This window comes from Taudactylus pleione, unplaced genomic scaffold (assembly GCF_031769625.1).
Source record: "Taudactylus pleione unplaced genomic scaffold, aTauple2 ptg000039l, whole genome shotgun sequence".
In the NCBI taxonomy this organism is placed as follows: Eukaryota; Metazoa; Chordata; class Amphibia; order Anura; family Myobatrachidae; genus Taudactylus; species Taudactylus pleione.
Genome location: NW_028284441.1, coordinates 480,494 through 624,672, shown reverse-complemented (window position 1 = coordinate 624,672; position 144,179 = coordinate 480,494). Strand labels below are relative to the sequence as shown.

The following is a 144,179-nucleotide window of genomic DNA, read 5'->3' as shown; positions in this document are numbered from 1 at the left end:
ATGGCATTAGTTAAGGGAGACAAGCACCAAATAACTAATCTTTTTGCTTGTTAAATAGCCCCTATAACTTCCTAGACATTATGGGCTCCATTTATTAGCATTATTTTGACTATAATAAAGTGAAAAGGAGTGTTTTCACACCCTTTTCACATTATTTTAGTATCACCTATAGTTATTACAGGGCAATTGGAGTACAATTCGTCAAATTTGACTCCAACCCCTAAGTATCACTTATTTTTAGTAAAGCAGATCGCATTTCCCATAATTGTAATTGGAAATGTGATCCGACCAGAGTTACTAAAAATAAAATGTGAAAAAATATCGGGGAAAGCCCTCTGATAATAACGCCACCTGGAGGTGGCGTTATCCAGGGTCTCCCCCGGTTACCGGCCTTCTGCCCTGCTCTAACGGGGAGAGCAGAACCGGGAGTCGGTCACAGTAATCAGCTGTGTGGTCTAAACAGACCACAAGCTGATTACTGTAAAAAATAAGAAAAAAAATTAGTAAAAAAAAAAAATTACTTACCTGACTCCAGGGACCGGTGATCGGGCCTCCGGTGATGACTCCCCTCCGGTCAGCTGGTCTCCCATAGTGCACTGCTGCCCGGTCATCAGGTGATCGGGCCCCAGTGCAGTATGGGAGATCACCTGACCGGAGGAATGGAGAACATCACCGGAGGCCCGGAGTAATTAAGTAAGTGTAATTAAGGGAGAGGGGGGTCATGGGAGGGGGGTCGCGGGGGGTCCATGATCGCGGGGGCGGGGCTTAGTGCCGGGGGTGTAGCAGCGGCGACCGGTCGGCGCATGCGCGGGCACTTAATCACGGTATTTTTTGCGAAAATACCGTGATAAGGCACCGAAGGGGATTTGCAGGGACAGAGCTTTATCGCAAGCTTTGTCCCTGTAAGGGATTTGTAGTAAATCCCTGTGATATTGCCTGAATTCGCAATGCGAATTCACTCGGTAATATCACACTACAATCTGCATTCAATATACGGATTGTAGTAAATAGAGCCCAAAGAGAACTATGGGGATAGCAAAACTTAATAAAAACTTTTTTGAATACCGGATATATCTGTATATTTCCTCTGTTGAAGTTGGATTTTATTCATTTATCTTGGTCTTGATCTGTGTTTATTTTACTTACTTTTATCTTTATCTATAATACGCATTTAGTAAGTACTTACTGAACTATAAGACCCTTCGGATAAGATTCTTTACTTTGCTACATATTACAAAATATGTTTATTATTGCACTTTCTTTTGGGTTTCACAGCACCTCCCTGGTGTTATCTTATTTATTGCTCTCTGTCTCTGTAGCCTGCAGAGATGAGTCATTATGTCACATTTCTTATGTACTGTGTAACCTGGCAATGTTCTCACTGCCTCAGGACACTTCTGTGATGACATAAAGCAGAAGACATATAGCTTCACAGAGGGTTGTTTATTGTGTGGGTTGTGTTCAATACACTACTTTTTGTGTTACTATTCTGTTATCTTGTCTGTATTTCTATTGCTGGATTTCTGTTATGTCCACCCCTGAACACTCTCCTTTGTCCTTGAATCATAACTTTCTTTTTACTTCTGAATTGCAAACGCAGACTTTTTAGGTTATGTTTTTTGATATTAAGAGATCTATTTATTATGATACTAAAAATGTCATTAAATTGCAGGGGCGTAACAAGAACTTTGTGGGCCCCATAGCAAAAATTTTAAGGGCCCCCCAACTCAGGTCTCAGCCAGAGTGTATACATACTGTATATATATACAGTGTATGTATGTATATATATATATATATATATATGTGTGTATATTCACACACACACACACACATATATATATATGTGTGTGTGTGTGTATATATATATATATATATATATATATATTAGGGGTGAGCGGGTTCGGATTTCTGAAATCCGAACCCCCCCGAGCCCCCCCGATCCGAGGCAGATCCGAGTCAGGCTCGACTTTTCCCGCCTGACTCGGATCTGAAATCGAGGCAAAACGTCATCATCCCGCCTTCCGAGTCTCGCGGGTTTTGGAACCAATATAAGGTACCCACGTCGGCGCCATTTTCTCACTCGGCTGTGGACAGTGAAGAGGGAGGGTGGGAGTTAGGGCTGGCTGGGCTGTGTAGTGTAGTGCAGTGTAGTGCAGAGTAGTGTTGTGCTGTGCTGTGCTGCGCTGTGCTGCTGTTGTCCACTACTTCAAAGTCCATAGGGGCTGGCTGTGTTGTGCTGTGCTGCTGTTGTTAATAGGGGCTGTGTCCACTACTTCAAAGTCCATAGGGGCTGGCTGGACTGTGTTGTGCAGTCAGTTCTCCATAGGGGCTGTGTCCACTCCAAAGTCCTGTGCAGTGTCCCAGTCCTAAAGGGGTGCTGTAGTGTTGTCCAGGGGGTGCTCTGTCCATCAGGGGTGCTCCCCCCAACTGCTAAAAAAATAATATTTTTTGTGTGTTTGTGAATTGTGTGCGCAGTAGTCGCACGTGCATCAACAAAGTAGTGGCAAGCGTGCGCCTGTGTCATAAGTAAAGGGCCGGCTGGCTTGACCGTTAAAGGGTGCTGTAACCCCCAAAGTACACTCCAGTTCAAACCAAAAAAATAATATTTTTTGTGTGTTTGTGAATTGTGTGCGCAGTAGCCGCATGTGCATCAACAAAGTAGTGCCAAGCGTGCGCCTGTGTCATAAGTAAAGGGCCGGCTGGCTTGACCGTTAAAGGGTGCTGTAACCCCCAAATTACACTCCAGTTCAAACCAAAAAAAATTATATTTTTTGTGTGTTTGTGAATTGTGTGCGCAGTAGCCGCACGTGCATCAACAAAGTAGTGCCAAGCGTGCGCCTGTGTCATAAGTAAAGGGCCGGCTGGCTTGACCGTTAAAGGGTGCTGTAACCCCCAAAGTACACTCCAGTCCAAACCAAAAAAATATATATTTTCTGTGTTTGTGAATTGTGTGCGCAGTAGCCGCACGTGCATCAACAAAGTAGTGCCAAGCGTGCGCCTGTGTAATAAGTAAAGGGCCAGCTGGCTTGACCATTAAAGGGTGCTGTAACCCCCAAAGTACACTACAGTTCAAAACAAAAAAATAATATTTTTTGTGTGTTTGTGAATTGTGTGCGCAGTAGCCGCACGTGCATCAACAAAGTAGTGCCAAGCGTGCGCCTGTGTCATAAGTAAAGGGCCGGCTGGCTTGACCGTTAAAGGGTGCTGTAACCCCCAAAGTACACTCCAGTCCAAACCAAAAAAAAAATGATTTTCTGTGTTTGTGAATTGTGTGCGCAGTAGCCGCACGTGCATCAACAAAGGAGCAGCGCCTATAAGTAAAGAGCCGGCTGGCTCATTTCTTAAAGGCTGGTGTAACCCACAAAGTGCACTACTCTCCAGCAAAAATAAAGAAATATTTTCTGTGTTTAGCCGCACTTATATATCAAATCGATATAACATAAATGGAGGACCAAACTTTCTCCGATAAAAATAAAATAGAGAAAGATCAAGAACCACTTCCTCCTAGTGCTGCTGCCACTAGTCATGACATAGACTATAACATGCCATCAACGTCGTCTGCCAAGGCCGATGCCCAATGTCATAATAGAGGGCACATACAATCCCAAATGACAAAGTTCAGGAAAATTACCTTGAAAAAAACATTTAAATCAGCTGAAGAGAAACGTAAACTCGCCAATATGCCATTTACGACACGGAGTGGAAAGGAACGGCTAAGGTCGATCCCTAGTATGTTCATGACTAGTGGTTCAGCTTCACATGACGATGGAAGCCCTCCTCCCACTAAAAAAATCAAAAGAGTTAAGCTGGCAAAAGCACAGCGAAGAACTCTGCTTTCTAAGAAGATATCACAAATCCCCAAGGAGAGTCCAAGTGTGGTGGTGGTTGCGATGCCTGACCTTTCCAGCACTGGACGGGAAGAGGTGGCTCTTTCCACCATTTGCACGCCCCCTGCAAGTGCTGAAAGGAGCACCCACAGTCCACTTGCTGATATGCAAATTGAAGATGTCACTGTTGAAGTACAACAGGATGAGGATACTGGTGTAGCTGGCGCTGAGGAGGAAGTTGGCGAGGAGGATTCTGATGGTGATGTGGTTTGTTTAAATCAGGCTCCGGGGGAGACAGTTGTCCGTGGGATGAAAAAGCCCATCACGGTCATGCCTGGGCAGAAGACCAAACATTCCACCTCTTTGGTCTGGCAATATTTCTATCCAAATCCGGACAACTGTCTTGCCATATGTACCTTATGTAAAGGTGGAATAAGTAGGGGTAGGGACATTAACCACCTAGGAACATCCTCGCTTATACGGCACCTGCAGCGCGTTCATAATAAGTTACTGTCAAGTTCAGAAACTTTGGCTAAGACCGTAAGCAGTCCAGGGACACCTAAATCCCGTTGTCCTGTTGTATCCAAGCACCTGCAAACCACACCGTCAACTCCCTCCTCGTCAATTTCCTCCTTAGTCAGGATCGGAAGTAGTCCTGCAGGCCATGTCACTGGCATGACTGACTCTCCTATCCCGGATTCCTCCGGAGGATCCTGCATTGCTACGCCTCCTGCTGCCGCTGCTGCTGTTGCTGCTGCTGGGAGTCGTTCATCATCCCAGAGAGGAAGTAGGAACACCACTACTTTTACTAAACAATTGACCCTCCAACAGTCCTTAGCGAGGAGGATGAAGTACGACAGCAGTCATCCTGAAGCAAAACGTATAACTGAGGCCTTGACTGCTATGTTGGTGTTAGACGTGCGTCCGGTATCCGCCATTAGTGCAGTGGGATTTAGACAATTGCTGGAGGTATTGTGTCCCCGGTTTCAAATCCCGTCTAGATTCCACTTCACTAGGCAGGCGATACCGAGACTGTACAGAAACTTCAGAAAAAGTGTCCTCAGTGTCCTGAAAAATGCCGTTGTACCCAATGTCCACTTAACCACGGACATGTGGACAAGTGGAACAGGGCAGACTAAGGACTATATGACTGTGACAGCCCACTGGGTAGATGTATCACCTTACGCAGCAACAGCAGCAGCGTCACCAGTCGCAGCATCTCAGAAACGCCAGCTTGTTCCAAGGCAGGCTACGCTGTGTATCACCAGTTTCAGTAAGAGGCACACCGCCGACAACCTCTTAGAGAAACTGAGGGAAATCATCGCCCAATGGCTTACCCCACTTAGACTCTCCTGGGGATTTGTGATATCTGACAACGCCACCAATATTGTGCGGGCATAACATCTGGGCAAATTCCAGCACGTCCCATGTTTTGCTCACACAATAAACTTGGGGGTGCAGAATTTTCTGAAAAGCGACAGGGGCGTGCAGGAGATGCTTTGGGTGGCCCGAAAAATTTCAGGCCACTTTCGCCATTCAGCGACTGCGTGCCGAAGACTGGAGCGCCAGCAAACACTCTTGAACCTGCCCTGCCATCACCTGAAGCAAGAGGTTGTGACGCAGTGGAACTCAACCCTCTATATATGCTTCAGAGGATGGAGGAGCAGCAAAAGGCCATTCAAGCCTATACATCCACCTATGACATAGGCAAAGGAGGGGGTATGCACCTGACTCAAGCGCAGTGGAGAATGATTTCCGTGTTGTGCAAGGTTCTCCAGCCCTTCGAACTTGCCACACGTGAAGTCAGTTCAGACACTGCCAGCTTGAGTCAGGTCATTCCCCTCATCAGGCTTTTGCAGAAGCAGCTGGAGAAAGTGAAGGAGGAGCTAAGATGGAGCGATTCTGCTTGGCATGTGGGACTTGTGGATGAAGCCCTTCATTCGCTTTGCCAGGATTCCAGGGTGGTCAATCTGTTGAAATCAGACCACTACATTTTGGCCACCGTGCTCGATCCTAGGTTTAAAGCCTATGTGGTGTGTCTCTTTCCGGCCGACACAAGCCTGCAGAGGTGCAAAGACCTGCTGGTGAACACACTGTCAGCTGAAGCGGAACGTGACACGTCAACAGCTCCTTCTTCATTTTCTCCCGCAACTGGGGCTGCGAGGAAAAAACTTAGGTGTCACAAGCGTGGAATTTAGGAGCTGTGTTCCCGGACTGGGCCTTGGATCTGTATTACTTGGCGCAGACGCTCGCTGGAGGAGACTTGGCTTAATGAAGTTTCTCCGCATGAGAGGGTGCAGCGAACTGACAGGAGTTTGAGGAATGCGGCAGTAACGAGGTAGCTAGGATGCTACGTGGAGCGGCTGGATAGCCGAGGGTAGACGTTAGTAGCTGAGTGGCTACGTGGAGCAGCTGGATAGCCGTGGGTAGACGTTGGTAGCTGAGTGGCTACATGGAGCGGCTGGATAGCCGTGGGTAGATGTTGGTAGCTGAGCGGCTACATGGAGCGGCTGGATAGCCGTGGGTAGACGTTGGTAGCTGAGTGGCTACATGGAGCGGCTGGTTAGCCGTGGGTAGACGTTGGTAGCTGAGCGGCTACGTGGAGCAGCTGGTTAGCCGTGGGTAGACGTTGGTAGCTGAGTGGCTACGTGGAGCAGCTGGTTAGCCGTCGGTAGATGTTGGTAGCTGAGTGGCTACATGGAGTGGCTGGTTAGCCGTTGGTAGACGTTGGTAGCTGAGCGGCTACGTGGAGCGGCTGGTTAGCCGTGGGTAGACGTTGGTAGCTGAGTGGCTACGTGGAGCGGCTGGTTAGCCATGGGTAGACGTTGGTAGCTGAGTGGCTACGTGGAGTGGCTGGATAGCCATGGGTAGACGTTGGTAGCTGAGTGGCTACGTGGAGCGGCTGGTTAGCCGTGGGTAGACGTTGGTAGCTGAGTGGCTACATGGAGCGGCTGGTTAGCCGTGGGTAGACGTTGGTAGCTGAGTGGCTACGTGGAGCGGCTGGATAGCCGTGGGTAGACGTTGGTAGCTGAGCGGCTACGTGGAGCGGCTGGATAGCTGTGGGTAGACGGTGGTAGCTGAGCGGCTACGTGGAGCGGCTGGTTAGCCGTGGGTAGACGTTGGTAGCTGAGCGGCTACGTGGAGCGGCTGGTTAGCCGTGGGTAGACGTTGGTAGCTGAGTGGCTACGTGGAGCAGCTGGTTAGCCATGGGTAGACGTTGGTAGCTGAGTGGCTACGTGGATCGGCTGGATAGCCGTGGGTAGACGTTGGTAGCTGAGTGGCTACGTGGAGCGGCTGGTTAGCCATGGGTAGACATTGGTAGCTGGGTGGCTACGTGGAGCGGCTGGTTAGCCATGGGTAGACGTTGGTAGCTGAGTGGCTACGTGGAGCGGCTGGAGCGCAGTGGGAAGGCTTGCTTAGCTAAACTAAGAAACTAGTTGCACTGGCAACTTGTGTGAGCATTGGGGATCCTTTTATAGTGGACACTGGGAGCTGACAGGCTAAGAGAGAAGGAGAAGGCTCCTCATTGGTGGTAGTGGGGTGACATGGGCAATCCAAGATGGCCGTGCCCATGGACCGGAGGACAGCACTTCCTGGAGGTAGTCAGCGGGGACCAGCAGTCAGCAGGAGCCGGCGTGGGAGCAGCACAGCAGCGGGACCCTCGAGAGGACAACAGCGGAGACTGCCTTGGGAGAAGAGGAAGGAGCGTACAGCGCGGGAGCCGGAAGACAGCACGGGTCAGCGCCCGCACAGGTAAGTGACGGGTTCTGATTCTGGGGTCTCCAGGCCGGCGTGTGACAGTACCCCCTTCTTCAAGAGTGGCCACCGGACACTTCCTTGGTTTATGAGGAAATTTCACATGGAACGCTTTGACCAGACGGGGTGCATGGACATCGGAGGCATTTATCCAGATTCGTTCCTCCGGACCATAATTCTTCCAGTCGATGAGGTATTGAAGACGGTTGTATCGACAACGGGAATCTAAGATTCTGTCAACTTCATACTCCTCTCCCTGCTGTGTTTGAACACTAGAAGCTTTAGGCAGGACCTTCTGAAATCGGTTTAAGACTAGTGGTTTTAAAAGAGAAATATGGAAAGAACTTGGAATGCGAAGAAATGGAGGAAGCTTTAACTTGTAAGCCACAGGATTCAAGACTTTGATGATTGGGAATGGACCAATGAATCGCGGAGCAAATTTCATCGAGGGTACTCGGAGTCTTAGGTTTCGGGTAGAGAGCCAGACCATATCCCCAGGTCGGAAATTTGGAACCGCTCGTCTTTGGCGGTCAGCAAATCTCTTGTACCGGGCTGACGTTTTAGTCAGAAAGGAACGAACCTTTTCCCAGATGTTGGAGAACCGTTGAAGGGACATTTTGGCCGCAGGCACATCTAATGTGGGAAGAAGAGGGAACTCTGGCACTCGAGGATGTTGACCAAAAACTGTAAAAAAAGGAGTTGAGCTGGTGGACGTGTGATAATGATTATTGTGGGCAAATTCGGCCCAAGGAAGAAGTTCAATCCAGTCATCTTGGGAGGAGGAGACAAAAGTGCGCAGGAACTGTTCCAGGTCTTGATTGACCCTTTCAGTCTGACCGTTGGTCTGGGGATGATAAGCGGTAGAAAATTTGAGTTTTACCTGAAGGGCTGAGCAGAGTGACCTCCAGAACTTCGCTACGAACTGTACTCCCCTGTCGGAGATGATCTCTTGAGGAAGGCCGTGGAGCTTGAAGATCTCTTTTATAAAGCTCTGGGCGAGTAGAGGTGCAGATGGAAGCCCAGTAAGTGGTACGAAATTAGCCATTTTAGAAAAACGAACCACGATAACCCAAATTGTGTTGTGGCCCCGAGATGGAGGAAGATCAGAGATGAAATCCATAGATAGGTGAGTCCATGGCTTAGATGGAATTGCAAGAGGTTGGAGTTGACCGTGTGGAACCCGCCGAGGTATCTTGTGTTGGGCACATTTGATGCATGAAGACACATAAGACCTGACGTCCTTTTTCATCGAAGACCACCAATAGGTCCGCTGGATAAATTCTAGGGTTTTATCCATACCCAGGTGACCAGAGAACCGGAAAGCATGAGCCCAATGCAGTAACCTCTTGCGGAGTTCCGGAGCGACGAAAGTCTTCCCAACCGGGGGTATAGAAGATAATTGGGTAGAGGCGAAGAAAGCTGAATTCAAGATTGGTTGGGGCTGTTCCATGGGTAGATCAGGGTTGCTCGTCATGGAACGGGAGAGTGCGTCGGCTTTGAGGTTTTGTGATCCGGGGCGATAGGAGACTTTGAAGTTAAATCTGGAGAAAAACATTGCCCACCGGGCTTGACGAGGGTTCAAGCAATTTGCAGATTTAAGATAAAGGAGGTTCTTATGGTCAGTAAAAATGGTAATGGGGTAATGAGCTCCTTCTAGAAGATATCGCCATTCTTCGAGGGCTAGTTTCATGGCGAGTAACTCTTGATCTCCAATGGTGTAGTTCTCTGCAGGCAAAAACTTCCGGGAAAAGAAACCACAGGGATGAAGTTTTTCATCTTTAAATCGCTGGGAGAGCACTGCACCGACACCTTCAGAGGATGCGTCCACCTCCAGGATAAAGGGCCGGGTGGAGTCTGGTTGCTTTAAGATGGGAGCAGAGATGAAGGCTTGCTTAAGAAGTTGAAATGCAGAGGTAGCTTCGACGGGCCATATAGTTGGATCTGCTCCTTTGCGGGTGAGGGCTGTAATCGGAGCTACCAGAGTCGAGAAACCTTTTACAAACTTGCGATAGTAGTTGGCAAATCCTAGGAATCTTTGTATGGATTTTAAGGAAGAAGGAAGAGAATAATCAAGAATGGCTTGTAGTTTTGACGAATCCATTTGAAGGCCTGTTCCGGAGATAATGTATCCCAGGAATGGTACACTTGAGACCTCAAACAGACACTTCTCTAATTTGCAAAACAGTTGATTGGACTGCAACCTCAGAAGGACTTGTTTGACCTGATGAGTTTGGAGGTCTTGAGAAAAAATCAAAATGTCGTCTTAGTAAACGACCACACACTTGTACAAGAGGTCCCGGAAGATTTCATTGATGAAAAACTGGAAGACGGCCGGAGCATTACAGAGGCCGAAGGGCATAACGAGATACTCGTAGTGCCCAACCCTGGTGTTGAAGGCCGTTTTCCATTCATCACCTGGACGGATACGAATTAAATTATAGGCTCCTCTTAGGTCGAGTTTGGAAAAAACTGTGGCTCCCTTGACTCTATCAAATAACTCTGTAATGAGAGGAAGAGGGTAGCGATTCTTAATAGTTATTTCATTAAGACCCCGGTAGTCAATACACGGGCGCAAGCCACCATCTTTCTTTTTTACGAAGAAAAATCCAGCCCCTGCTGGAGACGTGGAAGGTCGAATGAAGCCTTTATTTAAGTTTTCCGTAATGTACTCCGACATGGCCTGAGTCTCAGGGAGAGATAGAGGGTAGGTTCGGCCTCTAGGAGGATTCTTCCCGGGAATCAGATCTATGGGACAGTCCCAATCACGATGGGGAGGTAACAGGTCTGCGCTCTGTTTGCTAAAGACGTCCTGAAACCCATCGTAGGCTTTGGGCAGGTCTGATAGGTATTACCCGCTGAAGGCAGCCTTTGAAGCAATTGGAACCCCAGGAAATTATTTGCATGGTGGTCCAATCGATTTGAGGTGAATGTCTCTGTAGCCAGGGTAATCCGAGGACTAAAGAATGAGAGGCTTTGGGAATCATTAGGAAGGATAGTTGTTCGGAATGGAGCACCCCAATGGTAAGTTTAAGTGGTGTTGTACGATGGGTGATGGTTCCACTAGAAATGCGACTACCATCGATGGCAGTTAAAGTGATGACTTGAGGCAACGCTTCCATGGGGATTTGATGCTTCTGGACAAATTCAGTAGTGACAAAGTTCTCTGCCGCTCCGGAATCCAGGAGAGCTAATACAGCTTTGGAACCTTGAGGACACTTTAAATGAGCCTGGATGGTGGAATCAGACTTCCTTTGTGATTCAATGGCAACTCCTAACTTAACCTCTCTTTCATAAGTTAGGAGGAGGCGTTTCCCGGACGAATGGGACAAGTTTTAACTAAATGTTGAGGAGATCCGCAGTACATACAGAGGTTCTGCCTCTGCCTTTTCTGCCGCTCCTCAGCCGATAAATGAGAGCTGTTGACCTGCATGGGTTCTTCGCCCAGAGGAGGAGAGGGTAAGCGGGAAACTGGACGTGGCCTTCCACGATCAAATCTGCCTCTTTCCAAGGCACGCTCCCTGTGATGGAGATCCACCTTGTTGCAGAGAGAGATTAACCCATCCAAACTGGTTGGAAGATCACGGGAAGCTAGGTCGTCTTTGAGCCTTTCAGAAAGGCCACTCCAGAAGGCAGCGATGAGGGCATCCTCGTTCCAATTGAGTTCTGAAGCCAGAATCTGGAACTGGACTACGTATTGGCCGACGGTCCTGCTGCCCTGACGGAGGCGTAGAATATCAGCTGATGCGGAAGTGGTTCTTCCGGGTTCATCAAAGATTTTGCGAAATGTAGCAACAAATTCGGGGTAGTTGGAGAGCAGGGGATCCGACTTCTCCCAAAGGGGCGAGACCCAATCGAGTGCTTGGCCAGAGAGTAGGGAGATGATATATGCCACCCTGGTTCTGGCCGTCGGAAAGTTGGCGGATTGTAGCTCGAATTGGATTTCGCATTGGTTTAAAAAACCCCTGCATAATTTGGGGTTGCCATCGAACTTGCTCGGAGGGGAGAGCTGAAGACGAGCAGGAGGTAGAACCGGAGGAGCAGGTGACACCACAGGAGGAGAGGCGGCTTGGGAGCCAGCGGGAGCAGGATGAGCCAGTAAGGACTGAATGTTGTCCAGGCGTGACGACATATCTTGGATAAATTGGATCAGCTGAGCCTGAGAGGTCTCCTGTCTTTCCAGACGGAATAGTACATCCTGCGAGGCTTCTATCCCAGATCCTTGACCACTTGCCAAGTCCATCTGGCCAGTGCAAACTGTCACAAGCGTGGAATTTAGGAGCTGTGTTCCCGGACTGGGCCTTGGATCTGTATTACTTGGCGCAGACGCTCGCTGGAGGAGACTTGGCTTAATGAAGTTTCTCCGCATGAGAGGGTGCAGCGAACTGACAGGAGTTTGAGGAATGCGGCAGTAACGAGGTAGCTAGGAAGCTACGTGGAGCGGCTGGATAGCCATGGGTAGACGTTGGTAGCTGAGTGGCTACGTGGAGCGGCTGGATAGCCGTGGGTAGACGTTGGTAGCTGAGTGGCTACGTGGAGTGGCTGGATAGCCGCGGGTAGACGTTGGTAGCTGAGCGGCTACGTGGAGCGGCTGGATAGCCGTGGGTAGATGTTGGTAGCTGAGTGGCTACGTGGAGAGGCTGGTTAGCCGTGGGTAGACATTGGTAGCTGAGCGGCTACGTGGAGCGGCTGGTTAGCCGTGGGTAGACGTTGGTAGCTGAGTGGCTACGTGGAGCGGCTGGTTAGCCGTGGGTAGACGTTGTTAGCTGAGTGGCTACGTGGAGCGGCTGGATAGCTGTGGGTAGACGTTGGTAGCTGAGTGGCTACGTGGAGCGGTTGGTTAGCCATGGGTAGACGTTGGTAGCTGAGTGGCTACGTGGAGCGGCTGGTTAGCCGTGGGTAGACATTGGTAGCTGAGTGGCTACGTGGAGCGGCTGGATAGCCGTGGGTAGACGTTGGTAGCTGAGCGGCTACATGGAGCGGCTGGATAGCCGTGGGTAGACGTTGGTAGCTGAGCGGCTACGTGGAGCGGCTGGTTAGCCGTGGGTAGACGTTGGTAGCTGAGCGGCTACGTGGAGCGGCTGGTTAGCCGTGGGTAGACGTTGGTAGCTGATTGGCTATGTGGAGCGGCTGGTTAGCTGTGGGTAGACGTTGGTAGCTGAGTGGCTACGTGGAGCGGCTGGATAGCCGTGGGTAGACGTTGGTAGCTGAGTGGCTACGTGGAGCGGCTGGTTAGCCATGGGTAGATGTTGGTAGCTGAGTGGCTACGTGGAGCGGCTGGTTAGCCGTGGGTAGACATTGGTAGCTGAGTGGCTACGTGGAGCGGCTGGAGCGCAGTGGGAAGGCTTGCTTAGCTAAACTAAGAAACTAGTTGCACTGGCAACTTGTGTGAGCATTGGGGATCCTTTTATAGTGGACACTGGGAGCTGACAGGCTGAGAGAGAAGGAGAAGGCTCCTCATTGGTGGTAGTGGGGTCACATGGGCAATCCAAGATGGCCGCGCCCATGGACCGGAGGACAGCGCTTCCTGGAGGTAGTCAGCGGGGACCAGCGGTCAGCAGGAGCCGGCGTGGGAGCAGCACAGCAGCGGGACCCTCCAGAGGACAACAGCGGAGACTGCCTTGGGAGAAGAGGAAGGAGCGTACAGCGCGGGAGCCGGAAGACAGCGCGGGTCAGCGCCCGCACAGGTAAGCGACGGGGTCTGATTCTGGGGTCTCCAGGCCGGCGTGTGACTTTAGGTATCCTAAGCAACCCGCTGGCAGTGATGCAGGGCAGGCAGGACCAAGTTTGGACATCTGGTCCGGACTGAAGGACCTGGCAACAATTTCTGACATGTCTACTGTCACTGCATATGATACTGTCACCATTGACAGAATGGTGGAGGATTACATCGGTGACAGCATCCAAGTAGGCATGTCAGACAGTCCATACCTGTACTGGCAGGCAAAAGAGGCAATTTGGAGGCCCCTGTACAAACTGGCTCTATTTTACCTGAGTTGCCCCCCCTCCAGTGTGTACTCCGAAAGAGTGTTTAGTGCAGCCGGGAACCTTGTCAGCGAAAGGCGTAGGAGGTTGCTTCCACAGAATGTGGAGAAGATGATGTTCATCAAAATGAATTATCAGCTCTTCCAGGGAGACCAACCTCCAGAACGTACAGAGGGAACTGTGGTGGTGGATTCAAGTGGGGACGAGTTAATACTTTGTGAGGATGAGGATGTACACACTGAAGAGGGTGAGGATTCGGTGGATGAGGAGGATGAGGATGACATCTTGCCTCCGTAGAGCCAGTTTGTGCAGGGACACATTGATTGCCAGCTTGTTTTGTGGGGGCCCAAACGAACCAATCATTTCAGCCACAGTTGTGTGGCAGACCCTGGCGCTGAAATGATTGGTTTGTTAAAGTGTGGATGTCCTGTTTATACAACATAAGGGTGGGTGGGAGGGCCCAAGGACAATTCCATCTTGCACCTCTTTTTTTTCTTTGCATTATGTACAGTTTGGGGCCTAGTTTTTCAAACTGCCATCCTGTCTGCCACTGCAGTATCACGCCTAGATGGGTCACGTGTTTGTGCCGCCCACTCGTGTCGCTTAGCATAGTCATCCAGCTACCTCGGTGCAATCTTTTCTCCATAAAAACAATATTGTGAGGTGTGAGGTGTTCAGAATAGACTGGAAATGAGTGGAAATTAAGGTTATTGAGGTTAATAATAGCATAGGAGCAGAAAAACCTACAAATTCTGTGATTTTAGCTGTTTTTATGCTTTTTTTCAAAAAAATACAGATCCAAAACACAAAACCCAGAACCCAAAACACGGAAGGGTGGTTTTGGCAAAACCAATCCAGATCCAAAACACGAAGAAAGATCCAGATCCAAAAGCAAAACACAAAACACGAAAAGTGGCCGGTGCACACCCCTAATATATATACAGACTTACATACACTAATCTTTTGCATACCTTTCTCAAACGCACAGTCTTTGGCTCAGGCAGAAGGAGGCGACACTGCGGACAGCAGCCATCCATCACTGCAGGACTTCCAACTGACACCCCAGGATCAGTCACCCAGCCCAGCAGTCTTCAGAGCTGAACCCGTCCTCCTCGGCTGCTTTTGGGCGCAGTGGTGAGGCTGCGGGCGGCACATGTGTGACATCACATGCTGTTATGTCCAGAGCCGTAACTAGACTTTTTGGTGTCCTGTGCCAGAAAGAGCATTGGCGCCCCCTCATTTTTCAAAGGGACATAATGCACCCAAAAAAGGGCCATGGCTTCATGGGGAAGGGCCAGGGAAGAGATAGGAGATGCCAGGAGATGCTGGGGATGAAATAAGAGGAAGCTACAAGCAAGAATGATAATAAACAGAAAATTGACAGGCCCAAACAGCGCCCCCTGCCCTGCGGTGCCCTGTGCGATGGCACCGGCTGCACTACCCTAGCTACGGCCCTGGTTATGTCACATGGCTGCCATTTCTAGTGTTTTAACTGGTGGTGGCCTGGGGAGGGGGAGGGGGGGTGTCAGCCCACCGGGGTTTCAAGGAGGCAGTGGACAGCCACAGCACAGGCAGGCAGCACTGCAGCAGGGACCAGCAGGCTGTCCACCCGCCTCATTGTTAATCCGGCCCTGGATGCAGGCAGAGATGTAGCGTGGAGACGCAGTGCCCGGAGAAAGCACATGCTATGGTGCCCCCCACTACAGTATTACAGTGTCTAGGGAGAGTGCGTGTTCAAACAAGTGAGACGTTACTCTGCATGTGCTATGCGTGTAGTCTGAGGCCCTGATTCAGAGGTAGACACTGTTGCATCTGCTTTTGTGTCTGTTGCCGAACTCGCAGTAGCCTGCGTCTGAGTGTGCATGGACTGCTATGCCCACTTTCTGCGTCTCTGCATGCTGTAACACCACTGGTGATTCTTTACACGCCACCATCGGCACACCATTGCATATTGCACCAGCACTATGGCAGGAGCAGTTCCTCTGTCTGTCTATGGCCTCTGTGGCTGCAGCTGTGTGTTCGGGAATGCCACCAGTTTCACTGACACAGCCGTGACACTCCCATGACACATTCACTTCTAGCCACCTCCCAGTCACCACCCAGGGACCCCCATCACTGAGCCCCCCATTTCTGATACTGTCTCTCCCAATTATAACAGCATCTATGTGCGCACCCTCTGTGTAACGCATGCTCTGTAGGGGTTATCAGAACTTTTGCTCATGCGCAGTTGCAAATAATTGCTCAGCTTCGTAAACGTCGGCATTGCATGCGAATTGTGTGCATTTGTGAATCTGGCCCCGAGGGTGCAATACTGGGGCAGTACTTAGACATGAGGGAGATGTGGGGCTGTGTTTGGACTGAAGAGTGAAATGGGGCAGTATTTGGAGGAGGGTGCAATGTTGGGGCAGTATTTGGAAGGGGCTGCAGTATTTGGATGGGGCACAGTGTTGTGAGATCAGTGTTGAGGCATTGTGTGGAGTTGGGGTAGTGTTGGAACAGTATGAGGAGGAAGAGGAGCAGTGTTGGGGTAGTATTTATATAGGGATAGTACAGTAAGTGAAGGGGGAAGTACTGGTTGCACTAATATAATACAATATAACAGAACACAGGGAAATAATACTCAGAGGAGAATAACAGGGCAATAACATTAAGAGGAGAATAACAGGGCAGGAAACAGTCAGGGTTGTCTCAACAGCAGTGTGGGCCCTGGGCAAAGCAATGCACTGGGGCCCCTACCCACCCATTCACAGAAAAAATGGTAAATGGTCAATAAAATAAACCCTCCTGCATTCCCAACAGACCTCCCACACATGCAGAGAGACTCTGACTGGTCTGTAGCCGGCGGATGAAGTTAAACTGGGACTGAGGTGAGTACTCACCACGGGGGGGGGGGGTGATGGGGTGGAGGACATTAGATCGGAACACAGTGCACTGGCGGCTGTCTTATAAAAATATTACAAATTTACCAAGTGGCCGCGGCTGCAGGGGGGCGTGTTGGTGGGCCCATACAAGCTTCGGGCCCTTGGGCAACTGCCCAACAAGTCCAGTGGAAGAGATGGCCCTGGAAACAGTGTCATTACACCGAGGATACTGCAGACAGTGGGTCAACAGGGGTGGAGAGCTGCACTGTTTACTACTCACAGCGCTTCTAGTTCCAGTGCAGGAGGAGCAGAAGTCAGGAGTATACAGGAGGAGCTGCCCCCTATGGTAAGAAAGTGTGGCCAGATTATCACAGTACTGGAGACGCACCGACAGTGTCTCCATCATTACTGTGCCGTACCGCCAGTTAATGATCTCGGTGGTCCATTCAATCTAGGAAAGATTATTGACATCAGCCAATCAACCGAGGGTGGTGCCCCCCCCCTCCCCCCTCGGAGCTGGCGCCTGAAGGTATAAGCTTCAATTTCTTCGTCCTTGCTATGGTTGGCCGGTGGGCCCCCTAAACCGCTGGGCCCAAAACAAGCGCACCCCTTGCACCCTCTATTGTTACGCCACTGTTAAAATGTACTACAGGTTGAGTCTCTCATATCCAAAATGCTTGGGACGAGGAGTATTTTGTATATTGGATTTTTCTATATTTTGGAATATTTGCATACCATAATGAGATATCTTGGGAATGGGACCCAAATCTAAACACAGAATGCATTTATGTTTCACATACACCTTATACACACAGCCTGCAGGTAATTTTATATAATATTTTTAATAATTTTGTGAATCAAACAAAGTTTTGTGTACATTGAACCATCAGAAAGCAAAGGTTTCACTATCTCAGTCATGCTAAAAAATTCTGTATTTCGGAATATTCTGTATTTTGGAATATTTGGATATAGGAGACTCAACCTGTATTTCTTATTGCTGGCCTTTACAGTGATAAGCAATTATGTATCAGTGCTACAGTATATAGATAGGACAGTGGTAGCGCCACCAACAACTGGCTGTCCCAGAGATGACTTGCTTGCTTCCTGTCTGGTCTGGCCTCGTCCACTAATGTGCACATGCACAGCTCAAGTTGCCTATTAAGCAAGCTTTTCAATGCTTGTTAAATGGACACATTGCACTGTCCCCACAGAGCTCTATAGGGACACTGATAATTAATGAAAATTATGTTAAGGTTGTAGAAATCAGAGTTTACACTTTGATAAATAGCGCGATGTCTTAACTGAGCTTTTCTCCAGTGCAAACAGACAGGATTTACAGTTTATACTGTTTAATAAATAGATCCCTAAATCATCTTACAATATAGGGGACACCAAATAGTTATATAAATATTAGTAAACTACTCATCATTGAATGGATGGTTCCTTTTACATTTGTGCAAAGTTTGACATACTGTGGGGTCTATGTACTAACTAAGCCTTAGAGAGTGATAAAGTGGATGGAGATAAAGCACCAACCAATCAGCTCCTAAATGTCATTTTTCAGACACAGCCTGTAAAGTGACAGTTAGGAGCATAATTACTAGTGTAGCAGGTGTAGCACCTCTTAAGGGACTCTAGAGTCTATTTACTAAGCAGTGTTAGGATACAGAGTTGAAAGTGATAAGGTACCAGCCAATTAGCTCCCAACTGTCATTTTTCAAACACAGCCTGTGAGATTGCATTTAGGAGCTGATTGGCTGGCACCTTATCACTTTTCACTCTGTCTCCTAACACTGTTTAGTAAATAGACCCCTCTTAAAGGCATAAGGGGGCCTGTGTTGCTCTGGAACCTGATACTCTCTACCAAATAGCACAGTGGGCCTGATCCAGAGCCGCTCGCTCTGAATCAGGGCGTGTTTTTTGTTTTTTTCTCCAGCTGGCTCGCAAAGCTGTGGGTGATCACCCACAGCTTGTGCGAGCGGCTTGGAGTCTGTTGCGATTATCGCGACCATTGGGCTTGCGACGAGACCCTGTGGTAGGGTCTCGGCTCCAGCAAGCCCGAGTGGACTTCCTGCTCTAATAGAGCAGGAAGTCCACTACTGACATCACTAGTGATGTCAGTAGGGCAGCCCACAAATGCCAGGCGCTCCTAAGGGAGCGCCTGCAAATGTGCAGCCACCCAGATTTTGGCAAGTGCTCCAGAGAGATAAGCCCTTCCCATCACCATCTTGCTATATTTTTGTACTGTAAATTGTTTTGTTTTTTTCCAATCTATTCTTACTATGACTCTCTGCTTTTTTAATGTTAAGTTTTAGAATATTTAATGCACATATAAGGCATACTTGCCGACTATCTGGCTGCTAATTCTGAAAGGAAGCAGCCAGATTGGCAGAACAGGGGGCGTGGCCGGACGGGCTGAGGTCATTTTGCGGGTGTGACAGGGTGCGGGGCGACACGATCGCGCCATTTTGGCCCTGCCCCCGCTACACAATGCAGAAAAAACAGGCATTGTGAAGCAGGGTGCGGGTCAAAATTACGAGATTCAGCGATTCAGCTGCGGGGGTTTAACAGGTATTTGCGGGAGGATGGGGGATCGGCGGCAGGCGGGAGGGGTGGGAGCTGCACCCGTTTATTGGGAGGCTCCTGCCCGAATCGGGAGGGTAGGCAACCCCTGATATAAGGGGCTTATATTCCCCACATTGCCTGTCTACCAATTGCTGAGCACTAGGGCACCCACAGTGTACACCATTGTCCATGGCTGTGGGCTCCAGTAAACATTTTGTTGAAGCCTAGAGAATAGAGAAGGAGCTATCTAGAAGGACTTGACGGGATGCAAGAAGTATAGGAATAACATGTAACCCTTGGGCAAGTTGTACCCAGGGGTGTACAGTAACATGGAGAATAAAGAGTAAATAACTTTACTCATGAAGTCATGTAATAAACTGTGGGCCTGATTCAGAGCCGCTCGTAAGCGGCCGCTCGTTCGCTCCGAGCGATGTTCGCACATCTGCGCATGCGTATGGGTCGTAATGCGCATGCGCCAACCAGTCATTGCGGTCGGAAATCGAGCGCTCGCAAAATAGCGAGTGCCTGTTAATTTGAGTGACAGGATGAGGCGTTTGTGGGTGGTAACAGGGGAAGGTGCTTGAAAACGGGGAGTGGTGATCCGAACGCAGGCGTGCCAAAAGGTCAAAACGGGCATTTTAAGGGTGTGCATAATTAACAAAGCAGCGTCATCGACCACGTCACTTGGTTGTTTCTTAGCCTGAACTGTTCGCATGATTGCGGTAGGAAAATCCTACCACAAGCACTGCGAGCAGATCAGATGCCTTTTGATGTACTCGATTAATCAAATAAATAGCGGAGATGACGTAGGATGCGAGCAGCCCGGGGGCGTCTTTACAAAATAGCGAGTGCATGTTTCGTTCGCTCGCTTAGACATAGAGGCGTCAACAGACCGCAAAGAGCGAGCGCTCAATTTAAATAGCCGGCCCCTTTTTCTGAACGAGCGAGCGCAAATAGCATCCGGCTCTGAATCAGGCCCTGTGTTCCGTGTCAGTGCTACCTCAACGCAAATTAGATAGCAGTCTGCACCACCAAAGTATCAGGGGGCAGTCATTTAGAGTTTGTACTTCAACCTTGGTACCCTACATACTGATTCAGCAAGGATTGCAGTTGCTAATACGCACGCAATCGGCCGACTGCGATTGCAGCAGCTAAGCAGACTCATCTCAGAGCAATTGACAGGAAGTGGCATTTGTGGGTGGCGACGGGAGGGTGGTCGGGCGAACTCAGGCATGCCAGTGCATTTCAATGCCGTTGCATGGGTGTGCATATATTATCCACTGTGATACCATACACAGGCTGAGGCCTCATAGCGTGCGCTGAAGTTAGCAATTCCTGAGTGAGGTCTGACCTGCCTTAACTGTGCATATGGGTCCAATGTTACTCGATGTTACCGAATATTTCACTATGTTTCTAAAGTATACTGAGGTAAGCAAAGGTAAGTGGGCGTCCTAATGTTAGGCTGTGATCGCAATGTGAATGTAATCATTTACATATCACCGCTGATATTAGCAACTGCGTTGCATTCGTATTAGCAGAATAGTGATCCTTGCTGCTTCATGCCCTGAGTACCAGCCACCCCAGGGATTTAAATGAAACACTACTTGTTTGCAGACACATGGGAATAAAGGAGGGGATTTAATTACACAAATATTTTCTGTCCTGCACTCATCTCTATTACTGCTTCTTTCCTTAGTACCTTAAACAGCAATGAAATGTACATATTTAAATGGTCCAAAAGACAAGAAACCAGCAAACTACCAAAATTGTATTTAAAAATCAGTAAAAGACCATTCTGCAGGACATAGGCCCTCATTCAGAGCCGCACGTTAACAACAGTACGCTCGTTGCGTTCCGATGTTGACTAACCGCGCATGCGTCGGTGTTACACTGCGCATGTGCGTACGGCAGATTGCGAGTTTTTTTTCTCTCATTCCTAAAATAGCGTACAGGAAGTGACATGTCAAATGTGATTGACAGAACAGGGCGTTTTTGGGTGTTGACGGGGGTGGAGATGAAAAAACGCAGGCGTGGCGAGGCGTTTTTGGGGCGTACATACATTAGCAGATGCGAACGTCAAATGTGTTCGGACCGTCTCATACGTCACTGGAACATCCGCTTTCCCTTCAAAATGCTCGCACAGCTTAGGGTCAGGATTACTCGACCACATTGGCGATGGCCTTCTCCTCCGTCCCGGGACTCAACGATGGTGCTGCGATTAATCGTGGCTGGTCAGTAAAGTAATTAGTGTTGGATTGAAAACCGGCTTGGTATGTGTTTGGAAAGCAGTTTATTGGGATAGCACAAAAGCGTACGCAGGTGGAAATCAGAGCTGCTAATGTCATGATTACACAATCAATTAGCGTACATTTTTGGGGTTTTATTTTGGCCACAATTTGTTGGTTATGGCCTATTGTAACAATAATGTCATCATGTTTTAATTAGCTCCCCTTTTTTTTGGTTTACTGTGGAATTTGCATCGCTATGTGATTTTTTAAACGTTCCTTAAAGAGGCCTTTTTTTTTTTTTAAGAGGGTCAGTTTTTGCCTTTAGGGCCAGGATTAAATGTAACCCATTTGTACAATAATGTCACAATACAATCTCATTTTTTTGTTTTAAATTTATTGTTTAAACACAAACAAATTGGCCTAATATTTTGTTGCCTTTTTTTGTGGCAAAGATATTTGTAAAAAAAAAAAAAAAAACCATAACTGCTAACATAAGCGTAAATACAAAATTTAAAAACATTTCACAAGAAAGGAGAGGGAAGTTTTGACCAGAAAGGAATATGAGCCAAGCACAGAAGGAGTGTGGGAAAAGTCGCCATTGCTGTCACCGTTTTCTCGCTTTGGCTGGGTGAGGGTGGGCGCCAGACCGGGTCCGGGATGCCATCGGGCTGGCCTGTCCAGAGGCAGATGTTGTGGCCTCTGGACTAGGCACAGGGCTAGGCACATTTGGAGGATTGGCTGATGTTGTGCCAGAGGTGTAGGATCCGGATGTTCCGGCAGGAAGGGAGGTCGGCTCCACCATGTGCTGGCGAACGAGCTGCTCCAGGGCATCGGCGATGCGGATGTTGGCCCTGGTATTTTCCGCCAGGGCCTGACCAATGGTCACGTTGGCCGCAGCATTTTGCTCCAGGGCCTCAGCCACCCGTATCAGACTGGCGTCCATCCTCTGCAGAATCTCCGTATGGCAATCCGATTTAAAATTGAGTTCTGTGAGGAGGCCCACTGCCTGCGAGGGGGCACGCCCTGGACTGGCTTCTGCAGGGTCCTCAGCCGGATTTACTGGTTCCTCCCCTGCAGAGCCAGCAGAAATTCTGCGGCCAAGGCTCCCCTCTGGAGCAGACTCATCCGCCTCTGTCTCTGTTAGGAAAATTGCGAAAAGACTCACATTAGAATCTACATATTGGCACAATAGCATTTCAGAGTTGGTGACATCACAAGACTTACCTTGGCCAACATGAGGAGCCGCAAAGTCTGGCATGTCCGTATCCATGTTGGACACGCCAAACACCTCCACAGCCTGCACACACCCCTGTGCCAGCTCTTCTAAGTCTGTCAACTCCAATGACACAGGGGTGGGACCCCCACCTGTCCCCCTTGCATGCCTAGCCCTGTCGGCAAGTTTTTGCTTGAGACGATATTTGAAGTCTGCCCATCTGTAGAATGAAATTGGACCCATTATCCTTTTTTTTACAATGGGGTTTGTTTATAGGATGGGAAAGTGTTTACTTACCGCCGTTTGACATCCCGGGCTAGACGGACATAATCACCCACCCTATTGACAGCAACGGCGACCTCCTCCCACATTCTCCACTTCTGGCTTTGGCTCATATTCCTGGCTGCCTGGGGCAGGATGTCAACGCAATTCTGGATCAAAACCTCCATCTCCTTGCTTGTGAAATGTGGCTGCCTTTTTTTTTTGGCAGTTTTGGCGGGTTGACTGGGGCCAGCAGTCTCTTCCATGTCATCCTCCTCACCTATTTGGGTAAATATGCAGATTTAGCCACTTCACAACTTGACCAATATATTTGTTTTAAAATAATCATTGAGACAAAATGCATGAAGGCCTTACCGCCGGATTTTTGGCCATTGTTTCCCTGGTCTGAAGCCATGTCTCTGCTTCCAGAATGAAATCAACCAGAAATTCAATGTGATTTCGTGACGTATTTATACATGCGTCCTTTGTTTGCGGCCGCATCATTGATTGTGCGTCCCTATGATTCATCCTTAATTTGTGCGGGAAAATAAACACTATTTATGGCTTGGTGTGTGTGGAGTCGAGGTTGGGTTGTTGGATTGTTGGCGGTTAAGTTGTTTGGATTTGGTTGTTTGCGGTTGGAGGATTTGGCAGAGTTGGTTTTTTGTTTGGTTTTGCTACAGTTGTTTTGGTTTTCCGTTCGCATTTTTTTGCTTTTTTCCACATCCTTTCCTGATTTGGTAAGTTTTGTGCAGTCTAATTTGTGGCCAATTGGTGTCTACTTCTGTTTTTTGGTTAGCTAATTTTTTTTAACACTAATTTCATCTTTTTTAGTTTGTTTTGGCTTTCGGGCCCAAAGACCTTTTTTTTGGAAATCTTATATATTCGAGTTGGGTAAGTCCATTTTTTTTCTTGCATTTGCGAACTAATTAACGCATTTTTGACTGTTGGTGTAGTGACTTGCATTTGCGAACTAATTAACGCATTTTTGACTGTTGGTGTAGTGACTTGCATTTGCGAACTAATTAACGCATTTTTGACTGTTGGTGTAGTGACTTGCATTTGCGAACTAATTAACGCATTTTTGACTGTTGGTGTAGTGACTTGCATTTGCGAACTAATTAACGCATTTTTGGCGGCTTATTCATCATGTAAACCAGTTTTGCTTTTCCCTTTTCCATTTTTGGGGACCATTTGAACCCTATTTGACGTACGGTGTGCAATGTCGTTTTCATCGATGGCCAAATGTGTGTTTCGCCTATTTTATGTGTTGGCTTGCAACAATTTGAAAAACAAAAATTCACCCTCTAAATTTTTGATGTCTCATTTTTGGCTTTTTTACAGTTTATACGTATCATGACAATACCCCGGCATGTAAGCAGCTATGGATGGTATCAGAAAGCTAAGTTGTTTTTTGTTACTTTTGGGGTGGCTCAAAAGCCTTACATTGTAAACTTTGGATTTCAGGTAGATCTGGGGCGAATTGTTCTGGCCCTGCTCCCGGAAGACGACCAACCTCAAACTCGTCCCAGGCGTAGGCATCGTAGGCATGCAAGGCCCCAGATATTTCGAACACGTGTCACCCTTTTTGGAATGCCCGATGATGAGGTTTTAAGACGCTACCGTCTACCTCCCAAAATCATCATAGACACTCTCTCATTAATAGAAAGTGATCTTGAGCGGCAAATTGACAGTCCAACAGCAATACCACCACTGACGCAATTTATGGCGGTGTTACATTTCTGTGCCTCAGGATCGTTTCAAACAACGGTGGGAATAGTGGCGGGCATCTCCCAATCCTCCTTTTCCCGGATCCTGAGGGCAGTGATGGAGGCACTTTTCAAGCACCTCCATCATTTTATTAAAATGCCTTTGGATATGGGTGCCCTTAGTGTTGCCAAGGCCAATTTTTACCAAATAGCTGGCTTCCCACACATCATAGGGGTTGTGGATGGTACTCACATACCACTTCAGCCTCCAGCACGGCTGGAGGCAATATTTAGAAACCGTAAACACTATCACTCCCTGAATGTAATGGTGGTATGTGATGCCTCCCTCCAGATCCTGTCCCTGAATGCTAAATTACCCGGAAGTGCTCATGACTCCTTCGTCATCCGGCAATCAGGGATATGGCAGAAATTAACCAACCTACAAGCTGGTGATGCGTGGCTTCTGGGTAAGTGGAGACCTTTAGTACATAACAATGTTAAGCTTGATACACAGTGTTCCTGATGTGGTCTATTTTTGTTCACAGGAGACAGTGGATACCCTTGCATGTCCTGGCTGCTCACTCCTTATTTGGCTCCCACACCAGGGCCACAAAGTGCATATAATTCCGCACTTACAGCCACCAGGCAAGTGGTGGAGCGCTGTATCGGCCTTTTAAAAGGCCGATTCAGATGCCTCCACCGCTCTGGTGGCGAGCTCATGTATGTGCCGGATATGGTGTCGAAAATTGTGGTCCTGTGTGGAATATTTCACAACATTGCCATAAGGAGTGGTGTCCCAATGCAGCCAGAGGATGCCTTACCTGAGGATGGCCCCCCCGAGGTTGGTCGAAGGTCAGTATGTGGGGGGGCCATACGCGATGATGTGGTGGCCAGATTTTTTAGGTAAGTTTGAACAAAACTCCAGTGTTTATACCTAATGTGTTTGTGTTTGTTTGCGAACATCTAATTTTTTTTTTTTTTCTCACCATCTTCTGTTTGTTCACATAATCTTTGGCACTCCAACGCTCACTACTTCCTGCTACCCTTACCAAACCTGGATCTGGTCCTTTTGGGCATATATTCTGGAAACCATATCGCAACGCCATGTTTGTGGAATCATGTTGGCATGGTCCTTCGTCAACCAGTTGTTGATTTTGTGTTTTTATTTAATTATTTCTTGGTATGTGTTGTATTTGAATTTATCACTGTGTTTTTTTTTTGGGAGTGACCACTTTGTTTTCTCTGTTATGTTGTGAATAAATGTTTGGAGAGTGAAATGGTCTTCCTTTTTTGGGACGTTAACAGCAAGTGTAACCAGGTTAACACAAGTTACATTTGACTAAGGGGTAAACCAGTACTGACGCCAGTTGAGCTAAACTGAAATATGTTTTCAGCTTCCCAATCCACACCAAAAGGAAGCCTGGCCCAACCTTGGGATTTGTAAGATTGGCCTAAGCAGCTTGCGCACCAAGTAGGAACCTGGAAAATGTAGAAATATGTAATTGACACTACACCCACAAAGGGAAATGACATTGTTACTGTTATGTGTTTCTTGTGTCTGTTTGACATACAAAGACAAAACACAATCTAACTTTTAAAAAAGGGAAATCCTTGCAGGAACAGTCTACTTATGTCATGCTAAACTATCTTGGTTTTGGTTTTTAAAAATGAGCCACAACGTATATTTGTCTTAATAAATTTAATTTGAAAATATAACAAAAATAAAAAAACTACTGCCGAAGGAGGCCAGACAGCCGGTCGAGGGCCACCAGAATGCCGATGACATGTTGGCGCATCTGCCCCACAACATCCGCCACCTCTTGCCGACGCCTCTGTTCCTCTGTGGGTGAGAAAAGTGTGTGGGTTAATACAACAATAGGGAATCCACATTAAAAAAAAAAAAAAAACAACCAAATCACTCCTAAACCCAAACCAAAAAAAAAAAAGGGGGGGCTGGCAAAAATACAAGGCCTAGGTACAAATTCCCACAGGTATGATATGTGTATGTTTAAATCACCAGGAAGAGGTAAAGGCAAACCTTCACAATCACCAAAAGTCAAGCCACAAAAACACGAAGAAAGGCACGACACATGATTACATACAAACAGTTTGTGCTTTAAAAAAAAAAAAAAAAAAAACATACCGGGAGCCAAAACGGGAGCTCCGGAAAAACCTCCATGATCCTCCTCGGAGGATCCGTCATTACCCAAAGAATGGGGAGGAGTTATGATGGACTCCGGGGAGGGGGTAATTGGAAGAGGGGTGGGTGGAGGAGAGGGGGAAGTGGGACGGAGGGGAAGGAGGCCCGACATTTCCGGGAGAGGGTCTGGGAAGGATGGGGAGGAGTGGGGAATAGGGGAAAGATTTGGGGTGGAGTGTTGGCTGGGGGTTGGGGATAGTGGCCGGGAACGCCGTCTGGACGGACGGTGACGGCGGAGTCTTGGCTGTCCCCCTAAAATATGTCAAAGAAATTGCGGTTAGTTTATGGACAAATCCGGGCAACCAAACTAAAAAAAAAAAAAAAAAAAAACAACAAATAAGCCAAATAGCAGTAGAATGAATAAATCAGAAATAGAGGGGAAACATGCACACGCAGATATGAGTACAAATAATAAATAGAACAGACAGGAAAACATGCACACGCAGTTTGCCCCACAAACACAAACATTAAAACCACAATACATAACACTTACTTGCCAGGATCTGCATGCGAAAGCATGCCAGCAAGCGGGGCGTTCGCCGTTGCAGGTCGGACCACCTGCGCTCCAGCTGCCCGATGTTGCGGCGTGAGCCGAAGGACCACAGGCGGGACCGTGCCTCCGCATACGCGGAGCGCTTCTGCCGGTTGGTCATGGGTTGAGGCTGGCTGGTGATCCGGCGATCCATGACCTCCGTAAGCACCAGCAGCTCGCGCCTGGTGAATGCGGAGGCTCTCATGATGGCAATGGTGTTTTTCTTAAAAATCATTTTTGATAAAGTGTGTAAAAATTTTCTGATTGGCTAATGTATTTTGGAAATTAACAGGAGCAATTTTATTGGTTAGTGTATGAGTCATGTGTTCGACAGGGCCAGAAATCTCTGGAGAGTTATGATAGGCTTGATGCAGTGACATGCGTAAGCAAATTTAAATAAAGAAATGAACCCAGGGAAATATGCGGGGATCCACAGCAATAGTACAATTGTTTAATTGTGGTTCACATGTTTTTTGAACAATAAAAGCGAATGTTTCATCCGTACGTATTCTGCGGGTAAACACAAACACGGACAAGAGTAAAGTTTCTTGCATTGTGTTGAAAAAAACAAACAATTAAGCTAATTGATACATTGATTGGCATGATACGATTGATGGAGGTAGGCAGAATAAAGGAGCAGGTAATCGACATCTGACAAGGCCACTTCCTGTTTATACTTGTGCGTGCGTTCCTTTCAAGCCATTTCGGGGATGTACGCTCGCTATTTCGTACGCTCGTTAGTTAGAGGAGGGGTCGTCAGAGTTTTGGGAGGAATTTTAGATGCGAACGAAAATACGAGCGATCCATTGAATTTAAATATTTTTGTACGTACGCCTAACGTACGTGCGCCCGCTTGCGAGTGGGTCTGAATGAGGGCCATAGGACCTTATTCAGAGTCGGTCGCGAGCGCCGATGCGCTCGTAACCGACTCGATGCATGCGCAAGCCACGGAGCGACAGAGAAACTCTGTCGCTCCGGAGCTCGCTACCAAAGGGGCGGCTGTCGATGTTGATCGACAGCTGCCCACGTTTGGTAGGCGGGCCGGGGGTGTGGTTTCCAAAATGGAGGTGTTCCTTTACGAACGCCTACCGTTTTGTGGGCGGCCGCACTGACATCATCAGTGATGTCAGTGGGGAGCTTCCTGCTCCATCAGAGCAGAAAGCTCCCTGGGGCTTACGAGTGCCCAGACCCAACCTTAGGGTCTGGTCATAAGCCCCGATGGTCGCGATGGTGATCACCATCGCGACCATCAACATGGTCGGTCATTAAGCTGTGGGTGGTAACCCACAGCTTAATGATCGACAAGGAGGCGGCCGTTCAGGATGCAAGCGGCCTCCCTGATTCAGAGCGACCGCTTGCATCTAACGACCGCCTCTGAATGAGGGCCATAGTACTTTGGGTGACTGTCATCTTTATCAAGGACTATCATAAGTAAATTCCAAAGTATTTTATTTAAAAATAAATAATTGCTGGCAAAGCGATGTCACAAAATACAATGACCCCCCCATGATCTCCGTCACCTACTATATCCTCCCATATAGACCAATGAGAACTGGTATATTTTAGCACTGCATGATTTTAACTTTCATAGCATCAATAAATTGCACTTGGACTAGAGAACAATATAAATGCTTCAATTGGATGGCAAAGAAGTGGACACTGAAGAACTCATTCAGATGCTAAGTAAATTTGATTAAATTGGGCTCATTGTGAGAAACCCTCTGTAATATGGTGACCATTGAGTGAACACAGAAGGCTTTAAAGAAACCTTTATGTGCCTTTAATCCTCTGACCCAACTTTGCATAAACGTAAGAATCATCACAGTTTGAATTTCTGCTCACGCCCTGGTAATACCATTACGACAGTGGGACTTTCTGAACTTGGGAGAGGACCTTTATACCTGTTTCCATATAAAGTTTGGACACACCTTTGGGGTGTTTTTACCTTGCTTAACCTGAGCAATATTATACTATTGTTTTTTTCCTCCAATTTGCATGTTTTGGACCATAGTATCCGAGAAAATTGGACATTATCTATAAGGACTTTATCAGCTGCTGGAACAATTCATAGCACAAGTGAGGTAGTTTTCTGGTATTTATGTACATTTATGTAAGTTGGTGACTTATCATCGACCGATGCTGCTTTGAGGCGCCATAGGTTTGATTAATTTATTTTTAAAGTATGTCAGGTACTGAACAAGCTTGTGACCTGGGATTTTACATTGCATTTAATCTTTAGCACAGTAATAATGTCATACTGGATCCCTGTTGTTCACTCAGATTTCTCAGTAAATATATTCCTACACCTCATTGTAAGCTTGCAAGCAGGGCCTTCCTACCTATACATCTGTGTTATTACCCAGTTTTCTTCTACTAATGCTTCTAATTGTAAAGCGCAATGGAATATGCTGCGCTATATAAGAAACTGTTAATAAATAAATAAACCTCATGACAAATTGGCTTCATACTGTACTTTTGCATTGTAGACACTATGGGGTAAATTTACTAAGATCTGTGTTGGTCCCAATTTGCATTTTCGGGTGATAATATAACTTTTTTGCAAATCGGGAAATTACTATCATTAAAGTCGAGTGATTTCTTCATTTTCAGCTTGAAATCGGGTGGTTTAATGCCGCAAATTCGGCCGTTTTGAACAATAGAAATGATATCACCATTGGCTCAATTGGGAAGTATTTTTCACTTATTTCATACAAATCGGGAATTTACCATTATTCGTTTTGCTAAAGTCGCCTGTTTTACACTCAAATCAGGGACTCAATAGAAGTTTTCAATGCACCACCTCCTGAGCTGCGAGTTGTCATTCAACATATACAAATCAGTGTGATTTGTGCATGTTTCTGAGTGGAAAGTGTGTTGTAAGGGTTAATTTTTTTTTAAAATGATGTGAGGCTCCCCCCCCCCCCAAAAAAAAAAAGGCTAACCAGCCCCGGACTTGCCAGCCTGTCCTGGTACCTAAAATTATGGGGAACAAGATGTGTAGGGTTCCACCGTAAATTAGGTACCAGCACCAGGCTGCAGGGCCAGTCCTGGTTTTAATTATAGGGGGCAAAACATTGCATAGGGGTCCCATATAATTAAAACCAGCACCGGACCCTTTCTAGCGAGGGGCTGATGCCACAGCCTGGGGGAGCCCTTTCACCGGGCCCCCGAGCCGCAGCATCAGTCCTGACCGCTAGTTAACCCAGGCCAGGGATCCCTTGGGAGTTGGTGACCCCCCCCAATAAAGGGGTCCACCTCTCCAGGGCACCCCTGGTCTGGGCTGATAGTCCAGAGCTATCCCGCCACCCTAGGGTGGTGGGTGGCAGGATGATAGTGTAGCTAGTAAGTAAAAAATAGATATAACAACATTGTCTTTTCAGTGGAACTACAGGTCCCAGCAAGCCTCCCCCGCATGCTGGTACTTGGAGAACTACAAGTACCAGCCTGCGGGGCATTAAGGGCCCGCTGGTACCTGTAGTTCACCTGTAAAGAAATGTGTAAAAAAACACACAACACACACACCATGAAAGTACAGTTTTATTACATACATACACACACACACACATACTCACCTACATTACCAGGAGTGGTCCCCTTGTCCAGTAGGCATCCAAGGTCTTCTTAAAACAAAAAAATTAAAATCGCGATCCACACAACACATAATAACCAGGATGGTTGTTATGTCCCAAATGAGACGCTCAGACGTGGCTCTAGTATTTGTAGAGCCGTATCTGAGCGTTCTCAGGCAATGAACGGCTCCTCCATTGAAGCCAATGGAGAGCCGCAGATTATTAAAGTTCAGTCTGCAGTTCTCAATGCTAAACATACACGCACACAATACATCAAGGGTGAGCACGGTAATTCTTTCCCCCTTTCTCCATTGATAAATCCTTTGTAGGTACTGTGTTGTTTTTTTACCATTTCCACTTCTGTCCTGGGATGTGCCATATTACAAATCAAATGATAAGAACCCAGCAAAAACATTACTGACAAATTATATGGTAACAGACAATTCCAGTTTCTTTCACTTTGATCCTCCACCTTTTTAAGCATACACTCTAAGGGCTATATTTACTACAATCCGCATTGGGAATGCAGATTGTAGTGTGATATTACTGGCTGAATTCGCATTGCGAATTCAGGCAATATCACAGGGATTTACTAAAAATCCCTTGCAGGGATAGAGCTTGTGATAAAGCTCTGTCCCTGCGAATCCCCTCCGTAGCCTTATCACAGTATTTTCGCAAAAAATACAGTGACAAGTGCCCGTGCATGTGCCGATCGGCCACTGCTGCTAGCCCCCCTTGGTGCTAAGCCCCGCCCCAGGCACTGCCCCGCCCCCTGGTCACGGACCCCCCCCCCCGTGACCTCTCCCCTTAATTGCACTTACTTGCATGATTTGGGCCCCGGTGATGTCCTCCATGGCTCCAGTCAGCTAACATCCCATACTGCACTGGGATCCGGTCACCTGATGACCGGGCCGCAGTGCAGTATGGGAGATCAGCTGACCAGAGGGAGGACATCACCGGAGCCCCGAACTCCGGTCCCTGGACTCAGGTAAGTATTTTTTATTTTTTTTGCAGTGTATCAGCGTGTGGTCTGTTTTTAGACCACACAGCTGATCACTGGGGCCGGCTCCAGGCACTGCTCTGCCCATTAGAGCAGAGCAAGAGTCCAGGAAACTGGGGGAGACCCTGGATAACGCCACCTCCAGGTGGCGTTATTATCACAGGGCCTCCCCTGGTATTTTTTTCACAATTTATTTTTAGTAACTTGCAGACAGATCGCATTTCCCATTACAATTATGGGAAATGCAATCTGATTACTAAAAATAAGTGATATTAGGGGTTGGAGCAGAATTTTACGAATTCTACTCCAATTGCCCTGTAGTAACTTTAGGTGAAACTAAAATAATGTGAAAAGGGTGTGAAAACACCCTTTTTCACTTGATTTCAGTAAAAATGATTATAATAAATAGAGCCCTAAAGCTTTAATAACTCTCCACAGCAAGCCATCAGTATGATGATTGTAAACCGACGGTCTTAAGTGAGTCACCTTGAGCAATCTGCACAGCTGTAGAGGTGTAGTAGTAGAAAAACGGATCAGTATTTAGAGGGGGAGGAGGTGTCAAGGAAGGGTTTCTTAAGGTTGGGGGAGAGAAGACATGTTTGCAGAATAAGAAGTAGGTTCCAGAAAATAGAACTAGGTGGCCAGGTGGGTGGCAAGGGAGCACTAATTGTGAGGGAGATACCAGAGGAACTGGAAGGGGTTGAGGTCAAGGGAGCAGGTGGAGAGAAGGGCAGGAACTTCAACATAGGATACAAGGGAGAAACAGGATGAGGTTGGCAGTCCTGGTGGTGAGGGAGGAGGTGAGAGAGGAGAATGGAGATGTCATGGCAAATAGCCTCATGTTTGGATGAATGTGGAGATATCTGGGTGAGAAAAGAGCAGAGAAGTATGGGTTGTGGAGTTGGAACAAGGGTGTAATGGCGCGTACACACCTAAAGATTTTCTGTTCAACCATCCAACTAGTTGATTGGTTGGAATGAAAATCTGGTAACGTATGGGAGTAACTGATGATCAGCAATTTGCTCCTAAATGCCAGAAAACAGATGAAAATGGTCGTTCAGACAAGTTTGTTAAATGTTTGATCTAAACAATTTGTTTAAACAACAGTTTTTGTCCATTTTCCGGCGTTTGGGATCAATTGCTGATTGTCATTTGCTTTCATACCTTACCAGATTTTCATTCCAACCAATCAACTAGTTGGATGGTTGGACAGATAATCTTTACATGTGTATGCAGCTTAACAGAGATAGAATGGCAAAGGTGATAGTGTGGTGTATATATGAATTGGCCACCATTCAACTCTGCCTAGGCCACAGTTGTGCCTACATCTCCTCAGTGAACTTTACCTCTGTGAGAATGCTCTGTTACAGCACAGCTATGCCTCCTCTGTCATATATGTTGATGAGCTGTAAATATGTTCAATTCTGCATCACCCGTTCTTGTATGTACTCAGTTTCGGAGCATGCGTATTGCAAAAACACGCAAAATACACTCTGGAAACAAGTATATATTCAGCTCTTTATCAGCACCACTATTTTCATGTCCGTTCCTATCTGCTTATTCCAGTGTAACTGAGGACCATGTTATATCTTCCCTGTCAAATGCTTCAAAAATAATGAGATAGGTTGTTTTATAGCCCAAAATGTCTTGTGGACCCAAAGTGACCAGACAGGATGCATTCTGAGGGGGGTGCATAAATTCTCAGCGAATATGTACACAAAGTTACAATTTTCAATTGCACCCCATAGAGGTGAATAGGAAAATGTGTGATGTTGCTGAACTGTAATTTTAAGAGCTGGGTGCAAATGAACATCGCCGAGATTTAATTTTCACCCCCTTGTGAACTGAAGGGGTACATTCTCATGAATATTGGCCCTCATTCAGACCCACTCGCAAGCGAGCGCACGTACGTTAGGCGTACGTACAAAAATATTTAAATTCAATGGCTCGCTCGTATTTTCGTTCGCATCTAAAATTCCTCCCTAAACTCTGACGACCCCTCCTCTAACTAACGAGCGTACGAAATAGCGAGCGTACATCCCCGAAATGGCTTGAAAGGAACGCACGCACAAGTATAAACAGGAAGTGGCCTTGTCAGATGTCGATTACCTGCTCCTTTATTCTGCCTACCTCCCTCAATCGTATCATGCCAATCAATGTATCAATTAGCTTAATTGTTTTTTTTTTTTCAACACAATGCAAGAAACTTTACTCTTGTCCGTGTTTGTGTTTACCCGCAGAATACGTACGGATGAAACATTCGCTTTTATTGTTCAAAAAACATGTGAACCACAATTAAACAATTGTTCTATTGCTGTGGATCCCCGCATATTTCCCTGGGTTCATTTCTTTATTTAAATTTGCTTACGCATGTCACTGCATCAAGCCTATCCTAACTCTCCAGAGATTTCTGGCCCTGTCGAACACATGACTCATACACTAACCAATAAAATTGCTCCTGTTAATTTCCAAAATACATTAGCCAATCAGAAAATTTTTACACACTTTATCAAAAATGATTTTTAAGAAAAACACCATTGCCATCATGAGAGCCTCCGCATTCACCAGGCGCGAGCTGCTGGTGCTTACGGAGGTCATGGATCGCCGGATCACCAGCCAACCTCAACCCATGACCAACCGGCAGAAGCGCTCCGCGTATGCGGAGGCACGGTCCCGCCTGCGGTCCTTCGGCTCACGCCGCAACATCGGCCAGCTGGAGCGCAGGTGGTCCGACCTGCAACGGCGAACGCCCCGCTTGCTGGCATGCTTTCGCATGCAGATCCTGGAAAGTAAGTGTTATGTATTGTGGTTTTAATGTTTGTGTTTGTGGGGCAAACTGCGTGTGCATGTTTTCCTGTCTGTCCTATTTATTATTTGTACTCATATCTGCGTGTGCATGTTTTCCTGTCTGTCCTATTTATTATTTGTACTCATATCTGCGTGTGCATGTTTTCCTGTCTGTCCTATTTATTATTTGTACTCATATCTGCGTGTGCATGTTTTCCTGTCTGTCCTATTTATTATTTGTACTCATATCTGCGTGTGCATGTTTTCCCTCTATTTCTGATTTATTCATTCTACTCCTATTTGGCTTATTTTTTTTTTTTTGTTTTTTTTTTACTTTTGGTCCCCGGATTTGTCCATAAACTAACCGCAATTTCTTTGTCATATTTTAGGGGGACAGCCAAGACTCCGCCGTCACCGTCCGTCCAGACGGCGTTCCCGGCCACTATCCCCAACCCCCAGTCAACACTCCACCCCAAATCTTTCCCCTATTCCCCACTCCTCCCCATCCTTCCCAGACCCTCTCCCGGAAATGTCGGGCCTCCTTCCCCTCCGTCCCACTTCCCCCTCTCTTCCACCCACCCCTCTTCCAATTACCCCCTCCCCGGAGTCCATCATAACTCCTCCCCATTCTTTGGGGAATGACGGATCCTCCGAGGAGGATCATGGAGGCATTTCCGGAGCTCACGTTTTGGCTCCCGGTATGTTTTTATTTTTTATTTTTTTAAAGCACAAACTGTTTGTATGTAATCATGTGTCGTGCCTTTCTTCGTGTTTTTGTGGCTTGACTTTTGGTGATTTTGCAGTTTGCCTTTACCTCTTCCTGGTGATTTCAACATACACATATCACACCTGTGGGAATTTGTACATAGGCCTTGTATTTTTGGCAGCACCCCCTTTTTTTTATTTTTTTTAGGTTTAGGAGTGATTTCGTTGTGTTTTTGTTTTTTTAATGTGGATTCCCTATTGTTGTATTAACCCACACACTTTTCTCACCCACAGAGGAACAGAGGCGTCGGCAAGAGGTGGCGGATTGTGTTGGCCAGATGCGGCAACATGTAATCGGCATTCTGGTGGCACTCGACCGGCTGTCTGGCCTCCTTCGCCAGTAGTTTTTTTATTTTTGTTTACGTTTCTAAATAAATTTATTCTGACAAATATACGTTCTGGCTCATTTTTTAAATCCAAAACCAAGATAGTTTAGCATGACATAAGTAGACTGTTCCTGCAAGGATTTCCCTTTTTTAAAAGTTAGATTGTGTTTTGTCTTTGTATGTCAAACAGACACAAGAAACACATAACAGTAACAATGTCATTTCCCTTTTTGGGTGTAGTGTCAATTACATATTTCTACATTTTACAGGTTCCTAGTTGGTGCGCAAGCTGCTTATGCCAATCTTACAAATCCCAAGGTTGGGCCAGGCTTCCTTTTGGTGTGGGTTGGGAAGCTGAAAACATATTTCAGTTTAGCTCAACTGGCGTCAGTACTGGATTACCCCTTAGTCAAATGTAACTTGTGTTAACCTGGTTACACTTGCTGTTAACGTCCCAAAAAAGGAAGACCATTTCACTCTCCAAACATTTATTCACAACATAACAGAGAAAACAAAGTGGTCACTCCCAAAAAAAGAACACAGTGATAAATTCAAATACAACACATACCAAGAAATAATTAAATAAAAACAAAAAATCAAGAACTGGTTGACGAAGGACCATGCCAACATGATTCCACAAACATGGCGTTGCAATATGGGTTCCAGAATATATGCCCAAAAGGACCAGATCCAGGTTTGGTAAGGGTAGCAGGAAGTAGTGAGCGTTGGAGTGCCAAAGATTATGTGAACAAACAGAAGATGGTGAGAAAAAAAACACAAAATTAGATGTTCGCAAACAAACACAAACACATTAGGTATAAACACTGTAGTTTTGTTACAACTTACCTAAAAAATCTGGCCACCACATCATCGCGTATGGCCCCCCCACATACTGACCTCTGACCAACCTCGGGGGGGCCATCCTCAGGTAAGGCATCCTCTGGCTGCATTGGGACACCACTCCTTATGGCAATGTTGTGAAATATCCCACACAGGACCACAATTTTCGACACCATATCCGGCACATACATGAGCTCGCCACCAGAGCGGTGGAGGCATCTGAATCGGCCTTTTAAAAGGCCGATACAGCGCTCCACCACTTGCCTGGTGGCTGTAAGTGCGGAATTATACACACTTTGTGGCCCTGGTGTGGGAGCCAAATAAGGAGTGAGCAGCCAGGACATGCAAGGGTATCCACTGTCTCCTGTGAAAAAAATTAGCCAACATCAGGAACACTGTGTATCAAGCTTAACATTGTTATGTACTAAAGGTCTCCACTTACCCAGAAGCCACGCATCACCAGCTTGTAGGTTGGTTAATTTCTGCCATATCCCTGATTGCCGGATGACGAAGGAGTCATGAGCACTTCCTGGTAATTTAGCATTCAGGGACAGGATCTGGAGGGAGGCATCACATACCACCATTACATTCAGGGAGTGATAGTGTTTACGGTTTCTAAATATTGCCTCCAGCCGTGCTGGAGGCTGAAGTGGTATGTGAGTACCATCCACAACCCCTATGATGTGTGGGAAGCCAGCTATTTGGTAAAAATTGGCCTTGGCCACACTAAGGGCACCCATATCCAAAGGCATTTTAATAAAATGATGGAGGTGCTTGAAAAGTGCCTCCATCACTGCCCTCAGGATCCGGGAAAAGGAGGATTGGGAGATGCCCGCCACTATTCCCACCGTTGTTTGAAACGATCCTGAGGCACAGAAATGTAACACCGCCATAAATTGCGTCAGTGGTGGTATTGCTGTTGGACTGTCAATTTGCCGCTCTAGATCACTTTCTATTAATGAGAGAGTGTCTATGATGATTTTGGGAGGTAGACGGTAGCGTCTTAAAACCTCATCATCGGGCATTCCAAAAAGGGTGACACGTGTTCGAAATATCTGGGGCCTTGCATGCCTACGATGCCTACGCCTGGGACGAGTTTGAGGTTGGTCGTCTTCCGGGAGCAGGGCCAGAACAATTCGCCCCAGATCTACCTGAAATTCAAAGTTTACAATGTAAGGCTTTTGAGCCACCCCAAAAGTAACATAAAACAACTTAGCTTTATGATACCATTCATAGCTGCTTACATGCCGGGGTATTGTCATGATACGTATAAACTGTAAAAAAGGCAAAAATGAGACATCAAAAATTTAGAGGGTGATTTTTTGTTTGTCAAATTGGTGCAAGCCAACACATAAAATAGGCGAAACACACATTTGGCCATCGATGAAAACGACATTGCACACCGTACGTCAAATAGGGGTCAAATGGACCCCAAAAATGGAAAAGGGAAAAGCAAAACTGGTTTACATGATGAATAAGCCTCGAAAAATGCGTTAATTAGTTCGCAAATGCAAGTCACTACACCAACAGTCAAAAATGCGTTAATTAGTTCGCAAATGCAAGTCACTACACCAACAGTCAAAAATGCGTTAATTAGTTCGCAAATGCAAGCCACTACACCAACAGTCAAAAATGTGTTAATTAGTTCGCAAATGCAAGTCACTACACCAACAGTCAAAAATGCGTTAATTAGTTCGCAAATGCAAGTCACTACACCAACAGTCAAAAATGTGTTAATTAGTTCGCAAATGCAAGTCACTACACCAACAGTCAAAAATGCGTTAATTAGTTCGCAAATGCAAGTCACTACACCAACAGTCAAAAATGCGTTAATTAGTTCGCAAATGCAAGCCACTACACCAACAGTCAAAAATGTGTTAATTAGTTCTCAAATGCAAGTCACTACACCAACAGTCAAAAATGCGTTAATTAGTTCGCAAATGCAAGTCACTACACCAACAGTCAAAAATGCGTTAATTAGTTCGCAAATGCAAGCCACTACACCAACAGTCAAAAATGTGTTAATTAGTTCGCAAATGCAAGTCACTACACCAACAGTCAAAAATGCGTTAATTAGTTCGCAAATGCAAGTCACTACACCAACAGTCAAAAATGCGTTAATTAGTTCGCAAATGCAAGAAAAAAAATGGACTTACCCAACTCGAATATATAAGATTTCCAACAAAAAGGTCTTTGGGTCCGAAAGCCAAAACAAACTAAAATAGATGAAATTAGTGTAAAAAAAAATAAATAAAACCAAAAACCAGAAGTAGACACCAATTGGCCACAAATTAGACTGCACAAAACTTACCAAATCAGGAAACGATGGAAAAAAATAAACCAAAAAAATGCGAACGGAAAACCAAAACAACTGTAGCAAAACCAAAAAAAAACAAACTCCGCCAAATCCTCCAACCGCAAACAACCAAATCCAACCAACTTAACCGCCAACAATCCAACAACGCAACCTCGACTCCACACACACCAAGCCATAAATAGTGTTTATTTTCCCGCACAAATTAAGGATGAATCATAGGGACGCACAATCAATGATGCGGCCGCAAACTAAGGACGCATGTATAAATACGTCACGAAATCACATTTAATTTCTGGTTGATTTCATTCTGGAAGCAGAGACATGGCTTCAGACCAGGGAAACAATGGCCAAAAATCCGGCGGTAAGGCCTTCATGCATTTTGTCTCATTGATTCTTTTAAAACATAATATTGTGCAAGTTGTGAAGTGGCTAAATCTGCATATTTACCCAAATAGGTGAGGAGGATGACATGGAAGAGACTGCTGGCCCCAGTCAACCCGCCAAAGCTGCCCAAAAAAAAAGGCAGCCACATTTCACAAGCAAGGAGATGGAGGTTTTGATCCAGAAGTGCGTTGACATCCTGCCCCAGGCAGCCAGGAATATGAGCCAAAGCCAGAAGTGGAGAATGTGGGAGGAGGTCGCCGTTGCTGTCAATAGGGTGGGTGATTATGTCCGTCTAGCCCGGGATGTCAAACGGCGGTAAGCAAACACTTTCCCATCCTATAAACAAACCCCATTGTAAAACAAAGGATAATGGTTCCAATTTAATTCCACAGATGGGCAGACTTCAAATATCGTCTCAAGCAAAAACTTGCCGACAGGGCTAGGCATGCAAGGGGGACAGGTGGGGGTCGCACCCCTGTGTCATTGGAGTTGACAGACTTAGAAGAGCTGGCACAGGGGTGTGTGCAGGCTGTGGAGGTGTTTGGCGTGTCCAACATGGATACGGACATGCCAGACTTTGCGGCTCCTCATGTTGGCCAAGGTAAGTCTTGTGATGTCACCAACTCTGAAATGCTATTGTGCCAATATGTAGATTCTAATGTGAGTCTTTTCGCAATTTTCCTAACAGAGACAGAGGCGGATGAGTCTGCTCCAGAGGGGAGCCTTGGCCGCAGAATTTCTGCTGGCTCTGCAGGGGAGGAACCAGTACATCCGGCTGAGGACCCTGCAGAAGCCAGTCCAGGGCGTGCCCCCTCGCAGGCAGTGGGCCTCCTCACAGAACTCAATTTTAAATCGGATTTCCATACGGAGATTCTGCAGAGGATGGACGCCAGTCTGATACGGGTGGCTGAGGCCCTGGAGCAAAATGCTGCGGCCAACGTGACCATTGCTCAGGCCCTGGCGGAAAATACCAGGGCCAACATCCGCATCGCCGATGCCCTGGAGCAGCTCGTTCGCCAGCACATGGTGGAGCCGACCTCCCTTCCTGCCGGAACATCCGGATCCTCCACCTCTGGCACAACATCAGCCAATCCTCCAAATGTGCCTAGCCCTGTGCCTAGTCCAGAGGCCACAACATATGCCTCTGGACAGGCCAGCCCGATGGCATCCCGGACCCGGTCTGGCGCCCACCCTCACCCAGCCAAACGGGCGAGAAAACGGTGACAGCAATGGCGACTTTGCCCACACTCCTTCTGTGCTTGGCTCATATTCCTTTCTGGTCAAAACTTCCCTCTCCTTTCTTGTGAAATTTTTTTAAATTTGGTATTTACGTTTATGTTACCAGTTATGGCTTTTTTTTTTATTTTAACAAATATCTTTGCCACAAAAAAAAGGCCTAAAAATATTAGGCCAATTTGTTTGTGTTTAAACAATAAATTTAAAACAAAAAAATGACATTGTATTGTGACATTATTGTACAAATGGGTTACATTTAATCCTGGCCCTAAAGGCAAAAACTGACCCTCTTAAAAAAAAAAAAAGGCCTCTTTAAGGAACGTTTAAAAAATCACATAGCGATGCAAATTCCACAGTAAACCAAAAAAAAGGGGAGCTAATTAAAACATGATGACATTATTGTTACAATAGGCCATAACCAACAAATTGTGGCCAAAATAAAACACCCAAAATGTACGCTAATTGATTGTGTAATCATGACATTAGCAGCTCTGATTTCCACCTGCGTACGCTTTTGTGCTATCCCAATAAACTGCTTTCCAAACACATACCAAGCCGGTTTTCAATCCAACACTAATTACTTTACTGACCAGCCGCGATTAATCGCAGCACCATCGTTGAGTCCCGGGACGGAGGAGAAGGCCATCGCCAATGTGGTCGAGTAATCCTGACCCTAAGCTGTGCGAGCATTTTGAAGGGAAAGCGGATGTTCCAGTGATGTATGAGACGGTCCGAACACATTTGACGTTCGCATCTGCTAATGTATGTACGCCCCAAAAACGCCTCGCCACGCCTGCGTTTTTTCATCTCCACCCCCGTCAACACCCAAAAACGCCCTGTTCTGTCAATCACATTTGACATGTCACTTCCTGTACGCTATTTTAGGAACGAGAGAAAAAAAGCTCGCAATCTGCCGTACGCACATGCGCAGTGTAACACCGACGCATGCGCGGTTAGTCAACATCGGAACGCAACGAGCGTACTGTTGTTAACGTGCGGCTCTGAATGAGGGCCATTGATACAAAATGGCTTCCTTCATTGTGTGTAGCATTGTGTGGGCCATACACTGTGAAATATCTGGGTACTCAGTTAAAAGATGAAACGGCCGACCAGTGGTCGATTAGGTAAGCTATACACACTTACCAATCGGCCACACAATATTTCTGTCCAGACATCACAACCGAGCCCGCCCAGTTGTGATGTCAGTGTCAGCAGTTACTGTAGCCAGTGTATAGGCGGTCAGCGGGTCCCCCGTACACACGGCCAGATGCACCGATATATCTGAAATATGCATCGGCATCGGCTGGGCTGCAGTGCCGACTTGATATGTCTGTAAATGATGTCCTTCACAGACATATCGGATGTACTCACCCGCCAATCCGCTACCGATATATCGTTTGTCATTCAAGCAAACTATATATCCGCAAGTGTGTACAGGCTAATGGCCGCCATATCTGCTGGGTTTCAGGCTGTCAGACAAAATGTCGTTGGTCTGACAGACATTTCATCTGACAGTGTATGCCCAGCAGTGGGCTCAGGGCCTGATTCAGATCCGCTCGCAAGCAGGTCGATGGTGGGCCATTGCGCACGCATGGCGTGCGCACCACGCATGCACGAGCCCCGGAGCGAGTGAGAAATCACTCGCTCTGAGGCTCGCTACAAGATGGGGCGGCTGTCGATGTTGATAGACAGCTCGCCCCGTTTTGCAGGCGGGGAGCGGGGGTGGCTGCACAAACAGAGGCGTTCCCGAAGGAACGCCTGCCATTTATGGGCGGCCCTACAGACATCACTAGAGATGTCAGCAGTGGACTTCCTGCTCTATTAGAGCAGAAAGTCCACTCGGGCTTGTGAGACCTGAGACCCTACCACAGGGTCTCCTTGCAAGCCCAATGGTCGCGATATTCGCGACCATCCCCAAGCCGCACGCACAGCTGTGCGAGCGGCCTGGAGGCCGGTAAAAAAAAAAATAGGGACGCCCTGATTCAGAGTGAGCGCACACAAATAGCGCGTGCCTCTGAATCAGGCCCTCAGCCCATACTTTTGCTTTTAGAAAAACATGGATTTAAGTTTAAACATAAATGTGGGAAGTGCTCATAGATGTCAAATGTCATGCTGTGCATACTACTGGCTTTAAAAGAAATACAGCAGTTCAAACAACAGACAGAGGTCTGGTAATCTCATAATACAAACATAAGGATACACTATTTGGCAATTAATTAATCAATTGTGTCAGGAAGAGGAAAGAGATAAAACTGCAATATGATGTAATTTGCTAAGCATTACATTCCCCATTACTATATATGCAGAATAACAACACTTGAAAGAAGACCCTGACTAACCCAGTAGATAATGGTAAATGAGTGATTTATTTAGGCTCCACATGATGTTGACAATTGCGGCCAACACTCTCTGTGTCACTCTCAGATATCTCTCTGTTATGTTGTTTAAGCATGTCACTGACAGAACATGTAATTTTAGGTTCCTTAGGTTTATTTCTGCTTTCAGTGAGATCTTTGGTGTTTTCTATTAAAAAGACCTAATTCAATTATAACAAAAAGTTTGATGAGATTAGAGCCATACTTGCCGACATTCCTGGGCAGCTTTCTGGGAGCAGAATGAGGGAACCTGTTACTCTCCTCTTCAGGGGGCGGGGTAAGATGATAGATGGCATTAGGCCCCGCCCCCTTTACAGAAAACCCCCACGATTTGCGGGTCTGTAAGGAGGAGGTTCGGGCTAAATTACGCGATTTGTGCTATTTAGCCTTGCCCCTTCCCTACGGACCCAAAAATTACAGGTAAAATCTCCCCATCCTGCCCACTTCACTAGGAAGTGGCGGAATACGGGAGATATGACTACTCTTGGGGGGTTACCCGAAAAATCAGGAGCCTCTTACGATTCCCGGGAGAGTAGGCATGCATGATTATAGTAAATGACAGATTTTTGAATTGGAATCCCCACAACCAGGGGTGTAATTGGTTCTCACTCACAGGGGGGCTGATTCAGATTGGACGCAATTCTGAATGTGGTCACATCTGGTGGTTTTTAGCAAACTGCGCAGGCATCGCGGCCGTCATATGCAACTTAGAGCGATTCTGAGTTATACACATATCATTGGCTTCTCACCACAGAATGAGTGTCACTGGGTGGCAACTTGGAAGCAAGGTGGCATTCGCGCATAGGAGAAGCATCCTGTGGCCGTGTGGTGGGCATGTAGTGGGCATGTAGAAGGAGTTGCAACCTATTCTGAGATCAGCATATGCAGAGTTCACGCCATGTGAAATCGGATTTTCTGCACCACCATAGGGTAGGTGTAAGCCATCATTACTAGTGAAGATGGCTGCTCTCGTAGCCAGAGGACTGGGGACAGTGCGGTTGAATAGATGAGTCCGACTCATAGAATTCAGTCGGATGTTCGCATAGGACTTCCAATCGCTGGAAGTGGCCGGAAATTGCCCGCAAATCTGAATCAGGCCCTTAGCCTCTATTTTATTTTATTACATTAATTAAAATCTACACTCTAATATACTCACTAATATAGCAGAACAACTTCCCCTCTTAAACACATAAGTAAAAAAAAAAAAAACACACACACATACTTACAAAAGCATAAACCAAACGTGGTCCTCAAGGCACCCTAACGGTCCAGGTTTTAAGGATATCCATGGTTGGGCACAGATAGTTAAGATAGATAATCAAATTGACTGAGGTACTAATTAAGTCACCTGTGCCCAAGCATGGTTATCCTTAAAACCTGGACTGTTAGGGTGCCTTGAGAACCGAGGTTGGGAACCTATGGCATAAGCTATGTCTGAGCATCATCATCTGCAATTTGCACCAACCTCTGACCATCCTGTATTAATATGGTTTTCCCAGTAATATGCGCTGCTTTTTCCCCGTTCCCATCAGTTACACTAAAATCTCCTTATTGTACTCAGGGCCTGAATCAGAGAGGACACAGCGCCAATGTTTACGCAATTGAGCAATTATAAGTGATCTGCGCAGGCCTCTGAGTCGCACTGCGCATGTGTCGTGTTGTTACCATTGTCGCTCGCAGTGAGGATTGATTTTCAGAATGATTGACAGGCAGGGGCAATGTGGGGGTGACGACTCAAACACAGACTTTTCACAATCATTTTCAGGATGCGTCTCAGGCTGCAGCTGCAATCTCATATGCAGTAGGAATGGCTTTGGCGTCTTTGTTATGGCAACCATTCTGCATGACCATAGGGTTACCCGGAAGGTCGATCATGGTAGGATCTGTGACTGATGCTGCGTCTTTGTATGCAGGTGCTTGAATTTGTGAAGCTGCCTGTGGGCATCTCAATACAACCCGCTACATGTGTGACTCTGCCTCTATGATTCGCTAAATGTGTGACTCTGCATCAGTGACCCGCTACATGTGTGACTCTGCATCAGTGACCCGCTACATGTGTGATTCTGCATCTATGATTCACTACATGTGTGACTCTGCATCAGTGACCCGCTACATGTGTGACTCTGCCTCTATGATTCGCTACATGTGTGACTCTGCATCAGTGACCCGCTACATGTGTGACTCTGCATCTATGATTCACTACATGTGTGACTCTGCATCAGTGACCCGCTACATGTGTGACTCTGCCTCTATGATTCGCTAAATGTGTGACTCTGCATCAGTGACCCGCTACATGTGTACACACTGTAACATTTCCCCCTGTTGTCATCTATGATTCGCTACATGTGTGACTCTGCATCTATGATTCGCTACATGTGTGACTCTGCATCAGTGACCCGCTACATGTGTGACTCTGCATCTATGATTCACTACATGTGTGACTCTGCATCTGTGATTCACTACATGTGTGACTCTGCATCTGTGATTCACTACATGTGTGACTCTGTATCTGTGACCCGCTACATGTGTGACTGATGAGGGGTGTTCTTCCTAGTCTGGTTGCCACAGTCAGAGTGACCATGTCCTTCAGTTAGTATAGTTGAGGTCTGGGGTTTCTTTGTGAACCCAACTCCGCCTTGAATACACCTGATAGGTGCGTTCAAATGGGAACATCCTATTGGTCAACTGGAACCACTGTTCACTTGAAATTAGTGGCTATTGTTCTAAGCTTTCCTGTGTGAGGCTAGCTATGTGTGAACTGTGGCTGTATGTAAACAACTGCTAATTAGCAGTTGGCCAGGTCTATTCATTGGACTGGAATAACCAGTTCTCTGGGCTCTGGGATGACTGATTTTACATTTCATTTATATATTATTGATTCTTAATATATTCTACATTACAGTGATATTTTAATATACACACTGTAACATTTCCCCCTGTTGTCAGTATTGATGACATCTGACAGCTGAACTGACATAGGCTTGTGTATTATCACTATTTTAGTGTATGTGTTATGTGTATGTTCGTTGATCGTACAGGTGGTGAGAAGAGAGAGAATTCAGTTTAGAGAGAATCATAACAATGTAATTTTCACAGTTCAAAATAAAAGGTAATGAAAAGGCGGAGAAGTAACGGTCCTCTCCTGCTTCGCATATGTAGATGGAAAAAACCTTGTTTGAGTGTATGTAAGGATAAAAAGCTTTCATATGTGAACCAAACCCTTTCCTAATTTTTATTAACATTTGGAATCAAAAACCTATAGTTGTCATCTTCGCCACATGGGATGAGGGCGCACTTCTGGAGTGTTGTCATCTTGGACATCTGCTTTGGATGATCCATATCCTGGTCCTTCCGATCTGTTCCAGCTGATCATCTTAGGGTTTGTGTAGTCATCTGCCAGGAATATTGTCTGTCTGCAGCTGGGCCTTGTCAGCATCTAAATAAGAAATTGAGAGATATCAGTACATTTGAATGTCTCCATCTTTCCTACCAAATCTGATGTCTTCCATCCGATCTGTCTGCAGTTTTCAGATATCCTGTTGTTGACTTGATTTGCCTACATGGACGAAAAACAGATTCTCCTCCTCCCCATTAGTATCTATTTCGAAAAGCTGTCATTTTTGCAATGACAGCGTTTCGGAAAGTAGATACTTTTCCCTATCTGCTCTAACTTACCGCAGCTGTAATCAGTGCTGCGCATTCGCCGTTACATCTGTAAAAGCAGCGCATGCGTAGCACTGCCTACAGCTGTGGTAATTATGTGTCCTCCCCTCCACCCCTCCGCTCACCTCCCTGTCCCCCACTTACCTGGCCGCTGCAGCCACCTCGGCTCTGGCTGCTGCTCTGATACTGTGCTCTCCCGGCAGAACACAGTAAATTTTAGGGAAAAATTAAAAAAAAGTTTTTGTTTTTTTTTCTAAACTTTACTGTGTTCTGCCCGGGAGAACACGTATCAGAACAACCACCAGAGCCAGAGGAGGGACCATGGAGTGACGGAGCGAGCCGAGGAGGACCTGCCCAGCTGACAGCAGGTAAGTGTCACCCGATGTGCGCCACCTCAGAGTGGCGGATAGTAACACCATCAAATTTCGAAAATACATAATTTTCGGAATTTGATGAATAACCTAATTTCTACATCCCCATATTAATGTACTAATGTATGGGGAGTGTGGAAATTAACGCAGACGGACTTAACCAGGAGATATATCTCCTGTGTTAAGTGTGTTAATGAATACTAAAATAACGGTAATTAAGGAAAATGTCCTTAAAAACATTATTTTAGTGTTGATGAATAGGGCCATATTCAATTTGAGGCGTTAAGTCCGGATTTGCGGTAATTAACTGCCGATGACATCATTATCACCTGTTTTAGTTTTACCCCGTATTCAATTTGAAAGACTTTCCGCCTAGGCGTTAAGTCAATGCAATATAATAAGCGGTAAAGTATCACCTATGAATGGCAGGCGTTAAAAAGTGCAGAATTGGGGTTTTGGGGTGCAACATTTGAGGAACCCCCGTGCAGCCTTCAGACAGTCCCCCAAAGGTAATCTGTGTAAAAAAAAAAAAAATTAAGGACACCCCAAAAATTTACTTTGAAAAATGGGGCAAAAAAAAAAAAGCTGGGGTACAAACTTAAAAAATAGCGAACTTGACTCTGGGGGGTCCCCAAATATGCCCCAAGTGTTTTTTTGATTGCAGGTGTTTGCGGCAGGAGGGTTTTTCACGATTTTTTAAGTAACTATAGCAACTTTAAAATATGCTGAACCCCATTTTCAAGTACCCCAAATTAGATGGGTGTAGTTGTTTTTAAAAAAACTTCTAAATGCTCTTCTGCATCACCTTATTCAAAGCCGCATTTATGCACCTGCCGCTGCTATTAGAAGCCCCGACTTCCTTCAGGAGTTAAAAATGGGGGCACCCTTTGTTCTTCCCTATGTCTACAATTCTTTAGGGGGGTCCCTAGAATATTTCCCGAAAATTCCCATTTTGTTTAACTTGTAAAAAAACGGGGTAAAAATTTACAAAACAATTACATAAGGTCCCCCCACAAAAGCCAAACCAGCCCCAGGCTTGCCAGCCAGTGGTGGCTTCTAAAAATATGGGGAACAAAAAGTGTAGGGTTCCACCGTATTTTAGAAACCAACCCAAGGCTGCAGGGACCAGTTCTGGTTTTAAATACAGGGGTAAAAAAAAACGTGGGGATCCCCCTATATTTAAGACCAGCACCAGACCCAACCGACCGGGGTGTAATGCCACAGCCCGGAGACCCAATCACCGGGGCTCCAGGTCCAAAGCATTAGCACCCCAAATCGGTCAGCGCAAGCCGGTGATCTCGGGGGAGTCGGGAACCCCCCAAAGAAGGGTCCCCCCCTCATCAGCACCACAGGCTTACGTTGAAGCCCGGGGCTCTTCCCCATACCCCTGGCTTGGTGGGTATGGAGGTAATGGGGGGGCACATAATGTTAAACTATTGCGTTTTACAGTGGAACTACAAGTGCCAGCATGTCTGCCATTTTGCACTTGTGGAACAACAAGTGCCAGCAGACATGCGGCACCTGTAACTTCACTGTAAAATAAATAGTTAAAAAAAGACAAAACACACACACCGTGATGGTATAACTTTATTACATACACCTACCCATCCACACATACTTACCTATACCAATATCCTTAATACATGGCTCTGCAAAGAAAAATTCATACTCACCTATATCCTGGCGCTGGTCTCCGCAGTAATCCAGGTACTTGGCAAAACAAAAAACGAGTATACACGACCCACGCAAAAGCTATCAGTATGTGTGTTGCTCCCGAATGCCAGCTGACGGAACATACACGGAGCCGGCAATCCCGAGAGCCAATCAGCAGCCGCGCTGACTGTAGAGCGGCCGCTGATTGGCTCCGGCTACTGACAGTTCCCACGTGGGCGAGTCACACCACGTGGGAACTGTCAGTAGCCGGAGCCAATCAGCGGCCGCTGTACATCAGTGCGGTCGCTGATTGGCTCTCGGGACTGCCAGCTCCGTGTATGTTCCGTCAGCTGGCATTCAGGAGCTATGAGTATATAGCTCCTGAAAATTCCAGTTTTTTTAACGGCGACCCAAGTATTGCCGGGTCCCGTTTTCGCCTACTTTCAAATTGAATAGGGGGATACGCGGGCACGCGCGCGATACTTTAACGCCTACAAAACAGGCGAAGGCCGCGTAAAATCCGGGTCGCGTTAAATTATCGCGGCTCGGCTCAAATTGAATACGGCCCTAAGTCTGCTGAAAGTATGTCACATGTCACATAGAGCCACTCTGGAGGTTGTAAAATTGCTGCTACTTCAGACATCATTAACTATAAAAGCAACCACAGCCACCAGAGTGCTAACAAAAGCACTTCTTCACTTGTTTGTCTTTACTGTAGATGCTTTTGCTTTCCCCACATTCCTCATTTTATGGAAACACTAGAAGCGTGCAAGCAAGCATGACCATTGTACAGTAAGGACTGGTCACGTGACCACTGCTTGTACAGTAAGGACTGGTCACATGACCCCTGCTAACAGACACATATGTGCCTATTCGAGAACCAATCATTTGCGGGTGCTTGACACCTGGTGCAAAATACAAACATGATGATCAGCAGCCACATCTGATTGGCTGAATGCTCCCAAATCCCTCTCATCTATGTTAATATTTTAGTAATACTTCTGCTGTGAATTATTCACATTTTACTGTGTTATTAACAATCTGTCCATATTTCCATTTCATCTTTTAAATAGGAAGGTGACTGATGTGTATATTTATTTGTACTTAGCAAATCTTCCATTTTGCATTTGCATACTGTTCTCATTTCATTTCATTTTTCATTGTGTATTTTTTGGGGGAGATTTATCAAAGCTTGGAGAGAGAGAAAGTGGATAGAAATAAAGGACCAACCAAACAGCATCTGTCACTACATCACAGATATCTCCTGGTTACAATTCTCCCCCAATAATTTGCATAGTCCCCATACTATACTATGGGGACATAGAAATTATGTAATTCATCAAGTTCCAAAAAAGCATTTTTTTCGGAACTTGTGACTGATACTGTATGCCACTCTGAGATGGCATACAGCACCCGATACCATTCACAAGCTGCTGTTTTACAGCTTGTGCAGCAGAGGGATCCCTCAAGCTGGGAATACTTACCTCCGGCATCTCTGGCTGTCACAGGCTCCCAAAGCAGGTCCTCTTGTACTCATCTGTAGGGGTGCCAGGCGGAGCTAGTGCGGCTACACTGAGGACCATCAGCACCAGTGGGTGCACGGGGGGCGAGGGGCCAGAATGGACACCCATGGCCATACGGGGGGAGGGGAGGAAAGGGCGTAACGGATACCTGCAGCCGCGCGCGAGGGAGCAGGAACAGAAACCCGCGGCTGCAAAGGGGTAAGGGGGGCCGGAATGGACAGCGTCAGCTGCGCGGGGGGAGGGGGCGGGACAGACACAGGCGGCCTCACAGGGGGGAGGCATTGAATGACAGGAGAGCAGGGGGTCAGCGACAGTGGGGGGTGTCTGACAGGGAGAAAGACAGTGACGGAAATTAGAGAGGGGGAACAGACACAGTTAGGAATTCCTTATGGACACCTCAGAGGCAGGGGAAAATTATTACTTTTTCTGAAAAGCTGACTCTGCAAAAAGAGCAGCTTTTCGGAAGTGATACTTTTGTTCGTAAGGAATGATGAATGCATCCAAAGGATTTTTTAAACTCGCAGCAAGTTTAAAACATAATTATCACAATGAATAGGCCCCCTAATCTCCATCCACTTTATCACTTTTCAAGGCTTAGTACATCTCCCCGTATGTCTGATATCAGGAAAGCAAAGTAGAAGTGTGAGAGCAGTAGAACATAGAAGATAAAACAAAACACCCCTTTATCTTCTGTTCACTGGTAATTAGGTCTTCTAGAAATGGGTTGAAGAAAGACAGACTAACCCCAATAAAGGGGCCATACAGTCCTGGCTGAATGGAGCCACTGTGACCAGTTCATCTATTGATTCTCAAATATATAGAAACCTTCTTGAAAACACATATTGTGAAGGAAAAGAGTATAATTCAGTCAGTTCAAATGTCCTGGGGCAGCCAGACCACAGCGGTTACATGGGATGGTGTAATTAGTATATTGTGTGCAAGCTGTAGAAGCCAATATAGGCTTAACTGAGGTTGTCAACATTGCTACCAAGATTTGCCATAGGGATCAATGCCGACGGTGTCCATCTAAAAATGGTGTCCTTACTGTGACCCAGACTTTTGTGAGTTCTCCCACTGGATGTTCTGGTGATTTCTAAATTATTATATCTGAATGTTCTTTGTAGTATAAAGGAAACAATAACTACATTCAGTGCATACCCCGTCTAGACATAATTACTTACTGCTATATAATATTATACAACTGTTCTACTATTTTATACTACTATTAACACGTCTACCATTATTTAGCTTATTGGTATTTGGTGTGCCGATTTACTTTTCTCTGTATGATGTAAAGAGTTTTCACAAAATGGATGTGATGCTATGGGAAAATAACCCTTATGTGAATTCTGGTGAAATGTTAATTTTATTACCAAAAGTTAAAAATATTCTAACATACAAAATTTTTTTAAAAACAAACAAAACATTTTACAATGTTACATACATGTACAAATGCAATGGTCATGCTAAGACTGTGGGCCTGATTCAGAGATGCACACAAACCCGATGGTTTGCATACATCTCCGATAGCGGAGGGACTGCGTCATTGCAATCTGTTCGCCCTATACCAAAGCCATAGCCTGACTGACAGGCTGTGGTTGTTTGAGGCATGGGGACAGGGGACCACGGGGTCTGTTTTGCAGATTTCCTGACCCCAGCTTAGAAGTTCCAGCGATCCGATGGTCAGTATGATGATCCGAAGCTGCATCTTCGGACACAGCACTTGGATCTGCAATGCCAGCAGGAGGCATATTTCTTTCTTCAGGCACCTCCAACGGTATCACCATATTTTTGCATCACTGCTGCTACAGATATCACCGGAAACGTGGTGCAGGCACAATGTTTCTGGAGACCTGCGTATTCGCACCCATGCCATTTTCTCCAGAGACGGCGCATACGCAGTGGATTCTAACAAGTTCCAGAGTCTACTGTGTAAAAAGCCAGTTAGAGAGAGGGGTGGGCCCGTACACACAGGCCCTCCCCTCTATTGCCATGACAGTATATTTTTAGAAAATGGATCTCAAAGTTGAAGAACTGTAATTAGATAATTAATTAACCATTGACCTTTAATTGTTGGTACTGCTGTGGTGCGCAAGCACGTGTCCTCACATTGCGCAGCTTTTTTCCGTCATGTGCATCTGTATATGGCTAGAGAGTAAGGCTTCTGCGGAGAGGGTAGAAGGGGGGCCTCCGGCTGCTGCTGGAGGGAGGGCACAAGCTGTTATTATACACTTGGGGGAGGGAGGGGATGCTGTCTGGTGCTGTCCACGGGAGGGGGCTTGTTGCGCCGGGTGCTGTACACCGAAGTGAATGGAAGGGATGGACTACAGTGCTTTCAAGCACTGTTTAAGGGTAGCCAGTGCCTGGAGAGTTCATTTTAGGAAAAAGAGCGGTAAGTTTTCATTAGTGCTCATATTATAAATAAGGGTTGCCATCTGGATTTCATTGGAAATGTTAAAAAACAGCGTCTCTTTATCCAGACTTATAATAAATATCAGGAATACTTGTTTACCATCAAAAATGAATTGGAACACCTGAAACTCGTTAGTAAATGGAGCCCATAGTGTGAGTTGGTGTCCTCAGTGCGGGGTTGCCGGCTGTGTTCTCAGTGTGGGGGTGCTGACGATGTCAGGGGTGTTGGCGGTGTCCTCCGTGCAGGGGTGTCGATGGTGTCCTCAGTGTGGGGGTGCTGGCAGTGTCGGCAGTGTGGGGGCGCTGTCCTCAGTGTGGTGGGAGCTCCCATCTTGCCTGCATCTGCCCCCATTGAAGTCTATGGGAAAGCGCTGATTGGCTGAGAGCCATGGCAGATGGCTATCAGCCAATCAGCGGTCAGCCCATTGTTTTCAATGGGACTTTTGAAGTTGGCACCCAAGGCAAAACCGCACGATCCAACAGCAGGATCTTGTGGTTTTGCCTCGTATAGGCAGACAGGGAGATCCGAGATGTGTCTCGGATCTCCACATATCCCGGAAGTTCAGGTGGGCTCGGTTCTCTGAGACCCGAGCCCGCTCATCTCTAATGATAATCTGCTGTGGAAAAAAACACGTCACCCCAATCATTGAATGTTGTTTCCACAATTCAGTCATTTATTCAGCATTTGATATGATCCAAAGACTGGATGAATAGTCACTTATTATTTTACAGTGAATTGTAAAATTCTGTTAAGGCACCAATTAAGACATGTAACACAATGGATGGAAAGTGACATAATATTTAATCAGTGACTTTCATGTGACATATATTTCTTAAATACCAGAAGAAATCTGACAATCAAATGACATGGTCCTGTTTTCCCAAAGCTAGAACAAATGTAAAACCAGTTAAATCCAAACCCACCATAGAAAAAGAAATTAAAGGTTTAACTGTGTTAAAAGGGAACTGGGGCATGGGATATAATATGGAGTTATGTTTATGCTTTTCAATCTATTTTCTTGATTTGTTTTTGTATAATTAAATATGTTGATTTCATGTGACTGTTACTCAGCGGAGGTCATTTACCAATCACACCCAAGGGTTTATTTCAGTGTGCTTCAATGGTCCACCCAGTACACACCAAGGTGCACCCTTTCAAATAAATTATTTAAGGCTTAAATAAATCAGGACTAACTGCTAAGTGCATTTTTAAAAATTAAATGAATATATAATTTCAAAATGGGCAGTTTGTCCTCCTCTCCAAATTCTCAACCGACCATAGTGTTAGGCAACTTGAACTGGATTCCACTGTAGCCAGAAGAGCCCAAAAATGGTTTCCTCCAGGTAAAAACAAGACCCAGGCTGGTCAGTGCAGGTCTGGTGTCTCTATATAGATGGATTGCCCCTCCAAGACTTTACCAGTGCAGCACAGATAAGCTGGGACTCTTTCCGATCACCTCGGTAATCAACAAAATTTGTACCCTGGCTTAATGACCTCACCACCACCACATTGGTCCTAGTTAGAGATATGCAGGTCCGGATTTCTGAAATCCATACACACCTGAATAGGGATTCCGAGTATAATGGGGTCAAGTTTCGGATTCACTTTTGTGGCCCGGTTCAAACTGAGGGCCTGATTTACTACGGATCGCAATATAGCTTACGCATGCAGTTTTACTACAAATTTATGCTAATCCATAGCCATCGCAATGCACCACTACAAAGGACACCCACTTCACCTACATGCACATTCATAGTGTTCAGCAAGACTGCGAAAAACATCGGTACAATCGAGTACCATCGAAGCCTCACGCACAGTTGAGGTAGATCAGATCTTACTCGGGAATTGCTTACTTCAGCACACGCTAAGAGGCTTCAGGCTGCATATGGTATCGCAGTGGATAATTTATGCACGCCCCTGCAATGCCGTTGAAACGTACTGGCACACCTGCGTTCGGCCAACCACCCCCTCATCACTACCCACAAATGGTACTTCCTGTCAGTCACTCTGCGATGGGTCTGCATAGTCACTGTGATCGCAGTCCCGATCACAGTGGCCAGTTCACGCATAGGCACTGCAATGCATCCGCACAAGCAGAACGCAACACTCAGCCGATTGCATGCATATAAGCAACTGCGTTCCTTGCTGAATCAGGCCCTGAGTCTCAGCATAATCTGTTGCCGGTTCAGTACATGGATTTTAAAACCAAACTCAGGTTTTGGATTCGGGCATTTTAGCTGTTTTCATCGATATTTTAATTGATTTTTATCGATATTTATCCAAATCCAAAACCAAAGCATTTGAGGGTGGTTTTGCAAAACCAAAACACGAAGATGAATCAAGATCCAAAACACGGGGGGTTCACTCTAGAGATAAGTGAGTCCGGTTCTCAGAGAACCAGACGTACCCGAACATAGTAGGATCCGTATCCTACATCCAGTAGGATCCGAGTCAGGCTCGGGTTTTCCTGTCTGACTCGGAATCTAAAACGAGACAAAACGTCATTCTCCCACTGTTGGATTCTCATGGGTTTTGAAATCTATAAAGGTCCCCGGTCATCTGCGTCATTTTACTTCGGCTGTGGAGAGTGTAGTGAACGGACAACCAGGGGTGATCTGTTCGTCCATACAGTGGTGCTGTGTCCATCCAGGGGTTGATGTGTCCATCCATGGGCTGCTGTGTCCGTCCAGGGACTGCTGTGTCCTTCAGGGGTACTCTGTACGTCCATAAAGGGGCTGCTATGTTGGCCTAGGGGTGCTCTGAATTCTCTGCCCGCCCAAGGTGTAAAAAAAATGTAATCTAATAATATACTTAAAAAATATATATATTTTTTGTGCCGTACCCCAGTGTACTATATTATTTTATTTTTTACTGTGACGCTGCCAGTCAGACAGCAGTGTAATATTTATTCATACATGTATTGTGAGTGACACTGTAAGTGGAAATGCAGTGTAATATTCATACACATATTGTAACACTGTTAGTGAAAATGCAGTGTAATATTCAAAACGTATTGTGACACTAAGTGGAAACGCAGTGTAATATTCATAAAAAATATTGTGACACTGTGTTGTAGCGCAGTGTAATATTCATAAAAAAATATTGTGACACTGTGGGCGGAATTCAATTGTTTTTATCCCCTATCGCGCCCAACTGAGCTATTCTATTCTTGCTCCTGTCGGGCGCGATCAGCAGCCACGGCGAAGAACGGCAGCAATTGAATGGCGGCCCGCGATCTCCTGTCACTTTAGACGGGAGATCCGGACCGTGTAATCAATTGAATTCCGCCCTGTAAGTGGTAGCGCAGTGTAATATTCATACATGTATTGTGACACTGTAAGTGGAACAGCAGTGTAATATTAATGAAAATATTGTGACACTAAGTGGAAACAGTGTATTCGTAAAAAATATTGTGACACTGTAAGTGGTAGCGCAGTGTATTATTAATAAAAAATATTGTGATACTGTGAGCGGTAACCCAGTGTATTATTCATAAAAAATATTGTGACACTGTAAGTGGAACCGCAGTGTATTACTATTATTAAACTATTGTGACACTGTAGGTCATTAATACCACAGTGTAATATTAAAATTGGTACCAATTGACGCGTGTGCTGTACCCCAAATCGTTTGTGTTTGGTCATATGGAGAACGATCAGTTAAGTGGAGAGCAGGAACCACATACTAGTGCTGGAGCTGCTGCCAGTGCCAGAAATCATGATGGTACTAGTCCGTCTACGTCATCTACTAAAGCCGGTGCCCAAGGGCATACAGGGCTTAAGTAAGAGCATCTAAAATCAAAAAAGCAATCTTTTACATTGGTAAAGAAAAAAACATCAAAGGGAAAGTTAGCTGCAGAAAGACATAAAATTGGCAATATGCCTTTCTCCACACGAAGTGGCAGGGAAAGGCTAATTTATGACTGGTGGTTCTGCCTCTTATTATGATGTACGCCCTTCTCCCTGTAGATGTTTAAAAAAAATTAAAATCGTTAAGGCACAGGAACCAACTGTGCGCTCAGAAATGTCACAAATCCCTGGGGAGAGTCTAAGTGTGTTGGAGGGTGCCATGTGTGAGCCTGACCTATCCAAAACTGTACTCAAAGAGGAGCTTCCTTCCACCACTTGTGCATCCTCTGCAAATGTGGGGATGAGCAGCACAAGTCAACATACTGACATCGAGGATGCTTCTGTGGAAGTGCACCAGGATGAGGAGGATATTTGTGTATCTGATGCTAATAAGAATGTTGATGAGGATTTATTTTATTTATTTATTAATAGTTTCTGATATAGAGTAGCATTGTGCTTTACGCTTTGAAACATTAATAGTACAAAACTGGGCTGTAAGAGACAGACATAAAGGTAAGAGGGCCCTGCTCGCAAGCTTACAATCTATAGGATTGATTATGAGGATGTTGTTGATGAGGATGTTGTTTGTGTAAATCAGGCCCCAGTGGAAACAGTTGTTGCCCATGATAAGGAAAAGCTCATTGTCATAGCTGGGCATACAAAAATGCACTTGATATGTGTGGAATCATTTCTACCTAAATCCGAACAACAATTAGAATCCTCCTCCCTGTTACGTCATCTACAGCTCATCCATCAAAACTGTTTGTAAAATTCAGAAACTATGGCTAAAAAAGTAACAACAAGCAGCCCAGCATCAGCTAGCTCCCTTCTCTCTGCTAGATTCAAGCACCTGGCATCTTCACCACCAACACCTTCATCAACAATATCCTCAATAATGATCAGAACTATTCCTGCATCCAATTTGATAAGGCTAACTCAGTCCTCCCCTATCCTGGATTCCTCAGGATAGGGGGAATTCTTGAATGCTACGCCTGCTGCAGCTGGGAGTGGATCTTCATCCCAGAAGGGGACCAGGAAGACTACTAGTAGTAGTTAAAAAAAATTGACTGTAAAACAATCCTATGCAAGGGGGAACAAGTGACAGCAGTCACCCAGTTGCATAGCGGATCACTGACGCCATAACATCTATGCTGGTATTAGATGTGCGTCCGATATTCACCATTAGTGCAGTTGGTTTCAGACAGTTAATTGAGGTCCTGTGTCCCCGCTATCAAATCCCATCTAGGTTCTACTTCACTAGAAAAGCAATACCCAGCCTGTACGGAATGGGTATGATTCCCGTCAGCGGCAGCCCGACAAAAGCAGAGTTAGAACCAGCGGAAGCGCGACAGCGCTGGAAACCCGATCGTGGATAGGTGAGTATATACTAACTTAACCTTACCCCCCTAACCCAAACCTTCCTTAGGGGTGCCTAACTTCCCCCCCAAATGCCTAACCCTAATCCACCCTCTAAGTGCCTAACACTAACCATCCCCTTCCCCGCTGCCTAACCCTAACCCTACCGGGGGGGTGCCTAACCCTAAGTCCCCCCCGGGAGCCCTAAACCTAACCCTCCCCCCCGCGGCTGTCCGCTCGCGGCGCCCGGCATCACTATGATCGGGATGCCGGGTGCTGGTCTCCCAGCATCGGGGAAATGCGGGCGTCTACATCTAGACGCCCGGCATTTCACCCTTGCCGGGAAATGACAGTCGGGAAGCCGGCTGCCGGTATTTAGGCAGTCGGCTTCCCGACTGCTTCCCGCCTGTACAGGGATGTTAAAAAACAGGGCAAACGCAAGATTACATGACTGTAACAGCCCACTGGGTGGGTGTATTGCCTTCAGTGCCACTAACAGCAACAGCAGCAGCATCTAAGAAACAGCAGCTCATTCAAAGGCAGGCTACTCTGTGTATCACCGGTTTCACTAAGAGGCAAACTGCTGACAACCTCTTAGAAAAACTCAGGGAAGTCATTGCAAAATCACTTAGCCCGCTTGGAGTGTCCTCGGGATTGGTGATTTTTTACAACGCCACCAATATTGTGAGAGCATTACAGCAGGGTGAATTCCAACACGTCCCATGTTTTGATCACACAATCAACTTTGTGGTGCAAAATTTAAAAAAATGACAGGGCAGTGCAGGAGATGCTCACTGTAGCCCCTGCAAAATTTCTGGACATTTTCTGGACAAATGTTGAATTTGCCCTGTCACCAGCTAAAGCAAGAGGTAGTTAAAGGTGGAACTCCACCCTATATATGCTTCAGCAGATAGAGGAACAGCAAAAAAACAGCCAAAGCTACACAACAAACTATGACAGGAAGAGGAGGGAATGTACCTTACTCAAGCTCAGTGGAAATACTTTCTGTGTCGTGCAAAGTGCTGGAACCATTTGAAGTAGTCACCTGTGAAGTAAGTTCAGACACTGCAAGCTTGATTCAATTTAGACTGTTGAAATTCAGCTTCAGAAACTGAAGGAGGAGCTGAAACGAAGCAATTCCGCTAAGTATGTCAGACTTGTAGATCAAGTCATTTATTCGCTTAGGCCAGGATCCAAGGGTTGTCAGGATCTTACAATTGGATCAATACATTTTAGCGGCTGTGCTGGATCCTAAATCATACATAGTGTCTTTCTTCCCAGCGGACACAAATCTGAAGAGATGCAAAGAGCTGTTGGTAAGGAAATTGTCAGCTCAAGCGGCACATGATGCAGATAGCTCCTCCTTCAGTTTCTCCAGCAAGTGCGGCTGCCAGGAAAAAACTATTTGGAGGCCCTTGCACAAATTGGCTTTGCTTTACTTGAACTGCTCACCCTCCAGTGTGTACTCAGAAAGAGTTTTCAGCACAGCCAGGATAATTGTCAGCGATCGCCGTTGGAGGCTACTTCCTCAAAATGTGGAAAAGATGATGTTCATCAAAATGAACTACAAATTTCACGAGGAAGACCTTTACCGCCAATTGCATCCAAAAATTACAGAGGCACCTGATGCTGTAATGGTGGATTCCAGCGGGGACGAATTAATATTGTGTGAAGATGATGTACACACTGATGAGGGTGAGGAATCGAATGTTTATGGTGACAACATCTTTACTCTGTAAAGCCAGTTTGTGCATGGAGAGATCATTGCCTGCAATGTCAGCTGCCCGTTGGTAGCTTGTTTTATGGGGGCCGAAACAAACCAATCGCTTCAGCCACAATTGGCAGTCCCTGTCGCTGAAGTGGTTGGTTTGTTAAACTGTGCATGTCCTGTTTACTATATACAACATAAGGGTGGTTGGAAGGGCCCATGAACAATTCCATCTTGCACCTCTTTTCTTTGCATTATGAGCTGTTTGGGGTATTTTTAATCATATTATTTATTAAACTGCCATCCTGTCTACCACTGCAGTGCCATTCTGTGCCATGATGGAAGCTGAACTGCTACATTTTAGTGCCACCCACTGTTGTCGCTTAGCTTAGTCAGTCAGCTAGCTCGATGCAACCTTTTGGCCATAACTGGATGAAATTAATATTGTGAGCTGTGAGTTGGTCAAAATTGACTGGAAATTAGTGTAAATAAATGTTATTGAGGTTAATAATACTGTAGAAACAAAACAGGCCCAAATGATGTGATTTCAGCTGTTTTTATGATTTTTTAGAAAAAAGATTCAAAACCAAAACCATAACCAAAACACGCAAGTGTGGTTTTGTAAAACCAAATCCAGATCCAAAACCTTGAAGGAGATACAGATCCAAAACCAAAACAAGGGGGTCGGTGCCAGGGCCGCCATCAGGGGGGGACTGCCGGCACTGGAGTCCCAGGCCCGGACACTCAGGATGCCCGCCCGCTTCTACCCACCTGCCACCACACTCAGGGCTGCCATGAGGAGGGGAACTTTCGGGACTGCTCAAGGGGGAACGCTCGCCTGTGCGCTCTACCTGCTGCTGCTGCCGCCGCCCGCTGTGATCCCCAGCCTGCAACAAGGGTGAAGTGGATAGATTCCCTTCAGGTGGGATGATGATGACCCGGCGACCGGCACGCGTGACGTTATGATGTCACACCGCTGATAGAGACACTGGAATGGACAGAGGAATCGCGACTTGTGAGGACTGAAGAGCAACAAGAAGTAGAAGGTAAGTGTGGGGCTGGGACTGGCTGCCTTGGGCTGGGGCTCACTGTCTGGGGCTGGGGCTTACTCTCTGGGGCTGGGACTCACTCTCTGGGGCTGGGTCTCACTGTCTGGGGCTGGGGTTCACTGTTTGGGGCTGGGGTTCACTGTCTGGGGCTGGGGCTCACTGGGGCTGGGGCTCACTGTCTGGGTCTGGAACTTGTTGTGGGGCTGGAATGGAGACAAGTGTTGGACAGCAAGGCTGAGCTGAAGAGACTAAAGGAGGCCAGATGTGTTAATATTGAAAAGGTAGCCAAATATAGATGCAATTATCAATGGCAGATACAGTATAATTACTATTAATACCCCATTTTAAATATTAATACCATATAATTGCTGCTGCTTTAAAGGGGGAGGCTGGGGGCCCTGCCTATTTTGTCAGTCCCGGGCCCCACCATTTCTGATGGCAGCCCTGGTCAGCGCACATCCCTAGTTCACGCACATCTCTAGTCCTAGTATAGTGGACGGCAAATGTTGTGTGCAGCTAATCACAAGCAGTTAGCATGACCCTTAAATCAGGGTTGTACCACCTGAAGGGGGACATTTGGGGAGTATGTAGGGTTCTAAGTTCTGGTGAGACCTTATCACGTGTAGACATGTAGCCTGTTTGGATGCACGGGCTCGGCAGCAAACTGCCTCTGAAAAATGTTGGAAACTATGGTAGAGGCACATATAGAGTCAGAATTTATATCTCATAGTCATGTGTATGTTTAAGCAGTGATGAAATGATAAATTTGTGGCCATGAATAGACAATGGAAATTTTTATTTTCCTTTTGTACATTATATGATATAGTTAGAACAGACAGCTGACAAATGACTACAGTCCGCAACTGCAATGTGTACAGTGGGTGCTATGTGAAACTCTGGATGATAAATCATGTGATGCAATCGTGAATGGACAATGGACATTTGGCTAAGCCACACAACTTGTATTTACATCACCGAAGGATGCAAACATAGACATCTTATCGGAGCCAATGTCCCTGCATGTGATTTTTAATACATTCGGGTGGTACAGAAATAATTATTGCCGCAAAAAGGGACAAGAAGAAGTTGCAGAGCTGCATGGTGGCACAGCTTGAAGTGAACTTGTGTGCTATCTGCATGCCCTGCAGCGTTCAGTTCCACCTCCACTTCCTCCCTCCCTGCTCCTCGGTGGATAGACGTCACCCACACATGATGCGATATGCGCCGCAGTACCGACCTGTTGACAGGGCCGCCAGGGTTACCCGGGGGTGGGGGTTAATAAGTTTTTTGCTTCCACACATCACAGATCTATTTATTATTTACTAATACACACGGCAATGCATTTTATGCCCTGAGCCCACAGAACCTCGGGCCCTGCAAAACCTCGGGGCCCGGCATGGGTGTACCCCTTGTACCCCCCTGTTGCCAGTTTTGCATGTTGCCAGTGCCTTCCCACTCACAATCTATGTCTATGATCCTTTCTGTCTGCCAATCCCAGGGCACTGTTTTATTTTGTGATAACTGCTTTAACTGTCACTTTTATCTTTTTATTATTTCACTGATTAATTTATCACAACAAACAGTCTGTTTGTACTTTTTTCTATTTAATTGCTTGGGTCTCACTATAATTTTTTCATGTGCAGGGCAACGAACACTTGGTAGCGCCATATAAAAGAAAAGTAACATTAATGATAACTCTGGGGTACAAAAAAATATATTTTTTCTTGCCAAGGATCTAAGATCGGTTTGAGAGTTGCTTTTTTAACAACTACCCTCTTTAAACAATAACAAGAATTTGTTTTATTTATGATAACGTAGCTGGTAGTCATGTTTAAGACATATATCACATTCATATCTCCTCACTAACGCTGGGAGGAGGCGTGGCCAGTGCACTGCTGAGCCTGCTGGGACATCCTCAGATCACAGCCACGCCTCCTCCCAGCATACAGAGAGGAGTAACGTAGAGGACCGAGTGATGCAGTTAGCACACCTCCTGTTCCTTTGCTCGGCCCTCTCTCTGTCTCACCACAACCAATTTCCCACCATTTGGGCTTGTTTTTTTGTTCAGTACATCCTCGGCTTTTGTTGGGAGTTAGCAGTGAATGTGTGATACAAAAACTTTTCGCCGTAAAAATGTGTACTAACAACCCTGATGTTGTTTGTTATATTTGTGGCAAATATAGTGCTGCAAGAGAAAGAAAAAATATAACTGTATTCATAAAACAAGCGTATCAGACTTATTTTGGACGTCACCTAAGCCAGCAAGACAAGATTTGGGTGCCTCACAAAGTTTGTGAAACCTGCGTAGAATCACTCTGCAATTGGAGTTAAGGTGATCAAAAGGACTTAATTTCGGTATACCTATGATGTGGTGAGAGCCAAAAGGTCACTTGAGTGACTGCTATTTTTGTGCTGTAAATGTGAAGGGTATGAATTGATTTAAGAAACGCAAATGGGAATACCCAAGTATGAATTCTGCAAAACAACCGATACCACCTAGCGAAGATTTACCTGTACCATCATTCATTTCTTTGTGCAATGTTGAATGTGATGATGTGGAAATGGTAATTTCATCCATTGCAAGTGACAACACAGATGAAAGTGAGTTTGAAGAAAGTTCCTCTACTCCAAACAAATTATCGCAAAACTAAACGATTTAATTTGTGACTTGAATTTATCAAAAAAGGAACTGAGCTTTTAGCATCCAGACTTCAAGAAAAGCAATGTCTTGAGCCAGATATTGCTATAACGTTGTATCGAAATTGAGAGCAAGCCATACTGCCGTTCTAGGGCCAAGATAACAATCTTGTGTATTGCAACAATATTCCGGAACTTCTCCAGATGATGGGCTTACCAGAATATCGAGCAGAAGACTGGCAGCTCGTTTTGCACAGTTCTAAAAGGAGCTTAAAATGCGTATTATTGCACAATGGGAATACATTTGCGTTGATTCCTATAGATTATTCAACAAAACTTAAAGAACAGTATGAAAATACCAAGTTAGTCTTAGAAAAAATTGCTTTTTCTCACGTCAGTGGTCTGTTTGTGTCAATTTAAAAATGGTAAACCTTCTTCTTAGGCAGCAAAGTGGATATACTAAGTATCCTTGTCACATATGCTTATGGGATAGTCATGCTAAACAAAAGCACTGGCAGCAAACCATATGGCCTCCAAGAGAAGTTATAACTGTAGGAGAAGCCAACATCATTCATGAGCCCTTAATTGACAGGAAAAAATCATACTACCGCCTCTCCATACCAAACTTGGTTTAATGAAACAAATTGTAAAAGGATTGGACAAGTCAGGCGATTGTTTCACGTATATTTGTCGAACATTTCCATCTCTTAGTATTGAAAAATTAAAGGCAGGCATTTTTGACGGCCCACAGATGCGGAAACTGGTGAAGGATCCAAATGTTACCACATCTATGACTGAAACAGAATCTGAAGCATGAGTTAATGTATGTGTCTGTCATCCAAAAATTTTTAGGCAATCACAAGGCAGACAACTATCATGAATTACTCCACAACATACTAAAATATTTTGAGAAAGTAGGTGCCAACATGAGTATTAAAGTAAATTTTTTGTACAGCCATTTAGATCACTTCCCGTTCAATCTAGGAGTTTTAAGCGATGAACAGGGTGAACGGTTCCACCAGGATATTCCGGTAATGGAAGAAAGATATCAAGGAAGGTGGGATCGTCACATGATGGCCGATTACTGTTGGAGTCTGCAGAGGGACTCCCCGCAACAAGAATACAAAAGAAAATCCTACAAAAAAAACAGTTCTCGTAGCTTCCTAACACTTATGTATGTAATTATCCTGTGTCTTTTTATAACATTTTACAAATCAAATTTAATCAGAATAAAAAAAAATATATATATTTTTAACTTTTTTTAACATTGTTTAATGTAATTTTTCAAAAATATTAAAGACCTATGCATATCTCAAAAACTAGAACAATAGAAAAATAAGCATGGCATATTCATGATCAGGAGCACAAAATTAATCAAAATCGACTCTTAACTCCCTGGCAACACATGTAATAGATATACAGTATAATAGAAATCATTATACTGCTGTTCAGAGTATTTTCATGTTACTTGTGTTAAAATGAAATGAAAGTATTTTAGCTTTTTAAAAAGTTTTTAAGAACATAATAGTGAAACATGAGATTATTATTATTATTATCCTTTATTTATATGGCGCCTTACACAGTACATAAATGAGCACACAAGAAAAACAGTTATTAGCCATACAATACAATGCAGGACAAGGACATGGTTTATAGACATAGCTGCATAACACAAGCAGCAGGACATGAGCAACCAGGTGTTAGGTGCTGTTGTGGGGAGATAGGAGTAAATTATACTATAAGTAGGGGGAGAAGCACGGCAGGGATGAGGGCCCTGCTCGTGAGAGCTTACATTCTAAAGGGGAAGGGCAGACAGACAGGGGTGACACAGATGGGGTAGATAGTGAGTAAGGAGCATGTAGCAGTGGGTTAGGATATGTGCTGCGGAATGTGTGTGTGTATAAGATGACCTGATGTTATGTCAAAATTAAGTCCTTCATTTATATATCTCTATGTCAAAAAATAGATTTTGATTATGTTGTAGCACTTTAATTATTGTGTGTTACATTTTAGCATCTAAATACATCCAGATAAAAATGCAGCTATTATGGGACTGTCCTGCCATCCTAATATAGTAGTGACTACTTTAGTCCCAGCTGCAGGGTGCTATGCCATGCTCCTGTGAGTAGGTGCATCTCACATGCTAGACCCACCCATAAGTGGGTGCAGCCATGCCCAATATGCTGTGGTTCCACAGGTTGTTGCTGTACCCAGGCCCATAATTTGTCTTGGCAGCCCTGGAGGTGACAGGCAGAACCAGGAGGGCATAGGGCTTAGTGGTGGGGTACCAAGGCCATGGAGGAAGGGAGGTGGTTGAGAGTGGAGGAACAGGATAGGTGGGGGAAAGGAGCAGAGGGTTGGAAAGCAGACTGAGGAGAGAAAAAAGAGGGATCAGCAAGTGGAGAAGACAAGAGGGGGAGGATAGGGATGGATATAGTAGAGGATTATGTGGGCATTGAATGAGGGTGTTGTTTGAAGTAAGAGTATTCATGCTGTGGACGAGATAATAAGTGAAATGAAAACTGGAGTTAAATGTAGGGGTGTGCACCGGCCACTTTTCGTGTTTTGTGTTTTGGTTTTGGATCTGGATCTTTCTTCGTGTTTTGGATCTGGATTGGTTTTGCCAAAACCACCCTTCCGTGTTTTGGGTTCTGGGTTTTGTGTTTTGGATCTGTATTTTTTTGAAAAAAAAAGCATAAAAACAGCTAAAATCACAGAATTTGTAGGTTTTTCTGCTCCTATGATATTATTAACCTCAATAACATTAATTTCCACTCATTTCCAGTCTATTCTGAACACCTCACAATATTGTTTTTAGTCCAAAAGGTTGCACCGAGGTAGCTGGATGACTATGCTAAGCGACACGAGTGGGCTGCACAAACATGTGGCCCATCTAGGAGTGACACTGCAGTGGCAGACAGGATGGCAGTTTGAAAAACTAGGCCCCAAACAGTACATAATGCAAAGAAAAAAAAGAGGTGCAAGATGGAATTGTCCTTGGGCCCTCCCACCCACCCTTATGTTGTATAAACAGGACATGCACACTTTAACAAACCAATCATTTCAGCGCCAGGGTCTGCCACATGACTGTGGCTGAAATGATTGGTTCGTTTGGGCCCCCACAAAACAAGCTGGCAATTAATCTGTCCCTGCACAAACTGGCTCTACGGAGGCAAGATGTCATCCTCATCCTCCTCATCCACCGATTCCTCACCCTCTTCAGTGTGTACATCCTCATCCTCACAGAGTATTAATTCGTCCCCGCTGGAACCACAGGTCCCTCTGTACGTTCTGGAGGCTGGTCTCCCTGGAAGAGTTGATAATTCATTTTATGAACATCATCTTCTCCACATTTTGTGGTAGAGCAACCTCCTACGCCTTTCGCTGACAAGGTTCCCGGCTGCACTAAACACTCTTTCGGAGTACACACTGGAGGGGGGGCAACTCAGGTAAAATAGAGCCAGTTTGTACAGGGACCTCCAAATTGCTTCTTTTTCCTGCCAGTACAGGTACGGACTGTCTGACATGCCTACTTGGATGCTGTCACCGATGTAATCCTTTAACAGACAGACGCACGCTTGTCGCTGCTGCTTTGAGGATGCAAGTGCGGCTACAGCCCACACAATTCACAAAGACAGAAAAAAAAAGAAGAATATTTTTATTGTTTGTGGAGCGCACTTTGCGGGTTACACCACCCTTTAACAGACAAACGCACGCTTGTCGCTGCTGCTTTGAGGATGCAAGTGCGGCTACAGCCCACACAATTCACAAACACAGAAAATAATTTTTTTTTTGGTTTGGACTGGAGTGTACTTTGGGGGTTACAGCACCCTTTAACGGTCAAGCCAGCCGGCCCTTTACTTATGACACAGGCGCACGCTTGGCACTACTTTGTTGATGCATGTGCGGCTACTGCGCACACAATTCACAAACACAGAAAATAATTTTTTTTTTGGTTTGGACTGGAGTGTACTTTGGGGGTTACAGCACCCTTTAACGGTCAAGCCAGCCGGCCCTTTACTTATGACACAGGCGCACGCTTGGCACTACTTTGTTGATGCACGTGCGGCTACTGCGCACACAATTCACAAACACACAAAAAATATTATTTTTTTAGCACTTGGGGGGAGCACCCTTGATGGACAGAGCACCCCCTGGACAACACTACAGCACCCCTTTAGGACTGGGACACTGCACAGGACTTTGGAGTGGACACAGCCCCTATGGACAACTGACTGCACAACACAGTCCAGCCAGCCCCTATGGACTTTGAAGTAGTGGACACAGCCCCTATTAACAACAGCAGCACAGCACAACACAGCCAGCCCCTATGGACTTTGAAGTAGTGGACAACAGCAGCACAGCGCAGCACAGCACAGCACAACACTACTCTGCACTACACTACACTACACAGCCCAGCCAGCCCTAACTCCCACCCTCCCTCTTCACTGTGCACAGCCGAGTGAGAAAATGGCGCCGACGCAGGACTCGCGAGACTCGGAAGGCGGGATGATGACGTTTTGCCTCGATTTCAGATCCGAGTCAGGCGGGAAAAGTCGAGCCTGACTCGGATTGGACTCGGATCGGGGGGGTTCGGATTTCAGAAATCCGAACCCGCTCACCCCTAGTTAAATGTTCAGAAATACAGGTAAAAGAACAGTGCTGCTAATGTATGAGCACAGCTCCAAAAGTGATATATAAAGAGAGGTGTTCGAGTAGTGGGTGCAGGAATTAGTTATTAAAAGAATGATTAAGGTGAACATATGTGACGCAAAGGAAAAAGGAAATACAAACAGGATTTTTTTTGTAGTATGTAGGGAAAAATTACAATGTACAGAGCCAATCCAGTCAGAAATGTTGTGAACAACAAAGATCAATCAATAGGAGCAGCAGCAATTGTACCTGCAATGTCCAAGCAGTGAGTGCAGCAAGGAGAGTCCTAGGTATTCATACAACAGCAGATGGTGAATTTGGTAACTCACATAAATATGTTGCTTGATGTCGGTCAGAAGGTGTTCTGGCTTTGAGGATGTTTTCCCTCAGTTTTCCTCCAGCTTAACTCCAGCGTAACTGCGTCTTAGTTATTAAATTGTAATTACACTTATAATCTAGCACTTTGAATCTAATGCAGCCTACGTCTATGCAGCCTTATGCTGGCCATACACGGTGAGATTTTCTGTCCAACCTTCCAACTAATGAAAATCTGGTAAGGTATGAAAGCAAATGACAATCAGCAATTTGCTCCCAAACGCAGAAAAATGGACAAAAACTGTTGTTTGAACAAATTGTTTAGAGCGAACATTTAACAAACTTGTCTGAACGACCGTTTTCATCTATTTTCTGGCATTTAGGAGCAAATTGCTGATCATCAGTTACTCCCATACGTTACCAGATTTTCATTCCAACCAACCAACTAGTTGGATGGTTGGACAGAAAATCTTACCGTGTATGGCCAGCATTACTGATCACCAATAACTAATGTTTTAAACATGTGTCTGTGTGCTCACTGATTGGAACCCCACCCCCAGAGCTCAACACACACTAAATTGGGATGCAATAAAGTCTAAGACAAACAGTTTGTGAGAAGGGAGTGGACCATCACAGATTCACAAACAATTCCTAACTTCCTCTATAGAAATTGCTCCTAATATAGCAGTAGTGATAATTTACCTAGAATAAATCTTTAAAGCTGTGCAATAGCAATCAAGGTAACAGCATCTGATGAGGACTCTAGTAGCAGATTACCTAGAATAAATCTTTAAAGCTGAGTGAAAATGTTCTGAGCAGGAATGGGTTACAGCTTACAGCACATCATTGCATGTGGCACAAGTTCAATGAATCAGATGTTAGCGAATCGTTAACAAATAAAAGAAAATAATGCAACTAGGCAGCACTAGAAAAGAGCGAGTTTCCCGGCTCTCTAGAATTATGATCTTGTTATACTGTATGATAGGTAACTGGCAGGATAGTTAGCCAATATGACTAAGGGGTCTGTTCATTATGTTAATTATCGGGGTCCAAGTGGACCCCGATAGATAACAATTTCAACTCGCCGCGAGCGCTGGAGCAATTCATCATTGTGCCAGGATGGAGAAAACTGACCTGAAAATCAGCTGTCTCCCCGAATCTTTTCACTGCTCATATCGGAGCAGTGAAACTAGTGTGCCTTCAAGAATTAGAGTTCACGCAGGCACACAAAAGCCCCTGCGTCCGGCAGGTGAAAATGTTTATTTCCACCAGTTTTTGTAGAAATAAAGTAATAATGAATTGAGCCCCCAGTGTTAAACAAATGTGATGGGGAATTTCTATTCAGTTAAAGGAGCATATAACGGTTAAGGGTAATTAGATATATAGGATGTAGAAAATATGTGATTTTTACTTATGGAATGAGTTCCTTGGTACAGATGTGTCCTCACTTACCAGGTGTCCGTACACATGTCTGTGACGCACCGATAGGAGTTAAGTACTTTCTTTTTTTCTAATTTTGTGTCTTAGTCACATAACAGATGCAGCAAAAAGCTACTCACAATGTACCAGAGCCGCTGGGCTGTGAATATAACTGTGCAAGAATTGGATTTACACAGGTACAAATTTGCAGATTAAGCACAATGAACTCGGAACAAGGAAAAATCGCAGCTGCTCGCATCGGAGCCCTTTTTATGCAGATTCAGACTCACGCACAGATGTACAAATGTTGCACATCAAAGTGATCAGTGTAAGCTAGCCATGTGTTTTTGTTGCTCTGTGTTTTAATTATGCAAATAAAATGCAAATTTTGAGCAAAAAAGATGCTTGACTGAAGAACAGTAAAACATTTTAGAAACAATCTTCCTGGTAGATATCCTTACCACTGGGCACAAAGCAATATATAATAATCCACCATACTGTTCATTGTCTTCTTAATTGTAGAAAATCAGCTTTAGTGCTTATGGAATCAGTCAGGATTTACATATTCTCCCTGTGCTTGCGTGGGTTTCCTCCCACACTCCAAAAATATACTGGTAGGATAATTGGCTCCCAACAAAAAAATTAAATTAGCTATAGTGCGTATGTGTGTGAGCATGTGGTAGGGAATATAGATTGTAAGCTCCACTGGGGCAGGGACTGATGTGAATGGCTGAATATTCTCTCTGTAAAGGGCTGCGGAATATGTGTGTGCTATATAAATAACTTGTAATAAATAAATAAGAATAAATATTATGCTGTCCTTTCTGTGCCTCAAATACCTACCCCTACATCACTGAGGGCCGGGCTGTAGGTCGGGGCAAGGTTTTTGGTGCCCAATTCAAAGCTTTGCTTTTCCAATTTACTTCCATAATCCTGTCCAATTTAGCCTTGTATATGTTTTATATGTCTTAATTTAATAATAAAAGTGAGGGAGGATCACAGCTGTCTTTATTACATGTGTTCCTTTTGTGCATTTTCCAAAGTGCAACTCTAAGGTGCAAAATGGGCGTTATTAAAAGTAGATGTTTGCGGCCCACTGGGGCAAACATCAAGGGCCATACTTATTACAAATCACAAAAAAAGCATGCTAATGTACAAGTAAAAGCCCAGTGTTTTACAGTCCTTGGAAAACATATCATTGGTTTGATTAAAGGAAGTCTACCGATCCGACTCCTCCAATAACCAGCTGTCTTGGCAAAGAATTGTCTTTCGAATTTGCAAACTGTTACAGGAGATTGTACGCATGCGTTTTAGTGCCGGCAGTATGAGGTTGCCATACAGTCTGATTCTGAGATGGGAGTAAAGCAAACAGTAGCAAGTTACTGTACACCTGGGTAAAACCATGTTGCACTGCAGATGGGGCAGATGTGAAATGTGCAGAGAGATTTATATGTGAGAGGGCCGTGTCCAAACTCAAATCTAAATTGCAGTGTAAAAAATAAAGCTGTCCAATTTAACCCCTCTCATTTCAATAATCCCACTCCACAAAATGAAATCTCATTGTTGCATTGTCCGACAGAGCTATGTGTAATGGGGCAACTACTTTTTACTTTGCTCACCTTTAATTATTGGTCCGTACACAACATCTTGTTCCTCAGACCACTGCATTTTGGCTAAACGTAAAGGCATACAGCAAACAACATTTGAATTATAAAGTAATAAACAGTTATTACCGTTAGGGGTGAGCGGGTTCGGATTTCTGAAATCCGAACCCCCCCGAGCCCCCCCGATCCGAGTCCGATCCGAGTCAGGCTCGACTTTTCCCGCCTGACTCGGATCTGAAATCGAGGCAAAACGTCATCATCCCGCCTTCCGAGTCTCGCGGGTTTTGGATCCTATATAAGGTACCCGCGTCGGCGCCATTTTCTCACTCGGCTGTGGACAGTGAAGAGGGAGGGTGGGAGTTAGGGCTGTGTAGTGTAGTGTAGTGTTGCTGTTGTCCACTACTTCAAAGTCCATAGGGGCTGGCTGTGTTGTGCTGTGCTGCTGTAGTTAATAGGGGCTGTGTCCACTACTTCAAAGTCCATAGGGGCTGGCTGGACTGTGTTGTGCAGTCAGTTCTCCATAGGGGCTGTGTCCACTCCAAAGTCCTGTGCAGTGTCCCAGTCCTAAAGGAGAGCTGTAGTGTTGTCCAGGGGGTGCTCTGTCCATCAGGGGTGCTCCCCCCAAGTGCTAAAAAAATAATATATTTTCTGTGTTTGTGAATTGTGTGCGCAGTAGCCGCACGTGCATCAACAAAGTAGTGCCAAGCGTGCGCCTGTGTCATAAGTAAAGGGCCGGCTGGCTTGACCGTTAAAGGGTGCTGTAACCCCCGAAAGTACACTCCAGTCCAAACCAAAAAAAAATTATTTTCTGTGTTTGTGAATTGTGTGCGCAGTAGCCGCACGTGCATCAACAAAGTAGTGCCAAGCGTGCGCCTGTGTCATAAGTAAAGGGCCGGCTAGCTTGACCGTTAAAGGGTGCTGTAACCCCCAAAGTACACTCCAGTCCAAACCAAAAAAAAAATTATTTTCTGTGTTTGTGAATTGTGTGCGCAGTAGCCGCACGTGCATCAACAAAGTAGTGCCAAGCGTGCGCCTGTGTCATAAGTAAAGGGCCGGCTGGCTTGACCGTTAAGGGTGCTGTAACCCCCGAAAGTACACTCCAGTCCAAACCAAAAAAAAAATTATTTTCTGTGTTTGTGAATTGTGTGCGCAGTAGCCGCACGTGCATCAACAAAGTAGTGCCAAGCGTGCACCTGTGTCATAAGTAAAGGGCCGGCTGGCTTGACCGTTAAGGGTGCTGTAACCCCCGAAAGTACACTCCAGTCCAAACCAAAAAAAAAATTATTTTCTGTGTTTGTGAATTGTGTGCGCAGTAGCCGCACGTGCATCAACAAAGTAGTGCCAAGCGTGCGCCTGTGTCATAAATAAAGGGCCGGCTGGCTTGACCGTTAAAGGGTGCTGTAACCCCCGAAAGTACACTCCAGTCCAAACCAAAAAAAAATTATTTTCTGTGTTTGTGAATTGTGTGCGCAGTAGCCGCACGTGCATCAACAAAGTAGTGCCAAGCGTGCGCCTGTGTCATAAGTAAAGGGCCGGCTGGCTTGACCGTTAAAGGGTGCTGTAACCCCCGAAAGTACACTCCAGTCCAAACCCAAAAAAAATTATTTTCTGTGTTTGTGAATTGTGTGCGCAGTAGCCGCACGTGCATCAACAAAGTAGTGCCAAGCGTGCGCCTGTGTCATAAGTAAAGGGCCGGCTGGCTTGACCGTTAAAGGGTGCTGTAACCCCCTAAGTACACTCCAGTCCAAACCAAAAAAAAAATTATTTTCTGTGTTTGTGAATTGTGTGCGCAGTAGCCGCACGTGCATCAACAAAGTAGTGCCAAGCGTGCGCCTGTGTCATAAGTAAAGGGCCGGCTGGCTTGACCGTTAAAGGGTGCTGTAACCCCCGAAAGTACACTCCAGTCCAAACCAAAAAAAAATTATTTTCTGTGTTTGTGAATTGTGTGCGCAGTAGCCGCACGTGCATCAACAAAGTAGTGCCAAGCGTGCGCCTGTGTCATAAGTAAAGGGCCGGCTGGCTTGACCGTTAAGGGTGCTGTAACCCCCGAAAGTACACTCCAGTCCAAACCAAAAAAAAATTATTTTCTGTGTTTGTGAATTGTGTGCGCAGTAGCCGCACGTGCATCAACAAAGTAGTGCCAAGAGTGCGCCTGTGTCATAAGTAAAGGGCCGGCTGGCTTGACCGTTAAAGGGTGCTGTAACCCACAAAGTACACTCCAGTCCAAACCAAAAAAAAAATTATTTTCTGTGTTTAGCCGCACGTATATATCAAATCGATATAACATAAATGGAGGACCAAACTTTCTCCGATAAAAATAAAATAGAGAAAGATCAAGAACCACTTCCTCCTAGTGCTGAAGCTGCTGCCACTAGTCATGACATAGACGATAACATGCCATCAACGTCGTCTGCCAAGGCCGATGCCCAATGTCATAGTAGAGGGCACATACAATCCCAAATGGCAAAGTTCAGGAAAATGACCTTGAAAAAGACATTTAAATCAGCTGAAGAGAAACGTAAACTTGCCAATATGCCATTTACGACACGGAGTGGCAAGGAACGGCTAAGGTCGATCCCTAGTATGTTCATGACTAGTGGTTCAGCTTCACATGACGAAATGACTGGAAGCCCTCCTCCCACTAAAAAAATCAAAAGAGTTAAGCTGGCAAAAGCACAGCGAAGAACTGTGCTTTCTAAGAAGATATCACAAATCCCCAAGGAGAGTCCAAGTGTGGTGGTGGTTGCGATGCCTGACCTTCCCAGCACTGGACGGGAAGAGGTGGCTCTTTCCACCATTTGCACGCCCCCTGCAAGTGCTGAAAGGAGCACCCACAGTCCACTTGCTGATATGCAAATTGAAGATGTCACTGTTGAAGTACAACAGGATGAGGATACTGGTGTAGCTGGCGCTGAGGAGGAAGTTGGCGAGGAGGATTCTGATGGTGATGTGGTTTGTTTAAATCAGGCTCCGGGGGAGACAGTTGTTGTCCGTGGGATGAAAAAGCCCATCACGGTCATGCCTGGGCAGAAGACCAAACATTCCACCTCTTTGGTCTGGCAATATTTCTATCCAAATCCGGACAACAACTGTCTTGCCATATGTACCATATGTAAAGGTGAAATAAGTAGGGGTAGGGACGTCAACCACCTAGGAACATCCTCCCTTATACGGCACCTGCAGCGCGTTCATAAAAAGTTACTGTCAAGTTCAGAAACTTTGGCTAAGACCGTAAGCAGTCCAGGGACACCTAAATCCCGTTGTCCTGTTGTATCCAAGCGCCTGCAAACCACACCATCAACTCCCTCCTCGTCAATTTCCTCCTTAGTCAGGATCGGAAGTAGTCCTGCAGGCCATGTCACTGGCATGACTGACTCTCCTATCCGGGATTCCTCTGGAGGATCCTGCATTGCTACGCCTACTGCTGCCGCTGCTGCTGTTGCTGCTGCTGGGAGTCGTTCATCATCCCAGAGAGGAAGTAGGAACACCACTACTTTTACTAAACAATTGACCCTCCAACAGTCCTTAGCGAGGAGGATGAAGTACGACAGCAGTCATCCTGAAGCAAAACGTATAACTGAGGCCTTGACTGCTATGTTGGTGTTAGACGTGCGTCCGGTATCCGCCATTAGTGCAGTGGGATTTAGACAATTGATGGAGGTAGTGTGTCCCCGGTTCCAAATCCCGTCTAGATTCCACTTCACTAGGCAGGCGATACCGAGACTGTACAGAAACGTCAGAAAAAGTGTCCTCAGTGTCCTGAAAAATGCCGTTGTACACAATGTCCACTTAACCACGGACATGTGGACAAGTGGAACAGGGCAGACTAAGGACTATATGACTGTGACAGCCCACTGGGTAGATGTATCACCTTACGCAGCAACAGCAGCAGCGTCACCAGTAGCAGCATCTCAGAAACGCCAGCTCGTTACAAGGCAGGCTACGCTGTGTATCACCGGTTTCAGTAAGAGGCACACCGCCGACAACCTCTTAGAGAAACTGAGGGAAATCATCGCCCAGTGGCTTACCCCACTTAGACTCTCCTGGGGATTTGTGATATCTGACAACGCCACCAATATTGTGCGGGCATTACATCTGGGCAAATTCCAGCACGTCCCATGTTTTGCTCACACAATAAACTTGGTGGTGCAGAATTTTCTGAAAAGCGACAGGGGCGTGCAGGAGACGCTTTGGGTGGCCCGAAAAATTTCTGGCCACTTTCGCCATTCAGCGACTGCGTGCCGAAGACTGGAGCGCCAGCAAACACTCTTGAACCTGCCCCGCCATCACCTGAAGCAAGAGGTTGTGACGCGGTGGAACTCAACCCTCTATATGCTTCAGAGGATGGAGGAGCAGCAAAAGGCCATACAAGCCTATACATCCACCTATGACATAGGCAAAGGAGGGGGTATGCACCTGACTCAAGCGCAGTGGAGAATGATTTCCGTGTTGTGCAAGGTTCTCCAGCCCTTCGAACTTGCCACACGTGAAGTCAGTTCAGACACAGCCAGCTTGAGTCAGGTCATTCCCCTCATCAGGCTTTTGCAGAAGCAGCTGGAGAAAGTGAAGGAGGAGCTAAGACGGAGCGATTCCGCTCGGCATGTGGGACTTGTGGATGAAGCCCTTCATTCGCTTTGCCAGGATTCCAGGGTGGTCAATCTGTTGAAATCAGACCACTACATTTTGGCCACCGTGCTTGATCCTAGGTTTAAAGCCTATGTGGTGTCTCTCTTTCCGGCCGACACAAGCCTGCAGAGGTGCAAAGACCTGCTGGTGAACACACTGTCAGCTGAAGCGGAACGTGACACGTCAACGGCTCCTTCTTCATTTTCTCCCGCAACTGGGGCTGCCAGGAAAAAACTTAGGTATCCTAAGCAACCCGCTGGCAGTGATGCAGGGCAGGCAGGACCAAGTTTGGACATCTGGTCTGGACTGAAGGACCTGGCAACAATTTCTGACATGTCTACTGTCACTGCATATGATACTGTCACCATTGACAGAATGGTGGAGGATTACATCGGTGACAGCATCCAAGTAGGCATGTCAGACAGTCCATACCTGTACTGGCAGGAAAAAGAGGCAATTTGGAGGCCCCTGTACAAGCTGGCTCTATTTTACCTGAGTTGCCCCCCCTCCAGTGTGTACTCCGAAAGAGTGTTTAGTGCAGCCGGGAACCTTGTCAGCGAAAGGCGTAGGAGGTTGCTTCCACAGAATGTGGAGAAGATGATGTTCATCAAAATGAATTATCAGCTCTTCCAGGGAGACCAGCCTCCAGAAGGTACAGAGGGACCTGTGGTGGTGGATTCAAGTGGGGACGAGTTAATACTTTGTGAGGATGAGGATGTACACACTGAAGAGGGTGAGGAATCGGTGGATGAGGAGGATGAGGATGACATCTTGCCTCCGTAGAGCCAGTTTGTGCAGGGACACATTAATTTCCAGCTTGTTTTGTGGGGGCCCAAACGAACCAATCATTTCAGCCACAGTTGTGTGGCAGACCCTGGCGCTGAAATGATTGATTTGTTAAAGTGTGCATGTCCTGTTTATACAACATAAGGGTGGGTGGGAGGGCCCAAGGACAATTCCATCTTGCACTTCTTTTTTTTCTTTGCATTATGTACAGTTTGGGGCCTAGTTTTTCTAACTGCCATCCTGTCTGCCACTGCAGTGTCACTCCTAGATGGGTCACGTGTTTGTGCCGCCCACTCGTGTCGCTTAGCATAGTCATCCAGCTACCTCGGTGCAACCTTTTGGACATGAAAACACTATTGTGAGGTGTGAGGTGTTCAGAATAGACTGGAAATGAGTGGAAATTAAGGTTATTGAGGTTAATAATAGCATAGGAGCAGAGAAACCAACAAATTCTGTGATTTTAGCTGTTTTTATGCTTTTTAAAAAAAAAATACAGATCCAAAACACAAAACCCAGAACCCAAAACACGGAAGGGTGGTTTTGGCAAAACCAATCCAGATCCAAAACACGAAGAAAGATCCAGATCCAAAACCAAAACACAAAACACGAAAAGTGGCCGGTGCACACCCCTAATTACCGTATTATATGACTTTTGCAATATTTGGTATATTTTATTTTTGTGAGGCTTGTATGATAATTGAGGTACTGATAGAAACAGCATGAGTGAAATCAAGGCCACAGTCTCACGTTCACACATGTGCACAAGAATATCAGCATCAACGCATCTCTAGACATGACCATTAACATAAATTCGTGTCTAGTTCTGACTTAGTGATGCAAATATGTCCTTGAAAAGAAAGACGTAATCCACTGTGTATAAAACACATTTTAAAATCTATTTTATTTATGGTCCAATATTTGCCTTTTATAGATGTAGTTGGCAGACTGGCATTTTTTTCTTACTATCGTAAATGGAAAAATATTGACCTCAGACTTAATACTTATTGGGTACATTTCTCTACACCTATCCATTCCTCCAGCCAATTCAAGGACATGAGGGATAATGGCTGAGAACCAAGCAGAGCTCCCACACTTTCTGGAAAGGTGGGTATGCCTAGGGGAAGAAACCCCATGAGTTGAGGGACCATTTGCAATTTTCCTTCATTCTTGCCATAAAATTGGCACTGCCGGCTGGATACAAAGGGCATGCTATTCCATGGGGGTTAACTGTTTCTGTTTGAAGTTATACTACAATGCAAATATCAATAACCTAGCTAGCATTCTCATTTATTTAGAAGAATAAAGTAGAAATATATACCAGATATTTGGTATATCTTTCTACAAATATAGGGCTCTATTCATCATCACTTAATTTCTGCAAAAGCAGGTTAAAATGAACATTTTCACCTGCAATTGTAGAAATACATTTTTCAGCCCATTCGTCAAAAAGATAATGCAGATATCACCTGCTTACCGGAATAGCACTACACTAGTATGGGGACAGTATTCATCAAGCTCAAGAAATACTATATTTTCTGAGCTTGACTGCTAGAGCATTCGCCATCTTTAGATGGCGAGCACTCCCGCAACCGGAGTCCTGGATCGCGAAAAGTGATCCATTCAGATCTCTCCGCCCCTGTCCAGCTCCTGACGCCAGGGCGATTGTGCGCATGCATGACCTGTAGACAGGGCTGGCTCTAGGAGTGTTTGACCAGTGCGGTCGCACAGGGGCGCCACCCATAAAGGGCGCACCCCTCCCCAACATCCCAATTTCAGCGGGACAGTACTGTCCCGCTGTTCCACCCTTGGGCCAAAGTGGCCGGCGGGTGGTCAAATTGGGAGGTTGGGGACCCCCACCGCCGCAGCTGTGCGGCGATGCTGGACCCTGGAGTCTGAATGGATGCCGTGCGCATGCGCGCGGCATCCATTCAGTGATGGGAGAGGGCTGGGGGAAGCCCAGCTAGTGAGGCTCCCCCCAGCCTGACGTTATTTGGAGGCATGCCATGCGGGTATGCCTCCAATTAACGTCACATAGGGGGCGAGACCTATGGTAATTACCCCACGCCCCCATTGTCTGTCGTGCGTGGCTTTGCCGCGCACAATGTAAAGGTGCCCTCTTAAGGGCCGGCACAGGGTGCTCCAACCCCTGGAGCTGGCCCTGCTTGTAGGTCACGCATGTGCAAGAGGTACACTGCTCCAAAAAGAGGAGCCGGACAGGGGTGGAGGGATCTGAATGGAGCAGTGAAAAGTTACGGGGAGACAGCTGATTTTCGGATCAGCTGTCTACGCACTGGAGCAATGATTAATAGCTCCGGCGCCCACGGTAAGTAGGAATGTTAATTATCGGTGGTCGTTCGGACCCTGATAATTAGCATGATGAATAGAGCCCAAGGGGAGCTAATGCAATTAATGGTGCCTGAAAGACAGTTTGTGTGCTTGTTTCTGTGCACTGATGAGTCCCATCCGAATGAATGAATGAGAGGCAGATAATCCCATTACTGTAAATAAATCATTTAGTCTGGACAGTTTCTCAGAAAACAAGTTAGATTCATCATTCTGCACATGCCACGAGGTTGGCTGCAGATACTGTAGTATCCATGGCATCTGTGTTGGCAGGGAATGGAACCTCACTAGACACTCCGCCTTACTTATATCTCACAGGTTGAGGACATCAGGGGAGGAGGCATATTATATATATATATATATATATATATATATATATATTTATTTATTTATTTTTTTAAGTATTTGTGAATGTACATTGCTATCTATTCCAGATATAGGAGGATAAGAAAACAAGTTTCATGCAAGAAGCATTTGGGAAAATGTGCATTTAACCAGATCTGATTAATTATTTTATCAGTTATACACTGGAAGAAAAGCTTAATGTATTTTAAAATTGTTACTTTTAAAAACATAATGATCTATTTTTAAATACTGTTTTATTGTGCATGTTTTAATAAAATAAAATAAATTTAAAGAATAAAATTACATTATTAACAGCTTTAAACCCATATTTATATCTGGCCCTGACTTACTAGAAATTAATAACATTACGCCATAACATCTCCACTACTAACGCATTTTACTCCATTTTGAAAAAGGAAATATGTTAAGTTTCAAAAGGCTGTAGCAAGCATTAAGCTGGCCAGATATGGTGATAGTGACGGCAACATTGGGCAACATTGCAGTGTTTGTTATGCCCCATAGTAGAGGTGATATTTTCTAAACTGTTTTGCAGAGTATTTACCTCATTCTGATATGGAATTTTACACGTTCCTCAGACATAATGAGACTTTAGGTGTTCCAAATAAAATTTTCACTATCATTTTTGTTCTACTCAGTCTTCACCATTATTACGCCCTAACCGTACCACAGAGCACAGTGATGGAGAAGTGCACACAAGTCTGTTTTGCAGACTGTTCATGCATATGAGGTGTAGTTATTAAATAACGAGACTGTACTTGTAAAAAATGAACCATACTGCGTGAGTTAAAAGTGAGTGGGGTAACATATACCTTGGACTATCCCAAAATGGTTTTGCAAGTTTCACCCCTCTCGCACTGATAGTTTGCTGCCACACAGCTTTCGACGAATATGTGTTTTCCTGTGCGTCATAAAAGTGCTTAGTTCAAAAGTAGAGCAACGTGTTTAGTTACAAAACAAAACAACCACTATATCTTTATTTATTTTTATTATTTATTACCAGTTATTCTTTATTACCAGTTATTTATATAGCGCACAGATATTCCACAGCGCTTTTACAGAGAATATTCGTCCATTCACATCAGTCCCTGCCCCAGTGGAGCTTACAATCTATATTCCCTACCACATGCACACGCACATACGCACTATAGCTAATTTTATAGTGTGATATTATCGACTGAATTCGCATTGCAAATATAGGAAATATCACAGGGATTTACTACAAATCCCTTGCAGGGACAGAGCTTGCAAGAAAGCCTGTCCCTGCGAATCCCCTCCGCACTCTAGTCATGATATTTTTGCCAAAAAATACCGTGACTAGTGCCCCGCGCATGCGCCGACTGGCCACCGCTGCTAACCCCTCCCTGTGCTAAACCCCGCCCCCGACACTAAGCCCCGCCCCCACGATCGCGGACCCCCCCGCGACCCCCCCTCCCTTAATAGCACTTAGGTGCAGTCATCGGTGCTCCGGTGAAGTCTTCCATGCCCACGGTCAGCTGATATCCCATACTGCACTGGGACCCGATCACCTGATGACCGGGCCGCAGTGCAGCATGGTAGACCAGCTGACCGGAGGGGAGTCATCACCGGAGCCCCGACCACTGGTCCCTGGAGTCAGGTAAGTGAATTTTTTTTTTTACTATTTTTTTTTTTGCAGTGTATCAACTTGCGGTCTGTTTAGACCACACAGCTGATCACTGGGGCCGGCTCCAGGCTCTGCTCTTCCGGTTAGAGCAGAGTAGGAGTCCGGCAACCGGGGGAGACCTTGGATAACGCCACCTCCAGGTGGCATTATTATCACAGGGCTTTCCCCGGTATTTTTTTACAATTTATTTTTAGTAACTTTGGTCGGATCACATTTCCCATTACAATTATGGGAAATGCGATCTGCTTACTAAAAATAAATTATACTTAGGGGTTGGAGTAGAATTTTACGAATTCTACTCCAATTGCCCTGAAATAACTATAGGTGATACTAAAATAATGTGAAAACACCCTTTTCACTTTATTTTAGTAAAAATAATGTTAATAAATAGAGCCCGTAGTGAGGGTCGTGAGGATGTCGAAGATGTTGAATGTCCCAGAAGGTCTTGCTCATCAAAAACAAATGAAAATATGGAATAAATTGTTCAAATTGTTCAAATTGACGGTCGACTCAGCATCCGAATGATGAATCAACATTACTACAAAAATATTCTAACATACTTTGTGGGAAAGACTCAGAAGAGGCCAGAGTTGTGGAAAAATAGTTTCATCCTTTATCAAGACAACCCACCAGCCCACACAGCTCCCTCTGTGAAGCAGTCTTTGGCCGAGAAACAGATTGCAGAGCTAAAATACCCTCCATACTCACCAGACCTAGCACCATGTGACTTCTTTCTTTTCCCTAAAGTCAAATCTGTACTCAAGGGAACCCGTTTTGCATTAAGGTAAAGAAGAAAACGATGGAGTTGTTAAGTCAACTGGCAGATAATGAGCTACAGAACAGCTTTGACCAATGGAAAATCAGAATGCTGCGGTGTGTGGATGCAGAAGGGGAGTACATAGAAGGGGAACAAAGTTAAAATTTACTTAATATAATTAAACATAAACTATAGCATCAGTCTTGTTATTTAATAGCCACATCTCGTATCTTCATATTTTTCATGCTCAGTAGCCAATCGAATCTAAACTTGCAGCTGAAGGAGTGTAATAAGGTGCTAATGAAGTGTATGCTAAGTTTAGTGAGGTCGTGTAGAAAAAAATTGCAGGCTATGCTGAGATCTGTCTGATTGCATGTACCAAGGATAGTGCTGGTCTATGCGCAGTCAAAACTGATAATAATGATGGCTATGAAAATATGAGTATGGATCAGTGGCGGATCCAGGGGGGGGCGATTGGGGCGATCGCCACCCCTAGCACACTGCTGCCTCCAGTGCGAATGTGATGGGACGCACACACGCACTGTCCCGGCAGTCTGACTCCTGCTCCATACTCATGGCGGTATGGAGGCCTGGCTTGTTATAGCTCCTCTGTGCACCCCCTGGCAGACTGTCAGCAGCAGCAGCTCATGATTGATTGGACAGCTGTTGCCAGGTGCCTCTCTGTCCCACTGACACAACTCTCCTCTCCACTACTGATGTGTGTGGCCTGTTACGTCACACGCTCAGACTGAGAGAGAGAGAGGAGCCTAAAGGAAGCTCAGCCAAGGTGCCGCGCTGCCGTCCGAGGGTACAAGACAAAATAGGTAAGTGTCAACGATGTTGTTTGGTGGTTCATAGCACTGTAGTTAAGCTGCAGCAGCACTCACCAGCTCTATAGTTGCCGTGGGATGGCGGGGGAGGGGGGTGGCAGATGTCAGCCGTGGGGGGGGGTGCCAGTGGGTGGTGGATGGCAGTGTGGTTCATTTGTACTCACCAGCTCTAGTATACGTGGGTGTCGGCCCCTATCACACTGGGCCAGGCCATGTTATACATTATATTAAATAAGCTCAATATTATTTACTATATTATATAATTCTTCAGACCCTTGATAAAAATATAGAATGCAATAAACAGATGAACCTTATTTGATAAATGAGTGCCCTTCTAATAAAGTAAAGTTTGTAACACACAAGGCTATACTATAATTCTCATTGCTGGACACAATGCAGAAGTCTCAGGGGGTGTCGGACTAAACCGTAGAACCGCCCCCCCTAAAAGATAAGTCTATATCCACCATTGGTATGGATAAGGACATGCAGTTCATAGACGCATACAACTCAGTATACGGTCGAATAGTCCCATTTTTCTCCAAGCACACTTTACAGGTACAATTACAGCCAACTTCTCTGCAACTCTGAACCAACCCCACAGAGCGGATTGTATTCTGCGGAATGGAAGAACAAAACCGGAACGCAATGGTTAGATCAACGGAACTTCCCACCTCTGCACAGTGGCACCGCTGTACCGCAAACTTGTATTTGTCTGAAATGTCACTCATGATAGTCATTCAGTTTATAATCAATTGGATTATTTTTGTGCATGTCTCAAAATGTCAGCAGATAACTGCTTGTGTGCGCGGACATCTTTTGGCCACATTGATGGGCCCCCATGTGGCCCAGAAGTCATCCGGGCACTATACCTGAACGATGGACTTCATAAAGCTTAGCCACCCGCAAAATCAGACAGTTATACCATCGCTTGGTGCTCAGGCTAAGGGAAGGGATTGGAATCCAATCAGTATGTAACTTTCATTGATTGATTTGATTGAGTACAACAAAATGAAAGCACCTCTGATTCGTTACTACACTTTTGTTTGACCATTATATTGAGTAAATTAGTTTTGTGAATTAGTTGGCTCATTCTCGAAAATGAATGTAATACTGGAGTCATTTGTCAGTTGCATTTTATAGTGCACAAAAATATAATATTATGTTTTTTTATGTTCACTTTTGTCAGAAATGAGAAGGATTTTATTTTAGTTGTTGCCTCAGCCACAGTATGCAGAGTTGTATACCATGGGCTGTTTACAGTATGCTATCAGGGTATAGGGCATGCAACTGATGGATTGTGCAAGGGGGTGACGTGCTTTGCCCTAGGATCTGTACATTGGACCACTTTTCCTAGCCTGCAGTGACTGAAACCTCCAGTGGGGCAGAAAGGCTAGTTAACAAGCTGTACATATCTCCTACAGTGGCGTGTGAACCCATGGACCAGGAAACAGGAAGCCACAATCCCTCCTGAGGGCTGTGCATAGTACCTACAAAACCCACCAGGTCACATTCTTCTTACGATCTACCCTCTAAAATATCAGGTGATCCAATGTGATCCAATACAAACAGGCATATGTAAAATTATTATAGAGAAAGAGAGAGAGATTTTTACAAACCTCCGATATTGTACTAAAAGGAATTAAATGATTTCACAACCACCCAGGTTTTCTAATGCAAATATTAAGTAAAAGCAAATGTGATGAAAGAACCAGGGTGTTCTGATTGTGCTACGTGTGCTGGAGCATTTTGTCAAACCCCAGCCAACTGGCTAGACTGCAGCTTCCCCGTCAGTGAGTAGCAGCTCTTCACGTACTGAATGTCTGGGGCTGGCTACAAGTAATTGGCCCATTACAAATACCAATTTTGCTCATGTATTAAAATTTTTTGTATTAAATTACATTGTGTACTTTAAATTTTGCATCAAATACCTGCAGAACACTGTAACAGTAGGACCAAAGGCCCCCATACACCAACGATGGTCATCCTGCGATGCAGAGATGCTGGGTTGCAGGATCGGATTTCACTGATTTGCTGATCACAATCAAGATATGATTGTGATTTGCACGTTGGTGAAATTTAACATGTATAATTTCACTGATCCTCCCACGGATCAGGGAACATCAATGGCATTTCCGATCTTGTCCCTCCCTAACCCTCCCCCGCTGGTACCTAACCCTAACCCTCCCTCCCTGCAGCCTAAGTAATTATAATACTCAGGGGTCTATTTACTAAGCAGTGTTAGGAGACAGAGTGAAAAGTGATAAAAAAGTGATAAGGTGCCAGGTAATCAGCTCCCAACTGTAAATTTTCAAACACAGCCTGTGAGATGACAGTTGGGAGCTTATTGGCTGGCACCTCATCACTTTCTTATCACTTTTCACTCTGTCTCCTAACACTGCTTAGTAAATAGACCCCTTAGTGTGATATTGCAGGAGGTTGAAGGAGGGACATCATAATAGTTTTCCTAATCTTATTGTAATACCAGCTGAGATGTAAAATCGATCGCATTTGAGCTATGCAATGTGCCTATAGTAGTATGGTAATGTATACAATTGTGCCCCAGTATACAAGTGTGAGTACATAGCAACAAGAGATTCTCATACCTGCTATATTGAGTGCCCCCAATTGCTCAATGCCAAGTGCAACGTAACTAGTCTATTCCTGTAAACTAAGCCAACTGTACAGTGTTATAGTTAATGAATGATCCTATCACTTTATGCCAATTAATTAGACCCGTTCCCACGTTGTGTTTACTCATAATTGTATCTGCTTAACATGTTTTGTAATTATGGATGGATGCTTTCATAAGAGATAGAGGTTGTCCCTGTGGAGACATGAAAACAATGATTCCACTGGCTGCTTCCCCCCTACAGCTCTCACACATAAGCTGCATTTAGCAATGCTCATTTCCCCTGTGAATTTTTTTTTTTTAAAAGCCCAAAGTCCTTATCATACTATTAAGAGAGTCCTGCCCCCTTGTCATACCTCATTGGCTGTTACCACACATAACAAAAGGGCAGCATTCACTACACTATATAGTCACTGGTCCTAGTAACAGCATCTTGTACAGCAAAGTTGACTAAACTTCGCCCTTACACTCTGACACAGATGTATAGGACTTGTGACTTTGTGGATCTATTCTGTAACTTCTCGGCATAGGTGCTTTTAATAAACAAACTCAGGACACTGCTAGACTATCAGGTATGAAATGAATATATTACAGAACTGCTAACATAATTTAAACTTCAGATGCAGTTTGAAGAATTACTTTAAATGTTTGTCTTTTTATATTAAATATGTATTTGAATTTTCTGTATGGGAACATTTTTGATTGCGAATGGTACAATGCATGAATCTGGAGGGACTGGTGTAACAATATTAATTTCAGCATGTAAATGCTGCCTTGAGAAGTCATTCTTGGACAGTTTTGGTGGAGACTATTCACCTATTGTATATATTATATACAGACTGAATGGAGTAATTTTTATTATTTTTGAATTGTTCCAGATTATAAAGGGTTTACAAACTGTGTGTCACCCAGACTGTTCTAGAGACATCATTATTCTCATAAGGGTTATTTATTAAACCGATTTTGGTGGCTTAATAAATAACCACTCTCAAAGAAACACGTCATACATTTCCATTATGGGTGCAAAATGTAGCTATCTGCTGCACACAGCCAATAAAACTTACACTGCGCAGACATTTTTTATTTTTTTTAAATTGACGTATCTGAAATACTTTGCTTTTTTTTCTTTTAAATTAATGGTGATCTTGGTAAATAAAAAATTCCTATAACTATGGTACTATAATTAGATTGGTACACTGAATTTAGGGGGTTAAATGAAAATGTAGGCTCTGTAATGCAAAGCAAATCATTGGTTACCCTACTTGCTGAACAGAATTCCTAACATAGCATTCTTTTACTGTTCTTCCTGTGTAATATGTGTAACTATCTTATCTTCAGTTGCTTTCATTAAAACATGAATGAGAATCAATGGCATGCCAAAATATGCAAGTGTGTCATACTAGAAGGCTGCAGTAACTAGCAGACCCATACTGTAACCATAACATGTGAATGAAATGTGAATACTAGCAATACTTGGAGGGAGATTTACTAAAGCTTGAAAAAAAAAAGTTGAGAATTTGCCCATAGCAACCAATCAGATTATAGGTATCATTTATCTAGTATGTTCTAGAAAATGATAGATGGAATCAGATTGGTTTCTGTGGAAACAACTCCACTTTTCCGTTTTAGAAGTTATATTACAGAATGAAAACATTACGCAATTGAAAGAAAACCTACTACTGCTTCTAGTCTTCCCATTTTGTATACTTGTTAGGGTTTTTTCCCAGAAATAATTTTAAATTTTATTTAGTTTTTATGTGTAAACTACTGTATGTTCGCACTTGCTTTTGTGTTTTGTTTGGTATTATTCTTTATATGTTTCTTTGGGCAATTAATAGACTTGGATACAGAACTATAAGACTTCTTAAAAAATAATTCATGATGGTGATTTTTTTCTGGGAAATCATTGCAAATATGTTCCCAAAGATATCCTTTAAGTGTTGTTATATGTTTCACCAGCAATTTTTCTCCAACAATCTACTGAAAACATAAGCCAGCGGATGAAAAGAGATAAAGTGGAGAGAAACAAAGTACCAACCAATCAGCTCCCGACTGTCATTTTACAGACTGAGGGGCCCATTTATCAATTAGTTTTATCATACGCAATAAGTTTTAAAACTCGTTGCGTATGATAACTGGTGCTGCAGCCAATCAGCTCCCAACTGTTATTTTTCGAATAGATGACAGGAGCTGATTGGCTGGAGTTCCAGCTAATCAGCTCCTAACTGCCATGTCACAGGCTGTGTTTTAAAAATTAGTTAGGAGCTGGATGGTTGGTACTTTATCTCCGTTCACTTTGTGAATGGCCAAATATATATAAATATAATATATATATATATATATATATATATTATATATATTATATATTTATATATATATATATATATATATAAATAACTGGTAATAAATAATGTATGTGAAAATAACTCAACTTATACATTTTCTAATTTGTCATAGTGACATATTCTGTATTACTGTGACATACCCACTTTTCAAATAGATTCATTTAAAGAACACAACATTTTTTTTACCTGTAAACGTTGCAAAAGTAGAATTTAAAGAAATAAAGAAATTTCAGATTCACAAAAAAAAAGTTGTTGCTTCACCTTGTGAAATATCCTGAAATACTTGTGCTGTTTATGCTGTGACTTCCATGCAGTGAATGTGTCTTTGGTGCCATTTCTGACAAGCGTAGGAAAACTGCGCAGGTAATATTGCCAGCTCATCCCTTTACTAAGAGACACGTGATGTAAGAGGACCTGTGGCTGGCTGCATAGCTGGATCATCCATTAGGCAACTTAGGCTGATTCCTATGGTCCTGTTGCCTCTCAGTGGCCCTGATCGCTCTAACCCATTTTTATGTTTTGTTTTTTTTACAAGCGGCAGTGTGCAGACTGTAGAGGGCCCAAAACTAGTATGTGGCCTAGCGCCCCATGGGGTCTTAAAGTGGTTATGACTGGCTGACAAGTTCCAAGAGAGATAATGAGATATAAGGGTAGATGTATTAAAATTCCTAAAGAGCGGAGAAGTGGCAACCAATCAGCTTCTACCTATCATTTTATATGATGCACTTAATACAAGCTAGCTATTAGCAGATTGGTTGCTATGGGCAACTTCTTTACTTGTCCACTTCTCCACTCTTAGATGGTTCAATACTTTTCCCCCATAGGCCAGAGGTAATCATCTCACTTGGGGGGATATGTACAAAGCCTTGGAGAGAGATAAAGTGGAGAGATATACAGGGGTAGATGTTCTAAGCCTTGGAGGGTATCCAATTAGCCACGATCTGCGAAAACTGGGGATTTTTTGCCAATTACCCCCATTTTTCGCTAATGTTTTTTTCCCCCTATCCTATTATTTCGTACTAAATAATAGGCTATTTCTTCCGAAAACACATAGGATGCGTGATAAGCTAATAGACCTATGTGTTTTCCCCTTTTCAAGGGTGAAAGAAACTACACTTTTCGTGGATTGTTTTTCGGGACACATCAGGTCCCGAAAAAAAAAAGCCCCAATAAGTGCCGGTGACTTTGGTTGATCTATTAGCACCCGAACAATGTACGGGGCTAATTGGATATCCCCCTTGGATTTCCAAAAATGATTATATCAGTTACAGGGAAATCGTTCAGAAACATTGAGTAATAATTGTCTACTTATGAGTGCATATTTGTGGTTTCTGATTGGGATCTAAGCCACGTGGAATACTTTGTAAATTACAAAAGCAGTCATTCTTCCTTCTGTGGAGTACTCTCCATTTGCTGTTCTAGAAAGAATGAATGGCTTGAATGTAGCTCAGGTGCACCTGCATATGGTTGTCATAGTGACACCAGGCCCACACAAATGAGCCCACACAACCCACCAGAAGAGTAGATGTATGTTCTTAGGGGTCTATGTACTAAGCCTTGGAGAGAGATAAAGTGGATGGTTATAAAGTACCAATCAGCTCCTATCAATTTACAGGCTGTTTGAAAAACAACAGTTAGGAGCTGATTGGTTGGTACTTTTTCTCCATCCACTTTAACTCTCTCGAAGGCTTAGTACTACTAAGCCTTGAATGGAGATAAAGTGATCGAAGATAAAGTACCAGCCAATCAGCTCGTAACGGCATGTTACAGGCTGTGTTTGAAAAATTACAGTTAGGAGCTGGTTGGTTAGTACTTTATCTCCATCCAAGGCTTTGTAAATAGACTCCATAGTTACCAATGATTAACTATTCAGGTTGTATCTCTCCTCTGCACCACATAAAAAATAACAATACAGTTGCATATATTTATAGTATAAATCAGGCAGACAGAGGCAGCTGCCTTGATAACAGGGGTGCCATTTTTGAAGACAAGAACATTACTAAACCACCCCAGTGTATATTGTATGTAATTCTTTGAGTAATGTGGGGTACACACTGCAGTGACGCAGCAGCCGCCCGCCCGCCCTGCTGTCTGACTGCCCCGCTGACCGAGCGTGCGATTTGGTAAGCATACAAATGTACAAATCGGCTGCTCGTTATGTCTGGCCAGACATCAAAACTGGACGGACATTTAAATTTGCAATTTAATTTTTGCTGGTTACTGCGGCTAGCATAATGGGTTAAACATAGATTTGGAAATAGTGTGTTGCCTTCATTTCCTCATCACCCCACATCCTCTGCCCTTGTTTGATCTCAATCAATGTCCAGAATTACCGTGCATCCTCTGAGAAATTGAATTCCGTGGGACAGTTTATATCACATAGATCACACATCAGTTTATATCACATAGACTTCACCCTCACATTTTTCATTTTCAGAATTTACTTCCTTCTGTGTTTTGTGTCTTGCTTGCAGCGGGACAGGGTTATACTGGATCCCAAACTCGGACACCTTCACATGTTATTATCATGCAGTAACTTCATAGCAATCACGTATGACCATTATTTTAACATTTTGGGCCTGATTTATCAACGAGTTTTATCAATCACAGAGAGTGATAAAACTCATTGCGTATTGGTGCGTACACACTGGACGATAAAGTGGACGACTGAACGATATCGTTCAGTTGTCCACTTTATCGTCCATTTTTAACACCAAAAAGATGAACGATGACGACGACGCGCGTTCCCGCGGGTCGTTCGTCATCATCGTTCATCGGGCTGACATGCAGGCCAACCTGACAATCTCGTCAGGTTGCTGCATGTCAGGGAATGGGGGAGAGAGCCCGGCGCTGAACGATATCGTTAATGATATCGTTCAGCGGCTGTGCTCAATGTCATGAACGACATTGAGCACAGCCTGCCGGGGACAACACTACACGATATCGCTCAGGGAGCATATCGTGTAGTGTGTACCCACCATGTGATAAATGGTGCTCGAGCCAATCAGCTCCCAACAGTCATTTTTCACACAGATGGCAGTTGGGGGCTGATTGGCTGGAGCACCATTATCATATGCAAAAAAGTTTTATCACTCTCTGTGATTGATAAAACTCGTTAATAAATGAGGCCCTTTGTATGTTACTACAATCATGAAGGGAAGGAATAGAAAAATAAGACAATCGATATTTGGTGAATTCAGCACTGAACCAAAACCTTTCATCCTCGTTACATCCAAAGACAGCTGCCCATATCTTGTTCATTTTCAAATCAAATCTGCTCGGAACCTAATCCTGTGGATTTTAATGAGTGTATCCCCATTGATGAGAGGTGCTGATAGACGCACCAATGAAACATTATGCAAGAGTCACTGTAGCCAGAAAGAAGAGGTTGAGGATTTTTCAGTCATACTTTACCTGGGAATTCTCACCGCTAATGGCGGGTCGCACCCAGGATTTGTGCACGCATCGATCCCGGGTGCGACCCGTCTGAGAGCCCTTTCACACTCGCAGCCTGACCCGGCACTAATGCCGGGTCGATGATCTCATGGCCATCACTGCTGAGCTGGCGCTTGGAGATGAGCTCACCCCCCAGGTGCCGGCTCTCCCTATGAAGTGAACGGGACCCGGGTTACCCATTCACACCGCACCGTGAGATGCACTAAGCCTTAGAGAGTGATAAAGTGGAGAGTGATAAAGTACCAACCAATCAGCTTCTAACTGTCAGTTTACAGGCTGTGTTTGAAAAATGACAGTTGGGAGCTGATTGGTAGATAATTTAATTAGTGCATCTCCCCCTGAGACTTGAATTTTAGGTATGGACTGAACATACATTTACTTATTTTTAGATTAAGGGACAGAGGGCCTGATTCAGAGCCGGACGCTCTGACCAGAGCGCTCGCTCTGAATCAGGGCCCTCCTACCTAAACTTGGAGCGGCCTCTTGGACGCTTGCATAGCTGTGGGTTACCACCCACAGCTTATGCGAGCTTCCATGATGATGGTCGCGATGGTCAAGACCATCGCGACCATCGGGCTTGCGACGAGACCCTGCGGTAGGGTCTCGGTGACCGCAAGCCCTGGAGTGATTTTGGCTCTATCAGAGCCAAAATCACTCCCACTGACATCACTAGTGATGTCAGTGGGGCCGGACCCAGATGGTAGGCGTTCCCATGGGAACGCCTCCGTCTGGCAGCCACGCCCCTGGCACGTCCACCAAAGGGGGCGTGCTGTCAATCAACATCGATAGCACGCCCCCTTTGGTGTGAGACCTGGAGCGACGGCTTCCCCGTCGCTCCCCGGGTCTCGCGCATGCACACAACGGAGCTCCCTCCGTTGTGCGCATGCGCACTAGGGCACCATCGACCCGCTTGCGAGCGGGTCTGAATCAGGCCCAGATTTATTTAACCAGAAATTATTGCATACATCTTTTTCACAGCAGCCGCAACTTTTTCCTATTCAATTACAAAATCATGTTAAGTTGCGGCTTTAGTTCGCACTTGTAGGTGACAACTTTGTAAAAGTATTTATATAAATGTAAAAATGTCAGGATATGGTGCAGTGCCTCTAGTTATGAGTAATAGAATGTGTAAAGGTGTTTACATTGTAAAATATGGCTAAAAAAGACACTTTATTTTTCATGTCATGTTCTCTGAAAAGCAGAGTGAGGGGTTTAATTATGCGACCAGACTTTAGTTCATACACTGCAGAATTAACCTGATACTGGTGCGATGTGATCTGTGGTTTCTGTTTTGATTTTTTTTTCTTTTACCAAAGTAACCACGCGACATGCACAGATTATTAATGCGGGACAGAGCCCGAAACTTGCGGCTAATTGAACCTGACTCCAAACCTGGTAACATACGCAGTTTTTCACTAATGTTCTGTTTTTAGCATCACTTACTGAGTGTTTTAGTACTACCATGTCTTAATACTTCCGTCCTGTTTTTTTTTTTTTTTTCAGTGACAGTTTTTATTAGTGGAGATGTTGCCCATAGCAACCAATCAGATTCTACCTTTTATCTTCTAAAAGGTGCTATTTTAATATTAAGTAGAATCTGATTGGTTGCTATAGGCAACATCTCCACTTCTAAAAACTCTCACTTTAGTAAATTTACCCCTTGGAAATATTGCACTAATTTAATTTACCTGAAAGACAATCATACAACAAATTTAAATCTTATGACCATTAGGAACATATGGGGACATAATTCATGCAGTGTAAAGTGGACCAGTGGAGAAGTTGTCTATATGAGCCAATCAGATTCTACCTAACCTTTTTTTAAATGTTTACAAAAACCACTTGAATGGTCCCGCACCGATATGTGTTAATTGATAACTAATCCAGAGATTTCTATGTAGTTCTTAGGGATTTTAACAATTCTCCATTATATTGTTTACAATAATAGTATACTTATGGAGGTGCTACTTGACAATCTCGAATGGTATATAGTTTTTAGAAACAAGAGAAAAAGGCAAGATTTAATGTCAAGTGCACTGATTAAATCCAAAGATTATTCTCCTTCAAAAATCTTTCTGGAAAAATAATAAAATTAATCTTTATTAGTTATTATTTTAAAATATTAAATTGTCCAAAGGTTAGGCGAAATATCATAAAATCAAACTAGTGATGTGTAGAAAAAAAGGAAAAGTGTAGTATAGATTTAAAATATATTCCTGCTGCTAGCAGACTTGTAATAATTCAATATATCAGTTCCCGTAATAACTTTATGGGGTGGTGGCCAGTAATGAGTTCAGATTTATCAAGGGTGGATACTCTTATATTGTCATTCTATTATTATGGAGCGTACACACGGTCAGATTTGTCAGACTTGTCAGATTTGTCAGATGAACGACTGAACGATTGAACGATTTGAACGATTTGAACGATTTTACCAAAGTTTTGAACGATTTGAACAATTTGAACGATTGAACGATTTTTGACTGCATTAAAATGAATGGAATCGTCCAAGTCTGACTGTAAACCCATCAGATGTCAGATATCGTTATCTGACAAATGGGAACGCGCATCGTTGATCGTCCATCGTTCAGGCATGTCAGATATGAACGATTTTCCTTCAGATATGAACGACTGAACGATTTTAAAATCGTTATCGTTCATATCTGAAGGAAAAATCTGATTGTGTGTATGCACCATTAGTGTGGTAATACGTGTGCTTGTACTTTGTGAAGTACAAGTGTTGTTATTACTTTGATACATTGTATCTCCGTTGTTGTTTATACCAAGTTCACATCTCACTTTCTCTTTAAAATTCAAGAGAGGTGCAAGAGATGACAAGGTCGTTATATATATATAATAATAGTTAAGTACAGCGTTTCTCAAATATTATTAATATCCACGTCTGGTTTCACCAATATTTTTGTAGTTTAGAGACAGATATTCAACCGATACTCACTTATTGTGACAGTACTGTGCTGTTATTTAGTAACACTATTGGGTTACTTCCCCTAGTATACGTGGCACTATGGTTACTGTGCTGTATCCACATTTAATATTGTCTCTCTGTTATTTCATTGGGTGAAAAATGGACATTTGTTACAATTGAGAACTGCTTTTTAAGCTGATTATCTAAAGATTTCAGCTTCTCCTGCCCTTGTCTGTTTATATCTCTAGTTGTACAAGTATTATACTGGAGAACCTATATCATTCCCCCTCCAGGATTAATAAAGAATATTCAGCTAATACAAATATCACAACATTTTGGTGCTGAGTCCGATAGTAGCGCGTGGAATGCCAATGCGCGTTTCGCCAAGTGGCTTCTTTATCAAGGCAGTGTTTTTTTAAATGTACTGGGTAAAGGCTACATCAAACAGGCATACTGCAAATTGTGACAATCGTTCAGTTATTCATTTTGCTAAGTCACTTTCTCAAATGAAGCAGTCATTGATTCATACTGTACATTAGAGCTGGACAGAGATGGGCCATTCCCACAGCTTAACCTGAGGATCTAGCAAAGAATTTATCAGCGTATCCACACACATAGGTGGCCAATGACTGCTGAAATTAGCTGATCTTACTGATTATTTAAAAAATATATATATTTAACAATATAACATGAAACAAGATTAAAAAATAAAAATTGGGAATCTCTCACATAATGTAATTTCATCTCACTAATATCACAATAAAGTACCCAAAGACCCAGATCCACAAGGGTTGCATCACAATTGCATCTCTTGTCACATCAAATGTATTTACATTATTATTAAACAAGTGACATTGAAAACGCCCCATATAATGTATTCTTCATTGAATCATGAGCACTTCAAAATGAAAGCAAAGTAATAGACTGTACCCATTTGATCAGGTCATAAAAGTAATTAAATTATATACCAAGTTATTATATGGTCTGAACATCTTGGTGTAGTTAATTACTTTGCTTTCAATTTGAAGTGGTTAGAATTGAATGAAGGATCCATTAGATGTGTTTAATGCAATATATTCAACAACATAAAGAAATATTGTACACTTTGGGGGGGATTCAATTGCAGGCAAAGGGTGTGAATTGCCATTGCTGCAGCGTTTAAATACCGTCAACAGCACCCTTCATCTGGCCAACTGAATGCCGGATTCGTACAAAAGTGCATGCTAGCCTATGGGGTGGCGAAAACTTTTCTGCGAGATCCCACTGCTGCACAATTCTGGCAGGGCGAACGGATACGCCATTAATTGAATTCCCCACCTTTGGGTATTTTGAGATAAAATAACTACTAGAAGTGAGCTTGTTTCTCTATCTGACTGTTGCTGTTTCTTATTTTGTATAACTGATAGTATTGGAACCAGAAGGAAACTCTGCAATAAGCCTGCACCAGTTATTACATGGGTGAACCTGATTGAACAGAAGGGATCAGCCTGCCATGTAATATAAGCAAAGCAAAGAGTGCAAGGGGCAGTTGTAAGGTTTAATCACCTTCAAACATCTATTATTAATATGTCATCATGTGGGCAGAATGGGTCCATAGAAACAGGAATTCCAATTAATTTTTTAATATTTCTAATTTTTACTGCTGTTCTACAATTACGTTATAATCTATATAATCACAGTCATGTGTCAGTGCAAGAGGTGAAAAGAATACAGAAATGTAGGAACTATGGGCCTGATTCATTACCGATCACTAATTTGATTGCAGCTGAGATTATGCACGCAGGTCTGCCGCGAAAATATGCTAATGACTGCAATCGCAAAGCCAGTATAGAGATGCCCAAAGCCAGCATAGAAACGCCCACTACTGCTGTCGCAAATCCGTAATACCTTGCAAACCTGCGTAGACATCAGTAACATCGAATAACATCGGCCCTGCATGCAGAATTACAGCAGGTCCGACCTTACTCAGAAATTACTAACCTCGTCGCACGCAGCGTATGCCGTCGCAGTGGCTAATTTATGCACGCCCATGCAATGGCGTTCAAACGGAAAGGTACACCCGCGTTTCAATGACCACTCTCCCGTCACCCCCCTCAAACGCTGACGTCCCGTTCCTTTTACCTGCGATGGCTTTGTATCTGTGTGGGTGATCGCAATGCTAACTTGCGCACTGCGGTGCATACGCATGTGTGGTACGCAATAATTGGCCGTCTGCATACACTGTCGCAGTAGCGATCCATGCTGAATCAGGCCCTGTGATTGAAAACCTGCCAATATATTTGTTTCTGTTAGTTTTAGAAACAGACAAGTAGCTGATAAACAATATCAGGTATAAGCTGCACCTACCAGCCCCTCTATAAAGAAATATTTCCTGGAAGATAAGAACTACCACTTAGATAAAAAGATTGTTAATTTCTCACATATACAAATAAAGTTTTCAGGAAGGGTGGTGATGTTATTTGAACTTGATAGACCCTAAAACCCTAAAAATAGCTACAGAATGTACTGAGGAGCCTGTCTGTCCATATCCCCTCCAGAGCTGGGCAATATGTGTCATGACCAAGGGTTCCTTACCGGTAAGTCTGCAGTCTTTGCCCGTGAGGGTGCTCTGGCGTGGGCCTTCCGATGGCGGTGCTGGAGTATGGAGACTGGCACGGGGTGCATCTGGTGGTTCCTTCTTGGTAGGACGTGCCAGCATGGGAGTGTTGCGCAGCGTTTCCACGCTGCGGTTTTATGGGTGCCGCCATCTTGCATTGGGCCATGTGACCTAAGGATCCAATCCCCTAAAGGTCAGCTGTTCTGTCCGGCCAATCGCGCTCTGATGTTGGGGATTTAGGGGAGTTCACAGCTCCCTTACTTTGCCAGTGCAACGTGTATCAGCTGAGTCTGGTCACATTTATCTGAGCTCCTCTACGCAGCTGACTTTGGCTCTGCCTAGCTCCCTCCCGGTTTCAGGTAGCCTCAGGGTTCCTAGCACCTACCAGCAATTCCTCCTCCCACTACTGTTGTAATCCCACTCACCTGCTAAACTACCTTCTTACCGCATCGACCCCTGTCTACAGTTTGTTTCCCTCTGGACATACCTAAACATTATCGCTCCACTCCTGTTACCTTCATTCCGGATTTTATTATTTGCTGTTGGACTTATTATTTGACTCTGACCCATCTCCACTTGGTTCTTTCATGTCTACCATTCCATTTATTAAACAACCCAAGTTTTTCTACAATTCTGATTCTGTGTCCCCTCCTGTATCCACCCCGGGTAAACCAACCCCTGACAATATGTTTTTGACCCCTTAATTGTAAAGAAGATGTAGGTTTGTTACTGCTGTCCAGAAACTCAATTATTAGGGATGTGCACCGGACCATTTTTGCCGGATTTGGATTTGGTTCTAATTCGTCGTACGGCTTTGGATTTGGATTTGAATTTTTTTTTTTAAATTGACAAAAAAAGCTAAAATCACATAAATTGGTCTGTTTTTTCTTCCTAGAGTATTATTAACCTCAATAACATTAATTTCCAGTCAATTTAGACCATATCACAGCTTATAATATTGTTTTCAACATTATTGGCCAAAGGTTGCAGTGAGCTGACTGGTTACTAAGCGACAAAGCAGCGGCACAACGACACAGACACCACAGTATAAAGCACATCTATGACACATTGCCACACAGCAGTGGCAGAAATGAAAAGTAGTGCACCCACCCAGTGGGGTACGGCCAGCAGAATCACAGTACTTGTTTACAAAGTGGGCTACGGCCCTAGGAGTCACAGTGCACAATCTTATTCGCATTACACCGCACATAGTGCCCCTGATTCACATTACACCATAAAGTAGTGTCTCTTATTTATGTTACGACACAGTAGTGCCCCTTTTACACAATGCCAACAGTAGTGACCCTTTTACACAATGCCCACAGTAGTGCCCCTTTTACACAATGCCCACAGTAGTGACCCTTTTACACAATGCCCACAGTAGTGCCCCTTTTACACAATGCCCACAGTAGCGGTGTCCCTTACATAATGCCCCCAGCAGTGGTGCCCCCTATGCAGTCCCCTTAGTAGTAGGGTCCACTATGCAGTGCCCCCAGTAGAATGCCCCCCAGTAGTATGCCCCCCATTAGCAGGCCCCCCAGTAGTATGCCCCCCATTAGCATGCCACCCAGTAGTATGCCCCCCATTAGCAGGCCCCCCCAGTAGTATGCCCCCCATTAGCAGGCCCCCCAGTAGTATGCCCCCCCAGTAGTATGGCCCCCCCAGTAGTAGGCTGCCCCAGTAGCAGGCCCCCCCCAATAGTAGGCTGCCCCAGTAGTAGCCCCCCTGTAGTATGGGCCCCCCCTGTAGTATGGCCCCCCCTGTAGTAGGCTGCCCCAGTAGCAGGCCCCCCCAGTAGTATGCCCCCCCCAGTAGCAGACCCCCCCAGTAGTATAGTCCCCCCAGTAGCAGGCCCCTCAGTAGTATTGCCCCCCCAGTAGTATAGCCCCCCCAGTAGCAGACCCCACCCAGTAGTATAGCCTCCCCAGTGGTCTGGCCCCCCCGCACCCCCAGTAGCAGACCCCCCCAGTAGCAGACCCCCCCCAGTAGCACCCCCGGCCCTTGCACAAGTAAAAAATAAAAAAATAAAAACTTACCTGTATCCCCGCTCCCGCGCCGTCCGCTCTGCTGTCACACGCTGAGGAGGGAGCCGGAAGACGGAGCTCATGTGTGAGCTCCAGCCGGCTCCCTCCGTGCAGCAGCCAATGAGAGTCTGTGTGACTCTCATTGGCTGCTGTAACAAACACACAGCTGCCGCTGGCGGCTGTGTGTTTGTGTCTGTGTAGGGCAGAGTGCTATCACAGCGCTCTGCCCTACACAATAGGAGCCCTAATGTCGGATTCTCTAGTGAGAATCCGACATCAGGCGGCCGCCGTTCGGCCCCGAACGGGGATCCGAGTCAGGCGGTGAACACCCGAACAGGGTTCGGGTGGACTCGGATCCCCAATGTTCGGAGCGGTTCGGATTCCACAGAATCGGAACCGCTCATCTCTAATTATTATTAGTCAATTATCCATGACAGGCGTTCACAAAAACAAGCGTATAAAATAAACTCACTCTACCTATACCTGGCACTGGCGACTGACTGACTCATAATCGCTAAGGCATAGAACTTTCCGCACAACATTTGGTGATGAGACATGAAGAAACCATGGGTGCAGTGGTGGATTGTCCATGTGACATCAGTGGTGAAATGGTTAGTATTCAATGTCAAAACATGCATTTTAACTAGTACATAAACATGTAAGATTACAAACAAATATTTTCCATAATTTTCATCTTGTGGAGGCCCTGACACCCCTAGGCTGAAAACTGGGGTTCCACGGAAAGCAGTGTTGACAGACAATAATCTACACCTTGGAGGCAGCCATTTTGTGGCTGACCCTGCTTCATGAAAATACAGCTGAAGCCAACCAATCCGCTCCTAACTGTCATTTTTCAAACACAGCCTGTGACACGACAGTTAGGAGCTGATTGGTTAGGAATTTATCTCTGTTGACTTTATCTTTATCCAAGGCTTAGTAAATAGAGGTGATTAGTCCACATTGAAATGGAATGCTTGAAAAGTATTAATAAGTCAGTATTCTATTTCAGTAAGCAAAATTGTGCATAGGAAATAGAAAACACAAACAAATATATTGTTAGTAGTAACCTCAGATTTAATTTAATGAAGTCTAATGAAATATCTACTATAAAAAGTATCATCAAACTTTTGCCATCTAGTAGACTGAGGGGACAGTGAAAGAAAATGACACAATGGCGGCTTTGTACTGTGGAAAGAAGGCCATTATACATGGATAAGTGGGACATCTCTTCTGTAATGCAGATGCAGCAAGCTTCCGGTGCCCTGGGCCATGTAGGGATAAATGATTCTGTTAAAATATAACGTTTCTAATTTATTGGGCTATAAATGACTTAAAAGAACAACCCCATATTTAGTCTACAAAATCCAAAATAAACTCATGGTTTCTTTTTTTTAATAAACTATTTTGTAATCTTACATTGCTATAGATCTTTCTATTCGTAAATCTATTTATAAGTAACTAATGTGAACAAAATAGCAATTTCTGTTGCTAAAACTTGTATAAGCCAAATAAGTCTGTTATGGAGAAAAATAGGTCATTTGAGCTTCCAGATTGTGCCTTGTGTCACAGCTGAATACCCATTCCTAGTGGTTCAGTCCATTCGTAGTGGCTCAGTCCACAAAATGACTTCTTCCACTCCAGTTCTACCTGTTGAAAATATATTTTAAAATGTAATTTGTACAAAAAAAAAGAAAGCATTTAAAACATATCTCGCAATGACAAATTTTCTGTTTAGTTTCCTCAATGCTTAATTTTGTGGTAATCGACCATATTATTCCAACAATTAAAATATGTCAGCAATAAATCCCACCATTTGAAAATGCCAAATCAGATATAATAGGCCCCTCCTCCAATCTTTCCCACCTTTAACAAGACTGTGCACCGTTCGCTGGCAGTGAGTTTGTATTGTCCTGCGAAAATCGGGACCATTGGAACAGAGCTGTAACTAGACTTTTTGGTGCCCTGTGCCAGAGAGAGCATTGGTGCCCCCCCCCTCCCCATTTTTTAAATAGGGACATAAGATAGTGCACCCGAAAAAGGGCCATGGTCTCATGAGGAAGGGCCAGGGAAGCGATAGGGGAGGACTGGAGAAGCTGGGGATAAAAGAAGAGGAAGCTGCAAGTAAGAATGATAATAAATAGGAAAATTGACAGGCCCAAACAGCACCCCCTGCCCTATGGTGCCCTGTGCCATGGCACAGGTCGCACCACCCTACTTACAGCCCTGCATTGGAAGGTATGTCGTACGTTTTGATAGCATCTCTGTGTCAGCCCTAACCAAATTATTTACTTAATTTTGGCTTGTAATACTAAAGCATTATTTCCTGATCTTTATTTCCAGAAATGCTGATATACTGGTTCTTCATTCATTTTCAGATTATCATTTGGCATATCAATATTATCATGTAACCTCACACTGGGCACTACAATTATCATGGAGGACTTCAATACTCTGCTTTAAACATGAATTACACCAGTGGATCCAATAACTATGTTTTACTAAAGTAATTATTAGTATCCTTTGAAGTCAAAAAGTAGTTGCAAAAAAAACAAACAATTATTTTAAAATGTATATGATCCCTTAACCATGTGCTTACCAGTCCTACATATTCCATAACTAGCGACCTGCCCTGGCTTCGCACGGGAGCAATTTTGAATTTATGGCTATAGTGTTTTTTAACCGAGGTCTAATAAGATTACCTTGTAGGCGACATTAGTAATTTTTCCTCCTGACGTCAACACGAAAAGATTTTGTTTTGACGCAACACGTAAAAAAGGGCCATGTAACGTTGTCCATGAGGAAAACAGTCTCCACTTCGGTCAACTCCAGCTACGTTAAGTGTCTGTCCCTGTGTTTTATTTATTGCCATGCCAAAGCAGACTCTTAGCGGGAATTGGACTCGTTTGAAATGAAAGAATAATTTTTTCACATAAATGAAATAGGAACGGTAAAAAAAGGGAAACACTGAAATTTTGTATCAGTAAACAGGACTTACATCAATTTTTGTAGAGAAACCGGAAAAAAAGTATCAGTCTCTGCATGGTATAAAATAAAGTCCATCGTTGTGATATATCTGTAACAGTTTAGGCAGCGTTAGCTAAGAAAGTGCTCAGAAGTCCATTTTCATTGACTTCCTTCACTAAATCGTCACTGCTCGGTTCCCTTTTGCCATACATCAATGTTTCATACACCTAAACCTTCCTTGACAAATGCTCTTTAGAAAAGTGACAACTGCATCAAAATCCATCCAGTGGTTCTCGAGATTAGCTTGGACATACAGATAGACGCCTACCAGGGACCGTTTTTTCATTTACTTGCTTCACTAAAATCATCACTGCTCAGCTCTCTTTTGTCATACATTAATGCTTCATACACATAAACCTTCCCCAACAAATGCTCTATAGAATAGTGAAAACTACATCAAAATCCATCCAGTGGTTCTTGAGATTAGCCCGAACAAACAGACAGACGCCTACCACACGCTTTTTATGATTTATGATTTCTTCCTCCAATGTTTTTACATCTCAGTTATTCCAAACTCACTCTCTTTCACTTTATCTTTTGACTTTTCAAAATTAATTTGAGAAATGTGAACATGAGAACTGCGTTCCGTCACTTCTATTTGGAGACAGAACCAGTTCCAAGTCCAACGGGGCAGTGCACTATGGGAGAGGCATCATGAAGTCTCTCCCATAGTTCAGAGGAGCAGCCAGGCGGACCAGACGGCAGTGGACGCAGGAGCGAGGCTTAAGGTAAGTATTGGGTTTTTTTGTGTGTAAGCGGCTTCACTATAGGGGGCATTACTCAGGGGGCCCTACTACAGAGGGCATTACTCAGGGGGCCCTACTACAGAGGGCATTACTCAAGGGGGCATTACTCAGGGGGCACTACTCAGGGGACACTACTACTGGGGGCATTACTCAGGGGACATTACTACTGGGGGCATTACTCAGGTGGCACTATTGTGGGCACTACTAAAGGGGGCACTACTATTGGGTGCACTATTACAGGGGGATTATTAAGGGGCACTTCATAAGGATTGCATAGGGGCACTGCATAAGGGGCAACAGTCCTGGGGAACTGCATAAGGGGGGCTCTGCATAAGGGGCAACACTCCTGGGGGCACTGCATAAGGGGGCTCTGCATAAGGGGCACCACTACTGTGGGCTCTGCATAAGGGGCACCACTACTGAGGGCAATGCATAAGGTGCACCACTACAGTGGACATTACATAAGGGGCAAGCCTACAGTGGGCATTGCATAAGGAGCATTACCACTACTGGGGGCACTGCATAAGGGGCACCACTACCGTGGGCATTAGTGTAAGGCACATTATTGCTGTGGGCATTGTATAAGGGGCACTACTACTGTGGGCATTGTGTAAAAGGGGCACTGCCGTGTGTCATACATGAATAAGGGACACTACTATGTGGTGTAACGAGAAACAAGATTGTTCTACTGTGTGGCGTAGTTTGAATTGGGAATACTATTGTATGACCACGCCCCTTTCTTTTGAGACCACGTCCCTTATTTTCAGCGCGCGCTGTCCCTTTATTGGTAAAGCAGTGGGGGGGGGGGGGCGGTGAGTTCCATCACTTCTTTAGGACCACTTTAAACACTGAATGTGAATCTAAAAAACTAACAATTAAATATGTTTTGTACATTTATTTTAAATATTCCCTAGGTCATGAGATCCCAGGAAGCAGATGCAGGCGGGAGATGTTCTGGGCTTGGCGCGGTGAGTCGTGTCACAACAGCCCCGCCCCCCACTGCTTAATAATGTGATTTGTGGCATCAGGGGTAGGACCATTATTCTCCCTGAATCACATCATTAAACCTCGGGGAGGCTAGTCTACTTTTTTGGAATTCCAGGAGTGCTCCCCAAAAGTCTGAATTTCTTGCACATCCCATGACAATAAGCAGCTATGCTATATACCAATTCATTAGGTGAATCGAGGTGTTTCGGAAGCCCTAATATGACTTATATCTGCATTCTGTAAAAAAGGCTTACAATGGGACATATGGACAAATATACATCACAAACACACACAGGGACGGATTCAATTACCATTTGAAAAGCTGCATTTTGGCGAAAAGCGCTCGCAGGTACGAACTTTTTGCACAAAACTGCGTATCGTGCAATCCTATTGCTGAAGTTTTCGCATGTGCGAAAACTCCTTAGACAAAAACCAGCGAAAAGTTTTCACCATCTCACACCAAAACACGCAAATAATGCGAAAACTTCTTGGGCATTAAGCTTTTGTTTTATCGTGGCTAATTGAATCTGTCCTATAGTTAGAAACAATGTATAAGCAGCAGCATATATATTTGTATTCTTCTTACAGAATCAAACGTATCAGTGGCATATCTATTATGGGTGCAGGGTGTGTGTGCACACGAGTCCCGAACTCAAGTGGGGTTCACTCTGCTCACCCTACACCCATTGGCTGTACTTTCCTGAGGGGTTGGGAAACACTGTATTATAATATCACAATCCCACTCTGAGTGTCTTCTTGACTTCCTGCAGTAAAACATTATCCTCTGTGTGAGTTATTATTATACCTCAATATATAAACTTCATTGTGTTGACATGTTGCAGCTGGGATGTAGTTTACTGTATATGCCGGCAGACGGGATGCCAGCAGACGAAATATCGACGCCGGAATCCTGTCACCCGGCAAAATGCTGACGCCGATATCCTGAAGGGGATCAGGATATTGGCGTCGGCATCGCTACCGCCGGAATACCGAACAAAGGATCCAGGTAAGTATCAGTGAGTTAGGTGGGGATGGGGGGGTTAAGTTTAAGGACCCCTGGGGGGGAATTAGGGTTAGGCACCCCTCCGGGGAGGGTTAGGATTAGGCAACACGGAGGGGTGGTTAGGGTTAGGCACCACTGGGGGGAGGTTAGGTTTAGGGTGCGGGAAGGACGGGGGGGTTAGGGTTAGGCTCCACTGGGGGGAGGTTAGGGATAGGCACCCCCCGGGGAGGTTAAGGTTAGACACCACTAAGGGAGGGTTAGGGTACTTACCAGCCTCCGTAGGGGACCTTCAATAGTTGGGCTTCCGGGGTCGGGATTGTTCAGCCGCCGGCATTTCATACCCAACTTGTTGTAGCTTAATAATGCCACAGTACTGCCTATTCATGTCAATACGCCATACTAATTATTAGGTGAGTACATACCGTAACATTTTACACAGCTTCTCATACCTAGGGGGAGAACTATCAAATCGTGGAGAGAGATAAAGTTGAGTAGTTGCTCATACCAACCACACCGCTTCAAACTGCAGTTTTAAACGTAATTGTACAAGGCATTAATAAAAGCCGCTCTGCATGCAGTAAGTGGTGGGATGTATCACATTCAAAATGTGATGCTTGATACATCCTGCTATCAAACTTTGATACATCTCCCCCTTAAAACCAACTCAAAAACTAAATATTTTGATACAAAATAATTATTAACTTGCAGTACTCTGGTCTTGTTGGTTCTCTGTATATACACCACATACAATGAGCATGATCATAATCTGTGGTATTTTTAATATATATATTTTGTCTTTTCATAAGACTCATGAAACGGCCAAGAGCTTAATAAATGCAAAGCATTATGCTGCTGTAATCTGATTTACACTTGGTGATAAAGAGATGACACCTGAGGGCATGTTTTGCTGATGTCTGATATCTAAATTACAGTCAATGCTTCTTCTGTCCTTTTGTTCTTAATGTCCCATTCTTATACGGCCTTACTGGCTGCTTACCATAGGTCATCAAAGCTTGGATTCACTAGACACTACATGAGAAATGCCCCAGGAGAAACAGGGCACTCATGACCTTGGACAATAAAACAATGAACGTTTCAAGGACCAACGTTTATTTGTATGCTGGATGTCAAAAGGACAGTTCTTGTAAAGAAGAGAAGGGACTCATGTATTGCATGTGACTATGGTGGATCTTGTTTAAGGAAAGGACTGAACAGGAGAGTTGTGTGAAGCAGGCCTGGCTGACTTTAAGAAATAAAATTGGGAATGGCTACAAATACCATGGCTTAGGGTAAAAGAATTAGAGCAGTTGACTTCTTTTCACCACAAACAGTGGCTGTGACAGGCATTTGTTGGAAATAAATGTGTACAGGTTCAGTGGTATGGGAGTGTGGTATCGAGTTTATGTACACACAAGCGGATGCCATATCAATACGAACAGCCCAGTTGTTTAACCAATGGAATGGTTTATTGAAGGACAAATGAAGTCAGCCGTACTCACTGTGATACACCCAGGTTTGGATGGAGTGGGGCATGGTATCATACAGCTTACCAGGCGATGAGTGTATGTAGCTTGCGGGTAACAGTGTAAGATGCGGAAACAGTGGTAAATGTAGGGAATAGTGGCAGTCGTCCATCTTCCACTGGGGAACTATAACACAGTGACAAGATGGCGCCACACATGTGCAGTACTAACCTCAGCGGTCATCTTGGAACAGGGAATAAGCCTCCCTGAAGGAACAAAATTAAGTATGCACAACAGCGCACTCCACTATCAATGACATTAACTAAATGTGATAGGCATTAAGTAGACATTTGTGGGCCTCACGACTAAATTTTGAAGGGCCATAAGAAAAAAAGAAACAAAAAATTCCTCAGTGCTAACAAATAATAATAAATTATGGATGTAATATATCCTATATATAAATGTAACAAAAAATTGTTTATTAATGTATAAAAAATAGCATGCTAGTGCCAATGAGGAATAGTGATGATTCCACAAAAAGTGACCACAAAAAGAAAAAAGAAAAGTAGAACTGTGCTTATAAAGATAGATATACGAATTACATGTACACACAAATATATATATTAATATGACATGGGTAGGGCAGTGAGAAATCAAGAAGAAGAATATCAATTTAATAAAATTATACATAAACAGCCACTTTATAGGAAAACGGATTCAAGACAATGAGAACTTCTAGCTTAAATAAGCCCTAAAAGATACAATAAAAAAACATGCAGTATATTCTGGTACTGTATCTTCAAATCATAAGTCCCTTATAGGATCCAATATAGTGTTAAATTGAGTAATATGCATACAGTCTCAAAACTAGAGGTGGAACTACAAGTTCCAAAATGGAAGGTCAGATGATTAACTGGGTGAAGTTTATTGTAATTACCAGATGCTCCAGTTTAGAGAGAGAGGCTCAGGTCCGTCAGGCATGTAAATTAGTCACCCAGTGGCTGGATATCATTGTGCCACTCAGAACTGCGGCCTTCGTCTCCCTGGCACACGTCGGGTGAAAGTGCTGTCGCCATGCAGTGCGGCTCCGGTTAAGCAGCGGGAGAACTTGGATGGTTCCCAAGGGGCTGTATGTGATATAGCCTCCTATAAGTTTCTAGTGGGCCAGTTTCCCATCAGTTCACCTATTTCACTGATGTGCTGCACTGTTCTACCTTTCCTGTTCAGAAAGGTAAGAGAGTGTCAGAGTATCCTTCCTCTCTGGGCAAAACTTAATGTTTGGGCACTAGTATGCCAACTCGCATAATTGGAATGCTGGGGCTTTAAAAGTTATTCAATGTCATTGTCTTCATTCAGCTTCCTGTTGATTGCAGACACAGCAAGATGGCAGAGCAACAAGAGCGGCAGTTGCACAGGGCCTGGCTGCGAAGATGAAGCTGTAAATTAGCTGATTTCACTGTTATCCCAGTAGTTATGCACATGGTCTGTGAGCATATAAAATATTTTTTACAGCTAGACCAACGAAGCACTGGGACAGGAGGGCCAGAGAGAGATACAAAATAAAGGCGCTGCCCCAATTTGGCGCGTCCTCGTCCCTTTAGCAATGAGCTTATAAGATGGGGCCTAAACTTCCTCCACACACGTGGCCATGCCCCCCTTCGTATTGGGACTCAAACTTTTTAATGGAGACGCTGTGATGGTCTGGAGCATTAGTACCTATACAAGATATTATAGCTTTTAAGGACAAAGATAGCAAAATACATCCCATATTTACCATTATCACAAACAGAGCCTTCCACCAGTACCTTTCTGCCAGCAGCAGAACACTATTTATTTTTAACTTTCCATACAGGACCATTTTTATGTATGTAAAAAGAATGGCGAGCCCAACGCAAATAATACGATTCATAGTAACAAGATAAGTTACATAACAAAATTGTAAAATTAATTTATAATTTAAAATTCGATTCTATTTAATTTTCAAAATAAAATTAACAAATACAGTTTTATTGTCTTCCTTTTCAAAGTATGAAACAATCTCACATTTTTTACAATGTATTAGCATTACTTTTTGGCAAACAGAAGTAGAATTTTTGTAGTCCTGGCCTAGCCACTTCCAACACTGAGCAACAAACGGTAGAAAATCTCTAACAGTTACATAGTGCATCATGCAACAGTCCATGTAATATTAGTACATCGCAGAGTGTGAAAATACATAGTTTTTTTTCAGTGGGTCATTTATGAAGTGTAAAATAGCAAATGCAGCATTATATTATGCACTTAGATTACCGTCAGGCAAATAGTTTTGCGTAACAAAATGGGCTCATTTGTAGAATGCACTTCAAGCAATACAGTAAAAAGCCTTGAGGTGGGTACACACCGCGAGTGATTTGCAGAGATATCTGTAGATGATGGTCGTTCATATACACTAAATGACCATCATCTTCCAGGCAGCCGTGGGTCCCGCTGGTCAGGGAGTGGGACGGGGGCCCCCCTCCCCATGGCTGCATGTGTACGGGTGGTCAGCTGATCGCCAGTACACACTAGCCGATGGACAGATATGTCTGCAGATATATCTGGCCGACGCGATATGTCTGTGAACGACGTCATTCACCAACATATCGCGGGTACACACTGGCCGACGGGCACCAGATATATTGGCCGATCAATTGATCGGCCAATATATCTGTCAGCGTGTACCCAGCTTTAAACAACGGGCCTGATTCAGAGCTGATCGCTATTAGCACTCGCTCCTTCAGAAAAAGGGGGTGGCTATTCAAATGAACCGTTCGCTCCTTGCGGTCTGTTGCCGCCTCCATGTCTGAACGAACAAAACATGCGGTCGTTTATTTGAAAAATACGCCCCCTGGCCGCTCGCATCATACGTCATGTCCGCTATTTATTAGATTAATCTAGTACATCGAACAGCGTATGAACTGCTCGCTAGTCTTGTGGTTGGTTTTTCCTACCGCAATCTTGCGAGCAGTTTTGGCTAAAAGACACCCAACTGACGTGGTTGATGACGCTGCTTTGTTAATTATGCACACCCATAAAACGCCCGCTTTGACCTTTAAGCACGCCTGCGTTCGGATCTCCACTCCCCGTTTTCAAGCACCTTCCCCTGTTACCACCCACATACGCCTCATTCTGTCACTCAAAATAGCAGGCACTCGCTATCTAGCGAACAAACTATTTTCGGCCGCACAGACTGGTTCGCGCATGCGTATTATAAACCGTACACATGCGCAGATGGGCGAACATCGCTCGGAACGAGCGTACTGCCGCTTACGAGCGGCTCTGAATCAGGCCCAATGTGCACTAGTGCTGAACAATGCAATGAGCTTTTACTCTGCAATGCTCTCTTATGCATATAAAAACCTCCAGTTCAGAGGAATAAACTAGTAAATGTTATTGGCAGCACTTAGGGTTTGACATACTATAAGGTTTTAAAATTAATAGTGGAGTTGATGCAAATAGCAACCAATCAGATTATAGCTATTATTTATCAAGGACTTTATAGAAAATAATAGTTAGAAATCAATAGGACATCACCTCCACTTTTCTTTTTAGAAGCTTTAGTAAATCTACTGACACTGCACATACGCAGGAGGTGGACGGAGACTGTGAGAGAGGAATTGCAAGAGCCATCTGCCTCCATTGGCACAAAGCGGGCAACGAAGATGCGCTAGCCAACAGGGACAAGCAGAGGCAGCTATAGGGGTCAGTCTGCCCCTAAGCACAACAGGGCAGATGTATGAAGCTCGGGAAAGTGATAAAGTGCAGTGTGATAAACAACCAGCCACTCAGCTCCCAACTGTCGTGTTACAGGCTGTGTTTGAAAAATGACAGTTGGGAGCTGATTGGTTGGTTGTTTATCACTCTGCACTTTATCACTTCCGAGAGCTTCATACATCTGCCCCAATATTATTTGCCACCCCCCCCCTTCACAATTACCCTCAGCCTCCGTTGCCATGGCATTTAAGAGAAGACCAATGGGGGAGAGGATCAGCAGTCTGATGCGGGTACACGGGGACTGATGGAGGTGGTGGCCTACTGTGCCTAGTGGGAAATCTGCCACTGGAGCCAAGCTCCTAAAAGCACAACTTTTCTCTCTGCAGTGCTTATTAGTCTTTTGTAGGAGATATCTTTAAGCTCTTTGTAGGAGATATCTTTGGCTCTTTCATTGGGCCATTGTTAAATAGCCGCGATACTCAGGGGTCTATTCATTAATACTTAAATATCTTTGCCGATAATTAGGTTTAGAACTCGCATGGAGTTCTATGTAATTAGCAGAGGAATTCATCATTCCCTCCTCTCCATAGCTATCTATTCCCAAAAAGCCATCATTTTTGCCATGACAGCTTTTCTGAAAATAGATACTTTTCATTGCCTACTCCTGCCTTACCGCAGCTGTAATCAGTGCTGCGCATGCGCCGGTTCTATTCACAGAAGCGGCGCAGGCGCAGCACTGTTTACAGCTGCGGTAATTGAATATAAACTCCTATGTTCCTGACCTCCCATCCGGCCTCTGTCTGCAACGGCTACAAGGGGACAGGAAGGCTGGGCAGAGGAGGCTGTAGACTTTTTTTTTTTTTAACTTTACTATGTTCTCGCCGCCGCCATGCTGCTGCTGCTGCTGCTGCTTGCCGGGTAGTGTCTCCACTTTGGACCTCATTCAGAGTCGGTCGTTGCGGCCGCACGGTCGTAGGGGAAAGGGGCCGAATATGCAAATGAAGCTATCACAAGTTGCAGTCCTAAGATGAGATCGTTAGCTGAACGACCGAGGGTAAGAAGCGGTCGTAAGACTAAATCACACCCCCTTCTCGATCACAACACACGTCATCTCCTGGGATATAAGGATTAATCGCGACCATCGGGAACCATCGGAGCTGGTCGTAGAGCTTAAGGTTGACCATACCCTCTCTTAAGCACTACGATCAAGTCAGTGTAAAAACCACCCATGTCACGTGTGCCATGACACTACTTTGTTAATTATGCACTCCCATTAAACGCCGTTCGCATAATTAGGCACGCCTGCGTTCGGATCTCCACTCCCCCGTTTTCAAGCACCTTCCCCTGTTACCACCCACAAACGTTTCATTCTGTCACTCAAACTAACGACCTGGCTGTGTTCAAGGAGAGAGAAATTTCTGATCGTAACAGCTAGTTTGCGCACGCGCATTGCGAACTTTACGCATGCGCAGTTCAGCGAACATCGGCTGTGTACGACCGTGCGGCCGCAACGACCGACTCTGAATGAGGTCCTTTGTGTGTTCCCCGGTGTCACTTGAAAGTGCTTCTTTATTTAACTGTTTATAGTAAATAAACAATTAATTGAAGAAGCACTTACAGGTGCCACCGGGGAACAGATGGGAGACGCTGCCCGGCAGCAGCATTGCAGCGGGGAGAACACACAGCCAGAGCCTGAGAAGGGACCAAGGAACGACGGAGGGTGTCGAAGGAGGACTTGCCCAGCTGAAACAAGGTAAGTATATCCCACTGCTACAGCCTTGTGGGGGCTGTATGCCATCTGAGAATGGCGTACAGTAACACCATCAAGTTCTGAAAATACATAATCTTCAGAATTTGATGAAAAACCTAATTTCTACATTCCCATACTAAAGTATGGGGAGTGTGGAAATTAACGCAGGCGGACTAACCAGAAGATATTGGTGATATCTCCTGAGTTAAGTCTGTTAATAAATACTTAAAAATGGCAATTAAGGACAAATGTCCTTAAAGCCGTTATTTTAGTATTGATGAATAGGCCCCTTAAAATGTTGTGGACCGTGTCCACATCATTTTAAGTATCGGGGCTATTTAACAATAGCCTATCGCAAAAGATCTTATACTGTAGATACCTCTACTTAATGATGTAAGTAAAAAGGGGCGATAAATGAGCCCCCAAGTGAGAATACTGGCTCTGGATTGATTCACAGTTGGAATAACTAATGGGCCCAAAGGGCTGTCATGTAATTAGCATTACGAAAAAGTGGAAGTGTTGTATTACTTAGGACTAAAACTAAAGCTTTGTTCTACTTGATGCATTTAAAATCAAACTTGGTAAACATGACACTATTGTAACCTACATGGATACGCTGGTTCAGCAGCAAAGTGCCCCGGAAAACATTAAAAATGTTGGCAGCTATATAGCTTCTCTAAATAGTTTTATGTTTCCATTAAGGTGCTTTACAAGGCTATTGACATAGTAATGTACTCTGTGTAAAGATCTTCTTCAAGAACTGAAAGCATTATATTTATGTCAGTTTCTTTCCATTTTTAACAGGTTACTAATGTGGCAAAAGAGACATCAAAGTGGATCCTAAAGATCTTTCTAGTATTATAGCTGTAAATCAACAAGGACGCGATGCCTTCCGGGTCCATCATTGCTGTTTGGCTGGTTTGTCTGTTTGTTGGCATTTCCTGCCAATATTCCCCCACACCACAATATCTGGAAGAGATCTCTGACCTACCACAGACATTAAACCAGGAGCAAGCCGGCCACATCCTACAGCTGGATACCAACCAAAATGCTAATGCTGGCAATGTCTCGCAGGAGGATTACAGAAATATGCCACCACGACGGCCACCACCATGTCTATCCCGCTCTAAGATCAAGCACGCCTTCAAATATGTCACCACCATACTGTCCTGTGTCATTTTCCTGGTGGGGATTGTAGGAAATTCAACACTGCTAAGAATCATATACAAAAATAAGTGCATGAGAAATGGACCCAACGTCCTTATTGCCAGCCTTGCGCTGGGTGACCTGCTCTACATCCTCATCGCTATTCCCATCAATATATATAAGGTTTGTTCATATGGATTCATGTTCATCATGTGTATATTGTGATCCAGCTGGAGATGTACTAAGCCTTGGAAATAGATAAAGTAGATAGAGATAAAGTAGATAGAGATAAATGAGGAGATGTAGTAAGCTCTGGAAATTGATAAACTACCAGCCACTCAGCTCCTGTTATCTTACAGTATGTGTTTGAAAAAATAAGTCAGGAGCTGCTTGGTTGGTAGTTTATCACTCTACATTTTATTACTTTCCAGAGCTTAGTACATCTGCCCCAAAGTACCAACCAATCGACTCCAACTACCATTTTCCAATTACAGCCTGTAAAGTGGCAGTTAGGAGCTGATTGGTTGATATTTCATCTCTCTCCAACCTTAGTACATATCCCTGGGCTAATGAGTTGTGGGTCTAATGTAGAGATCTGTGAATTATAATTCAAACAAATAACACTATAGAAGGTTATTAATTAACAAATATATTATATGACATACAGTAGCAGCATTTACACTGCAGGCCTAGGGGGTAAATTTACTAAGATGGGAGTTCAATTTAAGAAGTGATGTTGCCCATAGCAACCAATCAGATTCTACTTCTCATTTATCTAGCACCTTCTAGAAGATAATACCTGTAATCTGATTGGTTGCTATGGGCAACATCGCTTCTTAATGGAACTCCCATCTTAGTAAATTTACCCCCTATTTTGTTATGTAATTTGGCAAATGACATTTGGTATTGGTAAAGACAGGAGAGTCAGTAATCTCAGAGATAGTAGTGGATTACTTTTTCAGTCTACTGTCTTCTCAACTTGACTCAAGGGGGTATATTTACTAAAAGTTGACTTTAATCGATTTAAAATCGTTAAAAAACGATCAACATCGATGTGTTTTGGGGGCTAAATCACACGTTTACTAACATTTAAAAAATGAAATAAAAAATTGTCTGTCTATAAATGTGTGATTTAGCCCCAGAAACACAACATCGATGTTGATCAATATTCATCTATCTGAAATCGACTAAAATCGACCTTTAGTAAATATACCCAAAAGTGTCTAATTTTGTGCTATTTATTGAAATGAGTTAGGTATAATCAATGCAGCCAGTTAGGGCTGAACAAGAACTCAGTGTATTCCCTGAGATACAGGGGTAAATGTAATAGGGTGCAGAGTTGTGGCTTTGGAGAGTCGCTTGCGAGACTGCCTGATGTTTTAAAGTAGCAGTTATCTAACAGGCACAATCAACCTGGTTTTGCCTGTTAAATAACTGCTACTTTAAAACATCGGGCTGTCTTGCACGGGACTCGCCGAAGTCAGAACTCCGCACTATGGGCCTGATTCAGACCCACTCGCGAGCGGCTGTCCGCTCGCAAGTGGGTCGATGTTCTGGACTGAGCATGCGCACGACGGAGGGAGCTCCGTCGTGCGCATGCGCCAGACGCGACGAGCGAAGGAAAGTCCTTCGCTCGCTGTGTCTGATCAAAGGGGGCGTGCTGTCGATGATGATTGACAGCACGCCCCCTTTGGTAGGCATGCCGGGGGCGTGCCTCCCTGACGGGGGCGTTCCCATGGGAACGCCTCCCGTCAGAAGCCGGCCCACTGACATCACTAGTGATGTCAGTGGGAGTGATTTTGGCTCTGATAGAGCCAAAATCACTCTGGAGCTTGCGGTTGAAAACCTCAACCGCAGGCTCCGGCTCGCAGTTTCGATGGTCGCGATGGTCAAGACCATCGCGGCCATCAAACTGCACGCTCGTATAGCCTGTGGGTGGTGACCCACAGCTATACGAACGTCCAGGAGGACGCTCCATTTTCATGGAGGCCGGCCCTCATTCAGAGCGTGCGCTCTGCTAAGAGCGTACGGCTCTGAATGAGGGCCTATGTGTCACATTATATTTAGTTTTGTTTTTTAATTATGGAGGCCTTTATATATATATATATAAAGGCCTCCATGTGACATAAAGGCCAACTGCGACATGTGACACATATATATACAGGTTGAGTCTCCCATATCCAAATATTCCGAACTACGGAATAATTTTGGCATGACCTAGATAATGAAACCTTTGATTTTTGATGGTTCAATGTACACAAACTTTGTCTAAGGCACAAATTATTATAGATATTGTATAAAATCACCTTCAGGCTTTGTGTATAAGGTGTATATAACACATACATGAATTTCATTTCTGTACACAAACCTTGCTTGAGCCACGAAATGATTGAAAATATTGTATAAAATGACCTGCAGGCTGTGTGTATAAGGTGTATATAACACATAATTGCATTCTGTGTGTATATTGGGGTCCCTATGATATGCAAATATTCCAAAATACAGAATATTCCGTTATCCAAAATACCCCTGGTCCCAAGCATTTTGGATATGGGAGACTCAACCTGCATATATATATATATATATATATATATATATATATATATATATATATAATCAAATTATAATCATATTTCAATTTGCCTATATTTCCTATATGAAAGCGATATTCTCAGGTGCCATGCCAGCCCTGTGGATGCCTAAGGCAGCACCCCTCCTCATCCTCTAATTACATTGGCCTGCAGGAGGCCCACACTCCCAGCACAATACTGATTAGAAGAATAGCAACCGGCAGCTTCCCATATAAGTACCTGCTGGTTGTTTCCACCTCACATCAGCGGGCAGTGCTCCATATTGGGGTGTGGTGGGGCATTAAGGTCCCTTCATTATGTCACTCGTTCAGTTTTGTAGATTCTCCCAAACCATTAGCACCCCAGGCAAACACCTAGCACCGGCACTGATTGCTCTTCCATCGCCCTTAAGGCAAATCAGAAAACCACCTTCTTCATGCAAATCTGCTTGAAAAACTGGAGCTAATGGTACTACAGTCAGTGGTTGGGTTACGTTGGTGATCTAACTTATTCAATATGTCTACTTGGTCATCAAACGGTTTAATATTCTGCCTGGAGAACTAATGGTTTGAGTGGATTGTAGAAAACCAGGTAAAACACGTTAGAAAAAATCCTATAGGTCAAGGTAAAAAAAGTTTTAAATATATGTTGCTTTGTGTTTAAAAAAGTAAAAGTTAAAAACAATTGTTTGAAATTGCAGTAAATATATAATGATAAATGTTCCTCTGTGTGCTTGCAGCTACTAGCTGAGAACTGGCCATTTGGAGCACATGTGTGTAAGCTATTTCCCTTTATTCAGAAGGCCTCGGTGGGTGTCACAGTCCTGAGCCTTTGTGCACTGAGCATAGACAGGTAACCTGCCGATTTACTTCTTTTCCATAAGTGAGACATTGCCATTTGCTTATAATAAACGAATGCTGTCCATACTCATGTTTTATTTACTGTGTATAGCTGTGAGCTATCTATTAGTCAGGATCTAATGGAATCATCACACTAGCTGCAAACAGCCATATACTGTAGCTTGATGATAGGATTACTACAAGGGAACTGAACAGATCATTATCCATACAATAAAGCAAATTGCAAGTGTTATTTTCCTGCTGCAAAAGTCTACTGCATACTTGCCTAATTTTGTAGTACTGCCTCTTGGGAGATTCCAGAGGATGACGTCTAGGTGGCATAAATTGCGCCATCTTGATCCCCACTGTATAATGATGCATTTTGCAGCATTGGGGGGAGCCATGATGATGCGATTCACTGCAAACTGCGTTATCAAGCCCTTGGAGCACCTACTAACCTGGGAAAGTGAGAGGGATCCGGAAGATGCCCTACACTCTTAGTAGAGTAGACAAGTATGGAATGCATTCTACCTTCTTGAAAGATATAAAAATGATTACAGATTGCCTGTTGGAGGGGACTATAGTTACCACCTTTTATGGAATTACTGCCTGCGCTCCTATCTGATGTTTCTGCCCATTGTCAGAACCAGGTAACTTGAATCCGACACTTAGGAACCTAATGTGAGGATTCACCCATAAATATAAACTAAAGTGTAGCAGAATGAAACAAAAACAATCTGAACATAAGATGGCGCTGGATAAAAAAAAAAAATAAAGACTAATGTGTAAAAGAGAAACAAAGTACAAAATACACCAAACGTTTTTCAGACTCCTTTGGTTCAGTTTTTAGGGCCTGATTCAGAGCCGTACACTCTGACCAGAGTGCTCGCTCTGAATCAGGGCCCTCCTCCATGAAAATGGAGCGGCCTCCTGGCCGCTCGTATAGCTGTGGGTGACCACCCACAGCATATGCGAGCAGCCAAAAAGATGGTCGCGATGGTCTTGACCATCGCGACCATCGGACTTGTGACGGAGACCCTGCGGTAGGGTCTCCCTGCCACAAGCCCTGGAGTGATTTTGGCTCTATCAGAGCCAAAATCACTCCCACTGACATCACTAGTGATGTCAGTGGGGCCGGCTTCAGACGGTAGGCGTTCCCATGGGAACGCCTCCGTCTGGTAGGCACGCCCACCAAAGGGGGCGTGCTGTCAATCAACATCGACAGCACGTCCCCTTTGGTGCGAGACCCGGAGCGATGGAAAGCCCGTCGCTCCTCGGGTCTCGCACATGCGGACGACGGAGCTCCCTCCGTCGTGCGCATGCGCAGTGGGGAACATCGACCCACTTGCGAGCGTACTGCCGCTCGCGAGTGGGTCTGAATGACCCCCTTAGTCCATTCCTTCATACACCATGGAGTTCCTCTAGGTTCCTCAATGTTATGTGTGTCCACAGACCAAAAAAGAAAACAAAACACAAAATCTCTTTTAGGTTAGGTACACTTCTTACAAAAAGTATTTCCAAATGTCATTAAAGACAGTTCTCTACATTGATAGAAGAACACTCATCCCAACTCACATATAGGTAAGTGGGGGAATTCCTATCTGGGTATCTTTTAATCTCCCTCCAAATCACGTTCCCCGACCTATATATGACAGCTTATTTGCCGATGATAAAAGACAGGTGGGTGCATACCCTACTTACAGGCAGGAGGAGGATAACGAAGCTCATCGAGGTTTCTTTGATAGATTCTCCCAATTCCTTCTAAACTGAACCAAATGAGTCTGAAAAACGTTTGGTGTTTTTTGTACTTTTTTTCTCTTCGGCACATTGGTCTTTATTTTATTTTTTTGTCCAGTGCCATCTTATGTTCAGATTGTTTTTGTTTCATATCACATCTTGAGTGGGGTGACACTGGAAGATAGGAAGGCTGCAGGTGTTGCTGTTGTGCACCCTCTCCTCACACATATTTTTGTCATAAAGTGTAGCAGAGTCTCCAACTTGATTCCTTTCATTTGGTACAAATTGCTTTGTTCCCAAACTTCTCATACTGTATTATTTTAACTCTTTTACACCATGTCATTCATTTAGTTCACATTCCTGCAATACACTGTACAGTATAAAAATTATGTGTGAGTTTAGGAAGGAGAGCAATTTGCACTGCAATGAATGGCTCATATTATACAGAAATGGCGGTTAGCGCTCCTGAAGGGGGGATTGGGTGGCACCACTAGCTGCTATCTCAGGGAATGTCCTATAATTCCCAGAATAAATACAATAACACAAAAAGGAGGGAAGCACTCTGTGGTGAGTGGTTCAGATCAAGTGATGTGTATGTCTATCTAAAGATACCATTACAGTAATGTCAATATGAATGATTACTAAAATACCGGTCGGCAAAAACTTGGGGCTGAAACTTGATAGTAATGGTACAGTGTCCCAAACATGAAGGAATGTCAATATTTAGAGAACTGGTGGGCAATAACTTGTGGCTGAATATTCAATATATATTGAAAGTTCCTATATGAACTTGATATGTAGTGATGTTCGTGCTTAACCAGTAAGATTAAGGCTTGGTGGGCAAAAACTTTCGGCTGGGTGTTCAGTAACAGTAAAATAGCCTGGTTGTTATTCGTGTTGTTCCTCCTTCCCTCAGCTCACGTCACCAAACAGTGTACCTCTGCTGGTCCGTCACTCTTCCACACGTCCTCCGGTGTATGCATGCATGTGAGTGAGGGGTATTAGGAGTATGTGAGATATGGATAATGAAGCTAATGAATAATAAAGTATTGTTTAATGTAACTCTAGTTTACAAAAATAAAGCGATGTACAAAGTACAGCATAGATGGGATAGGATAAAACAAATGGGTAAAGTCAGTGACAACACGAATAACAACCAGGAGATTTTACTGTTACTGAACACCCAGCCAAAAGTTTTTGCCCACCAAGCCTTAATCTTACTGGTTAAGCACGAACATCACTACATATCAAGTTCATATAGGAACTTTCAATATATATCGAATATTCAGCCACAAGTTATTGCCCACCAGTTCTCTAAATATTGACATTCCTTCGTGTTTGGGACACTGTACCATTACTATCAAGTTTCAGCCCCAAGTTTTTGCCGACCGGTATTTTAGTAATCATTCATATTGACATTACTGTAATGGTATCTTTAGATAGACATACACATCACTTGATCTGAACCACTCACCACAGAGCGCTTCCCTCCTTTTTGTGTTAATGAATGGCTCATGTTTAAAGATCTGGTGTTGTGCATCACTATTGTTATTATTCATCCTAAACCATTTCCTGTTATAATTAGTGCCGTCATTATGTCTGGTAGTGCACACATATACACTGTCTCCTGCAGGGCACAAATAATCCTTATATCCAGCATGGGGACGCCATCACCGTCTAGATCCAGCAAATCTTAATGCTTTTGATGGCTGTGAACCCTTGATGTATAGGGCAAAGCAGTTTTTGATGACCATAGAACTTTTTGCACTTTGCCCTTTAATTAATAGAATCCTTAGTCTACCAGGAAACATAGAGTCTGATTCAGATGTGGACAGTACAGGACCACTACACTCCAGCCCAACTAAAATGCAAATGCAGCAGGAGGTATCTGTGGGGACTGGACACCTCCTGCATGTATCTGCAATCCGAAAGCGTGTCCATAGATGCTGCATTGGATCACCATCGCGTCCAACGGCTGCCCAAATATACTGTCTCGAAGAGTTCAATGTCCTGGGCCAGTCCTTGCAAATGTGCACAGGTGCGAACAGGTCTGCTGGCTTGCGCATGCAATGTGGAATATAAAGCCCATATTTTGGCTCCAGTTCCATTTAATAAAGGCTTAAAATAAAACAAATTTCAAAAAAGACTAACCTTGCTAAAAAATTAAATAAAAAGGAAAAAAATGCAACCAGTAATGCATTCAGATTTAAAGAATAAAGCATATTTGTAATACTTTTGGCTTGTTATTGCCATTTTGACATTGTAATAACAGAATAAGTAATGCGGCAGTACAACTACCATCTCGATACTTAATATTAGGCACTGTTTTAGCTGACAGTGACCCATTGATTAGCTGGACAAAGCTGAAATAAGCCCAGTCACACACAAAAACTCAGCATTTAACGCAATAGGGCTTTTCCTTCTTTCTGAAATATCATCACAAGGTTAACTTGACACTTTTGACTGGAATATCGTACATAGAGCATTGTGGTGACCAATATACAATGCAAGGGTAATTATATTGGCCAATATACAGTGCAGAGAATATGCTAGTGACCCATCTGCAATACTAAGAACATTCTAGAGACCAATCATACACTTTATATTTTATTGACCATTATAGAATACATACCCCCACTTTATAGTGAGAAAACGATGCACATGATCCAAGTTTCTATAGGTTTAGGATGCAGAACCCACATGTCTTGTGTCTTTAAAGTGCAGATTCCAAATCCCAGGTAGCTATGCAATAATGGTTCCAAAATCACTACTGGTTATACAAAGCCCCAAATCTCTACTATCAATACAATGCATTACCAGACTAGTTTTGGAACTCCGATTGGATCACGACCAACATTATCCTACAGTTAAAGTGTTGGGAGCAGTTTGGTTAGGACCACTTCCGGTCATAGTCATATTGGTCTGTAGAGGCACATACAAAGCCGCCTATGCCAGTTATTATTACTATTACCAGTTATTTACATAGCGCACACATATTCCAAAGCGCTTTACAGAGAATACTTTCCCATTCACATAAGTCTCTGCCCCAGTGGAGCTTACAAACTATGGAGCTCATTCAGAGCGCTCGTTCGCTGCCTTAAGGAACGAAAATATGCAAATGAAGCAATCACACACTAAGGTATAAGGACGCCTCTTATGTCTGAACGTGCAATCGCCGGGTGAAGTTAGACGCCCACCAGCCAGGAGTAGAGATGCCCACTTTCAGATATCATTTCCAGGTATGAAAACATTGGTACCATCGGACGACATCGAACCAGCATGCAGTGCTTGAGGTAGACCCTGGGCTACCTCAAGTACTGCGAGTGCTGCTGGCTTTTTTTTCACTCGACTGCCGCGTATGCTGACGCTGCGTCTTAATTATGAACGCCCTTATAATGGTGTTAAAACGCACTGACACGCCTGCGTTCACACATCCAGACCCCCATTTCCCTTGTCCTTCCCGTCACCACCCACAAACGGCCCGTCATGTCACTCAAACTAGTGGGATCGCTGTATGCTGAGAGCGATCGACTCCCAATCACTATAACTGGTTCGCGCAGTGTGTCTTTTACGCACGCGCAGTTTGTTACAATCGACCGGCTGCGAGCGAACACAGCCTAGCGAGCGGGTCTGAATCGGGCCCTATATTCCCTACCAAATGCTCACAAACATACACACTAGGGTTATTTTTTTGTTGGGAGCCAATTATCCTACCAGTATATTTTGGAGTGTCGGAGAAAACCCAGTTGTACCCGGAGGAACACCACGCAAGCACAGGAAGAATATACAAACTCCACACAGTTAGGGCCATAGTGGGAATCAAACCCACTACCTCAGTGCTGTGAGGCAGTATTTTTACCCTGTTTCTGTCCTGTCAGTCCCATAAAATTTAAATAAACTGTTATATTAACAAATTTTGCTATTCTACATTGATTTATTCATTTTTGTTGTCAGGTATCGAGCGGTGGCCTCCTGGAATCGAATACAAGGCATTGGAATCCCAGTGTGGAAAGCTATAGAGCTCACTTTGATCTGGGCAGTGGCAATCCTTCTGGCTGTCCCAGAAGCCATTGCCTTTGACTTGGTGGAATTGGAATTTAAGGGACAAATTATGCGGGTCTGCATGTTGCCGCTAGAACAGTCATCAAGGTTTATGACGGTAAACAGACCATATTTCAGATTATGAAATGTACAGTAACCTACCTAATTCAGGGTTTCTAAAATGTGGTACATTAACTCTGAGGTAGGGTATCCCAGACAGGAACAAGGGGTACTCTCACCTGCTAAATTTAATTAATGGTTTAAAATAACGCTAAAGAACAAAACATACACAAATAATTTAAGGGCTATTTAGTAAAGCTTTACAAAAATGGTTTATGGTTATTAAAATACAAACATTAGTGATTCTAGTTAAAAAATATTTTTTTTTTTTACTATTTTCAGGATTTCTTACCTTTAATACCGGTTTGTTTCATATCCTCCATATTTATCTGTCAAAACTATCTCTTATAACTCTCTCATTACTATCTATCTCACATCCTTTATATTGATCTATCTCATATCCTTTATATTTATCTATCTACATCACATCTACCTATCTATCTATCTATCTATCTATCTATCTATCTATCTATCTATCAATCTATCTATCTATGAGGGTGCTTCAATAAATACTGTAACAAGACCTGTCATTGTGTGAATGTATTGAACTTGTACATATATGTATAAGCAATAGTATGGTACAGATTTTTCCACATAGTCCCCATTTATGTCTAAGCATTTGTTCCAACGGTACACCAAGGCATCTATCCCGGCATAGAAGAAACCAGTAATAAGCGCCTGAAGCCTGGACATGAAGGCTTGCTGAACGTCACCTTCGGTTGCGAAACACCTTCCACCCAGGTGCTTCTGCAATGGTCCAAACAAATGGAAATCACTTAGTGCCAGATAAGGGCCTTAGGGAGGATGGTCCAGTACCTCCCAAGGAATGTAGTTAAGAAGCCGGCGGTCGAAATGCCGACCGCCGGCTTCCCGACTGTGAAATCCCAGCATGGGACTAATGATAGGCGTCTAAATACCGACGCCTATCATCAGCTCCATGCCTAAATCCCGACGCCTGGCGTACCGATCGTAGGTAAGCCGGGCGTCGGGAGCTCTTAGCCACTGACGGGGGTTAGGATTATGGACTCCCAGGAGGGACTTAGGGCGAGGCACCTGCCAGGAGGGTTAGGTTAGGGAGGTTAGAGTTAGGGGAGGTTAGGTTCAGGCGTCCCCCTGGGAGGGTTAGGTTCAGGGTGCGGGGAGGGGGGGTTAGGTTTAGGCACTAGTGGGAGGTAAGGGGTGGTGAGGGTTAGGGTTGTTGCTTACCTCAGACGGGATATTCAGCTGCCGGCCTTCCGGCGTCGGTATTTCATCCGCCAAGCTTAGGTCCGGCGATGATTCATACCGATTCCCCTCCCAGTGGTAGCGGTTTGGTGACCTTCTGTGAGTTGCTTCAGTACCCAGATGTCTTGTTACCTTACTTATTGAACAACCCTTCTTTCTATCTATACAGCAGGCAGAACCCAGCATCTTCAGGTGAGCAAATCTTGGGTGAGCAAATTTTGGGTGAGGGTTCAGTGATACCAGTCAACCCTTTTGCGGCCAGCGGTTTGCTCTTCAGGCTATGCGGGGGCTGGCACAGGTGCAGTAAAAACCCTTTTGGGGCTTTACGCATCAGGGCGGGCATGATCCGAAGAGTAGAACAGGGTTCTCTAAATGTTGGTCTGGCATTGCTGGGCCGCAAAGCAGCTATAATCCCTCCAGTGGCTGTACTGTGTTTCCTCCAGAGATGACAGTGCAGCCCACAGTATTATTATCACAAGGGACTATCCAAACTGTCTTAGGTGCACTATCTCATTGAACATGTCTATATGAAAGATGTTGCGCATGATTGTCCACAGAAGCATTAGAAAGGATGTATCCAGCTGCACACTATAACACACATAGCTGGGGGCACTTTTTGCCCGGGATATCCCACTGCCGTGCTTTTCCAGAGATTATATGATTATTATACTTTATTTATAAGGTGCCAAAGTAGTCCGCAGCACCATATTGGGGGCAAAATAATGAGACAGTACAGGGTAAACAGTACAGTACAATATAGTAGAAAAGTAACAAATAGCACTACATTCTCAATACTGTTACTGATGCAAGGGGTTGCAATGGAAATATTCAGCGTAAGCTGAAACCGGTAGCTATTAGCATAGGCGCAGATAACGGGTCTAGGTTGTAGGAATGGAGTCCAGGGGCAGGGAGCCCAAGGAGGTGGTGTAGAGTGTAGCTGGTGTGCAAGAGACGTAGGTAATGAGGACAAGAGGGAGAAGAGAACTTACAGTCTAAAGGGAAGGGGGAGACAAACAGATACAGTATATAACACTTGTGGATACATACATGGAGAAATACAGATTGTAATCAGATGAGCATCAGGCAGAGAGGACATAAATAAATACTATTTGAAATTATGGATATATACCTGGAAAAACGGTTACATTGGGATAAAGCGCAGATGAGCCATATATGACATTCTTGTGTTGTTTTATTGGTGTTTTCCATCACTTTGTAAGAACATCACTTAGACAGAATATCAGAAGCCAGCAGCATAATCTCTCTCCCTGTGCTCTAGATTTACCAAGAAGTGAAGGTATGGTGGCTCTTCGGCTTTTACTTCTGCCTGCCCCTGGCCTGCACCGGAGTCTTCTACACGCTCATGTCCTGTGAGATGCTGAGCATGAAGAATGGGATGAGGATTGCACTGAATGATCACATGAAGCAGGTACAGTAGTAGGAACGGCCAATGTATAGAGTTGGGCCTAAGCATCCTGCTGCCCTAAATAGCACTGAAAAATCATTAATCTCTTTATTTTAGTAGTTAACGCTGAAAAGGGCAAATCTCTCTCTGTAATCATTATGAAGCTTCCAGATAACAATCACTCATTGACACCCCTTGTCATTTCTGTGTTTTTAAATGCATTAGATTTTTTTTTTAAAGCCACAATTTTATCAGGTCAGTCCCTCTTTACAGATGTACCCCAGGAACAGGGTGTGATGTGGGTGGTTCTGGTTCAGTAGTCTAGACAGTTCAGGGTGTGTCCTTTTCTACAATCATGAGTGTTGGAAGGTATAATCCCCGTACAGCTACATAGTCACACGTAGTATCTGAGATGGTTGGTGAATAATGAATTAGGCTAATACCACCAACCGCCATTCACGTTATTTTTCTGTTAAATGTTCAATAAAGTATAAAGGTGAGAGCACCCAAGAGCAATGCTACCATGAGGTGCAGTGATCACCTTACCTCAGGCGGCAGAATATTAGGGACAGTTCGGGGCAGCAGGGGAAGATTTATCTCATTTTAAGTTTGATAAAATAGCAGACAGACTGAGTGGTATGAGGGCCCTGCTCGCAAGCTTACATTCTACAGAGAAATAGGAGTAGAATACATGAGGATAAGTGCTACAGATTGTCCTTACTTAATTTTGCTCTGAGCACAACATAACTTAAGAGTTGTGAGACTGAATCAGTCTCCATGGTGGAAGGTAGAGGATCTTTGGTTACATTTTCAGGTTTGTTAAGTGGGTACACATCTGTACATATGGCATTTTGGTCCAGCCAGACTGCAAGGTTCTTGGTGGGTTATATGATCCAGTCATACAGCAATGTTAACCTTGGGTCAGTGGGTTGTGTGATTGTAGAATGAGAACTTCTGTAAATTTTGTGTGAACTTTCTAGAGATGAGTTAATTGGGTAGAATAGCTTATGCTGGCACCAGGACCTCTATGGGATGACGGAATCTTACAAATAATCAAGCAGCAAAAATCAATACCTTCCTGAGATGGTGCACCTATACCAGCCAATAGGGGACCAGTGAAGTCAGAGAGGATTTGCTGGTTCCCATGTAGGCCAAACTACTATGTGCATGTATGGCTGCTGGCTTATAATGCATATTTTACTGTAACTATTCACTGGCAGTGTTAGGTTGCTGGCATCAAGGAGACCAGTCTGGTACTTACCATTGCTACTACAATCTGCACTGCAGTAATCAGGTTGTTAGTGCTGAATATTGATATATATACCCTTTAATTCCACGATTAGGTCACTGGTTCATAACCAGATAGATACTTTATAATAAGTACTGTTTTATCCAACAAGATAGTTGACTCCACTGTATGTAGGTGATACAATGAATGGAAAAACTATAAGGAATATTTATTTTAAAAAAACAATAAAAAATGTCTTTGATATTCAGGTGTTATACTTATTATGCTGTTTTGGTTTTTTGCATTATGTTTACATATAACTGGAAATACCATGCTATAGCTTTCAATTTGCTGTTACTGTGTTCCATCCTGAGACGGTTTACAAGAGATATAACCCAGATTACCCGAGACCACTTTTATAAATATTACCCAGTGTGTAATACTTGCTTGGCTTGTCCAAGCAATACTGTCTGAAGGAATAGTAGAGGGGCAGCAGTACTTGCCCCTGTAGAAGTTACAAAATCATGTTGGTGATAGCAGAGTCATTAGTGCAGTTTAGAAGCTGCAGGTTATATATTGAATTGTATATAAGTAACCTTTTAGGGCTTTGTTGCAGCGGAGGGAAGTGGCTAAGACGGTCTTCTGCTTGGTGGTGATATTCGCCCTCTGCTGGTTACCTCTGCATGTGAGCAGCATCCTGAAAAAAACGGTGTATGACGGAACAGACCCTCACAGGTGTGAGCTACTCAGGTAAGATCGCAGCTGGTTCTGCTGTCTACAGACATAACTGGTACAGTCACAACGTTACATGTAATCTCCTGTGTGTTGGGACAAGAGACCTCTGTCTAGTAGACTCCAATAATGGACCTTAAATGATTTGATAAGTTCATTCACCACAAGACAATACTCCTAAAGCAACAATGATTTGATCTCCCTATATGGGAACTTTGAGTCTTGAGTCCTAAGCTAGAGGGCCAAATGTAATAGGGTAAGAGTTTAGAAATGTCAGAGTTTAGCAGTAACCTCTCACACTATATAAACTCTGCCAATGTAAGAGCCAAGAACAGGCAAACTCACATGTTTTTAGACTCAGAAGACTCTCACGATTTAAACTCTCATTCAGATGTTTTCCTATGTTGAAGATAAAATCCATTTCCTAAATCATTGCATGTGTAAGCAGAGAAGCTGAATTTATCAGAAACTTTTTATTTATTTTAATATAGAATTATGTAGGCATGTATAGTGATATCTTACACACCCATTAACTTATCTGATTTCCTTATCCAGCTTCTTCTTAGTCATGAACTACATTGGGATCAATATGGCCTCTCTGAACTCCTGCATCAACCCTGTGGCGCTCTATTTCGTCAGCAGAAAGTTCAAAAACTGCTTCCGGGTAAGATTTATAATATGACATGAACATACTCCCAGAAAAGTAAAATAATCATAGTGCACTACAGAAAAAAAAATATTAACTCGGTAGTATTTGCTAAAGGGTCAATTACTCAGAAAAAGATTAAAGTCTATGCTGAGATAGTGGTTCAGACTATATACAATTATCTGAGGTATTATCCACAAACTAGTCATCCAGGAGCCCTCATAAACCAAATAATAAAAAGCACATGTAATTAATGCTGCTTGATGACACAATACACAAATTGCCTCCTCTTGTAGTCACTGTGAGGAGCTCTGCTACAAAAAAAAGTAAATAAATTATTAATTAGGAGAGGTATACAAAGGGCAATGTGGACAAAAAAATGGGTCATTTATGAATTATCCTCGGTATCTTTCTGGATAGTGCTCCAAAATACAGCATAAAAACTAGCTAGGTTTACGAAGTCGTAGTATTTGCAAGACCCCCATTCTCAGCAGTGTGTTTTGCATATATTATTGGCTTTTTACATTTCGAGGATCAGTGGCTTGCCATAGCTGGCGTTTACTAAATTTAGCCCCAAGTGTAATGCTGCATACACATGTAAAGATTTTCTGTCCAACTAGTTGATTGGTTGGAATGAAAATCTGGTAACATATGGGAGTGAATGATGATCAGCAATTTGCTCCTAAATGCCAGAAAACAGATGAAAATGGTCGTCAGACAAGTTTGTTAAATGTTTGATCTAAACAATTTGTTCAAACAACAGTTTTTGCCCATTTTCCGGTATTTGGGAGCAAATTGCTGATTGTCATTTGCTTTCATACCTTACCAGATTTTCATTCTAACCAATCAACTAGTTGGATGGTTGGACAGAAAATCTTTACGTGTGTATGCAGCTTTAAGCATCCAAATAACGATATATTTAATTCGACATCAGTTATATAATACGGAGTGGTATAAAGTCTACCATGTCCTGAAAATTACCAATGTCCTGGTGTCAGGATGTAATAATGTTTAGCTCTGATATATATTATATTTTTAAAGTAGAAAACTTCACCTTTTTTTCACTGCCACCCTTTGATTCATTTTTGCTGCCAATTAAAGTAAATGTCTATTCCAACAAATCCCAATATGACAGATGAATTACAAATCTGAGTTGTAGACTCTGAGTAATGATTTCCTCGGTAAAAACGAGGACATGTGGGAGCACTTACTTACTACGATACAACATTGTATTTAGCATTACCTACTTATGGACTTTCAAGTATCACTATGGCTAGCAAGCGCTCCTTCTACTCGCCTGTGAAACAACTATTTTTTCTTACCTGGATATGTGCAGCAGGTTCCACAAAGACATACTAAGGGGTATTTTTACTAAAGTGAAGGTTTTTAGAAGTGGAGATGTTGCCCATAGCAACCAATCAGATTCTAGCTATCATATTGTTGAAGGTACTAGATAAATGATAAGTAGAATCTGATTAGTTGCTATAGGCAACATCTAAAAAAACGCACTTTAGTAAGTATACTTTTAAGAGACTAAATGTGGAAATGAAAAACCATAGACTAAAACCAAGCTTTCAGTATGTATTTACTATCTACTGTACACTGGACCCAAGAGGAACAAGACTGGGTAGAGAATATTGTTGCTCAAATAATTCCCATTTAACATGTAATAACTGTGTATGCATTACTGTATAGTGTCAATCAGATATTTGCAAAATGATTAAATATTTTTTTCTATTACATATTAATTTAGTTTTTTTTCCTTCGGTAGTCCTGCCTGTGCTGCTGGTGCCACCGGCCAAATTTAACAATCACACCTATGGATGAAAAAGGTTCTGGAGGAAAATGGAAAGCTAATGGTCACGACTTGGTTCTGGATCGAAGCAGTTCTCGTCTCACAAACAAATACAGTTCTTCCTGAGAACAAATGAAAGATTACAGATGCCATTTTCTACCTTACAAATCGCTCAGTGTATATTCTGTACTCAGCCGGTCGGAATGCCCTGTTTTTTTGACAGAGATGGCATCCTGTGTGTGTACCGTTCACCATTTATTTCAGGACCAAAAACCGGGGCCGCCTTATTGGGTGTATCTTTTAAAAGTCTATCAATTGATTATCGGATTCATTATGACCGGAAAGTGTGCCAATCAGCAGTTTGAGTCTCGCTCAACCAACTTCATCTAATCAGGTTTCTAATCAGGAGCCTCTGTTCAATGAGCAGAAATGAGACCATCCCGGCTAGACTATGATACATGGAAACCTTACACCACCATTAAACTTTTTAGGACAAAACTCTAGAAACCGTGCCAGTGTTATTACCATTAAGAGAATGTTGCACATATGAACTGCCTAACACTGCCATCCAAATTCAGTCATGTAATATGATTTATTGGTTTGTTTTTTTGATATACTGTACTCAGATTTACAAGTTAGGTTATGACTGTCTGTATGCTGGTTACAGTGCATACATAAAAAGAGCACTTACATAGTCTTTTTATCAGGCCTAGGCAATCAGTGGCTCGCTAACTGATGAGGACCTACCAGACCCAGAAGCAGGGCACTCTGGGATATACAGTAGACCTGTACCAGTTCCCTGAACTGGCATTCTACAACTTTTGTTATCATGTAAAGATTGGTAAAAACCATCGTTCAACCAAACACATCTTTTGCTCTACATATATATAATATTTTTGCTTATTCTAATAGTATGGTCTACATTGGTGTTTATATTATTTGCTAATATTATTTAACTAAAGTTAAAAAAGACAAAAGTATTCCAACAAAGGAAATTCTCCTTGGGAGTAGTAGAACCCTCGTTTTTAGCTCCCAATTGCTAAAATATACAGCCACTGATAGCATTTTTTAACAGGGGGCGGTATGCAGTTGGGATGCCGACGGTCTAAATGCCGACCGTCGGCATCCCGACTGCCTAATCCTGGCAAGAGTCTAATGACAGGCGTCGAGATCCCAACGTCTGTCATTTTACCTACGCCGGGAGCCCGGCATCCCGATCGAAGGTAAGCGGGGCGCGGACAGCCACTGGGAGGGGTTAGGTTAGGGGCTCCCGGAGTGGGGGGGTGGGCTTAGGGTTAGGCACCGTCCCGGGAGGGTTAGGCTATGGGAAGGAGGGGTTAGGTTTAGGCACTTAGATGGGAGGTTAGGGTTAGGCACCCCTAAGAGAGGGTTAGGAGGGGTTAGGTTAGTTTATACTTACCTTTAGCGCAGTTGGGATCTTTACTGGTGCTGGTCTTCCGGCGTCGGGAAATCATAACGATCACCAGGGGGCTGGATGAGTGGAGCCAGTGGAAAAAATGGTGGTTCCAGCAGTAATCATGAGATAAGGGCCCAGAGGCCCAAGGAGTGACTGCCCTCTAGACTGTCACTTTGGACTTTCATTTTGGGAAAAGATCTCATTTGACTGGGAATGACCTTTAGAAGTCTAAAGCTGGGGACACAGGATGGTGCTACCCAGCGATGTGATGTAACGATACATGATCTGGCAGACAGTGGCGCAATGTATCGTTACATGCTGCATGTAACAGCAGATGGGACCATTCAATGAACAACAGATCGGGCCTACACACTATATGATGTGTACGATGTAGCGTTCCAACCTGCATCTGAGCGATATATCGGACGACATATCGTGTAATGTTCCTTCAAGGGTGTCCAGGGCGGCTCTCATAGGAGCACCTTACTGCACAGGTCTAGGGCGTGTCCGAAAAAGGGGTGTGGTCACTAGCAAATGGGGCATGTCCTTGAGATAAGTTGCCCATAGCATGAATCAGCTCTAAAACTGCATACACACACAACGATTTAGTAAATGAACGATTTTCGTTAATTTTTTCCAAGGGAAAAATGAGCTAAAATCGTTTACTAAAATTGTTCATTTACTAAATGCAATGAACGATTTTTTTGAACTACAAACGATTTTTGCATATTCCCTTACTGAAAATCGTTGAGTTGGTCAGTCTGACTGAACTACAAATGTGAACACGCATGAATGATAATCGTTCATTGTTTTCACTCAGAAAGTGAACGATTTTTTCAACAATTGAACGTTTGTATGCACCTTTAGCCTTCATTTTATGGAATCTACCAGATAAATGAAAGCTAGAATCTGATTGGTTGCTATATTTAGGTTTGATACATCTTCCGCGTAGTAACAGGGGTCAATAAACTGATATTTAAACAATACCGATTTTTGATTGGTTGCATAAGATAGATAACATCTGAATAGTTGCAACAGTTTAAAATAAGTTTGTGCTACACTATTTCTTAAATGTTATTAAAAAAAAATCTATCTAGTGCAAAAGATTAGATGACCAGCAAATTAATATGAGCTATATTTCACAGTTTTACGGATTGATAACTTTACAAAGATCACGCTACTGACTAGTCACAGCCTAGCAAGCTCTGCAGGCTCTTTCACCTTTGTGGCATGGTTACAAGGTAAATTGAAGACCTGGATCTCAAAGCGTTGGACTTCACCCTAATTACACATGTAACTTGATAGCAGGAAGTCAAAGTTACTTACTAAAGCAAAATGTTGTAGATCAAATGAAAAAAAAATGAAAAAAGAAAACCAATATTATATAACGTACACAGATTTAAAAACTTTGTATGCTGGAATTGTGTCTACCATTTCTACCAAACAGTGCCTAAGATAACTGCAATCATGGCCTGAGCAGGAAGTCAAGGGCCCTTCAGTTTTAAATGCTGTGTAGTGAAGGAGAGAATGACCAGGAGTTTAGAAGAGGATTACCTGTCACCCACACTAGACAGATATCACCTGCTTATAAAGCAATAAAGTGTATTGTATAAAGTTACTTTTATTATTTTTTTATTATTCCTCACACAAAAGATATACCAGCATATATCAATAACTTTATCCAATTGTGTTTGCATAAAATAAAAAAATGAATATGTGGATGACAATCTAATACAATCGGATGGACAAATCAAGCAATAATCCGATCAAGTTCGAGAACTCTTTTATCCATTAACGATCTGACTGAATTTAAGCGAAATTTGTATATTTTAATTGTGCTACTAAATGGGGTTATCAGCATTCAGACAATACCTTCTCTTTGTGTCCTGTCCACCCACGTAGCCAACACAGAAGAGTCCCCACCATTTCCAGGATCTGACCAGTATCTGTGACAGTAGCCGATTGTGCTCTCAACACAGGAACTCAACAAATTCATACAGGCGCTGTCCAGCTGCTGATGCAGGCAAGGGTGGAGGTCTTCGATGTGGAAACCCCCTCTGTGCAACATTGTGAATGCATTGCAAAATCGGTCAGCTTAATAATGTCCGGTATATGAACTGACTGAATTTATTGATCTAAAAAAAAGTGTCTTAATTGGTGATTGCCTGTGGTGGCAGACGAAGGTCTAATTATGGGTAGCTGAAGGGTAACAATGAAAATTCGGCCATGAGATTAATTCCAAGCTACAGGAATGTGCAACAGCGATTAATGACCAATAGTAACAAGTCACCGTTATAGAGCGCACAGCCAAGCAGAAGCAGGCCTGTTCAGTATTAATGACAACGTGGCCATCCATTCATTAGGAACCGGTGACTTCTCTGATGCTTTTAATAACAATTACTTAGGAAGCACTGGTTTCTGTCATTTAGATTGGCAACACCGGCAATCAAGAATAGGCAACAGGGGCTTTTTATTTTCAAAAGAAAATTCGACATGTCGGGCATATGTCAGAGCACTTTTGGGTTGCCCCACTTTTGAATATCAGTATTTTATAATATTTCACTAATTCAATGTGCATATGTTATCCTACATTAATAACTCTTTCAAACTCATCAGCTGTACCAAACACCAGGCTTATGGATTTGACAGCTTGATATTCTCACAACTGTAATGATTGTCTATGTAAATACATGTATGCGAACGGTGTTGTAGTTTAGAGGTATGCTAGGATTTCACAGTCTGTTACCTGTCATTGTAAAGTTTTAAATTAAAGAGTTTCATATTGGTAGCTTTGTGGGATACAATGTCTTATTTGTCAACCAAGACAAACACCTTTGCAAAACATGTACAGATGGCAGCTACCTAGTGAGATATTCTGACCGTACACATGATTTATTGGGCGGAAACTTAAACCGGAGGAGCAGGGTTAGCCCCTTGCACTGATGGCCCATTATCCTGGAGGTGCTCAGCACAGCTGATATTTAGAACATGCTCGGTGGGGGCTGACAGTGACAGTGTCCAGCCACCCAATTATACTACTTGCAGGAGCAGGATTTAGGGGCAGATGTACTAAGCTCTGGAAAATGATAAATTGGAGAATGATAAACAATCAGCTCCAAACTGTAATTTTTCAAACACATGTAACATGACAGGAGCTGAGTGGCTGGTTGTTTATCATCTCCCCTTATGTATTAAATATTACTTTTTGTCTTGTTTTCCCCTTTAAATTGTGGTCTCTGTTCATCTAATAGGAGCTGAATTGTAAACATAACAGACCCAAGGGAAAGATTATCCTCGTGAGATAAAGTTGGTAGTTGTAAATGGATATTCATTCTATTATATAGATTCAGAAGACTTAATACATATGAATAGAACTTCTATGATTTATGTCTAGACTACTACTGATGTAACCGTAGACTAAAATATTTCCCTTTGCCCACATATTTTGTGCACACAATTTATTAACCAGATAACGGTCAGACATGACAACCCAATGGGGAATTCAATTATCGGGCACATGCTGCGGCTACACACAAAACAGGTAGTTATGGCAGAGCATCATCACTCCTTTACTGTGCACTTCTAGCAATGCTGTGCCTGCATAGTCCTGCTATTACCAGTGTTTCCAAGCTGCTCCGATGGCCGATCACAGGCTTCATATTTCATTGAAATGCAGCTCCGCCCCATTCACCCGATATTCTACATTTAGGAAGACTTTAGAACAGGTGTGCACCACATAAAGACCATGGGTTATTGTTGCCCCCACCACTTCAATAACAAGATTGCTGGCCCAATGGACCAAACAAATAATACTTATGCTTTGGCCCAACAGAATAACCCTGCTAGCTGTGTCCAGCAAAGAAAGTGTGTACCTGGGGAGTGTGGCTACATGTCACACCTCTTGTTCTCCCTAGGTGGTGCCGTGCCCTGGTGCAGTAAGTAGTGCTGGTCTATTTTCCTTCCCATGTGTCTACAAACTATCCTTGAGCTTTCTTTATTCGGTGAGCATCACATTGGGTACATTAGGGGGTGGGTGAATGTGTGCATGTAGGTTGGGGTGATAATATTTATGCCTCACACAGACTTCCCTATTTAACTATGGAGGTAAAAAGACAAAAAACAAAAGCAACCAAGGACAGTATGTGTTTTGTTTTTCAGATCAAATAAGCCTGAAGGTGGGGTACAGGTAGACGGTGGGTTTGACGCCTTGTGCAGTGAGAGGAGGGGTGAGCTGGGCAGTGTTACTACCCATCCGTAATGTCACTTAAAAGCAACAAGTGTGGGGGAGCTGGGGAAAGTAATCATCGTATCATGGTCGTGTGTTGCAATTATATTGGGGGTGCCGTATATTATTTTTTTTATAAGTATATAAGAGTATGTGAGGATTGCAGCATGAACTTGGCAACATAAGGATTTGATGGAGAACATGACATTTTTAATGTGCATTAGTTTAGATTTAAAAGCTGCAATCCTTGACCTTATATCTAATTTAATCAGATAAATATCGGGTTCCTGGTGCTCCTGCTGTACAACTAATGATCGGTCACTTAATAGGCATCTGGCCTCCATATGACAATACCTGAGGATCTATAGAACTTAAAAGGAAAGAGGAGGAATAACTGGTACTCAGCCAATGTGCATCTTAAATGGGTCACTTTCTTGCAAATAAGTAAATACAGAAGATACCAAATTTATCGGATAATTAAAGAACTTGTTTGTCGGATTGTCAGCAAGCTACTCCACCCCAGATACTGGCAAAATCAGAGTTCACATTTATCATCTGCCTGGGAAATGACTCCAAGCTAAACTAAAATACAAATCCGCTATGTAACACCCAACACGTCAAGGAAGCGTTGAACATTTAATCTTGAATCTATGACTGAGATGCAGGACGTATCCCTTTACTGCTGGTCTCAGACTCTGCAGTAGGGATGTGCAGGTTCAGATTAGTTCGGATTTTTCCGGCAAAAATCGGGTGTCAGAAAGAGGCAAAAAGTCATCTTTCATGTACAAACAACATCATTCCTGGACAAAAAACCATGAAAGATAACGCTTTGCCTCTTTCGGAGACTGGATTTTTGCCTCTTTCTGAGACTGGATTTTTGGCGGGAAAAAAATCCGGTACTTCCGTATATTTGCGGTCCCCTGGTTACGCTACTTACATATCTTCACTATTCGGTAAAGATATGCAAGTAGCGTAAACTTGAGGAAATACCATTTGGCCCCTTGCGGGCGCGCTTCACTTGCCACGCTGCAGATACGGTGGCTCGCTTCGCTCACCACATGGATTTATTTCACCTCCATGCCCACTTGGATGGTAGGGAATGACGTTGGATGGTAGGGAATGACGTTGGACATTAGCGTAAAGATGATCCAGTGTTCAACGTCATTCCCTACCATCCAAATAAATCCATGTAGCGAGCGAAGCGAGCCACCCACCGTGCCCGCAGCGTGCCGAGCCCGCAAGGGGCTGAATAGTATTTCCTGGTTACGCTACTTACGTAAAGATACGGAAGTACCAAAAATCCAAATTTGGCAGGAAAATCCGAACTAATCCGAGCCTGCACGTCCCTACTCTGAAGCAACACTATACTATTACTGCATATACATCCACTCTCCATCTTATATAAAAGCAGTGTGTATTATTTGAAAAAAAAAAAAGCAAGGCTTATTAAAAAATAATATTTTATAATACAGAATACATTAGGAAACATACACAAAATCAGAAGAAATTGGAGTCATTCCATTGGAGTTTCCTTCTGGTCATCATACCGTTTCATACTGGTCTGTAAGGCAAAAACACAACGTAAGAACAAAATTCTCCAAATACACTTTCATCAAGGCAGCCTTCCTATGCTCAGTGTTAGGCTCCATTTACCAAAGCCACAATAAGGTTGATGCTTACAGCCCTATTCTAAGTAAAAGTGGAAATGAAGAGTAACATTATCTGGATAAAACTTAAAATCACAAAACTACAATGTCATTTTCAGCCAATTACCTCTGTGGGAGCCCTCACCCACAGAATTTTTTGTCCCAGTCAAATTCTGGGCTCCTTGTGATGTGGTCATTTATCCCAATCACTGAATGACCACATAGAAACATCACAAAGAGGACTTGGCATTAGTTATTAACCAGTCATTGCCGTATTACAATCTAGATGCACTAACGCACTGATACACAATAGATCATTTTGTCTTTGGACTGTGGAGGAAACCGGAGACCTGGAAGAAACCCACTCAAACACGGGAGAACGAAGTCCACAAAGGTAGTGCAATGGTGAGAAATGAACCCATGACCCTAGCACTGTATAGCAGTAACGCTAGCCACAGTGCCACCCCCCAACAAAGTTTAGACTAACAAAAAGTATGGAAAAGGGAGCAAGGCGTTTATTAGACCTTTCAGTTATGCAGCATTTTAGCTGTGACCACTCATTCTTGTCCTACACCTATATATTTCCTCTTTCGTGGTTCTTTGGCTTATTAGCTGCGTTTAAATCAAATCCAAACCAACTAGTGTGCATGCCCATGCCAAAAAAAATATTATTATAAAAATAATATTATATAAGTGCAAGTGGCCAGTAAAGCAAGGGCCTGTAGGAATCCCTCTTTTCCAAAGATTAATGCAGTCTGGAGTCTTCCGTTACCCCTAAAAAAAGGAACTGGACAAAATAAGGGGTAGTAGAGAAAAGACCCTTCAACTCTCTTCCTACAGCCCACCAAAGAGGAGTGCAAAAAAACTCCCCCAAATGCATAAAACTGAAAAGCATATATAATAGCACGATAAAAAAAATGAAATATATGGGGTTATAATTACTAAGCTTTTTGGTTGTTCAGTCCATGGGGTTTCAAAGAGCAATAATATTAAATACAAGGAGGGTATGATTGCCATTTTAAATCCTGCGGTCAGAACAGTTGTACAGTGACGGATTTTAATATACCCCATAGCGTCCTCTGAAGTCATACATTTGCTTATAGAATTATACATAGGACTGTTTTGTCAACCTTATACTTACACAGCTGACCAGACAATCCTTTTTTTATGAAGGTCTAAAGAGACCAGGTGAGTATTATGGATGTACAAAATGGCATATATTAAATGTAATCCATACACTGGGGTACAAGTCTGAAAGCGACTTTGTATCTTCACTGATATATGCAGAATCGTATTTGAGTAATCGCTGCAGAGCTGTAAATATCAATCAAGAAGTTTGACTATTGCTACTCAGCCGGATTATCACACCTCAAACGTGTTGAGCACGTGCTGGCAGACATCAATGACTTCAGTGAGGCCTTTCCTGAACGGCTCAATCGCTGGCAGCCCGTCTGGAAGAACATGAAAGGAAATACAGGTTACAGTGATCAGACAAGAAGAGCCGCTGCTGCTACCAGCTCACAATGTGCAGAAATATGGCAGCACTACGGGTGTAACCGTTTTCTGGAGAAACATATGGTTACATAGGAGTAATAGCCGTAGTAGCACAATCTGCACACCTCACGAAATAGCAACACTTGTTATGCCCCATATTTGTCCTTTTATAAATCTATAGTTATACTGCCCATTAAGGATTTTTCAATTTTATTTCTGAACAATATACACATTCAAAGTAATAATAATAAAAAAAATATACAACACAAGCTGCTAATAGTAATTATGGGATTTTTTCACTACCCCCTTCAACCCCAAATTGACAAACAGCTTGACTAAATGATGATAAATTAAAGACTAAAGCTGGGTACATGCTACAGGATTTGTTGTGTAATCACGGTACCCGTGACCACTGTGTAGGGTGCACACACAATTTATAGATTGATGAATTGTGTGGTCGCATCATTCCATCAGCTGGGACGATGAAACGCACAACACGGTTTGGTTACATCAGGGGTGTCAAACTCGCGGCTCTCCAGCTGTTGTGAGACTACGTATCCCAGCATGCCTTGCCAAAGTTTTAGCATGCCCTAAAAGCAAAACTGTAGCAGTGCATGCTGGTATGTGTAGTTCCACTGCAGCTGGAGGGCAGTGAATTTGACACTGCTGGGTTACATTAACCTTGGCAGATCTTTACAGTGTGTACCCAGCTTGAGGGGGAAGAGTGGTGCATGTTATACGAATACAGAGAATAAGTGATGAACTGAGACCATCAGGTACATACTTCGCGTTTGGATGCGGAAATTGATTTTGCTCTCGGACGGATGAGTTATACTGTATCCACAGAACTCTATTTCCGGGCTAAAATCAGGAACAGATATAGAAATCAGAAGTCAAATATTGTATATTATGAAACATGAATATCTATAAAAAAAAAAAAAAAGCCTCATAGTATTTATGTATAGAAATCAACACAGTTTTACAGGTTTGTACAAAATTACCATCTTATGGGTAGTTGTGAACATTTGATTTATTGGTGGGAGAACGCTCACTGGGCTCCAGTGAAACACATAAGCTGACAAGTGTCAGTGCATTAGTTTAATATCACAAAAACATCTACCGACACCAACAGCTTATTTAAATACTGCCCTAGGAGAGGGGAACAGTTTAATTGCTGACGTTTCTCAAAAATGTCAGGTTTATTAATAACATATTGCAAATAGGCCTTTACTCAGTCTGTAATATTAAATGATTTTATAAAACTGCATGACAGATACAGTCTAAGCTGGCTGCAAACATATTAAGGAATCCCGGAATTTGCTCTGCAAAACTGGCCCCACTAATGTCCCACAACGTGCATCTCAAGTAGGACTGGCTGTCCTGGCCAAGTGTACCATCAGTGCAGAGGGAAGGCGGTACCACTCTCACAGAATAGACCTTCTAGAGGAAGTTTTGGGGCTTCAAGAATTAACTCCATAATTACCCAACCCAGGCAGCATAATGAGCTGTTGGAGAATAAATTTGTTTGCATTTACTATGGGTAAAATATGAGATATGGTAAGAACTTACCCTTGTAATCTCTATTTCTACGAAGTCCATAGGGTTCCACAGGATACCTTGGGGTATAGGTGTGACGTCAGTCATCGGGCACCATAGAGTTAAGCTTTCAGCCTCCCAGGATGCACTAGGGTCCCCCTCCTATACCCCGCCCCCGAGCCAAGGCACCTCAGTTACCAAGCCATAGGCCGGAGGAGGAGAAGGAAGAGAGAGAAAAAAAAGATCTGGACACACACAAGAATCACATTCTCACCAGAGGGAGACGGAAAAACCGGTGACCAGAGCAAAGCCCATCCGCAGCACAGGTGCGACAGGGCGGGAGTCCTGTGGAACCCTATGGACTTCGTAGAAATAGAGATAACAAGGGTAAGTTCTTACCATATCTCATATTTTCTACTTCAGGGTCCATAGGGTATCCACAGGATACCTTGGGGATGTCCCAAAGCAGTATCCTTTAAGGGTGGGGACGCTCCTGTGCAGAAAGGAGAATCCGCCGCCCGAAGGAAGCATCCTGAGAGGCGAAGGTGTCAAACCTGTAATACCTCACGAAGGTATGGACAGAGGACCACGTAGCAGCCTTGCAGATCTGGACTGCAGAGGCACCACGTCGAGCTGCCCACGAAGGACCCACAGACCTAGTGGAATGAGCCTTCACAGAAGGAGGAACCGGCATGCCTTCATGAAGATAAGCTTCAGAAATAGCCATACGGATCCAGGCCGCCAAAGTTTGCTTTGAAGCAGGCCAACTCTTTTTACGGAAGCCATAGAGGGCAAACAAGGCGTCCGACTTCCTAAACGAAGAAGTGCGGTCAACATAAGTCCTTAAGGCCCGCACGACATCCAAAGAGGCCTCACCCACTGAAAGACCAGGTGAGTTAAAGGCCGGAACAACGATTTCCTCGTTAACATGAAACTGGGAAACAACTTTGGGAAGAAACTCGGGCCGAGTGCGGAGCACTGCCCTGTTCCCATGAAAAACCAAGAAAGGGGGTTTACAAGAAAGAGCCCCTAAATCAGAAACACGTCTGGCCGAAGCAATAGCCAGAAGGAAAACAGTCTTAGCTGTTAGCCATTTAAGATCCACTGAGCCCAGTGGTTCAAACGGCGGTCCTTGGAGAGCCCTCAGGACCACAGCCAAATCCCAAGGCGCCACAGGTGGAACAAAGGGCGGCTGAATGCGGAGAACACCTTGCATAAAGGTGCGCACATCCGGGATTGTAGCAATCCTACGGTGAAACCAGACAGACAGGGCCGAAACCTGTACCTTCAAAGAAGCAAGGCGAAGCCCATGATCTAGTCCCGCTTGTAGGAAGGCGAGTATCCGAGACAGACGAAATTCCCGCGGTGCATAACCTCTCGGTCGACACCACTGGAAGAATGTATACCACACGCGATGGTATATCCTCGCGCAAGACGGCTTCCGAGCTCGTAACATGGTATGCACCACAGAGCTGGAAAACCCCCTGGACCTCAGCATGGCTGTCTCAACAGCCACGCCGTCAAAGACAGCAGAGTCAGGTCCGGGTGAAGACAAGGTCCGGTCGTAGCGGCAACCGCAGAGGACTGTCCACGGACAGACCCTGAAGGTCTGAGAACCAGTGCTGTCTGGGCCACGCGGGAGCTATCAACAGGAGCGTCCCTCCTTCCTGTTTGAATTTCCGGATTACCCGTGGAAGAAGGGAGACCGAAGGGAACAGGTATGCGAACCGAAACGTCCACCGGACGGACAGAGCATCCACCAGAGACGCCCCTTCGTCTCTTGTGCGAGACCCGTACATCGGCAACTTGTTGTGCCGGGACACCATGAGGTCGATCTCTGGAAGACCCCATCTGTCCACCAGCAGTTGAAAAACGTCCGGGTGCAGGGACCATTCCCCCGGATGAACGTCCTGGCGACTTAGAAAGTCCGCCTCCCAATTTAGCACTCCCGGGATGAAGACCGCTGATATGGCCGGAAGATTGCGCTCCGCCCATACCAGGATCCGAGAGACCTCCACGAGAGCCGCCTGACTTCGGGTTCCTCCTTGCCTGTTTATGTAGGCCACGGTGGTAGCGTTGTCCGACTGGACCTGTACCGGACGACCCTGGAGAACCCGATGTGCCTGCTGGAGAGCATTGAAGACCGCCCGGAGTTCCAAGATATTGATTGGAAGCTCCGCTTCTGTCGGCGTCCACCTGCCCTGGAACAAGTGTGGACCCGAAACTGCTCCCCAGCCCCGAAGACTGGCGTCCGTTGTCAACAGGACCCAATTTGGAACCCAGAACGGACGTCCCTTGCTGAAATGGGTCGTCTGTAACCACCAGGCAAGGGACAGGCGAACCTCCGGGGTGAGCACTATCATCTGGGACTTTAGAGACTGAGGCAGCCCGTTCCACTTGGACAGGATCAGGTGCTGCAGAGGTCTGGAGTGAAACTGGGCATATTCCACCATGTCGAACACCGACACCATGGAGCCCAGAAACCTCATCGCCGAGTGTAGAGACACCCGGCGGCTGTGCAGACAACTGCGCACCCTCGACTGTAAAGCAGAGATCTTTTCCCCCGTCACGAAGATCCTTTGCTGTTCCGAGTACAATAAGGCTCCGAGGTGCAGAATCCGCCGAGACGGGATTAGAGTGGACTTCTGCCAGTTGATTAGCCAGCCGTGCCGTTGCAGTAGTGCAATGGTCAGGTCCAATTGGCGTAGAAGGAGCTCTGGAGATCCTGCCACCAATAAAAGGTCGTCCAAGTACGGCAACATGCGGACTCCCTGCAGCCGCAGAGAAGCCGCCATGACCGCCATCACCTTGGTGAACACACATGGTGCTGTCGCCAGGCCAAAAGGTAACGCCCGAAACTGGAAGTGGTCGCTGCGGATTGCAAACCTGAGGAACTGTTGATGGCGCAAAAGAATAGGGACATGCAGGTAAGCGTCCTGTATGTCCAATGACACCATGTAGTCCCAGGTTCCAGCGCCAGAATGATGGACCGTAGGGTCTCCATCCGAAACTTCGGTACCCGCAAAGACTTGTTGAGAGCTTTGAGGTTGAGAATCAGACGATACGACCCATTGGGTTTCTGTACCAAAAAAAGATTTGAATAGAAACCCTGGCCCCTCTGGGAGAATGGAACAGGCACTATAACTCCAGCCTGGAGCATAGTGTGCAATACCTTCCGCAGCTCCGTAGCCTTGTTCCGGTCTGATGGTAGATCCGTGGTGAAGAATCGAGCCGGGGGTCTGTGCCGGAAAGAGAGGGCGTACCCGTGGGAGACCACCTCGAGAACCCAAGTGTCTGTCGTAGTGGCCTACCAACACTGGACGAACTGCAGCAGGCGGCCTCCCACTTTGGGATCCCCCAAAGGGAGGCCCGGACCGTCAGGCCGCAGGCTTGTCATATGGCTTGGGGGCTGGACGTCTGGTACTCCATGCCTGCTTCCAGGGCTTGGCCGATTTCTTAGGGCCAGCCTGTCGAGGAAAAGACTGTGGTTTGGGCCTGCCCTGGGCCCTATAAGACCGAAAGGATGATGGTCCAGAACCAGAAGGAGCAGCGGCCGACGGGAGACAAGCCGATTTGGCTGCCGCCTGCGTGGCCACAATCCTGTCCAGATCCGGACCGAAGAGAACTTCTCCGGTAAATGGCAATGCCTCCAAACCCTAACTGCGTCCGCCTTCCAGGATCGCAGCCACAAGGTGCGACGAGCAGCCACCGCTGCTGAGGAAATTCTAGACACCAGAGTACTAATGTCTAAGGCCGCCTCGTTGATATAAGTGGCCGAATCACGGAGATTACCAATCAACTCCGCCTGTTCGGCAGGACAGTCGGAATCAAAAGACGCCTCTAATGAATCCGCCCAGCGCTCCATCGCTCTGGCAACCCAGCAAATGGCCATAGCCGGCCGTGCTGCCCCCCCCGCAAGGGAATAAGCGGACTTCAGGCAGATCTCCACCTTGCGGTCCGTAGCATCCTTAAGGGAGGACATGGATGGCATCGGCAATGTGGCACTACGGACAAGACGGGTCACGTGAGAATCCACCTGTGGAGGGGATTCCCACTTTGCAAAATAATTATCCGCAAACGGATAAGCCACTGCCAGGCGCCTCTGCGGCTGGTATCTTTTGCCAGGCTGTTTCCACGCCTCCTCTAAATGGTCCACTAACTGACCCGAAAGAGGAAAGACTGTGGCATCGCCCTTCACATCTTTAAAAAAGGCATACTTGGATTTAGCTGCTGGGGGAACTTCGTCCTCAATCACCAAGGCTGTGCGGACTGCCCAAATAAGTCCAGGAATATATACCCTGGACTTAGCGTCAGCGTCCTTAGTATGGAGAGGTTCCTGATCGTAAGGATCCAGAATCTCCCCATCATCAGACGTCCCCTCGTCATCCTCATAAGGAGCCGACGGAGACGCCACCGGCCGTTTATGTGGCCGCATCACAGGCTCCCCTTGCAACACGTCCGACAAGTGCTGTACAGAACTCGTCAGGGAGTTAACCCACGCCGGCTCCTGAGAAACCGGGAGCGGGGAAATAGGGAGACTGTGGGGTACCACCAATTGTCTTGGGAAACCCTGCATGGGTGACACCACTGACTGCTGGGACAAACCCATCGGCGGAAAGGCGGGCTGCGGAGCAAACTGGCCCACTAAGGTTGTAAGCGCCTGAGCGAAACAAGCCCAGGGCGGCTCCTGTACCGGTGCTGTAACCGTAATAGGCCGCGCCATAGACAAACACTGCCGGCAGAGGCCCTCCGCGCTACCCTCCCCCTCCGCTAACGGTACTTTACATGTAGCACACTGTAGTCGGAGAGGAAAATCACTTTCAGACATGATGGCACCAAGTATGTGACCCCTCTCACCAATTATATATTAAATAGGTGAGAGACCACCCTGCAACACCGCACCGCAAGGGCTTAGCAGAAAGGACAGGGACAGTAATAAAGCTGACAGTTAGAAGAAAAGTTACAGGCAGCAGCGCTAGCACAGTCACATACAATGCAAAGAAAAATCAATTCCTCCACTAACAGCGCTGATCACTCAACTACGCAGACACAGGGCCTGGTAGGACACAGCGCAGCATACACAGACCTGACCCAAATCGGAGGAGAGGTATGCGGGGGGACCCAGACCACGATGCTTCCGTCCAGCGCTTCCAGCAGTGTTCACCATGCGTTGGAAAGATGGCCGCCGAGGATCAGAGAGGAGGCTGGCCTGGGGGAGGAGCGCTGCTACAGGACCAGTCGGCAGTGTGCAGAGAGGGCTGTGTGCAGCGGGGGAGGCGCCGGCTGTGAGACAGGGAAGGCGCGCTCCCCTGGCATGCATTTAACCCCCGGGACGCCGCAGCACTACCGCTCTGCTGCGGTCCGCTGTCCCAGGGGGTAGTGGAAGCGCAGGTTCAATACCT

The 144,179-nt window shown here is 44.5% G+C and overlaps 2 protein-coding genes across 3 annotated transcripts in view; one reads left to right on the top strand and one right to left on the bottom strand.

Annotated features, from left to right (window-relative positions):
- The first annotated feature begins 58,585 nt into the window (after positions 1-58,585).
- Positions 58,586-129,592, top strand: LOC148538554 (endothelin receptor type B-like). 2 transcript variants are annotated; one of them, XM_088452578.1, is made up of 8 exons: positions 58,586-58,612; positions 111,781-112,305; positions 115,432-115,544; positions 121,223-121,427; positions 123,933-124,082; positions 125,903-126,036; positions 126,574-126,682; positions 128,436-129,592. In XM_088452578.1, the coding sequence occupies exons 2-8, from the start codon at positions 111,862-111,864 to the stop codon at positions 128,583-128,585; spliced, it is 1,305 nt and encodes a 434-aa protein (XP_088308704.1). In that variant the 5' UTR covers positions 58,586-58,612; positions 111,781-111,861; the 3' UTR covers positions 128,586-129,592. The 2 variants fall into 2 exon arrangements, with proteins under 2 accessions (XP_088308704.1, XP_088308703.1); XM_088452577.1 differs by lacking the exon at positions 58,586-58,612 and adding an exon at positions 85,369-85,496.
- Positions 129,593-135,544: 5,952 nt separating this feature from the next.
- Positions 135,545-144,179, bottom strand: part of LOC148538553 (DNA-directed RNA polymerases I and III subunit RPAC2-like) — a 21,559-nt gene continuing 12,924 nt past the window's right edge. Inside the window, exons 3-5 of the mRNA XM_088452576.1 lie at positions 138,026-138,102; positions 137,116-137,198; positions 135,545-135,662 (exon numbers count right to left, since the gene is read on the bottom strand). Coding sequence (XP_088308702.1) covers positions 135,615-135,662; positions 137,116-137,198; positions 138,026-138,102 — 208 coding nt within the window. The 3' untranslated portion in view covers positions 135,545-135,614. The remainder of the gene's footprint in view (positions 135,663-137,115; positions 137,199-138,025; positions 138,103-144,179) is intronic.

Coding starts and splice junctions, on each gene's coding strand:
- LOC148538554 (XM_088452578.1), top strand. CDS start 111,862: ATGCCTTCCGGGTCCATCATTGCTGTTTGGCTGGTTTGTCTGTTTGTT. Junction 112,306..115,431: donor TTCCCATCAATATATATAAG/GTTTGTTCATAT, acceptor GTGTGCTTGCAG/CTACTAGCTGAGAACTGGCC. Junction 124,083..125,902: donor TGAATGATCACATGAAGCAG/GTACAGTAGTAG, acceptor GCTTTGTTGCAG/CGGAGGGAAGTGGCTAAGAC.